Below are 144,179 nucleotides of genomic sequence, written 5' to 3' on the forward strand. Positions count from 1 at the left end.
AGCTACATTTGAAGTATCTACATACTTAATGCTATATATATTCAGTGCTTTGTTTATATATCATAAATATATTTATTTAATATATGCTGTATTTCATTTTTCTTCCCAACCTTCTCTTTACCATGGGAGCTTAGTCTTGCCAGCCTGGTCTTGTCAATCACACACTATTCAAGGTGTTTCTTATAGTTGCTGAGAGATTCGTGTAATAAATGATACAAATTAAAGGAAAATGGGGCTTCCAGCTCCTCCTCAAGTTGGCAGCTACACACGGACCCATGATCATAGGCAGTGCTGGCAAAGGCCGGCGGGACAGTGAATACAATCTTGCTAATGGTAATATGTACCAAAAGCCCTAAACATGCTCTGACCCAGCAGTTTAAGATTTTATTCTGAGGAAATAAATGTGGATGAACATTAAAAATGGTCACAAGCAGGCTCAGCATAGCATTGTTCATAGCAGGGAAAAGTTAGCAAGAGCTTTTGCAAAAAAAGAAAGTTGGAGAAATGTATTAATATTATAAAGTTAAAAGTGAAGCAAAACATGTATGTAGGAAAATTATAAAGAAAAATCTAGGTATTGGTAAGCGGTGCAATGGGGCAGATTCTCAGGGGACTCAGTCCTGTTTCCTAAGTGGGAATGTGTGTTCACGTCAGTATAGTTGGTATACATTATCCAGTTGTTCCAGCAAACCGAGCAGCACCACAACAGAGCCTGATTTTTCACGGCAGCCATCGTCCTGGGGGTTTGCTGGAAATCTCGGCCACACAGTCACACAGGACCAGGCTTCCCCAGTCAGGGGTACTTTCCTGAACTCTGGGCGGCAGAGCTGGCACTGGAGCGAGAGCATCGAGGCCGCGGGTGTTCAGGGCGCCCCGGCCCTGCCCAACCCGACCCTGTCCACTCCTGAGTATCTCTCCGGCATCCACCGCACGCCTTATGCAAAAGTCACACTCATGATTCTGAGTCTGCAGAATATTTTGTTGTTTAACAATGAAAAATAAAATGGAACAACCCCCCAAATTTGATCCGAGTGCGTGGGTTAAATCAACCGCTGAACAGTGGTGTGGCAGGAAGAAGCAGGCGGAGGTTTGAATGTCAGAAAAAGTGCTAGAGAAAAGCTGGTGACAAAAGATGGCTCGCTGTGTGTCGTCAGAGCCAGGGACCTGGAAAGCGACGGAAAGACGCACCTGCAGACCTAGGATGCTGCTGTCGCAGGATTTCTAGTTTCCCTTGGCCTTGTGCATATTCTGCAGTGAGCTTGGATTATTCTTGCAATTAGATTAAAAATAAAGTTTAGTTTTGAGTAAAAAAAATATCAGCAGGGACTTTGCCAAGAAGGGCTAAGCAGGGTCTCCTCCTGGAGCCTCCCCGAGGGCCGTTCCAGCCTTTTCACGCGGGGGCGGTGCTCCCTCGGGGCTCGGGGCTGGGTCCTGGGAAAAGTGGGGTCCAAGGGGGTGGAGCGGGGCCGGTGTCTCCAGTCCCCGCTCCGGCGGTCCATCTGGGCTCAGAAGGCGCGGCCCCGGATCCTGGGCTCAGCATGGGACTAGTGCGTGAGTCGCGGCTGTCCAATCCTCACCACAACGCTGGGCGCCTCCGAAACCCCACTTTCCAGGCAGAGAACCAGGGACACCGGGACGTCCCGTGCCCCCAGTGGTCTAGACGACTCCGGGATAGAGCCTTCGGGACGGCCATCGCTGTGTGTGTACAGTTCCCTCTGTGCCCGCCAGGTCCTGAGGAGACAGGAGCTCCCTGCCTTCCAGACTCTGACTCTGTCACCCTACCGCCCCCTCACCCCTCCCACGTCTGCGCCTGCATTCTAGGTCCGGGTGCTAGATTCAGCTGAGACAAGTGCTAGCCGTCTGTGCCTACATCCTGATCACATTTGAGAGAAGAAACTCATTCAAGGGCATGCTTAGCAGGTTTGAAGGTGTGAGCACTCTGACCAGAGAACAGGAGTTTTGTAGAGTTCCTCCTGATAACGACAGGCATGAAAAGATAATGCTGCCTGTTCTCTCTTCCCTGGCTTGAGAGCAACTCACTCCACCCAGGATTTCAGTTTCCTTGGAGAATTCGGTGAGAACAAAATAGTGACAGCTGGTAACCGGGGGACATTTGAGGAAGAAGACCCCAGGGCTAGTCCTAGCACCATCTACCAGAGCTGAACACCTGATCTTGGGCACAATTTCCAGGTCCCGCTAGACCGGCAGTCTCTCCCCATGGGTGTTTGTTAGCAGAGCCGCTGGGGCTGAGCTGCAATGGGGGCAGCACCCCTCATGCTAGGAGCTCAGGAAAAACTCTCCCCGGTGCTTCTCAAGACCCTTATAACCCTAACACTCTCGAGTTTTGTTACAGAATCCACAATATCAGATGTTTTAGAGAATAGGTTGGTTCCCTAGAAGCTGTAGACTGTCACCTGAGGTTGAACTTTATCTTTAACCTTTTCATAATTAATTCCCTTTTAACCTCACTGGATTTTGTTGCGAGGGACCAGCCAGAACACAGGAGGGGAGTATTTTCTTACTAACTCACCCCACATTGTCCCATAAAGCAGGCACTGGATGTGGAGCTACTGTGCACTTGGGAAGCAGCTGTTCACTGTGCTGGTGAATATAAAATCCAGATTGGATTTGGAAGACAGTATGGAAAATAATGTAACATTTCTTATTAATATATTCTATATTATGACATGTTGAAATAATATTTTGATACATTGGATGAGATTAAAATAAATTTCACCTTTTTAATGTAATTAATGAAAATTTAGTATACTTAGCTGATATGTTTTTAATGGACAGTCCTGGTCTAGAACATACATCTAAAAGCATTTCTCCTTGTAAACTTTAAAGCAAGATGAAAAATTTCTTTCTCCTTAAAAGCATGAGGGATCATTTATGCCCAAGCACTTTTCAAAGGTACATACTTGGTATCTGTTAGGGACCAAACGACGGTCTCTAGGACCTGAGTCATGTTTACCAGAAAGAGACAGGATATGCGCTCATCCTTCCTGGCCAATCATGTAACGCCAGCTATTCCTGTAACTGAGACAAAGAACTGCCTGTATATAAGCCGCCATACTCCTTTGTTCGGGGCTCTTGTCGGATTCCCTTGTGTGGGATGAGACTTGAGCCCTAGCGCGCTAGAGATAAACTCCCTTCTTGTTTTTGCATTACTGTGGTGGACTTGCTCTCTCGGTAGGTTCGGAGATACGGGCTCGGAGCATAACAGTATCCACCTCCAATTCCTGTACAAAGAGCAACAGGTCTGTGGCAAGTAAGACTTTGGGCTTCAGGACCTCAAGGCTGTTTGTGGTTTCAAGTCCAGAGAGGAAGAAAATGCAGCGCTCCCATGCACCCCTGTTCCAGCTGAAAGGGTGGCTCTCCTCTACCCTGACTATACTATTGCTGATCACAAGATCAGGAGCCTTTCCTCACAGAAGGAAAGCCAGTCCTTTGTGGCTGGAGTCAGAACTCTAATCTCGTAGTAGGGAGATCCAACAGGACCCAGCTTTAACGGAGGGGGGTTGTTTTGATAATCATACCCACTCCCATCATACCATTTTGAGAAAGGCTTTGAGCAGGATCCGCCCCAGACACTTTGGCACAACCAGTGAGGCAGGGGCATTATAATAAAGAACTGGGGCCGGGGTCAGGGAATGGCAAAAGATACACCCTAGTAATATGATAGACAAAATACTGCTTATCATTCATGGCTGGATCTGGGGCACTCACAGATCTCATTCGACATATAAATGGTAGGGAAAAATGTTGCCTGAGGTTTCTCCTTCCCAGCTCTGGTGGGCTCTACACCCATGACTGAGCAGCACACACCAACATTTCAGGATGGTAAGGTGACGTAGGGGCAGTGGCAGTGAATGGGGCCCTGTCAACTTCCACCTTCATATCTGGGATGTATTCAAAGCAAATTTGCTCCTGTTACACCATGGAGCTCATCTCCTGATGGGCAAAGGACTAGCTGGGAATGCATCCTCTCTCCACTTCAGTTTCTCTTGCTCAGGGAAATGTGGAGTGAAGGAGAACAGAGGATTTCTAACATTTGCTGAGTGACCATAAAGTGCCTGGTAAAAGCCTGGTGTAAGCAACAAGTAGTATGAACCTTGGACTGCGAGGAGATCCAACCAGTCCACCCTAAAGATCATTCCTGAATGTTCACTGGATGCACTGGATCCAGTGAACATTCCTGAACATTCCTGAATGTTCACTGGATGTTCCTGATGCAAAGAGCTGACTCATTTGAAAAGACCCTGAAGCTGGGAAAGATTGAAGGCAGGAGGAGAAGGGGACGACAGAGGATGAGATGGTTGGATGGCATCACCGACTCAATGGACATGGTTTGGGTGGACTCTGAGAGTTGGTGATGGACAGGGAGGCCTGGCGTGCTGCGGTTCATGGGGTCACAAAGAGTTGGACATGACTGAGCCACTGAACTGAACTGAGTATGACCCCATTTTGCAGTTGAAAAAACTGAGGTTTTGGATTCTTTGAGTCACTGAACTTCTCACATTTTCAGCTCCCACCTTCTCAGATGTGGTTTTCTTCATCAGTCCCATGCACCACCTTCTATTTCAGAAATTTCAGTTTCTGATCTTGTACTTTTTTTGCCTGGAGGACTATTAACATTATGGACTTTTGGAGTTCAGTGAAATCTGGGGGTGGGGACAGATGAGACTGAGTACTCTGTTGGTCACCTTTAGTCATTGACCTTTGATGTGTAAATGACCCTGCTCCCATTTCACTGGGGGGAAGTTGATGACCCGGGGCATGTCCAGTGAGATGTGTGAATTAGCTCTGAAAATCTTCTACCTGATTTCCTGTCCTGTGTTAAGGCAGCAAATTATGAAACACTTCTTGATAAATATTATCTCAGTTAGTAATTCATCTTAAATACAGCCTAACTGTAGCAGGTACAGATATGTGAGAGAAATACAGTTTCTGACCAAATAGAATTGGATTTAAAAATCAAGGCCCCCTACCTATACAGAGCACAGGCAGCCCCCCAGATAATAAATGCCAGTACTAGCTATGAGTTTATGTATCTAAGGCTTCTGTCGTCCTGCTTACTTCAGATATTTTTTCCTTAGCTAGGTTTTTTTAATGTGTTGGTGAAACAAAAGTTCCTTATATTCTCAGAAAGCATATTATTTCCAGTTCTCCTGAGACTGGGTGCATCTCCACCTATTCCACCCCACTCAGCTAACCTCAGAGCCTGCTGTCTGTCCTTCAGAAACTTCATTTTTACCCTCTTTGCTAGTCCCCAGCAAAACAGTCAAATCACACGCCCAAATTTATTTTTATTGTGCATACATAGGAAACATAACCCTATCAAAAGAACAAAAAAGACAAATGAGCCAAGTGTTACAAGAGGAAAAGCATGCACAGATCTATTCCCAGTTCACTCCTAGCCATGGACTCTATGGGGCTTCACACACCAGAAGTTGGCTCGGACTGGCTCCAAGCAGTGGGCACTGTCCACTGACAGCATAGGGAAACAGTGGGCAGGACATATCACTGTGAAAGGAATTTCCACACACACTAACCACTGAGTGGGTTCTCACCAAGGTTCAAGGGAAAACAAAGTTTATCTCATACAAGCATGACTATAAAATAGTTGAGTGCTACCTAAATCATCCAGTCTCTTAAGATCATTTGGTATAAAAAAAAAAACCCCAAAACAGAATTTCATCGTGGACATTTGGGTGCCTATGTAGCTGCACCAATTCCAACTTGGGGGGTGCTTCCTCATCAGAACTGTAAAGGAAGAAACTGGAGCTGAAAATGCCAAACGAGTGGCCTGGAGGAAGAGAAACTTCTGGACCCGTGTAGTTATCCTGGGTTGTAAACAGCAAATGTTGTGCTCTGTTGTCTCATTCAAATCAAGGACTTGAGTGTGGGGAGGGACTGAAGTTGGGGACAGGAGTTCAGAGGTCACGCTCAGTGGTCAAAAGCACCGGCAGCAGCATCTATGTTCAGACTATTTCCAGTGTTCATCTGGCTCCAAGAGTGTCCCATGGAGTCCCTGGGGAGGCTTCCAGGTTCTCCATCCTGACTCTCTCTCCTACTCCAGCAGAGCAGGGACATGGAGACAGGAGTGGGGAATGAAAACACTCAGCATCACCCTAGTGAGATGTCCTGATGCTCAGGTTCAATGACTGACAACCTCTCAAGAGGCTCTGATTACTTCATTTCAAAAATAAGCATACCATCCCCTCCCCCACCCCCGCCCCATTCCTATACATACGTGTCTCCGCTATGATCTATGCTTTGCCCTTGCTATACACCACCCATCAGGTCTCAGTCTGGGTTTAAGTACACGATGGTGGGCGTAGCCTACGCAGAGGAGAACTCCAGTCCCCTAACGATCCAGGACTACCTGTGATTCGAGGGCCAGAGAGGCTTCTGAGCCAGGTTTGCATTTCCAACCACATCTTTATTCTAATTTTGATTAACTCGTCAGTGAAATCTATTCAGTCCTTTCGGAAGAGGTCTATTTGCAGTCCCGGGGTTTTGGGTGTTCCTGTCTTTTTCTTAGCAAGCTTCTCCTCTGCAGAGACTGGCATACACCTGCTGAGACCAGTCAGCCGGGGCCCAGGCTTGCCCTCCCAGGCTCAAGCCGTTGGCTATGCTCCACTGGGACACTTCTCTCCAGGGGCCGGCGTGGCTTCCCAGCTGGACTTTGAAAGTGTCCATCACAACGCACTGTCAGGCCTGCCTCAGGGGAGGGTGCAGAGATGCCTGGCTGTGATCACAGGCCAGAGAACTATTGACACCCAGGAAAGACTCCGAGTCTGACCTCAGGGCACGACTCCACACCACCTTCCCCAGATGCACTGAAAACAGCTCCATTTCCCCCTAGGTCAGACCAAGAGCTCATGAAATGCAATGTCCAGTTTGAGGCAGGAGGCAATTTCCCATGAATTTAAATACCTTCCCTTAGTGATTTTTTGGGGAACTACAGACATCAAATTGGCCTGATTCTAGAGCCCCATCTCCCTGAGGTATAGCACACCAGTGCTCTCCCAGCCCTGGCGGTACCAAGGGCAGCACTCTGGTCTTCAGGAATGGAAGGGGAAGAGGGGGCTCAGAGGCTGCACCCCGTCATCATTTTTGGAAGAGGAGACTGCTGGCTCTGCGGGGCCTGGTTTTAGCCGGCAGCCTGCCGTGTGCAGGGTGCCTGGGCCATGGGCCCCCCTCACGTCCCCACGCACTCACCCGCACCGCCTGGCCTTCCGCCGGGGTCTGCCCCCTGTGGGCCTGGGCAGCCAGCTCAGGGGGGCAACCCTCAGGACTGTCCACTCAACCAGAGCACAGATTACGTTGGAAACAGAAGCAACAGAGGAGACACGGGGTGAATTGAAATATTGGTCCTCCAAGGAAAACTTGAGAGGAAGCTGTGCTTTGAAGATATCAAAAAGGAACTTGCCCTCAGTGGCTCATGAGACCTTTCCTGGAAGTGAGCAGTGATGGGGCAGGGAGAGCAAGCGACGGCCTCGCCCTGCCTCCCAGCCACGTCACACAGGCAGGTGCTGGCGGCTCCCGGCTACTTGGTCTTCACCACCTGCTCATATGGGGGTGGGGGCGTGTTGCAGTAGGAAGGGGGCGGGGGGTAGGCCGTGCTTCCCTGGGATGAGTTGGGCTGGACCTGGAAAGCCATTGCCACGGGGTTCCCAGCAGGATTCATCCCCGATCCTCCGGGGTCGGTGTAGTATGGCAGCCCCAGCGGCTGGGCTCCTGAAAGACAAACAAGCAGATGAGAGCACCGCCTGGCCGGGCGCCCGGGTGAAGACCGCTGCCCTGGTCATGCACTTAGTGGACACATATCGCGGGCCAGCAAGCCCAGACACAGGAGGGCTCCAGGGTGCAGGGAACAAGCAAAGGTGAGATGCTGGCCCAGCCTCCTGAAGCGGCTCCTTCACAGGGCAGATGGCCAGAAAGCACCTCAGTCCACAAGGGTGCCCGAGTGTTGGAGGGATGATAGCGGGGTCAGGCACGGTGGAGGCCAACCCACAACCGAGGGACAACCAGAGGAGCTCTGCCAACACTTGGGGACATGCACCAAAAAATTATCAACACCGACAGCCCAGCAGCCCTGAGAGCCTGGAAAGCCAGGATGGTGAAAGGTAAGCCAACTTAAGAGAGAACTGAGAAGAGGACCTGGGGTTCCCAGCTCTTGACTAGAAGCATCACAGGCACCTCCACAAAGTTTCTGAGAACAGTGTGCTGAAGTATGAGCTGCGCTCGCACCTGCTGGGTAACATTTACTCAGGGCAGAGCACCTGTCATCCAGGTGAACCAAATTCCCAGACAGGGAGACAACCTAGGGGCCTGAAGTCAGTGGGGTGTGTTGACAGGTCTGTGGGCTCTCCCCTGCCCTGGATGCTGCAGAAAGATGCCACTCCCTTGTCTCAGGGAGAGGCAGGCTGAGCCCTGCTGCAGGCCAGGGTGCAGGACACAGTGGGGCAAGAGTGCACAGATGGTGACAAGAGGGAATATCTAGCCCCAACTCTCGTTTAACAGTAGAAATACCCGAGCTGCTGTGTTGAGCCTATTTCTTGGATCTGCATTTTCTGTTCATGTTGATAATGTGATAGAATACTGACTAAATAAAGAATCAAGAAAGAAACCGTGGGCTCCGAGCTTTTCGTGGGCTTAGCTAAGTTCACGAGTGAATCAGATGCATCTGAATTAGGCCACATTCAACCCAGGGGATGCACAGGCACCAGAGAGGTAGTGTCTGCCTGTATATTATGTGGGATGTTTTTTTGTACAAATCTCACTCTGCTACAGTTTAACTGAATAAAGGTCAGATTCCTGGAAAGATGCCCACCAAAGTGAGCAGGATGTCTTGGAAATCTACAAATGAGCTGAAGGAGAGCATAGGACAGAAACATACAGGCAAAGAGGCATTCGGGGTGTCAGGAGGAGCGCATCAGCCACAGAGGGACCTCGATCTGCTCCTCCTCTCAAACAGGCTTCTAGTGGTGCGTCTTCCTGTTGCCAGGAGATGTGTTTGTTCACAAGCCCATGACTAGCCAGGACCGTCCACTTCTCAAGGGCAGAGATATTTGTCTTTGAATCTCTGTATATTTTATACAAATAAAAAGTTAAAGATAAAAAAGAGACGCTAATGTAATAGTCTAGGAAAGACACACAAAAAATCTTTGAATATGAGACAAGAAATGAGGAGAGAATGAGGGGTTCAGGAGGCATATCCAAGGACCGGGGACCAGCTGAGCATGAAGACCATGGGGAGGAGAGGCCTGCCTAGGAAAGACCCGGCTTCCAGTGTTGAGGAGGGGCCACCTGGCAAGAGAGGGGACAGAGGGCAGGGGTGTGCAGGAGTCCGAGCAGTTCTGGGAGCCTTTGGTATGGAAGTGGTAGCAGAGACATAGCCGTGGCCAAAACTACCCAAGGAGGAGTGTGTGGAGGGGGCCAGAGGGCGACAGAGGAGAGGACCGACACTCCTGACAGGAGAGACACAGGTGGTTCAGGCGGACGAGGAGAATGAGAGGAGGCTGGGGGGAAAGTGGAACGGCGAGGCAGGAGCTTTGTCACCAGGAGGGGGAGGAGAGGGCAGGACGAGCAGTACTACCTGCGCTCCCCGAAGAGGACCCTCATACTTCTTGCCAGTAGTCTCAGCACTGAGGCTGGCACAGAGGCCCCGCTGCTGGGGCAGAGAGCTGCTCCAGGGTAAGGGGCAAAGACCAGAGAGGGGATGGGTGTTGGCTAAAGGGGTGCAGGACAAGGGCAGGTGTATTTCTTTTATTCCTTAAACTGTTTTAAATTAAGGTATAGTTGGTTTGGTTCACTGAGTTGGACACGACTGAGCGACTTCACTTCCACTTTTCACTTTCATGCACTGGAGAAGGAAATGGCAACCCACTCCAGTGTTCTTGCCTGGAGAATCCCAGGGACGGGGGAGCTTGGTGGCTGCCGTCTATGGGGTCGCACAGAGTCGGACACGACTGAAGCAACTTAGCAGCAGCAGCAGTAGCAGCACATGGCGCTGGTGGTAAAGAATCTGCCTGCTAATGCTGTAGACTTAAGAGATGCAGGTTCGATCCCTGGGTTGGGGAGATTCCCTGGAGGAAGTCACGGCAACACACCCCAGTATTCTTGCCTGGAGAATCCCATGGACAGAAGAGTCTGCAGGGCTACGGTCTATAAGGTTGCAAAGAGTCAGACACAACTGAAGCAACTTAGCACGCATGCATGTGCTGTACTTAGTCGCTCAGTTGTGTCTGACTCTTTGCGACCCCATGGACTGTAGCCAGGCTCCTCTGTCCATGGGATTCTCCAAGCAAGAATACTGGAGTAGGTTGCCATGCCCTCCTCCAGGGGATCTTCCCAACCCGGGGATCAAACCATGGGCTCCTGCATTGCAGGTGGATTCTTTACGGTCTGAGCTATCAGGGAGGCATGCAAGCAAAGTTGATTTAAAGGTTATATTAGGTTTCAAGTGTACAACATAGTGATTCAAGATTTTTACAAATTATACCCCATTTAATGTTATTACAAAAGAATGGCTATATTTCACTGTGCTGTACAATATATCCTTATTGTTATTTTTTTTAGACAGTTTGTTCCTCTTAATCCCCTCCCCTACCTTGTCCCTCCCTCTGTCCCTCTCCCCACTGGTAAGCACTAGTTTGTTATCTATGTCTGTGAGTCTGCTTCTGTTTTGTTATATTCATTCATTTTATTTTTTGGATTCCACATACAAGTAATAACATACAGTATTTGTCTTTCTCTGACTTACTTCACTAAGCATAACATTCTCCAGGTCTATCCATGTTGTTACAAATGGCAAAATTTCATTCTTTTTTTTATGGCTGAGTAATAGCCCATATTGTGTGTGTACACACACACCAGGTCTTCTTAGCCATTCATTTGTTGATGGACACTTAGGTCAATTCCATATTTTGGCTACTGTACACAGAATATTGGGGTGCAGGTACTTTTCAAGTTAGTGATTTCATTTTCTTTGGATGTTTACCCAGGAGAAGAACTGCAAGGTCATGTGGAAGCTCTATTTTTAGTTTTTCGAGGAACCTCCATGTTGTTCTCCATAGTGGCTGCACCAATTTATAATCCCACCAATAGTGAACAAGGTTCCCTTTTCTCCACATCCTTGTCAACTTAGCCATTCTGACAGGTGTGAGGTGATATCTCAGGGTGGCTTTGATTTGCATTTCCCTGGTGACTGCGGATGTTGAGCATCTTTTCATGTGTCTCCTGGCCATCTGCGTATCTTCTTTGGAAAAATGTCTATCCAGATCCTCTGCCCATTTTAAAATTAGGTTGTTTGGTTACTTGTTTGAGTTGTATAAGCCCTTTATATATTTTGGATATTAACCCCTTATCAGATATATGATTTGCAACTATTCTCTCCCATTCAGAAGATTGCCTTTTTGTTTTGCTGATGGTTTCCTTCACTGTTAAAAGCATTTTACTTTGATGTCCCATTTGTTTATTTTTGCTTCTGTTTGCTTTGTCTTAGGAGACAGATTCAAAAAAATGTTCTGCTGTGATTTATGTCAAAGACTGTCCTGCTTCATGTTCTCCTCTAGGAGTTGTATGATTTGGGGGCTTACATTTAGGTCTTTAATCCATTTTGAGTTTATTTTTATATATGGTATGAGAACATATTCTAATTGCATTCTTTTAACATGTAGCTGTCTAGTTTTCCCAGCACCACTTATGGAAGAGACTGTCTTTTCCCCATTGCATATTCTCAAGACAGAAATATTTTTAAGGACAGGAAGTGCCTGAACATGTTTATATAGTTAGGGACAGAAATATAGTAAATACAGGATTTCTAGGGAGAATATAAGCTCAGTGCAGGTTAGGGATCTTATATGCCTGGTTCAACATTTGAACCCCACTGTCTAGCCAAGAGCCTGGCACGCAGGAAGGCACCTAGTATTTTTTGTCAGGTGGGCAGAGGAGCCACAGGCAGCAGCTCAGAGCAGCAGCACAGGGACCCAGAGCCCCCTGGGTGAAGGAGGCCCAGGTGCTGGCACTGCAGGCCACGGGGGTTGGTGATTTTAACAGACAGATTCCCAAGTCCTCAAAGAAGAGATGGTCACAGATGGTAGCAAAATGGTGTTGGAGAATGGAGGAACCAGATTGTTTGGGATTCAGTGTGTGGTTTGGGATTCTTGGGGCTGTAAGGACATAAAAGTGAAGGTCAGGAGCCAACAGGACACCAGGACCATCCGTCTATCTTACAGGGGGTGGAATGTGGGGGAAGAGAACTAGCCCTTACATTCTGAAGGTTTATGGCAGATGGTTTGTTTAGTTAGAGAAAGAAAATAGAGAATCTGTGAAGAAGCAGAGTCAGAGGAAGACTATTTCTCCAGGAGACAGAGAGGAAAGGATCAGGAGATGTGAGTAAAGCAACTGCAGCCACACAGTTGCCTGGCTGTCTTCTCAAGTGTTAATGCCAATCTGCATCAAACCTCTATCACATGGGAAGGGCATGGTGTGGGCACAGCAAGGGTATTGCTATTGCATCCATATTCTTGAAGACACTGAAGCTCAGCCAGACATAACCTGCCAAGGTCACACAGCTCCTGTGTGGAGGCACCAGAATTGAACCGAGTACTGTCCTGTGAAGCCCAAGCTCTTTCCATGGTGACACATTCTCACAACAGGGTGATGAAATGGGCCTCCCTCCAGCTGGAGAGGGACAGCAGACTACGGAAGGCTAGGGATACGCTAGGCCTGCATTCTGAGCAGCATCCGAGGACTGAGGGCTTAGCTCAGGGCTGTCACCAGCCAGGCTGCGCTGGGCTGCACTCTATCCCAACCACACTGTGCTCCTCAACAGAGCTGAAGTCGTTTCACTCCTTACTGCCATCCCCTCTTTCCTCCTTGACAGTCTGGGTGAGATTTGAGACGGAACCCTAGATTCAGCAAACATGAGTCAATTATAGCAGCTCCACCTGAGTGGAACTGTTCCACTGATGCTGCCAAGCTTTCCTCACAGTGACCCTGCTGCTAATCCCCCAAGCTCACTGGCCACTAACTGAGGAGATGAGCCAGGCCAACCTTTTCTTGGGATGCTGAAGAATCCAGCTCGCCATAAAGAATGGAGTGGGAGCGCAGGAGGGGTGACGACCACCTGAGAAGGACCAAGTGGCTCGCAAACCCAGGGCCACCAGGTCCCCGCAGCTCTCCTAAGTGACCCATCTGCTCCCTGTGTCTGTACAACCAGCTCAGCTCAGAGTGGGCTCTAGGGTTCTCCCCTCCATATACTACCTGCCTCACACAGTTTAATCAGAGCTCAGATCCCAAATTCCTACATCCACCTCCTCCAGCCAGGCTGCTTCTCAAGGTTTAGACAGGTTTCTCAAACACATTCCAGCAGACACACAGCTTGTCTTCCCACACATGACTTGAACGTCCTCTGTCACCACAGCTACCAATTCACTCACAGGGCTGTAAGCTGAGTTCCTGTACTAGGGGTAAAAGGCCCTCCATACTCAGGTCCTTACTTATTTCAGTCTCAATTCCCAAAGTCCTGCCAACAAAACCCAACTGCTAGTATCCTGCTCACCTCTCCCAGACCCTCATCAGAAAGCAGCCCCTAGTGTTAAAACATGGAGATCACTCCTCTTGCAAAGTCTTGGCCCATCTTCACACCACCATCCCCGGCCCCTCAGCCTCTCATCTGACTAATTCCCATTTATCTTTCAAGCCTCAGATCAGAATCACAGCTCATTGACTATCACCACAATCCTGACTGGACTAGGACCCCTGTCCTCTTGGCACTCAGAAAAGAATCCACATACTGGGCACCACAGTGTAGTAGAATACTTTGAACTTATGCACACAAGGAGAGGATTTAACTCACCTGGGAACTCTTAGAACCCAAGCCAGCATCTGGCATTGCGACAGTCATCCCATCCCGGAGACAGGTAAGCGATGGAAGGAGGGAGGGATGGTGCCTCTGCTCTGAACTTGGCCTCTGCTACACCACGCTGAATACTTGTGGCAGCTTTGTGAGACATGCCTGCTTCTGATGCCCAGCAAGCCTGCATCAAGCCTACCTGCTGCCCCTGAGGATAGACACGTTCTAAGGGATGACTCCACCTCCCCATCACAAGCGATGGGGGTTGGTGTGGGCTAGGGCTGTGGTCTTTGTACCAGAGATGTACTGAGGGCATGTCTGGAACATTCGTGCAGCACCGTCATTCACACTGGAGGGTAATGAGAAACGATGACAGGTGTGTCTGACTTAACTGGACAGTTATGTTAACAGTCTCATCACACGGGAACTGGAAGGGTGGGGTTAAACATCTGAGCATGGAGATGGAGAGGTACTTAGAATAATAAAGAAACAACAAATGGGAGGTGGATACATTCTGTACTTGTCAAGACCATAAACCCTCAGGTGAATAAACACAGGCATGAAACTGCTAGAAAGACTGGTTGAGGGCACAGACAGCAGGAGCGGAGGCTGCACTCTCTTGGGGTGACATGAGGCTCCTGGGCTAGAGGGGGCATCGGCTGGCATGGGGGATGTGTGTGTCCCAGACGTTCACTACGCTTGCCCATTTGGCTAAAGCAGAACCCCTGACAATATACTGATGTGGCAGAATACCCAGAATCTTGCAGAGAAGAGACACAGAGAGGAGATATACTCAGTTTTGACTCATTCAGGGAGGTGGAGTGATGAAGACATCATGGTATGTGTGAAAACCAGAGAAAGAAGGCCAGGCAATAACAGGTATGTGCCCCAGATGAGAGAGATCATTTCAAAAATGTCCCCCAAACATACACAATTCCATGGCACATGACTCTGGAGTTCAAAGCACTTTAAAATCATAACTCATCAATGGAGCAGGATAGGAAGCCCAGGGATAAACCCAGGCACCTATGGGCACCTGTGATCTGTGACAAAGAAGGCAAGAATATACAATGGAGAAAAGAGAGTCTCCTTGATAAGTGATACTGGAAAACTGGACAGTTACATGTACAAGAATGAAAAATGGAACACTACCAAGTGCCATACACAAAAACAAACTCAAAATGGTTTAAAGACCTAAACGTAAGGCCAGACACTGTAGAGCTCTTAATGGAAAACAGCAAGAACACTCTTCGACATACATCTCAGCAAGATCTTTTTTGACCCCCCTCCTACAGTAATGAAAATAAAAACAAAAATAAAGCAATGGGACCTAACAACTTAAAAGCTTTTGTACAGCAAAGGAAACCATATACAAAATGAAAAGACAATCCTCAGAACGTGAGAAAATACTTGAAAATGAAGCAATAGATGAGGGATTAATCTCTAAAATATACAATGCAGCTCAATATAAAAAGCCCAGTCAAAAAAGAGCAGAAGATCTAAATAGACATTTCTCCAAAGAAGACATACAGATGGCTAACATCTCTAATTATTAGAGAAATGCAAACCAAAACTATAATCAGGTATTACTTCACATCAGTCAGGATGGACATCATTAAAAAATCTAAAACAATAAATGCTGGAGACAGTATGGAACAAAGGGAGCCCTCCGACACTGTTGGCGGGAATGTAAATTGGTACATCGAGTATGGAGAGCAGAATGGAACTTCCTTAAAAAGCTAAAAATAGAACTACCATATCAATCAGCAACTCCACTCCTGGGGATATACCCAAAGAAAACCATTATTCAAAAAGATACATGCACCCCAGTGTTTATGGCAGCATTATTTTCAATAGCCAGGACATGGAAGTAACCTAAATGTCCATCAACAGAGGAAAGGACAAAGAAGATGCATTACATATATACAATGGAATATTCAGTTCAGTTCAGTTGCTCAGTCATATCTGACTCTTCAGCCATAAAAAAGAACAGAAAAATGCCATTTGCAACACAGATGGACCCAGAGATTGTCCTACTAAGTAAGTCAAAGACAAATACCATCTAGAAAACGAATACAAATAAAATTATTTACAAAACAGAGATAGAGTTACAGATGGAGAAAACAAACATGGTTACTAGGGGCTAAGGGAGGGGGAGGGATAAATTGGGAGATTGGTGTGCTATACATAAGATGATAACTCATAAGGACATCCTCTATAGCACAGGGAATTCTACTTAATCTGTAATGGCCTATATGGGGACAGAATCTTAAAAAGAGTGAATACACGTATAACGGATTCAATTTGTTGTACAGCCGAAACTAACACAACATTGTAAATCAACCATACTCCAAGAAAAAATTTTAAAAATATAAAATAATATTAAAATACCTCAAATCTTATTATCTATCAAAGAGAATAATTTGCAAACTGAAACAGAGATTTAAAAATGAGATAAAATGAAACTCCAAGATAACTAAAGGCTGGGCTTTGGGGAAAGCATTCACATGTCCTGGCTGACATAGTACCACAGTGTAGAAATGAAGAAAACCCATACTTAAGCTCTACAGTAACACTTGCTTCCCTGATGGCTCAGATGGTAAAGAATCTGCCTGCAGTGTATGAGACCCAGGGTTAGATCCCTGGGTAAGCAAGATCCCCTGGTGGAGGGCACGGCAACCCACTCCAGTATTCTTGCCTGGAGAATCCCATGGTTAGGGGAGCCTGGAGGACTACAGTCCACAAGGTCACAGAGTCGGACCTGACCGAAGCAACTGAGCATGCATGTATGCATGTCACAGTGATACTATACATGCATGCATGCTAAGAGTTGGACACAACTGAGTGACTAAGCATGCATGCACGTGCAATATCAGGGTGACAGGCATATGTGCATGCTCAGTCACTTCAGTCCTGTCTGACTCTTTGTGACCCTGTGGACTGTAGCCCTCCAGGCTCCTCTGTCCATGGGATTCTTTAGGCAAGAATACTGGAGTGGGTTGCATTGCTCTCCTCCAGGGGATCTTCCTGGCTCAGGGATCAAACCCATGTCTCTTACATCTCCTGCACTGACAGGAGAGTTCTTTACCATTAGTGCCACCTGGGATACTATGCGATATGCATTCAGTTCAGTTCAGCCGTTCAGTCGTGTCTGACTCTTTGTGACCCCATGAATCGCAGCACGCCAGGCCTCCCTGTCCATCACCATCTCCCGGAGTTCACTCAGATTCACGTCCATTGAGTCAGTGATGCCATCCAGCCATCTCATCCTCTGTCGTCCCCTTCTCCTCCTGCCCCCAATCCCTCTCAGCAACAGAGTCTTTTCCAATGACTCAACTCTTCTCATGAGGTGGCCAAAGTACTGGAGTTTCAGCTTCAGCATCATTCCCTCCAAAGAAATCCCAGGGCTGATCGCCTTCAGAATGGACTGGTTGGATCTCTTTGCAGTCCAAGGGACTCTCAAGAGTCTTCTCCAACACCACAGTTCAAAAGCATCAATTCTTCAGCACTCTGCCTTCACAGTCCAACTCTCACATCCATACATGACCACAGGAAAAACCATAGCCTTGACTAGACGGACCTTTGTTGGCAAAGTAATGTCTCTGCTTTTGAATATGCTGTCTAGGTTGGTCATAACTTTTCTTTCAAGGAGTAAGCCATCTTTTAATTTCATGGCTGCAGTCACCATCTGCAGTGATTATGGAGCCCCATAAAATAAAGTCTGACACTGTTTCCACTGTTTCCCCATCTATTTCCCATGACGTGATGGGACCAGATGCCATGATCTTCGTTTTCTAAATGTTGAACTTTAAGCCAACTTTTTCACTCTCCTCTTTCACTTTCATCAAGAGGCTTTTTAGTTCCTTTTCACTTTCTGCCATAAGGGTGGTGTCATCTGCATATCTGAGGTTATTGATATTTCTCCCGGAAATCTTGATTCCAGCTTGTGCTTCTTCTAGCCCAGCGTTTCTCATGATGTACTCTGCATAGAAGTTAAATAAGCAGAGTGACAATATACAGCCTTGACGTACTCCTTTTCCTATTTGGAACCAGTCTGTTGTTCCATGTCTAGTTCTAACTGTTGCTTCCTGACCTGCATATAGGTTTCTCAAGAGGCAGGTCCAATTTATAGATTTTTCGCTGATGGCCAAAAGTGTTATATATCAATAACTTGCCTGGGTATCTTCTTCCTCTGGACACTACTGGGTCTTAACCCTTGAGGGGTCCATCCTGCAGCCCAGGACACATGGATACAGCAATGCCAAAAGATGGCCAGTGGGCCTGGGGGACCTGAGCTTCTGCACGCTGCTAAGCATGGAGGTAAACCAGGAGCCCCTGTCTCTGTGATTTCTTTGTCACAAGAGGTAACTCTTATAAATGATTTTAACCTGGCAGCCAAAACACTTGAACTAATTCTTGCAGAGAACATTCTCATCATCAATAGACAAATCTCCCCACTTCATAACTTGCTCCCTTCCTTTTCTAAGGCTTCTGGGTTTTAATTTATTTTTATGTTGTATCCATTCATTTTCCAAAATTGTCTCAGCTACTAAAAATATTTTTCAGTTCATCCTTCAGGACTTTTTTAGGTATATATATGCTGATATATTGTTTGCAAAGAGAGACAGTCATGTTTCTCCTTCCTGATGAATAAAATGTTCGTGTTAATGCTTTGACCAAGAATTTCTAGAACAGTATTAAACTTTGTTAGTAAATATCCTAATTTTAATAGCAATACTTGTACTGTTAAACTAAGTATGTTGTTGGCAACAGGTCGATGGTACAAAGTGAGCTTATTAGACAACTACTAAACGTTTCCATTCAAAAGTCATAGCTGGTAACACTAGGCTTAGGTGTACCACTGAGAACTTGGTCCTCACCTCCAATGACCCCAAACACAAGGCTAAGGCTTCATAAAAAGCCTTATTTTCCTAGATATATTACACTTTACATCAGTACTTTGAGTTTTGATAAGAAATGTATATGAATTTTATCACCATTTTTCTAGCATCTACTGACTTACTCAGTGATCTTTTTAAAAATTAAGAAAAACCTAGAGAGAATGTTTATTGGTTATAAACTAATGACTTAAAACAGATTAGTTGATGGACATTTTAGGTTCATGCAAAACAGCACATTCACAGCTCCACGTTTTCCATACAGTAAGATCCCTAATACAAAGGAGTTCCATTCCAAGAGTAAATTAGTAGGTCTAATTTGTTTGTAAATCCAACAAGCTCAGGTACCCAACTAACACAATCAGATATATAGTACTGTACTGTAATAAGTTTAAAATATTAATACTTTTCACATAAAAATACATAAGAAACAAACACAAAAATAAAGAAAACATTTACATTGTACCACACCTTCAGAAATACAATAGTACAGTACGACATCAGGCATACAGGATCTGGCATCGAGTGAACAGGCAAGAAGAGCTGACTGGAGCAGGGAAAGGAGGTGGGAGGTGGCAGCGCTGAAGGGTCATCAGCAATAAGAGATGGAGGGTGAGCTGCACTCTCACTCATGCCTGACGCTGAGGGCATTGGCCTGGTTCTTTGCTGGATTCAATTCTACCTACACTTCCTACCCTTTTGGAAAAACGATCCAGTACCTCTTTTTTCTCATCATAGATGACATGGTAGCACTGGATTGAGTTCTGAATGGTTGCTGCAAGCTTCATGTTCCATATTACATCTGGGTCCCATGCCTCAAAAAATAACAGTGCCTCCTCAAATAAAGAAAACCCCTTCCCATTTCCCATGTCATGAATCCTTTTGGTTCTTCAGTTACTTCTGAAAAACTAAACCAGTTGCTTCCAGACAACCTGGGCTTGAAATAAACACACTGTACTATTGTACTATATGCAGTACCGTAAAGTACACAGAAGCACAACCACTTGTAGAGGATGCATGGACATGACAATGTTCACCAGACATGAAATAACTTACGTGACCGGACTTGAGAATGAACATTCTTATCTTTGAAAGTTCGCAACTTGAAGGTTTATGTGTAGCGGACTTACTGTCCTACAAAGCGCTGACCTCAAGTCTAGTTTCCATCTGTCACCATACAGTTGACCCCTTCCCCCAATTTGTCCACACTACTTCCCCTCTGGTAACCATTAATCTGCTCTCTGTATCTAAAATTTTGCTTTTGTTTTATTGTTTGCTCATTTGTTTCATTAGACTTTACAGGAGTGAAATCATATAGTATTTGTCTTTCTTCATCTGAGTTATTTCAAACACCATACTGTCTCCAAGGTCTTCCTATATTGTCACAAATGGCAGGATCTAATTCTTTTATATGGCTGCACTGTATTCTGTTGTGTGTGTGTGTGTGCGTGCACTCAGTTGTGTCCGACTCTTTGCAACCACATGGACTGTAGGCCGCCAGGCTCCTCTGTCCATGGGATTTTTCCAGAAAAGGATACTAGAGTGGGTTGCCATTTCCTCTAACAGGGGATCTACCTGACCCAGGGATCAAATCCCTGTCTCCTGCACTAGCAGGAATCTTTGTGACCCCATGGATGCCAGGCTTCCCTGTCCCTCACCATCTCCTGGAGCTTGCTCAAAATCATTGAGTCGGTGATGCCATCCAACCATCTCATCCTCTGTCATCCGTTTCTCCTCCTGCCTTCAGTATTTCCCAGCATTAGGATCTTCTCCATGGAGTCAGCTCTTTGCATCAGGTGGCTAAAGTTTTGGAGCTTCAGCTTCAGCATCAGTCCTTCCAATAAATATTAAGGATTGATTTCCTTTAGGATTGACTGGTTTGATCTCCTTGCAGCCCAAGGGACTCTCAAGATCTTCTCCAATGCCACAGTTCAAAAGCATCAATTCTTCGGCGCTCCACTTTCTTTATGGTTCAACTCTCACATCCATACATGACTGCTGGAAAAACCATAGCTCTGACTAGACGGACCTTTGTTGGCAAAGTGAAGCCTCTGCTTTTTAATATGCTGTCTAGGTTTTTCATAGCTTTTCTTCTAAGGAGCTAGCATCTTTTAATTTCATGGCTGCAGTCACCATCTGCAGTGATTTTGGAGCCTAAGAAAATAAAGTCTGTCACTATTTTCATTGTTTCCCCATCTATTTTCCATGAAGTAATGGAACTGGAAGTCATGATCTTTGTTTTTTGAATGTTGAGTTTTAAGCCAGCTTTTTCACTCTCCTCTTTCACGTTCACCAAAAGGCTCTTTAGTTCTTCTTCACTTTCTGCCATAAGGCTGGTGTCACCTGCATATATGAGCTTATTGATATTTCTCCTGGGAATCTTGATTCCAGCTTGTGCTTCAACCAGGCTGGCATTTTGCATAATGTATTCTGCATATACGTTAAATAAGCAGGGTGATAATATACAGCCTGGATATTCTCCTTTCCCAATTTGGAACCAGTCCATTGTTCCATGTCCAGTTCTAACTGTTGCTTCTTGACCTGCATACAGATTTCTCAGGAGGCAGGTAATGTGGTCTGGTATTCCCATCTCTTTAAGAATTTTCCACAGTTTGTTGTGATCCACACAAAAGCTTTAGTGTAGTCAATGAAATGGAAGTAAATGTTTATCTGGAATTCTCTTGCTTTTTCTATGATCCAGTGGATGTTGGCAATTTGATTTCTGGTTCCTCTGCCTTTTCTAAATCCAGCTTGAACATCTGGAAGTTGTCAATTCATGTACTGTTGAAGTCTGCCTTGGAGAATTTTGAGCATTACTTTGCTTGCATGTAGAATGAGTGTAATTGTGTGATACTTTGAACATTCTTTGGCATTGCTTTCTTTGGGATTGGAATGAAAACTGACCTTTTCCAGTGCTGTGGCCACTGCTGAATTTTCCAAATTTGCTGGCTTATTGAGTGCAGCACTTTCCCAGCATCATCTTTCAGGATTTGAAATAGCTCAGCTGGAATTCCATTACCTCCACTAGCTGTGTTCGTAGTAATGCTTCCTAAGGCCCACTTGACTTCACGTTCCAAGATGTCTGGCTCTAGATGAGTGATCACACCATTGTGATTATCTGGGTCATGAAGATCTCTTTTGTACAGTTCTTCTGTGTATTCTTGCCACCTCTTCTTAATCTCTCTGCTTCTCTTAAGTCCATATCATTTCTGTCCTTTATTGAGTCCATCTTTGCATGAAATATTCACTTGGTATCTCTAATTTTCTTGAAGAAACTTCTAGTCTTTCCCATTCTGTTGTTTTTCTCTATTTCTTTGCATTGTTCACTTAGGAAGATTATTTTAATCTCTCCTTGGTATTCTTTGGAACTTTGCATTCAGATGGGCATATCTTTCCATTTCTCCTTTGCCTTTTGCTTTTCTTCTTTTCTCAGCTATTTGTAAGGCCTCCTCAGGCAACCATTTTGCACTTTTTCTTGGGGATGGTTTCAATCACCGCCTCCTGTACAATGTCATGAACCTCTGTCTGGATTTCATGAGGTACTTTCTTTCTGTTTCTAGTTTGCTGAGTGTTTTGATCATGAAAGTATGTTGCATTTTGTCAACTGCTTTTTCTGCATCAATTGAATAATCATTATTTTCCCTCATTATGCTGACATGATGTATTACTTTAATTTTTATATGTTGAACCACCCTTAAATTCCAGGAAAAATCCAAACTGGTGCATAATCCTTTAAAATGCTGAACTCTGTTTGCTACTATTTTGTTTAGGATTTTTGCATCAGTGTTGATCAAGGACAAGGGCCTATAATTTCTTTTTTCTTGTAGTGTCTTTGTCTGGCTTTGGTATCTGAATAATGCTGGCCTCACAGAATGATTCAGGAAATGTTCCTACCTCTTTGATTTGGGGTGGGGGGTGGTGAGGAGAATTGATATTAGTTCTTCTTCAAATGTTTGGTAAAATTTACTATTGAAGCCATTAGGTCCAAGGCTTTACTTTGTTTGGGATTTTCTGATGACTGATTCAATCTCCTTACTAGTTACAGGACTACTCAAATTTTTTATTTCTTCATGATTTAGTCTTCGTAGATTTTGTTTCTAGAAAGCTGTCCTATCTAGTTTACCCATATTTTTTTGCTCTATAATTGTTCTCATATAATCCTTTTTATTTCTGTAGAATTGTTGGTAATGTTTCTACTTTCAGTTCTGATTTTAGTAGTTTATGCCTGATCTTTTTTTTCCCTTAAGGAAAAAAAAAATATATTTAGACACCCTGCTCTTTTGATTACCATTTAAAGATAAGGAATATTTTTTTCCTTCCTTTCATTTTCAACCTCTTTGTGCTTTGAGGTCTGAAATCTATGATGGAGTGAAATTGATACAAATTCAGCAGAAACCTTACTTTGAATTTCAGTCTTTTTCTGGGCTAGTGGTGTGGTAAGATCTATCATGATTCCGGGTAGTGGCAGCAAATCATAGCTCCCAGTTAGCACTGTGATCACACTGGTTCACTCACAACCATTCTGTATCCAGACAATCAATGTTTGTCAATATAGTAGTCAATAAAATACATGAGATACTCATACTTTATTATTAAGTAGGCTTTGTGCTAGATGATTTTGGCCAGCTTAGGCTAGTGTACCTGTTCTGAGCACATTTAAGGTAACTAGTGTATCAAATGCATTTCCAACGTACACTATTTTCAATTTAAGATGGGCTTATCAGGACCCCATCATAAGAAAGATATGTATTTGGATCTTGTTTATCCATTCTGTAATCTCAGTGTTTTGATGGAGAGTTTAATCCATTTACATTTGAAGTATATACTGATAAGGAAGGATTTACTTCTGTCATTGTGCTATTTGTTTTCTACATGCTTTATAAGTTTTTTGGCCCTCATTTTCTGCATTTTTACTTTTTTGTGTATAGTAGCTTTTTTGAAGTGCAATGTTTTATGCTTAGTGGGTCTTTTGAAAGCAAAGTTTAATTCCTTTCTCATTTCTTTTTGTGTATTCCATAGCTAATTATTTGTGGTTAACCAAGGAGATAATATTAAACATCCTACTGTTAGACATTGTTCAGTCATCCATCAGTTCCAGGAGCCCCTGAAGATATGAACGTCTGTGGATGCTGAAAGTCCTTTACAGAAAATGATGTAGTATTTGTATATAACTTATGCACATCCTCCCGTTTGCTTTCCTGATGGCTCAGAGGTTAAAGCATCTTCCTCCAATACGGGAGACCTGGGTTCAATCCCTGGGTTGGGAAGATCCCCTGGAGAAGGAAATGGCAACCCACTCCAGTATTCTTGCCTGGAGAATCCCATGGACAGAGGAGCCTGGTGGGTCACAGTCCACAGGGTCACAAAGAGTCGGACACAACTTCACTTTCACTTTCACTATGCACATCCTCCCATTTAAATGTTCTCTAGATTACTTACCATAACTAACACCATGTAAATACTATGTAAACAGTTGCCAACATGTGTCTAATCCAAGTTTTGCATTTTGGAATATGCTGGAAATATTTTTTATCTACAGTTGGTTGACTCCATTGACACAGAAACTGCGGATATAGACGGTTCACTGTACTTTGAATTTATACCAGCTCAGCATCAATAACTTACAAAAACTGCTCCTTTAAAGTTCTGTGCCCACCCCTTTCAGTGGCTGATGTCACAAAATAACATCTTCATATGTTGTCTGCTCTCCAAAACATAAACTAATAATTCTTTTAAATATATTAGTTTCTTAAATTATGTAGAAAAGAAGATTTGGGGTTAAAAAGGAATATTATAGTAATACTAGTTTTATACTAATAACTTTTCTTCTTTATATATAACAGTATCTTCAGTCAAGTAGAAAACAAAAAGTAAAGTACAAATCACTGGTACAATAATATTGGCTGTATAATTTCCCAAGTACTTACTTTTATTGAGATCTTCCTTTACCTATACAGCTTTGAATAACTATTTATTGTATTTCCATTTCACCTGCAGGTCTCCCTTGAGCATTTCTTGCAGGGCAGGTCTAGTGGTTATGAACTCCCTTACTTTATCTGGGCATGATTTAATTCCTCCCTCAAACTGAAGGACAATGTTGCCAGATATAAGATTCTTGATGGACAGTTTTTATTCTTTTATTTGAATACATTTTCCCACTGCCTTCTGGCCTCCATGATTTTTAATGAGAAATCTGCTTATAATTATACTGAAGATCCCTTATTTGTGATTTTCTTCTCCTTGCTACTTTTACGATTTCTCTTTGTGCCTGGCTTTTCAAAGTTTGATTATGTGTCTTGGTGTGGATCTCCGAGTTCCTCTTACTTGGAGTGGATGCTTATATGCATGCTTTCCATCAAAATTTTTGACATTTTCAGCCATTCCTTCTTTTTTTTTATGTGAGCAATTTTCGGATTTATAAAAAGATGCAGCAAATTTTAAAATGACACAAAATATAATTTTAAAAACAACACTGAGAAGTGAGTATAATTTAACTATGCTGCTAAGTCGCTTCAGTCATGCCCAACTCTGTGTGACCCCACAGATGGAAGGCCACAAGGCTCCCCTGTCCCTGGGATTCTCCAGGCACATTATTTCTTTAAATATTCTCTGTTCCTTTTTTTCTCTTTTCTCCTTCTGAGACTTCCATGATGCCTATGTTGATTTGCTTGATGAGGCCCCACAGGTCTGAGGCTCTCTTCAATTTTCTCAGTCTTTTTTCTTTCTGTTCCTCAGACAACATAATTTCCATTGTCTAATGTTCAAATTTCCTGATCCTTTCTTCTGTCTGCTCAAATCTGCCTTTGAATCATGTAGTGAATTTTTCATTTTGGTTATTGTACTCTTCAGCTCCAGAATTTTTTGTTCATATCTTCTTAGGATTTCCATCTCTTCTGATATTTCTATTTTGTTCACACGTTTTTTTTTTAATTCTCTCCCCATCTTACTTTAGTTCTTTGAGCATCTTTAAGAGAGTTGCTTTAAAAGATTTGTTTAGAAGATGTGCCGTAGGTCTTTTTCAGGGACAGTCTATTGACTTGATTGTTTACTTTGGATGAACCATATTTTCCTTTCTTACTATGCATTTTTTGATCACTGGACATTTGAATTGAACAGTGTGATAACTCGGGAAATCAGATTCTTCTGGAAATCACCTCCCCAGTGTTTTGCTGTTTTTCATTTCTGTTTTTGCTTACTCTTTGGGTTTTTGTTGCTGTTATTGTAGGCTGTCTCTGTGCAAAGGAAAAGCCTGAGATATACATTCAAGGTGTTCTTTGGTCTTTTCTGAGCCTTTCCCTGGGGATGTGTAGTCACTGAGTAATTTTTTTTCCATATGAAGTTGTTTTTGAATGTTTTAGTCTTTAATTTCTGGCTCCCAAGAGGGGGAAAGGTGAAAAACCAAGGGGCATGGGGAAGGGCGCCAGGCATTCACATCTCCTGGAGGTCACTTCAGCTGGAGGGAGAAGGGCTTGCAACAGTGTGGGGCGGTGCAACAGTGGCTGCCCTCTCTTTAATAAGGAGCAGCAAACAGCAACCAGAGCACAGATCCCTGATATTTGGAGGACAGGGTCCTTTTTGCTTCTGGCTCGTACAAGCTGCCCCAGGATCATGTGCACAGCTGCCTCCCATGTGGCCTAGGGTGAGGGGTTAGGTAGCTGCTACTGTGCCAAGAGTTGATAATGACCAAAATTAACTTCAGTTTACCCTCTAAGTCTTCCCCTGGAAGTTCTAAGCCTTCAACAGATTTCTGATTACCAAAATAGTTACATCAGAAAGATTCTGCCAGTACAATTTTTGTCTAGGTGAGGGAAAAGAATTCTGGTGCTTCTGATTCCACCTCCTCCCCAGAATTCCCTGCCAATCATTGCTTTTTGATATAACTTGCAGTGTTAACAGCTCGCTCTGTGGTAGACTGATGATTGGACATGGTAGTTTACTTCTTTGACACACTGTTTAATTCAGTCTCTCAAGATTTTTGTATTTATGCTCATTAAACATGATTCAAAATAATTTTATTTTGGTGTTCATTTCCAAGTTACAGTAGCTGTACAAAACAAATTGTTTTGTTTTTTATATAATTTATATAATTTTTCTACATTTCTATAATGCTCTATACTTGCAGTAATTCATAAGCACTCAAATGAGCTGTTTCTTAGAAAGTTTCAAAGATACCATATGAATTTGGAGCTGAAAGTTAACTCTGCAAACTTCCTCAAACTCTTGCTTGCTTTTTGGACCACTTAAATTTTCAATATTCTAATGCATCTTTGGTAATGTACATTTCTTATCTCACCAAAATTTTCCATTTCAGGTATACTTCTTCATCATTTTTAATCTCCTATGGATATGTAATGTTTTCAGTTATCATTTCATATTTTCTTTATCTAGTTTTACCAGTTAGATTTATTGGGGTGGGAATGGTATTGTCATTTACTTTTTAAAATTTATTTTATGGATATATAGTTGATTTACAATGTAGTGTTAATTTCTGCTCTACTGCCAAGGTTTTGCATTATTTTCATATCCTTTTCCATTATAGTATATTACAGAATATTGAATATAGTTTCCTGTGCTATACAGTAGCACCCGGTGGCTTATCCATTCTATTTATAATAGCTTGCATCTAGAAGTTCCAAAGCCGCACTCCATCCCTTCCCCATTCACTTCCCCCTTGGGAACCACAAGTCTGTTCTCTGTCTCTGAGCCGGTCTCTGTTTTGTAGATAACTTCGCTTGTATTATATTTTAGATTCTACATACAAGTGATATCATGTGATGTATGTCTTTCTCTTTCTGACTTACTTCACTTAGTATGAGAAGTCCATCAATGTGGTGCAAATGACATTATTTCATTCTTTTTATGGTAGAGTAGTAGTATATATATGTACAACATCTTTATCCATTCATCTGTCAGTGGACGTTTAGGTTGTTTCCATGTCTTAGCTATTGTAAATAGTGCTCCTGTGAACATAGGGTACATGTATATTTTACAATTATAGTTTTTTTCTGGATATATATTGGCAATACCATTTACTTTTATTGCATTTTACAAAGCACTAACTTTGAGATCTGTGAATCAATTTTTCTCTTTGCTCTGATTAACTTACAGTTTTTATTGTATGTCTTAGTGCTTTTTGTGACTTTATTAATTTCAGAACCTCTTTTAAGAAGGGGCTCAGCTAACTCACTTTCTTATTTTAAACTTTTAACAAAGAATAAGGCCATGACTTTAAGTTTGAATGCCAGCTTACTTACACTGCATATGTTTCTGTATTAATTTTTCATTGATACTTAACTCACTTGTTAATTACATTAATACTTAATTCACATGGATAATTCAACAAACGCTGAATTTTTACTATTTGCCAGCACTGTTATGAACACCTAGGACACAGCAATGATGAAAACAGAAATTCTCAAATCCTTATGGCACTTGCAGTTAAGAGAAATAAAAAAGATAAAAACAAAAGTATGTAGTGTGTTACCGATGACCGTGCTAAAGATAAAAATAAAGTGGGGATAAAAAGAGAAAACAGTACAGTTTTTCCCTGTTTGCAAAGGGAAGGTCTTTGGGAGGTGAAAGAGCTAGAAATAAATGAAGGAGCCAAACTTGAGCAGATGTGTGGGAAAGAAGGGGTTGGAGGAGCTGCTGCATGTACAGGGGAGCAGGTGGTGGAGAAGCGGCATGCGTACAGGGGGAGGAAGGTGCAAATGCAGAAGGAATCACAGTGTGAAGGCATCAGCATGGCAGTCTGGAAGTTCTGAGGAAAATCTCAAAGTCCACGAGCAGCGAGAGTGGAACGAGGGCCAGGAGGACGGACAGCAGGAGACGTGGGTGAGAACGGAGCAGGCGGAGGTGAAACGCTCAGTTAGAAATGGCCTGTGGCCACCGTGAGGACTTCTGGTTGTGAACTGTGCTCTGACTTCTGTTTTCACTCTGGTTGCTCTTCTGGAAATCCGCAGACTGAAGTAGAAGCTGGGGAAGCAGGATGACTAGTTAGGAGGTCTTCCAATCATCTTCATCAGAGGTGTAGCTTTGGAGGCAGAGCTGGCGGAAACCTGAGAAGGCCTTTGAGAAGCCGTGGAGCTGCGGTTCACCCTGATAGGAAGGTGGCGCGGGAGGTCTGGAGTGAGGGTGTGGGAGCAGGTCAGGACTTCAGGGTCTTCCCTCATCCTACACGTCATTTGCTCAAGGAGTAATTTAGCGGAGTATTCTTTTTATTTCCAAGTGGATTAGAAGATTATTAATTTGCTCATTTATGTTGAATAGATTTCTTAAAACTATAAGTTTTAGTAATATTAGTAGCAGCAACCACTGCCATTCACTCAGGTTTCAGGCCCTGTGCTAAGCATCATTTCACAGGCAATCACCCTAGACAGTCGTGTAAGAGCTCAGCCTCACGGTTCAGATGCTGCAGGTTTTGCAGAATGGAGTCACTTCCCAGATGTGCCACAGGCACAGGTTAGAAATGGCCCCCAGACTGTCCTAGTCCAGACGCCAAGGTCTGTTGCATCTGCTCTTGCAGACTTTTCAGATTTTCTTTGTTGTGGACAATTTGATAAATTCTTTTGAATACCCATTTATTTTTGTATTTTGAGCAGATTAATAATAATGCATTGACACTTGACAGTTTCCATCATAGTTCCCTATTTCTTGAGTTTTTGTTTTATATACTTTGACATTATTCAATACATGACTCAAGTTATAGCCTCATTATCCAAAGTTATTTTTATCAGTATTAAAAATATGTTCTTTTTCATATATATGTTAGGACAATGATGGATTATTTCTTGGAAGATACACAAAAGACTAGTCATACTGGTCAGTCCAAGGAAGGGAGCAGGAAGCCCTGACCCTTTGCATTTTCTCTTGCAAGGATCAGCGATCACAAAGATGCCCTTCTTTTACTGCTTCTTTGGGAGGAGGGGAAGAAAGGAGTTGAAAGCTATCTCTGTATTAGGTACCTGGTCCTTCAGGCTGACCTGTCAGGATTTGTAGAGATTATATAGCTGAAATTCTGCCAACACAAAGATGAACACTGGGGCCCTCACATCCCACAAAAAAAGGCACACACAGCTTGTCTTTACAACTGAAGCAGCCCTGTGTGTGTTTCAGCTTTGATTTGGAGGGTAAAAAACTGTCAAAACATACTTCCTACTATTTCCATTCTCCTTCATTTTGCATCATTTATTCAGGCCATTACCGTCACTTGCCTAGAGAATTCCAAGGACAGAGGAGCCTGGTGGGCTACAGTCCGTAGGGTTGCAAAGAGTCGTACACGACTGAAATGACTTAGCATGCACACACACACCATGACTGCAGGTTGACCGATTTAGTACAGGATTGGGGCACCAGAACAGTCGGAAAACCATCAACAAACTCACGAATGGAAAGGAAAGAAAGTATCTCCCAATGGGGATACTCCATCTACTTCTAAGTATTTTAAAAATCAGTACCAGTCATATGAAAGGAAACCACTGTTAAGGACAGTTAACACTGCTAAACCATGTTAACATCACAGATGTCACTGCCAACCATTCTCTCCAGTCTCTATGCACCTGTGTCATCACACAAGGGACCACTCTGTGACAGAGGGCCCACCCTCCTCCCTAAATACAGCTTCATGCTTGTCCTGCCGCAGTTCCACAGCCTTCATCTTGACTATCAATTTGAGTGCCACGTAATATGCCATAAAGAAGAGGGACCATAACATCATCATCTCTTTCTTTGTGGCCCCAAACCCTCTCCCCACATTTAGTCTCAAGTGCACAAGTTCAGCCCCTGCTCTGATCACCCTGAAATCCAGCCCTACTCTCCTCTGGGCCCACAGTTCGGCTTAAGGTTTTACATTCTTCCCACTGTTGTAAACGTTCTCCAGTTTTATTGAAGTATTACTGACATATAACATTGTATGGCATAATGATTTGGTAATCATGTACACTGTGATTACCACAAATGTGTTTTCACCCATCACCTCATAGTGAGACATTTTCTTCCCTTGTGATGAGAACTTTTAAGATCTACTCTCTTACCAGCTTTCAAATATAGTTACCCATGGCCACTAGGCTGTGTATGACACTGCCAGTCAGCCAGTGTTTTCTGAATGAACAAAGTCCACCTTTCCTCAGTACCCAGAAGGGCATATCCAGGACCCTGCCAGGGGCATGGGAGGTGGGAGGCTAAGCCTCTTACGGAGCTCTAACCATCTTCAGGCACACTCTGGCCACCTCTGGACATAAGACAATAACTGGGGCTGCTTTTCTTTATGCAATTTCCTTTTGCAGACAAGGCACAGAGGCTCAGAAGAGACAGTGCTCACCTTAGGCCCAACAGACCTCAGTCCTTCCGGCGCCCCATCCAGCTGCCTCTCCCTGGTCCCCAGACCAGCTTTACTGCACACCTCTGCTCTCTGTGCTGACAAAGGCCCTAGTGAGCTGGATGCAGGCCTCTGCCTTTGACCAACAGCTTCAACCTTTGTTTCTTTTGGTTTCTGGGTGGTCTTGAAGCCCCAACTCATCGCCTCAGCTTTCATACCTAGTTAGCCAGCTTCTTTCCCCCTAGTCCTGTTCCAGCACACAACAGTGCCATAGACCCACGAAGCTGCCATGCCCCATCCCAGTTTTGAGCATCTTGATCACGTCCAGGTCTCTGCTCTTCTGTACTCAGCCTTGTTGGGCTGGGGAGCTGGCCCTGCCAAAACACTACAGTCTGCCCCTCTGCACACAGGACATGAGTGCACCCTCCCGCAGCCCTCCAGGGCAAGAGTACTGGTTCTTTAAAACTTGCCTTTTGAATACAACCCTTAAGGCAGAGTTGTTGTGGTGTTGCTGTGGTATTGCTGTGCTGTTGGAGAAGACTCTTGAGAGTCCCTTGGACTGCCTGGAGATCCAACCAGTCCATCCTAAAAGAAATCAGTCCTGAATATTCATCGGAAGGACTGATGCTGAAGCTGAAACTCCAATACTTTGGCCACCTAATGCGAAGAACTGACTCACTGGAAAAGACCCTGACGCTGGGAAAGATTGAAGGCAGGAGGAGAAGGGGACGACAGAGGATGAGATGGTTGGATGGCATCACTAACTCGAAGGACATGAGTTTGAGTAAGCTCCAGGAGTTGATGACGGACAGGGAGGCCTGGCATGCTGCAATCCATGGGGTTGCAAACAGTTGGATACAACTGAGTGACTGAACTGACTTAAGGGAGAAATTCTCTGGGTGATAATCCCTGGGTATTCCCAAGCCTTTCTCAATAAGTGAGATGATTAGAGAAAAAAATTGAAAAATTCAAAGAGGTTCTCAAGACCCATGGATTCCTATGCTGAGCCCAGTAGAATTGACTGTTTATTCTTAAAAACAAAGAAGAAGAAGAAGAAAACTTGCCTTTTCTTCTTTATGAATAAGCACAACCCACCAGAATCCACTTCCCCTCCCCTAGATCAGCAGCGGAGGGAAAACAGAACAGCTGGCAGATGGGCAGGTGCGCCCCGTGCTCGCTTTGCTGATCCCATTTCCCTCCACACCCGCCAGGCTCCTCCAGGGCCTGAGCACCTACCTCATGCAGTCAGCGCACCCATCAGTGCAAGGCTGCCTTCCCAGTCTGTCCCCACGGCCTGCCCTTACCACCCCCTACCCCACCAAAGCACACAGCTGAACCCCACCCACGGGAAGAGGTGGGTCTTCAGGCCCCATGAGAAACTAACATATCCTATTTTTTCATCATTATCATTGACTGTAAAAAATCAAAGTAAATTCTTCCCAAACACCCCACTATTAACTAAGGACACAGCCCTGGATCTGGTGGTGAAGTATGGGAACTGTACACTTCCATGGAACAAAACGAGCCTTCCTATAATGTTCTGGTATATTTGGGACTAAATATTTCATGCTGTACACATGGAGAAGGATGGTAGATCCCTGGAGACTCCCACACCAGCACCTCCCACCAAAGGTGGGGATCCTTCCACAGCCCCCACAGGTGGCTGCATTATGAGATGGCAGTGGAGGAGAATTAACAGTCCCCATTTCTCTGAAGGCCCCAAACTGCAGGGTAGAATCGGGCCAAACTGAACTACCAGAGAAGTGGGAGACCCTCTGCTGGACCCCTGATCGTGACCCCCAGTCTCCCCAGGGAGAGTCAGGATTGTTGATGTGGCATCTCTGCTGCATTAGAGGCCTACATCCGCCTTGCCTAAAAAAGCACCAGCCCTTGATGCTGAAGTTATGGGACTGACTAGAGCCACCTGGACTCTGCAGCTCAGAGGTCTCACTGGGCAGACATGTGAATGCTGGCAGCAAAGGAAGGTATAGGACCCTTGCTGGCTGCTCATCAGTCTCCAGCCCCTCCTGCCTTACTTCCACTTAAATATACTTACAAACTCTTCAGTTCCTTCCACCATACAACAGATTGTGCTTCCCATTTACTCGGCTTGCCAGCATCCTGAACTTTCTCTACATACCTCTCATCAGTCAGTGACTGTACAGTTACTTGTGCAATGACCCAGTGTTCCACACATGGCTGTACAAAGCCTACAGAGTGCAGTGGGGTGAGTGGGGGCTGGAACCCAGGCTGCAGTCTGTGTCCTAGGCAGCTGCAGCACCTGAGCAAGTGGGAAGTAAGCATGGATTGACTGAGGCTCCAAATGTGGCTGTGGAAAATCCCTGCCCCAAGCTGACCGTTCACTCAGCTGGCAGATGTAAATCACCTTGGTGCCTGAGAAGTGAGTCCTGGCACTTGGGACTCAGCCCACTGGGGAGCCCAAAGTATACACAGAGGTTAAAACTCACCATGATACAGGAAACCCTAAGGACTCCAACAAAAAATATTAGAGATAACAAACACAGTAAAGTGGCAGGGTACAAAATCAATACACAAGCATCATTGTTGTTTCTATACACTAACAATGAGCTAGCAGAAAGAGAAACTAAGAAAACAATCCCGTTTATAACTACAACAGAGAGAATACCTCGGAATAAATTTAAACAAGGAAGTAAAAGGCCTATGTAAGACACTGATGAACGAAATTGAAGATAACACAAAGAAACTGAAAGATATTCCATACTCATAGATTAGAAGAATTAACACTGTTAAAATGTCCATATTACCTAAAGCAATCCACAGATTCAATGCAATCACACACCCCCTGATTTCAAATGATACTACAAAGCTATAAGAATTCAAAGAGCATGGTACTAGCAGAAACACACACACACAGATCAATGGAATGGAATTAAGAGCTCAGAGATAAACTCACACAGACATAAACAGTTAATTTACCAAAAAAAGATGAAAAACATGCAATGAAGAAAGGATAGTCTCTTCAACAAATGGAGTTGGGAAAACTGAACAGCCACATGCAAAAGAATCACACTAGACCACTATCATATACCACACACAAAATTTACTCAAATGGATTAAAGACTCGATTGTAAGACCTGAAAACATAAAATTTCTAGAAGAAAATATGGACAGTAAGCTCTTTGTCATCAGTCTTAGCACTATCTTTTTGGACATGTCTCCTCAGGCAAGGAAAACCAAAGAAAAGACACACAAATGCATGGTGAAGGAAACCATTGTCAAAACAAAAAGGCAACCTTATGAATGGGAGAAAATATTTGCAAATCATGCATCTGATAAGGGTTAATATTCAGGATATAAAGAATTCTTACAACTCAACAACAAAAACCCAAACAACCTGATTAAAAATAGGCAGAGGCTATGAATAGACATTTTCCCAAAGAGGATATCTAGATGGCCAATAGGTACATGAAAAGGAGCTCAACACCACTGACCACCAAGGAATGCAAATAAAACCATAATGAGCTATCACCTCACACTTGTCAGAGTGGCTATTACCAAAGATAAGAAATAACAAGTGTCAACACTTGTTGACAAGGATGTGGAGGAAAGAGAAGGCCATGCACTATCTTAAGCAGGAGAATAACACGACCTATGTGCTTCTTTTGTCCCCAAAGAACTTTCTAGTGGCAACGTGGAAGACAGAGAAGAGCTGGCAGAGACTAGTGACTGGAAAATTTTTAGTAGGCATTGCTCAGGGGTGAGGTAAGAGTCTGAATGAAGGAAGACTTGTAAGGTTGATGACATATTTATTATAGGGGGACCGAGGACTCCAGTCAGAAAGACGTGTGCACTGCAATGCAGAAAAGAGGTGGGGCTGAGGAGAGAGGGTGACAGAGGCTGCAGGGCCTCCATGTTTGGAAACACTGAAAGGCTGAGGACATTCAGCAGGAGCTGTGCGCCCTAGACCAGCCCAGGCCTGACACCATGGGCCAAGCACACAGAGCACCCTGCATCTCTGGCCACATGGGACACTAGAAATCCATGTTATGAAGGTAGAAGAAAGAGGAAATTCATTAGTCTTTTACCCACTTCTCTGGTCTATTGTCTGCTTCTTGAAAAAAAAAAAAAATCAAAGCACTCAAAAGTCAGACTAATCCTGATAAACTTTAGGTTTGGCCTCTCATTTTAAATGAAACTTTTCACTTTGCCATATGTTGGAGCAGATCTGAAGCTATACAAACATTTCCAAATAGGAAAGAATAAAAATCCACTTATGTATGAAAAGTGGTACTAACCTTGAGAGAAAGTTTAAGGTACAACAACCTCTGAACAGTTGTGAAAAATACATATTCAGATTTTTAGTAACGTTTTAAACAATCATAAAGATGATTTTTTCTAAATCCCAGAGAGTATCTGGTGGAATAAAACTATAAAAGAACAGATCAGCAAATGACCATCCCCATATCTCTGTCTAAAGCACAGAGAGAGAGAGAGAGAGAGAGCTCTTGTCACGCTCAGTCTCCAACTTCTTTTTCCTTTGAGGTTTGATCGACATACAAAAAGGTGAACATATTTAATGTCTACAACTTGATGACTTTAGAAATAATACACTGTGAAGCCATCACCCCAATATATGCCATAAACCTATGGATACCAAGAGGGGAGGTGGGATGTGGGCTGGACTGGGAGACCGGGACTGACACCGCTATGCATGGAACGGAGCTCTACAGGAGGCTCTGTGCTCACCTAGACGGAAAGGAAATCCAGAAGGGAGAGGATATGTGTATATATATGGCTGATTCACTTTGCTGTAAAACAGAAACTAGTACAAGGCTGTCAAGCGACCATCCTTCAATGAGGGAAAAAAGATCCCCACTTTTAGCAAATTTGTGAGTATATGATAGCATTATTAACTACAGGCCTCACTCTGTACAGCAGACATTATGACTTGTGTTACAGGACTGAAATTCTGTAAAAACCCAAGAAGAACTTGCTCCTAGAACTCTGACTCCGTCTACAGTGTGTGAGGAATAAAACCCTGCCCCCCACCCTCAAGGCACCAGGGAAGCCATGCAACCCCCAGCCCACCACAGGGCGCAAGACAGGAGCTCCAGGAGCATGGCCTCCCCGGCCTTGCAGAGCCCCTCACAAACCCCCTCCTCAAATGTCATGTCAAAACAAGGAACAGGCCTGTGTCCCCAGGGAAACTGGAATTCACCCACTACAGTATGTTTGAGTTTAGATAGTTAAAGCAGTGTTTTATAAGAATTAAGAAACCACAAATTCTTTTTGACGTTGGGGCACCACTCTGGGTAATGTTCCATAAGAAGGCCAAATGTAACTTGTGCAAAAATATCTTTAGCAGCACAATTAACAAGTACTCATGATACTACTAATAAATGCACAGTACGTGCTTACTGAGTGAAGAAATAAAAAGCAAAACAAAAGAAAACAAATGATCAGCAATGACAGACTAAGCTAATTATCATTTAGTAACATGATTAACGGGCTTCCCTGGTGATTCAGACAGTAAAGAATCTGCCTGCAATGCAGGAGACCCAGGTTCGATTCCTGGGTCAGGAAGATCCCATGGAGAAGGGCATAGAGATCGACTCCAATATTCTTGCCTGGAACACTCCACGGTCAGCAGAGTCTGGTGGGCTACAGTCCATGGGGTTTGCAGAGTCAGACATGACTGAGCAACTAACACACACACACACAACATGATTAATATTTAGTCCAGAAGGATTAAGAATGGTAAGAATATTACACTTTCTATATAAAAATTTATATGTGAAATAATTTTTGAGAAAAAAGAGAAAATAATGTGCATATATGAACCACATATGCATGTACGTGTGCATACTCAGTTGTGTCTGACTTTGTGACCCCAAGGACTGTAGCCCATGAGGCTCCTCCGTCCATGGGATTCTCCAGACATGAATACTGGAGTGGGCTGCTATTCCCTCCTGCAGGGGACCTTCCCAACCCAGGAATCTAGCTGGTATCAACTGTGTCTCTTGTATTGCAGGCAGATTCTTCACCACTGAAACCTGGGAAGCCCCCATGAACTGCATAAACGTGCATAAAAGATGCACCAATAATAAGGTAAGAATATGAGGCGATAGACATATAATACAACAGACAATGAATTTCTTATTAGCACAAATGTATCAGAACTTAAATGAATAAATGTGGCCTGAATTTTTTCTTCCAGTGTAATCCATGGCGGTGCCCTTATCAAATGCTTACAGAGGACATGTAAACTGAAAGGAGGACAGACAAGGGCAGAGGGCTTGGCTGACCTGGAGTGGGGTTTTGGGGCTGCCTGGTGTAGGACACGTTGAATGCCGGCTCCTCAATCAGCGGTGGTGGGTACATGCGCCTCCGGATGAAGAAGCCGGCTCCACAGCAGAAGAGTACACCCATCATCAGGAGGAACCTGGGCGAGAGCACAGGGTGAGGCCTGGGCAGAGGCCCAGGCAGATGGCAGGGCTCCCCTGGCTGGTCCTACCCAACCGCTCTCCCCAGCAATGGCCCCATTGGAGGAAGCAGGGAGACACCTGGCCATCACAGCTCTGGGGGCCCCTGGATGGAGGCCACTAGCATGGAGAAACTCTCAAAGTGAACATTTTGCCTCAAAAGCTCCAAATGGCTATTGACCTCAAAGGGTTGGTACAGTTCTTCCCTGTCCATGGCTCTGACTTCAACCCAACATTTAGTCAAAACAGAAGACGCCTTTTCAATCCTGCTTGAAGACTACTGCTGGTTCTCACTGTCCTCCTCCCTGCCCCCGCAGTTTTCTGTACTGTTAAAGCAAGAAGAGTAAGCATGGGATCCTTTCTAACAGTTTTCTCTCCATTATTATATGAACATCTATAAACATTTTTTAAAGTGCCCTTTCTAGAGCACATCTTAATTTTAGAGAAACTATAGGAATAGAGAAAATACTCACAATTCATTTTAAAAGCTGTTTTAAAATCTCTAGGTTCTAAGTATGGCTGGACCTTTTATTGTGACTCCACAGTCTAACGGACAAGAGCTGACTCCTTGAAGGATCGGATGTTTGTCGAAATCATCTGAGGATTCTCAGTGACTACTGGATCACTGGCATTCAATAAAAAATGGACGAATGGCACTTCCCATCTCACTTCAGCATTCACATAGTTTTTCTAGCAACAGGGGAAATCATTTGAAGCAGGGCCAAGTTGACTGTTCCACACAGACATAGCTGAGAAACTTGTCCATTTCTAAACTGATATGATGATGGGACACACAGAACCTGCCAGAACCTCAAACAACACACACATTCTTGTGAAGGATGCACACACAGCAGAGCTGGCCATGTCATGGTCAAAGGCACCTGGCCACATATGAATGTAATTTAAGGAAAGAGTAGACAATAAAGCCTTTGAGAATATAAATATGATATTAAGAGTTAAAGCTATTAATCAATAAGTATGTATCAGACACCTTGGAACCTTGAGAAGGAACAAAGATCGGGGCCAGACAGGAAATGATTCAGAAGAGGACTGAAATAGTGGTTTTCTAACCTTTTGTCTAATTCATTATTAATTCAACAAAACTTCTGAAGCATCTGTCAGGCTCCCAGGACCAATCTTTGCATTATAAGGAGTAAGACAGGTGGGGCCTCACCCTCACTGAACTTGAGTTGTCACAGGGGAGGAGGACAGTAAACAACAAAGTAACAAAGTTATTTATTTGCAACTCTGATAGTGCCAAGAAAGAAGAGGAAGGGTGGATCATAGGTTGGGGGGGAATGCATTTAACACACAGCCATGTTCATCATTTCAAGGGTACAGTTCAGTGCAACAAGAGGTTTAATGAGGGTATCTTCCAGACTAAGGGAGATCACAAAAGCTTCTTTTCCTTCAAAGCAACATCTGAGCTGAATTCTGAATGATGGAAGGAGACAAACTGAAGGGAAGTGAAGATGTTTCTGGGTAGAAAAGAACTGCATAGGTGCCCCAACAGGAAAAGTTGGGTGGGCGAGAGGCCTGAGGAGGATAGCTATGAGCTGCAGATGGGGAGGCGTTAGAGGGGTGCAGTCCTGAGGAGCAGGAAAAATCCAAATAGTGCAAAACAAAGTCCCCACTCCCACGTCAGAAGCTGGAATCAAAGATGGACAACTTTGTCTGGACTCCATGATAGTCTACCTTCAACCCTGGGTCCAACTGTAAATATCTGAGCAGAAATGCTAGGCACACGGAGGTGACTGTGCATGAGGTTTTACACCCCTGCTCACTCCCAAAGGTCCAGGCTCCCTGTGTTGGACATGCAGAAGCCATGGGAGATCTTGGTCTCTTCCATGAGATAACCCAAAATGATAGTTTTGGCTTATCTGTCAAATGGAATGGGCTTCCCTGATGCCTCAGTTTGTAAAGGATCTGCCTGCAATGCAGGAGACCCTAGTTCAATTCAAATGGAATACATGTTTTTCTAGACAAATATAAGTGATATGCACCTCACAGTGTGGACTGCTGGCCAGCAAGTAGGTGCAAGCAAGTAAGAACAGTCATGTGGCAGGAGACCCACTCCTGGCTCCTGGAGCAGTCATCATCACACTTGTTCCTTACTGAAACAGCAGTCTGAGAAGAGAGGGGTAGGGGAATGAGTTTCTGGTAACAAAGAGGAAAGGGGTGTCAAGGTAAGAAAAGAAATTCTCGAAGTTCTCTTTCATTACTGAGCAGGTATGGGGAGCATTCCTGGGATTAAGAGAGGAAGTTTGTGTCTTTTCTATCATTAAAAGTAATCTGGCTTCTTCAATTTGTTTTTTCAGTCTCTTCCTGCCCTCCTCCCCAGCGTTTTTCAGGTCTCAGGCAGCAGCAGAGCCTCCCTGGGCCCGCATGCCCCAACTCTGCAGGAGCCCCACAGCAGGCAGCACTTACCTGCCAGACTGCACTCTGTTGCAGCGTGCTTTCCAACTCTACCCCTTTCCTAATCCTGGGGCCTACATTAGACTACCATGGGTCGCAGAGAGTCGGACACGACTGAGCGACTTCGCTTTCACTTTTCACTTTCATGCACTGGAGAAGGAAATGGCAACCCACTCCAGTATTCTTGCCTGGAAAATCCCAGGGATGGGGGAGCCTGGTGGGCTGCCGTCTATGGGGTCGCACAGAGTCGGACACGACTGAAGCGATTTAGCAGCAGCAGCAGCAGCAGGTAAGGATTACTTAAGATTTTAGAGCTGCCTTCCAAAAGCATTCTCTGCCAAAACCTCTGTGCTATGCTAAGGAACCCCAAATCCTCCAAAGTCAAGTGGAGCCAGCTTGGAGAACAGCCCTCCATGCCCAGCTCCCTCCTCCCAACCTCCTACCTCTCCCCCCAGACTTCCCCCCAACACCAGCTCCCCATCATCCCTCTCTCACTGGGTCCATTCTTAGGGCCCTGCCCCTGAAACATAAGGAGGGCCCTCTTCTCTGAGACCCAGACAGAAGCCATGCAGCTTTCCCCAACTTTTCTGCCATCAGAAGTTGCATGCTTTGTTTCCAGAACATTGGCTTACAATTCTCCATGTATTTAGACATCTGTTTTAGGAGCCCAGCTGCCATAGGGCCTCTCACACAGGACCCTGGTACATAACAGACACATTACTGAGAGAAGGAACGCATGGAGTGAAAACCAAGTGTCCTCAAACTTCAGCTGGGGCTTGCATCTCAAGGCGTTCTCTGGCTGTATCCCAGGTTCTGTTGTTGTTCATTGGCTCAATCATGTCCCTATAGACTGCAGCACGACAGGCCTCCCTGTCCTGAAGGAAATAGTGAACTACCTTCCAGACTTTGCTCAAACTAATGTCCATTGAATCGGTGATGCCATCCAGCCATCTCATTCCTTGTCACCCCCTTCTCCTCCTGCCCTCAATCCTTCCCAGCATTAGGGTCTTTTCCAGCAAGTTGGCTCTTTGCATGAGGTGGCAAAAGTACTGGTGCTTTGGCCTCAGCATCAGTCCTTCCAATGAATATTCAGGGTTGATTTCCTTTATGATTGACTGTTTTGATCTCCTTGCAGTCCAAGGGACTCTCGAGTCTTCTCCAGCACCACTGTTTGAAAGCATCAGTTCTTCAGCACCCAGCCTTCTTTATGGTTCAACTCTCACATTTGTACATGACTACTGGAAAAATCATAGCTGTGATTATACGGACCTTTGTTGGCAAAGTAATGTCTCTGCTGTTTAATACACTGTCCAGGTTTGTCATAACTTTTCTTCCAAGGAGCAAGCATCTTTTAATTTGATAGCTGCAGTCACCGTCTGCAGTGATTTTGGAGCCCAAGAAAATAAAGTCTGTCACTGTTTCCATTGTTTCCCTATCTATTTGCCATGAAGTGATAGGACCAGATGCCAGATGCCTTTGTTTTTTGAATGCTGAGTTTCAAACCAGCATTCCCCCTGGTTTAGAAGCTGGTATCAGTATCTCAACCCAAAGAACTAGACCAAGCCTTCTGGCACCTGGCATCCTGAGCGTGGAGACCTGCTCTCCTTCCATGGCGCTCATGAGATGCCTCTGTATAGGGGTGCATTGGCTTGCTGAGGTGCTGGGACCCTGACAAGGGACACCAGCAAATAGCTTGGAAGCACCAGCTGCCAGTTCAGAGGACGCTTCCAGGAAAGGTCGACAGAAGCTGCTCTGGCAGCCAGGCCTGCAGAGTTCTCCTGGACTCTCAACTTTTCCTTCTTTTTAATCACATAAGACATAAACTTTGACAAGCTTTCCCTTCTTGGGAGCATTTCCACAACTTCATCATCATTCTCTGGTGCTTCAGGCCAATGTGAAGCACTGCTGATCCCTTACGGGACCCTTAGCCACAAGTTCTGAGGGAACACGTGGGTGATGCCCGGCAAAGCTCTGAAATGCCAGAGCTGTTTGCATTCCAAAAGTCTCAGGCTAAAAGATTTCTCCTTCTCCTATAGTTTGAGGTGCTAGCAGCTAGGAGGTGGGGAGAGGCCAGTGACAGCCTGGCACCATTCAGGGCCCCCCATGATAGGCGAGTCCAGCCCCCAAATGGCCAAGGCCCGGCAAGGAGCTGGTGATAGTGAAATGAAGAGGCTCTCCCGTTACAGAAAGCGGCACGTGGAGTCCCTGATGGTGCTGGTTTCCCTAATCAAATATTAGGAACAGTTGTCAGGAGGCCAATAGCAAAATCTCACAAAAAAGCCAAGTGGCTCCTGCCACGGGGTCAGGAAAGGCCTGTCTTCAGACATTCCTATGTCTAAAGGCATTCCTTACAGGCATCCTCTGAGGACAGCACCTCACAGGAGGTTCCTCTCCTTACTGGAAACTCTGCACCCATCCTTCCAGGCCTCTGCCAGCTTTACTCCCGCATTCTCTCCCGAGCTACAATCTTACAGATGCTGGATGGCTCTTTCAAGTTCCTCCAGTAGAGCTGGAAGGTGGGGAAGGACATAAGCTGTCTTGAAAGTTAGGATTCAGCTGACACAATGTGAATATGGAAGATTTCCAGGCAGCAAAAACCTTATAGCAAGATCTGCTGATTCTCCGATTAAGACAGGCAGCCTCAATCCATTTCAGACATTGGTGGAGGAGCTGCTGAAGATTGAAGCTGCTGTACAGTCCAGCTTCCCAAAGAATAACTCTTCTTTCCCAGCCACAAGCCTGAGGAAACGGGGATGAGCTTTCTGCAAACTCTGGGAGCAGAAGCACTTGACACAAAGCCAGCCCAAACATATCTGCTTTCTTGATAGGCCACCCGGAGACCACGACCTCAGGTGGAGGTGAAGGTGACTTGGCTGTGACAGACTGACTGGGCAGAGCCCTGGGGAAGGGGGAGCGTCTGAGACCTGGAAGAGTCATGACCTACCAAAAGTACCACAGCCTCTGTATGGAGAGGGCCCGCACACAGCACCTGGAGCCACAGCAGTCCTCGTAAGGGCGGCATCTGTGGGAGAGAGGGCACAGGCTGTCAGCTTCCTGCAGAAGAAGGGCTGGACCAACTGGGAGGCCCAGGCAGATTTCAGTGTGAAGGACAGAACTGCCACCACTGCATTTTATGGAACTAGCAGAGCTGTGGTGGCCCAAAGAGAAGGCACTGAGAGGGACAGTGTCATTCAAAGCATCTGTTTGCTACACATCCCCGTGGGCAGCATCACAGTGGTTTCCTTCTGGAGAGGCCCTATAACTGGATGAGCAAAGACCTGCATGAAACCAGAGGGGAGCATCAGCACGCTGCAGATGCTGGGCAGTGCTGACCGCGTCAGAAGATGGGCACCTGAATCAACAAGGCCAGTGAGCTGAAGCGCAGAGGTTATGAAGCTGGACAAGTTCTGTGCTTTAGTCCTGGTCTTACAACTTACCGGCTACAAGACTGCTAGCAAGTTACTCAACATCTATGAGCCTGTTTCCCCATAAGCAAAAGGCATGGGAGGGCAGGGCCTCCTTATAGCACTGCTTTAAGTCTGAAGGCCTCACCCTCACCTAAAGTGCTGACAAGGGCCATGGCTGCTCACACCTGTCCTGCCGCCTTGATGCTGCACTCATGGTGCTCAGCACCCTTCATCCCTGAGCAGAGCCCTGAGAAAGGCCCTAACTCTCCAAGGACAGGCCCAGCACAGGGCCAAGGTTCCCAGGGGTAAGCTCGGACTCCTCCAATACTCCCACTCTTCCCCAGCCCCGCTTTCTTTAAGAAAAGAGAGAAGCTATGAAAGCTTCTGCACTTTAGCTTTTATAGACACACTTTCACTACAGCAGTTTCAGTCCAAGTGGCAGTGGGTTGAGTGTGTGTTGAGGGGTAAGGCTGTTTCTCAATAATATTAAATGATCACAGAATTATGATCTATCAAGTTCCTGCCAATTTTCGTCTTAAAAAAAAGTAGCTGGGAAAAATACACAATTTGATCCAAGACTTTGAACACTGAATTTTTAGGTAATTCCAGTACAAATTGACTTGTTTCATGTAGGAAAATATGTAGAAAATAGCTCCCTATAAACTATTAGCTAAGATGGAGTATTATGAGTTATAATGGAACTCCACACATCTGAGCTGTAGTGCTGTTTCTCCCTGGTTGGCTCCTGGGGCTTCGAGCTCTTTAAACACTCAGCACCCAATCACTGCTATATCCTCTATCATTTCAAGGATAAACTGAGCAGACAGACCCCCACCAAACCACTGCCATCACACACACACACGCCCATTCCTCCTGTAGTCCACAAACATGAACTTCTGTCTACTAGGTAGAAATTCTTGATTTTGATGGAAGGCTCCTACATGCTGGAGCATAAGCTAAAATCTGTTTAGCTTCGTTTATCCAACCAACAGCTAGCAGAGCACCAAAATGTGCGCTTAGAAACACTACTGGTTCTCACAACCCAGGCATCCAACACAGAGTCACCGAGCTGCCAGTCTGAACTCAGCCTGTGCTGGGTCTGGAGTGGGCGGGGGGGGGGGGGGGGGGGGCGCATAAAAACCCTAACAGAAGGACATGCAGGAGCTTTCTTTCTAGAAGAAGGGGACAAACAAGCAAGAAAATCATGAATGGGGTGAGATGGCAGTAAGTTCCACACAGTGGAAACTAAAGTAGAAGCTGGCAAGTTGAAAGCAGTGCGGAAGGAGTGGTGGATGAAACAGTGTAAAACCAGGTGCTCAAGGGCGACTCACCGACAGAGCGACATGTGAACACAGACCACGCAGACACCCAGCCTGGCTGTGACGTGAACGGCACCAGGGCCTCAGTGCTAGCAGAGGCTTGCTGGCCCCAGAGCTGCCAGCCCTCCAGCTGCAGTGTGGAGAGGAAGCTAAGCACAGCGTGGAAGACAAAAGGAAACGCTGGGGGCTGGGTAGCCAGGGACTAGGCCAGGGTTGGATCGGCATTGCACGAACAGCATCATCTGCTGACACCACACAGAGCACCATCCACAGTGACTCCTTGGGGTGTGTGTGTGTGTGTGTGTGTGTGTGTGTGTGTGTGTGTGTGTAGGGAGGGGGGGCACTCAAGGGAGATAAAGGGCTTCTGCCTTCCAGAGTATGTGGAGTTCAGACAATTAATTGTAAACACAAAGAGATAGGACCGTTTCTGACCACAAATTTGCAAAGAGAAGAGTCCTTAGCAACTAAGTTAGATCCGAAGATAAATGTGATGATGTGCTAGAGAGAATTCAAAAACAGCCCCAAGATGCCCGCCCCTCTAGAATGCACGGACTGCATGACTTCCTCCCCTTGAGTGTGGCAGGTCCTATGACTGATGGGATGGTCACTCCCATGATTATGAAACATTACATAAGGTAGTATGTTATATAAGACAGCTGTAGCAGACCAGGGAGCCCTCCGTGGCTTTGAAGAACAGAGCTAGGACTAAGGGTGGTCTCAAAGAGCTGACTGTGACCCCCAGCCGACCAACAAGGACACTGGGACTTCGTTCCTACAACATGAATGCTGTCAACAACTGAATGAATTTACAAGAGGACCTAAGCTCCAAAAGAGAGCACAACCCAGCCATCCCTTGGTTTCAGCTTTGTGATACCCGGGAGCAAAGGACCCCCCAGTGCTGTGTCCAGACTTGTGATCTATAGGAACTGTAAGATCATAAACACAAATGGTTTCAATCTGCTCACTCAGCAGTGACTTATGACTAAGCAATAGAGAACTTACACAAACGAGAACAAAGGTTATATGCTTTGGTCACATCTTACATTCAAGATGCCAGGTCAGTGCTTCACAACTGTCTTATTTAACATGCAAGTAAAATATTATCAACTCCATGTTTGAAATAAGCTCAAGTAACAAGGTGCTTGTCAACACCAAAATCAGATTGATTATATTCTTTGCAGCCAAAGATGGAGAAGCTCTATACAGTCAACAAAAACAAGACCAGGAGCTGACTGTGGCTCAGATCATGAACTCCTGATTACCAAATTCAGACTCAAACTGAAGAAAGTAAGGAAAACGGCTAGACCATTCAGATATGACCTATATCAAATCCCTTATGATTATACAGTGGAAGTGAGAAATAGATTTAAGGGCCTAGATCTGATAGACAGAGTGCCTGATGAACCATGGAATGAGGTTTGTGACGTTGTATAGGAGACAGGGATCAAGACCATCCCCATGGAAAAGAAACGCAAAAAAGCAAAATGGCTATCTGAGGAGGCCTTACAAATAGCTGTGAAAAGAAGAGAGGTGAAAAGCAAAGGAGAAAAGGAAAGATATAAGTATCTGAATGCAGAGTTCCAGAGAATAGCAAGAAGAGATAAGAAAGCCTTCTTCAGCAATCAATGCAAAGAAATAGAGGAAAAGAACAGAATGGGAAAGACTAGAGATCTCTTCAAGAAAATTAGAGATACCAAGGGAAGATTTCATGCAAAGATGGGCTCGATAAAGGACAGAAATGGTATGGACCTAACAGAAGCAGAAGATATTAAGAAGAGGTGGCAAGAATACACAGGAGAACTGTACAAAAAAGATCTTCACGACCCAGATAATCATGATGGTGTGATCACTAATTTAGAGCCAGACATCCTGGAATGTGAAGTCAAGTGGCCTTGGAAAGCATTGCTACGAACAAGGCTAGTGGAGGTGATGGAATTCCAGTTGAGCTGTTTCAAATCCTGAAAGATGATGCTGTGAAAGTGCTGCACTCAACATGCCAGCAAATGTGGAAAACTCAGCAGTGGCTACAGGACTGGAAAAGGTCAGTTTTCATTCCAATTCCAAAGAAAGGCAATGCCAAAGATTTACTAGTAATGCTCAAAATTCTCCAAGCCAGGCTTCAGCAATACATGAACCATGAACTTCCTGATGTTCAAGTTGGTTTTAGAAAAGGCAGAGGAACCAGAGATCAAAATGCCAACATCTGCTGGATCATGGAAAAAGCAAGAGAGTTCCAGAAAAACATCTATTTCTGCTTTATTGACTATGCCAAAGCCTTTGACTGTGTGGATCACAATAAACTGTGGAAAATTTTGAGAGAGATGGGAACACCAGACCACCTGACCTGCCTCTTGAGAAATCTGTATGCAGGTCAGGAAGCAACAGTTAGAACTGGACATGGAACAACAGACTGGTTCCAAATAGGAAAAGGAGTACATCAAGGCTGTATATAGTCACCCTGCTTATTTAATTTATCTGCAGAGTACATCATGAGAAATGCTGGACTGGAAGAAACACAAGCTGGAATCAAGATTGCCGGGAGAAATATCAATAACCTCAGATATGCAGATGACACCACCCTTACGGCACAAAGTGAAGAGGAGCTAAAAAGGCTCTTGATGAAAGTGAAGGTGGAGAGTGAAAAAGTTGGCTTAAAGCTCAACATTCAGAAAACGAAGATCATGGCATCTAGTCCCTTCACTCCAAGGGAAATAGATCGGGAAAAAAAGTGCCAGACTTTATTTTGGGGGGCTCCAAAATCACTGCAGATGGTGATTGCAGCCATGAAATTAAAAGATGCTTACTCCTTGGAAGAAAAGTTATGACCAACCTAGATAGCATATTCAAAAGCAGAGACATTTCTTTGCCGACTAAGGTCCGTCTAGTCAAGGCTATGGTTTTACCAGTGGTCAGGTATGGATGTGAGAGTTGGACTGTGAAGAAGGCTGAGCACTGAAGAATGGATGCTTTTGAACTGTGGTGTTGGAGAAGACTCTTGAGAGTCCCTTTGACTGCCAGGAGATCCAACCAGTCCATTCTGAAGGAGATCAGCCCTGGGATTTCTTTGGAAGTAACGATGCTAAAGCTGAAACTCCAGTACTTTGGCCACCTCATGGGAAGAGTTGACTCATTGGAAAAGACTCTGATGCTGGGAGGGATTGGGGGCAGGAGGAGAAGGGGACGACCGAGGATGAGATGGCTGGATGGCATCACTGACTCAATGGACGTGAGTCTGAGTGAACTCTGGGAGTTCGTGATAGACAGGGAGGCCTGGCGTGCTGCAATTCATGGGGTCACAAAGAGTCGGACACGACTGAGTGACTGAACTGAACTGAACAAGCCGCTTGGCATGTCACACCTCCTTTTTGCCCAGGCCACTGTCTCTGAAGCCAAGAAAGGATTTGGCAAGTATTTCAGGAAGGTGTTTTGCACAGATGCTGCTTCTGCAGTGACACTGAGTCTTTTGTCACCAAAGGGCTACCTTCTTGGATCCCACATGATTTTTCTATTCTTCTGCTTGGACCAAGTCATCACCACAATGGTGTGTTGTGATCATGCTCATGAACAGTGACTGTATAAGACTCCACAACCATTTACTCATGCAAATACCAACTGGAAAGGGCTGAGAAGCAGGGCAGTGGCAGGATGCCTAAGAAAGTAAAAGGGTTGAGAAGGTATCGAGGGGAAGGCGAAGTTTAATGTGGCACAGTTTAAAGCTTAAAATTTCCTAAAGAGCAAACCAAGCCCAGAAGAAACAGGAGGTGAAGGTGAAAATTCAGCAGATAGTAACAGACAAGGTGAAGGAGGCATAGACTTCTTGGGCAAATGGTGGGAGATCCCTGTGATGGAGTTACAAACAAATTCAGCAACCACTCTTTAATTATACCTGACAGGGTTTTTGCTTTAACATGGAACTGCATAGTGACCAGACTGCCTGTACCATTCCATGCCAAAAAACTCTCTACAATTAGCAGATAATGTAATCATAAAGACAGAACTAACATAGGAAGATGAGACACTGGGTAAAATAAGGTGATGATTTGGAAAGAACTCCCAAAGTTCCCACAATATTATACAACAGAACAGTGTTTTCAGATATTGTAACCCACTAGTGGATTATGAAATCAAGTTATTGGGTTGTAACATCATGTATTTAGGTAAAGGTAAAGATCAATTTTTTAAAAATCAGAGTGTATCCCACAAAAGGAATGTTTTGTGAAACTTAGGTTTTGGTCACATACAGCCACACTGATATACACATTGCTTCAAACCTACTGTTGTGGAAGCCCCAGGTCAAAAGTGAACTGGCTCAAGTTTCTGTTGTGTCTAGAAGGGATTCTTTCATCCTCCTGGTAGGTGATGGGCAGCTGCAAACACCTGACTAGCAGATCACTTCCTGCTGTTAATGATACTGGGCTAAGTCTGGTCCCCTATGACTTCTGTCTGGGTAACACTGATGCTGCTCCTAATTCTACTTGATGTCCTGCAATGATCACATCCTAGAACTCTCATGGAGAGTTCTGTCAGTTAGAGATATCCCCGCTCATCTGCTTCTTATGGACAACCTCTGAATGAGGGTGGGAGGTGGCTGCCCAGGATGGAGAACACAGACGGCAGACACGTGCAGCTTAGGAGCAGTGAGACTGCGATCTTCCAAGCTCAGAACAGTTTCTTTCTCACTGTTCTACCACCTTCACCATCAAGATGTTTCCTGTGGAATTAGCTTGACTCCTGACTACAACTAGAGCTGCCCAGCTCTGCACACAGTGAGGGCTGACCATGAACTTGGTACAAAGGAGGAAAGCAGATATAAGAATAAAAATTTAGGAGGGAAAAAGATGGCGGAGGAGTAGGTGGACATGGAATACATCTCTCTCCACAGATACATCAGGAATACACCTTCAGACACAGAGGTGCACGCAGAACACCAGCTGAGAGTGGACAGGAGTACTTGACCAGTGGAAAAGAATATATAGAACCATGCAAAACTCGGTAGGATGAGGAACTAGGGGGAAAAACAGGAGTGTTAGTAGGACTGGACCTGCCCTCAGCGGGTGGGGGAACTGAAGCAGGAGTCCAGTCCCCACAGTGGGGCAATTGTCTGAATCAGAGGAGAAACATTGAAGGTTGAGGGTGAAATAGCTGATGTGCGTCAACCTAAATGGAATGAGAATCAGACAGTCCTTGCTGCAGCCATAATACCCCAGACAGGAACGCTGGTCTTCTGGAAGGCACAGAGGCTGGGAGCTGGAATTTAGGGAATGTGGAGCAATCCCAGGGCGAGGGCTGCTGTTGACTGAGACAGATGGATTGAGGGGATGTTGGGGAGGAGACTGTGGCAGGAAATGATGGTGGAGGAAAGGCAGGCAGCCGTGGAAGCAAGGCGATACTGCTGAGTCACACCATAGCCTCTCTCTCCCCACACGGCAGCATCAGCAGCTGAACAATAGCGAGGCTGGCCCATCAAACGCCTGATGCACAGAACCACAGAGTAGGATGCCAGCCAGGGTGCTTCTTTCAGTGACTGATGCCCTGAACTCCAGAGTAGGACCCCACTCAGGGTGCCCCTTTAAGTGCCTGACACACCCAAACAACAGACAAGGACTCCAGGCAAGGGAGCCTTCTAAGTGCCTGAATGAGCATAGCTATGGAGAAAGACTGGCCAAAGAGGCCTTCTGATCGCCAGCTACAAGAAGCTCAAAAAGACTCTGATAGGGCCATAACTCCTGTGGTAGAGGCAGTCTGTGTCCCTGCACACTTGGTGCTGTCAGGGTCCCCGCAAGCCAAGCAGCTGCTCCACCTTCAGGCTCAACTCACTGGGGCAGAGCTGCCACAGGCAAAAAAAAGTCATGTCCGTGCGCACAGGGCTCCTTCGGTCGTGTCCGACTCTTTGTGACCCTGTAGACTGTGGCCTGCCAGGTTTCTCTGTCAGAGAGGGAGTTCTCCAGGCAAGAATACTGGAGCGTATTGGCCAATACTGGTTGCCATACCCTTCTAGGGCACTGTATTTCCTGCTGCCCTAGCTGCCAACCCCGCTGAGTACCTGGTGCTGCCCCAGTGCTGTACCACCTCCACACCTGGCCCTCACAGGGGCAGACCCAAATCCTCCAGGGCAGCCTTAGGAGCTAAACCCCAGTGGACGACACACAGGTAGAGGTGGAAATAAAACCACAATTGAAACCCAGGGGTACTGTGGCTAAGGAAGAAGACCCAAAACCTTCCCACCAGCTGTACAAGCTGCAGATTAAATCCACACAATCAACTAAGCAGACTCTGTGTCTACGGAATATATAAAAGGCCACTGAGAGCTCCCACAAAAGAAAATGCTCTAGCTCTCATAACTGTGGACACTGAAGGCAAGAACACCCAGGAATAGGACCAGATTAGAATCTGAGCTGCCCCCACAGCAGGTCCAGAGATCAGCATGGTGTTGGAGGGCATCCTAGGGAGGTGAAGTGGACTGTGACTCCCAGCGAGGGAAAGGACTCTGACAGTGGTAACTCAAGAAAAACATTATTATTATTACTTTTTTTTTTGACTTGTTCTGTAGATTCTGTTGGATTTTTCCCCCTTTTCCTCCTCTGTTGTAATGTCGATTTTATTGGCACTAAGAAATCCAACTAAGCTTTTGAGCTTTTTTTTCCCCTCAGTTACATTTTTTACTGTTGTCATAAACCTCTGCCTCCTAGTTGGGCTTTTGCAGTTCTGTGGAGTTTTCCTCTTTTTTTTTCTTTTCTCTTTTTTTAATTTTAATTTTTTAAACCTATTAATATTTTTCTACATTTATTCCTTTGTTTGCTTTTCCTACTGTTTTTTTCTCATTGCAGTTAACCTTTAACATACATAAATCTTCTTTATCTACCTGTATTTAACTCTGTATATCTATTCTTTCTTTCTTTACCTTCTCTGCTTTCCTGTCAATATATTTGCTAATTTAATTAGTTTTGTTCTGGTAGACATAATTTTTGGTTTCCTTTGTTCACCAGGTCAATCTATTGTACTTTGTTTTTGTTGGACTGTTTTGATTTTGCTTATGGGTGTTAATGCATATGTGTATATTCAGTCACATTTTCTAATGTTGTTATAAACTTTTGCCTCTACATTGGACTTTTGCAGTTCTGTGGAGTTTTCCTTTTTTATTCTTCTGTTTTTTTTTTTTTTCTTTCTCTCTCTTAGAATTTTAATTTTTTTAAACCTATTATATTTTTCTACATTTATTCTTTTGTTTGCCTTTCCTACTGTTCTTTTCCCATTTCAGTTAATCTTTAATGTATATAAATCTTCTTCATCTAGCTCTATTTAACTTTGCATATCTGTTCTTTCTTTCCTTTTTTCCTTTTCTTTCCTGTCAACATATTTCTTAGTTTTGTTTTCATTGCTTTATTCCCCACTTGGCACCTTGCTTTAGTTTTGTTTTCCAGTTTGTGCTTACGTTAGTTTTGTTCTTAACTGGTCAATATAATTTTTCATTTCCTTTGTTTGCCAGGTCAATCTACTGTACTTTATTTTTGATGGACTGCTTTCACTTTGCTCATGGGTGTATATGTATATATGTATATTCCATTATTCTAATTATTATTTGCCTGATTTTGTAACTGCTGTTTGTCTGGGGTTCATCTTTGGTTTCTTATTTTTGGATATTTGTTTTAATCTCACTTAATGCCATAACAAACCACTTGTGGAATCTTCGTTCCTGACCAGAGATCAAGCCCTGAGCCTTGATCTGACTCCAAGACCTTAGACTACCAGAGAACTAACCCTAGGGAGGATCAAATAGTGAGAACTCACACAAAGGAAACCATTTCAATACAAGACTTGGCATCACCCAACCACCAGTAGCATCCTATGCAGGATGCCTCACCTAAATAAGAAACAAAACAAAAATACAAACCCAATCATCAGCAGACATGATTACCACCTCACTCAGCCTTGCTCATCAGAGGAAAAACAAACAAAAACTCAGCACAAATTTCAGCCTACACAAAGCTCACACAAACCACTGGACCAACCTTAGGAGAAGAATGAAGAATGAATGAATTGATATCTAGTCACATAGCATTGTGGTCAGAGAAGATGCTTGATTGTGATTTTAATTTTCTTAAATTTACTGAGATTTGACTTGTGACTCAAGATGTGGTCTATCCTGGAGAATGTTCCATGTGTGCTTGAGAAGAAGGTGTCTTCTTCTCAAAAAAAGAAGAATGAATTCAACCTTCCTCAAGGAAAGAATTCAACTTTCTTTGAAGCCTGGGAAAAGGAGACCTCAAACACAATAGCTTAAAAAAACAATGATGAAAAACCAGAGAAATACTGAACAAATGAAGGAACAAACTAGAAAAACAGAAGTCCAAATAAATGAAGGGGACATAGGCAAACTACCTGAAAAAGAATTCAGAATAATGACAGTAAAGATGATCAAAAACCTTGAAAACAAAATGAAGAAAATGCAACAATCAATTAACAAAGAGCTAGAAGAATTAAAGAATAAACACACAGAGACAAACAACACAATTACTTAAACTAAAAATACTCTAGAAGGAGTCAACAGCAGAATATCTGAAGCAGAGGAACGAATCAGTGAGCTGGAAGATAAAATGGTAGAAATAACTTCTGAAGAGCAGAATAAAGTAAAAAGAAGGAAAGGAGCTGAGGACAGTCTCAGAGACCTCTGGGACCATATCAAACACACCAGCATTCGAATTATAGGGGTCCCAGATGAAGAAGAGAAAAAGAAAGGGTATGAGAAAATTTTTGAAGAGATTATAGTTGAAAATTTCCCCAAATGGAAATGGAAATAGTTAATCAAGTCCAGGAGGCACAAACAGTCCCATACAGGATAAACCCAAGGAGAAACATGCCAAGACACATACTAATCAAACTAACAAAGATTAAACACAAAGAAAGAATATTAAAAGCAACAAGGGAGAAGTAACAAGTAACATACAAGGGAAACCCCATATGCTTAATAGCTGATCTTTCAGCAGAAGCTCTGCAGGCCAGAAGGGAATGGCAGGATATCTTTAAAGTACTGAAAGGGAAAAATCTAGAACCAAGATTACTGTACCCGGCAAGGATCTCATTCAGAACTGATGGAGAAATTAAAAAAGCTTTTCAGACAAGCAAAAGTTAAGAGAATTCAGTACCACCAAATCAGCTTTACAACAAATGTTAATGGGACCTATATAGTCATGAAATAAAAGAGAAGAAAAAAGATCTGCAAAATCAACCCCAAACAATTAAGAAAATGGCAATAGGAACATATATATCAATAATTACTTTAAATGTAAATGGATTAAATGCTCCAACCAAAAGACACAAACTGGCTGAATGGATACAAAAACAAGGCCCATATATATATGGTCTACAAGAAACCCACTTCAGACCTCAAGACACATATAGACTGAAAGTGAGAGGATGGAAAAATTCCATGCAAATGGGAAGCAAAAGAAAGCTGGAGTAGTACTCCTCATATTAGCCAAAATAGGCCTTAATAAAAAGAAGATTACAAGAGATAAGGAAGGACTCTACATAATGATCAAGGGATCAATTCATTAGGAAGACATAACAATTGTAAATATCTATGCATCCAACATAGGAGCACCTAAATACCGAAGACAAACACTAACAAGCATAAAAGGAGAAATTGACAGTAACACAATAATAGCAGGAGACTTTAACACCCCACTCACACCAATGGACAGGTCATCAAAATAGAAAATTAATAAGGAAACACAAGTCTTAAATGGTGAGTTGGATCTCCTTGATATCTTCAGGAGATTCCAAATGAGGAAGAAGACACCTTCTTCTCAAGCACACATGGAACATTCTCCAGGACAGACCACATCTTGAGTCACAAGTCAAATCTCAATAAACTTAAGAAAATTAAAATCACAATCAAGCATCTTCTCTGACCACAATGCTATGTGACTGGATATCAATTACAAGAAAAAAAATGTAAGAAACACAAACACATGGAGACTAAACAACACGTTTCTAAATAACCAAAGGTGACTGAAGAAATCAAGAGGGAAATCAAAAAATTTCTAGAAACAAATGACAATGAAAACACGACAACTCAACACCTATGGGATGCAGCAAAAGCAGTTCTAAGAGGGAAGTTTATAGCAGTACAATCCTACTTCAAGAAATAAGAAAAACATCAAATAAACTTAACTTTACACCTAAAACAACTGGAAAAAGAAGAAGAACAACAACAAAATTAGTAGAAGGAAAGAAATCATGAGGATCTGAGCAGAAATAAATGAAAAAGAAATGAAAGAAACAATAGTAAAGATTAATAAAACTAAAAGCTGGTTCTTTAAGAAGAGAAACAAAATTGACAAAACTTTAGTGAGACTCATCAAAAGAAGAGAAAGAATCAAATCAACAAAATTAGAAATGAAAAAGGAGAGGTTACAACAGACAGTGCAGAAATACAAAGGATTATTACAGACTATTATGAACAACTATATGGAAATAAAATAGATAACCTAGAAGAAACGGATAGATTCTTAGAAAAGTTCAATCTTCCAAGACTGAACCAGGAAGAAATAGAAATTATGAACAAACCAGTTACAAGCATTGAAATTGAAACTGTGGTAAAAAATCTCCCAAGAAACAAAAGCTTAGGACCAGATGGCTTCACAGGAGAATTCTATTAAACATTTAGAGGAGAGCTAATGCCTATTTTTCTAAAACTCTTTCAAAAATTGCAGAGGAAGGAGCACTTCCAAATTCTTTCTATGCAACCACATGGCATCACCCTGATACCAAAACCAGACAAAGACAACACAGAAAAAGAAAACTACAGGCCAATATCACTGATGAATATAGATGCAAAAATCCTCAACAAAATTTTAGCAAATAGAATTCAGCAACACATCAAAAAGCTTGTACACCATGATCAAGTTGTGTTTATTCCAGGAATGCAGGGATTCTTCAATATATACAAATCAATCAATGTGATATAGCATATTAACAAACCTAAAGATAAAAAAATTATATGATAATCTCAATAGATGCAGAAAAAGCATCTATTTTGACAAAATTTTGACAAAATTCAGCACCTGTTTATGATTAAAACTCTTCAGAAAATGGGCATAGAAGGAAACTACCTGAACATAGCAAATGCCATATATGATAAGCCTACAGCAAACATTACTCTCAATGGTGAGTAACTGAAAGCATTCCCCTCTAAGATCAGAAACAAGACAAGGGTGTCCATTTTCACCACTATTATTCAATATAGCTTGGGAAGTCCTAGCTAAAGCTATCAGAGAAGAAAAAGAAATAAAAGGAATCCAGATAGGAAAAGAAGTAAAGCTCTCACTGTTTGCAGATGACATGATACTGTACATAGAAAACCCTAAAGATAGTATCAGAAAATTACGAGCTAATCAGTGAATTTAGCAAAGTTGCAGGATACAAAATCAATACACAGAAATCATTTGCATTTCTATATACTAACAATGAAAAATCAGAAAGAGAAATTAAGGAATCAATCCCATTCACCACTGCAACAAAAAGAATGAAATATCTAGGAATAAACTTACCTAAGGAGAAAAAAGAATTGTACACAGAAAATTATAAGATAATAATATGAAAGAAATCAAAGACAATATAAATAGATGGAGAGATATTCCAAGTTTCCGGGTAGGAAGAATCAATATTGTGAAAATGAGTATACTACCAAACACAATCTACAGATTTAATCCAGTCATGCGAACAGTTGACTCATTGGAAAAGACTCTGATGCTGGGAGGGTTTGGGAGCAGGAGGAAAAGAGGATGACAGAAGTTGAGATGGCTGGATGGCATCACTGACTCGACGGACATGAGTTTGAGTGAACTTCGGGAGTTGGTGATAGACAGGGAGACCTGGCGCGCTGCAATTCATGGGGTCGCAAAGAGTCAGACACGACTGAGCGACTGAACTGAACTGCAGTGATAAAATTACCAATGGCATTTTTCACAGAACTAGAACAAAAAATTTCACAATTCATATGGAAACAAAAACCCCAAATAGCCAAAGCAGACTTGCGAAAGAAGAATGGAGCTGGAGGAATCAATCTCCCTGACTTGAGATTATACTACAAAGCTACAGTCATCAAGAAAGTATGGCACTGGCACAAAAACAGAAATATAGACCAATGGAACAAGATAGAAAACCCATAGATAAACCCATGCACCTATGGGTACCTTATTTTTGACAAAGCAGGCAAGAATATACAATGGGGCAAAGAAAGCCTCTTCAATAAATAGTGCTCGGACAACTGGAAAACTACATGTAAAAGAATGAAATTAGAACACTTCCTATACACAAAGATAAACTCAAAATGGAGTAAAGAGCTAAATGTAAGACCAGAAACTATAAAATGCTTCAGGAAAATATAGGCAGAACACACTCAAAGACAGAAATCAAAGCAAGATCCTCTTTGACCTACCTCCTAGAGTAATTGAAGTAAGAACAAAAGTAAACAAGTGGGACCAAATTAAAGTTAAAAGCTTTTGCAAAGCAAACTATAAACAAGGTTAAAAGATAACCCTCAGAATTGGAGAAAATATTAGCAAATGAAACAACTGACAAAGGATAATTTCCAAAATATTCAAGCAGCCCATACAACTTAATACCAGAAAAAAAAAAAAAAACAACCCAATCAAAAAGTGGGAAAAAGACCTAAACAGACATTTCTCCAGTTCAGTTCAGTCGCTCAGTCATGTCTGACTCTTTGCAATCCCATGAATCACAGCATGCCAGGCCTCCCTGTTCACCACCATCTCCTGGAGTTCACTCACACTCACGTCCATTGAGTCCATGATGCCATCCAGCCATCTCAACCTCGGTCGTCCCCTTATCCTCCTGCCCCCAATCCCTCCCAGCATCAGAGTCTTTTCCAATGAGTCAACTCTTCACATGAGGTAGCCAAAGTACTGGAGTTTCAGCTTCAGCATCATTCCTTCCAAAAAATCCCAGGGTTGATCTCCTTTAGAATGGACTGGCTGGATCTCCTTGCAGTCCAAGGGACTCTCAAGAGTCTTCTCCAATACCACAGTTCAAAAGCATTAATTCTTCGGCACTCAACCTTCTTCACATTCCAACTCTCACATCCATACATGACCACAGGGAAAACCATAGCCTTGACTAGATGGACCTTAGTCAGCAAAGTAATGTCTCTGCTTTTGAATATACTATCTAGGTTGGTCATAACTTTTCTACCAAGGAGTAAGGGTCTTTTAATTTCATGGCTGCAGTCACCATCTGCAGTGATTTTGGAGCCCCCCAAAATAAAGTCTGACACTGTTGCCACTGTTTCCCCATCTATTTCCCATGAAGTGATAGGACCAGATGCCATGATCTTCCTTTTCTGAATGTTGAGTTTTAAGCCGACTTTTTCACTCTCCACTTTCACTTTCATCAAGCAGGTCCTTAGCTCTTCATCACTTTCTGCCATAAGGGTGGTGTCATCTGCATATCTGAGGTTATTGATATTTCTCCCAGCAATTTTGATTCCAGCTTGTGTTTCTTCCAGTCCAGCGTTTCTCATGATGTACTCTGCATAGAAGTTAAATAAGCAGGGTGACAATATACAACCTTGACGTACTCCTTTTCCTATTTGGAACCAGTCTGTTGTTCCATGTCCACTTCTAACTGTTGCTTCCTGACCTGCATACAGATTTCTCAAGAGGCAGGTCAGGTGGTCTGGTATTCCCATCTCTTTCAGAATTTTCCACACTTTATTGTGATCCACACAGTCAAAGGCTTTGGCATAGTCAATAAAGCAGAAATAGATGTTTTTCTGGAACTTTCTTGCTTTTTCCATGATCCAGCGGATGTTGGCAATTTGATCTCTGGTTCCTCTGCCTTTTCTAAAACCAGCTTGAACATCAGGGAGTTCACGGTTCACGTATTGCTGAAGCCTGGCTTCGAGAATTTTGAGCATTACTTTACTAGCATGTGAGATGAGTGCAATTGTGCGGTAGTTCGAGCATTCTTTGGCATTGCCTTTCTTTGGGACTGGAATGAAAATTGAGCTTTTCCAGTCCTGTGGCCACTGCTGAGTTTTCCAAATTTGCTGGCATACTGAGTGCAGCACTTTCACAGCACCATCTTTCAGGATTTGAAACAGCTCAACTGGAATTCCATCACCTCCACTAGCTTTGTTCGTAGTGATGCTTTCTAAGGCCCACTTGACTTCACATTCCAAGATGTCTGGCTCTATATTAGTGATCACATCATCATGATTATCTGGGTCATGAAGATCTTTTTTGTACAGTTCTTCCATGTATTCTTGCCACCTGTTCTTAATATCTTCTGCTTCTGTTAGGTCCATACCATTTCTGTCCTTTTTTCAGCCCATCTTTGCATGAAATGTTCCCTTGGTATCTCTAAATTTCTTGAAGAGATCTCTAGTCTTTCCTATTCTGTTGTTTTCCTCTATTTCTTTGCACTGATCGCTGAAGAAGGCTTTCTTATCTCTTCTTGCTATTCTTTGGAACTCTGCATTCAGATGCTTATATCTTTCCTTTTCTCCTTTGTCCACTGGAGAAGGGAATGGCAAGCCACTTCAGTATTCTTGCCTTGAGAACCCCATGAACAGTATGAAAAGGCGAAATGATAGGATACCAAAAGAGGAACTCCCCAGGTCATTAGGTGCCCAATATGCTACTGGAGATCAGTAGAGAAATAACTCCAGAAAGAATGAAGGGATGGAGCCAAAGCAAAAACAATACCCAGCTGTGGATCTGACTGGTGATAGAAGCAAGGTCCTGTGCTGTAAAGAGCAATATTGCATAGGAACCTGGAATGTCAGGTCCATGAATCAAGGCAAATTGGAAGTGGTCAAACAAGAGATGGCAAGGGTGAATGTCGACATTCTAGGAATCAGCGAACTAAAATGGACTGGAATGGGTGAATTTAACTCAGATGACCATTATATCTACTACTGCGGGCAATAATTCCTCTGAAGAAATGGAGTAGCCATCATGGTCAACAAGAGTCCGAAATGCAGTACTTGGATGCAATCTCAAAAATGACAGAATGATCTCTGTTCGTCTCCAAGGCAAACCATTCAATACCACAGTTATCCAAGTGTATGCCCCAACCAGTAATGCTGAAGAAGCTGAAGTTAACGGTTTTGGAAGACCTACTAGACCTTTTAGAACTAACACCCCAAAAAGATGTCCTTTTCATTCTAGGGGACTGGAATGCAAAAGTAGGAAGTCAAGAAACACCTGGAATAACAGGCAAATTTGGCCTTGGAAGGCAGAATGAAGCAGGGCAAAGACTAATAGAGTTTTGCCAAGCAAATGCACTGGTCATAGCAAACACCCTTTTCAACAACACAAGAGGAGACTCTACACATGGACATCACCAGATGGTCAACACCAAAATTAGATTGATTATATTCTATGCATCAAAGATGGAGAAGCTCTATACAGTCAACAAAAACAAGACCAGGAGCTGACTATGGCTCAGATCATGAACTCCTTATTACCAAATTCAGACTTAAATTGAAGAGAGTAGGGAAAACCGCTAGACCATTCAGGTATGACCTAAATCAAATCCCTTATGATTATAGAGTGTAAGTGAGAAATAGATTTAAGGGCCTAGATCTGATAGAGTGCCTGATGAACTATGGAATGAGGTTTGTGATATCGTACAGGAGACAGGGATCAAGACCATCCCCATGGAAAAGAAATGCAAAAAGCAAAATGGCTGTCTGGGGAGGCCTTACAAATAGCTGTAAAAAGAAGAGAGGTGAAAAGCAAAGGTGAAAAAGGAAAGACATTTCTCCAAAGAAGACATAACGATGGCTAACAAACACTTGAAAAGATGCTCAACATCACTCATATTCAGTTCAGTTCAGTTCAGTCTCTCAGTCATGTCTGACTCTTTGCAACCCCATGAATCGCAGCACGCCAGGCCTCCCTGTCCATCACCATCTTCTGGAGTTCACTCAGACTCACGTCCATCGAGTCCATGATGCCATCCAGCCATCTCATCCTCGGTCGTCCCCTTCTCCTCCTGCCCCCAATCCCTCCCAGCATCAGAGTCCTTTCCAATGAGTCAACTCTTTGCATGAGGTGGCCACAGTACTGGAGTTTCAGCTTCAGCATCATTCCTTCCAAAGAAATCCCAGGGTTGATACCCTTCAGAATGGACTGGTTGGATCTCCTTGCAGTCCAAGGGACTCTCAAGAGTCTTCTCCAACACCACAGTTTAAAAGCATCAATTCTTCAGCGCTCAGCCTTCTTCACAGTCCAAGTCTCATATCCATACATGACCACAGGAAAAACCATAGCCTTGACTAGACGGACCTTAGTCGGCAAAGTAATGTCTCTGCTTTTGAATATACTATCTAGGTTGCTCATAACTTTTCTTCCAAGGAGTAAGGGTCTTTTAATTTCATGGCTGCAGTCACCATCTGCAGTGATTTTGGAGCCCAAAAAAATAAAGTCTGACACTGTTTCATTAGAGAAATGCAAATCAAAACTACAATGAGATATCACTTCACACTGTCAGAATGGTCCTCATCAAAAAGTCAACAAACTATAAATGCTGGAGAGAGTGTGGAGAAAAGGGAACGCTCTTGCACTGTTGGTGGAAATGTAAATTGATCCAGCCACTATGGAAGATGATATGGAGATTCCTTTAAAAACTAGGAATAAACCACATATCACCCAGCAATCCCACTCCTAGGCATATACCCGGAAGAAAACAAAATCGAAAGAGACTATGTATCGCATTCTTCATTGCAGCACTATTTACAACAGCCAGAACATGGAAGCAACCTAGATGTCCATCTACAGATGAATGGAAAGTTGTTGTAGGACTTCCCTGGTGTCCAGTGGTTAAGAATACGCCTGCCAGTGCAAGGGATGTGGGTTTGATTCCTGGCCTGGGAAGATTCCACATGCTATGGGGGCAACTAAGCCTGTGTGCCAGCACTACTTAAACTTGCACTCCAGAGCTGGTGCTCTCCAGCAAGAGTGGCCACTGCAGTGCCCAAGCACCACAGTGAAGAGTAGTAGCCCCCACTCGCCACAACCCAGAAAGTCCATGTGCAGCAAAAAGGACCCAGCATGGCCAAAAACAAACCTAAAAAATAATAATAATAATAAAAAGAAGTTGTATGTAAACACAATGGGATATTACTCAGCCACAAAAAGGAACACATTTGAGTCAGTTCTAATGAGGTGGATTGACTTAGAACCTATTAATGAAGTGAGTCAGAAACAGAAAGATAAATACTGTATTCTAATGCATATATACAGAATCTAAAAAAATGGAACTGAAGAATTTATTTACAGGGCAACAGTGTAGAAATAGACATAGAGACTAGACCTATGGACATGTGGAGAGGGGAGGAGAGGGTGAGATGTATGGAAAGAGTAACATGGAAGTTTACATTACCATATGTAAAACAGATAGCCAACAGGAATTTGCTGTTGGCTCTGTGTCAACCTAGAGGGGTGGGATGGGGCGGGAGATGGGAGGGAGGTTCAAAAGAGAGGGGACATATGTATACCTATGGCTGATTCATGTTGAGGTTTGATAGTAAACAACGAAGTTCTGTAAAGCAATTATCATTCAATAAAAATTAACTAAAGAACAACAACATCTTTCATAAACAATCAAAACTCACCTCAATCAACTAACATTTTATTTGTTCTATTTTTAACCCCAGAACTTTTTTTTTTGAATTTTTTTTTCAAGCTGATTTTATTTTATTTATTTATTTATTTTTAATTTTATTTTTACTTTATTTTACTTTACAATACTGTATTGGTTTTGCCATACATTCCTTTATACAAAAATAAAGCATTATTAATTTAAAAAAAAAGAATTAAAATTTAGTGAGGCTCTTTCCCTCCTTTTTTTGGTGTGTAGAATTCTGTGAGCCACACTCAGAAGCTGTGGAATGCAGAGGAATGTTGAACGACTGAACTGTGCCTCTCCAAAGTTCCTGTGTTTAAGTCCTTACCCTCAGTGTGACTGAATTTAAAGATGGACCCTTTAAAAAGGTAATTACGGTTAAATGAGGCCATAAGGGTGGGGTCCTGATTTGATAAAAACACTTCCCTTCAGAGTTGTATTCATCAGGAAACATTTACTGCTTTGAAACCTGAACTCCTGCAGCAAACTAGCTCCCATTTTAGAAGAAGCACACTAGATTAGAATCTCCACAAGTTTTTAAACATATTCAGAGCCTCCTGTCTCAATTACACACACACATACCTCAGCCTGGGAACAAAGATTACAAGTATACCAATTTTTATACAGTGGAATACTACTCAGCCTTAAAAAGAATAAAATAATGCCATCTGCAGCAACATAGTAGGACCTAGGGACTGTTATACTAAGTAAAGTCAGCGAAAGACAAACACCACATGATATCATTTATATGTGGAATCTAAACTATGACACAGAAGAACTTACTTATGAAACAGAAACAGACACACAGACATTGAAACAAACATACAATTACCAAAAGGGAATGGTGGGGACTGAGGGAGGGATAAATTAGGAGTCTTGGGATAGCAGATACAGAAAACCAAATAAAAAATAGATAAACAACAAAGTCCTACTATAAATCAATATTCAATATCAATAGAAACATTTTAAAAAGTAATTGATTCTGATACACTAATTCAAATTAGTCTCTGTTGGCAAGATTCAAGATCTAAGTGCTCTACCTCTCACTTTTCAGGATCCAAATTTGGAACACCAGCAGAAATATGCAGTCAACTGATAATCTGCTTCCATTTCACAAGACAGTGTCCTTTATGCTCAATTTGTTTAGCTAAAGATCCATTCATTCCAAGCACACCTGTGCTATCTGTGGTACTGGCCTGTCTCCCTGTGTGGATGCTGGGATGTGCCAACTACTTGAAGGAGCATGAAGGGTGACACTGGCACCCCCTTTTCTTTGCTGCTTTCATCCAGTGAAGTGATGTGAAGTGAAAGTCACTCAGTCATGTTCAACTTTTTGTGACTCCATGGACTGTATAGTCCAATGGAATTCTCCAGGCCAGAATACTGTAGTGGATAACATTTTCCTTCTCCAGGGGATCTTCCTAATCCAGGGATCAAACCCAGGTCTTGCGCATTGCAGGCAGATTCTTTACCAACTGAGCCACAAGGGAAGCCCCTTCTTCCAATGAACCTGCTGGTAAATTGGGGCCCTAAGCACACCCCTGCTGACATTCCAAATAATTTCAATTATAAAATAATGTTATCCATTCATCTGCTGATGGACATCTAGGTGAAAGCTGTGGTACATATACACAATGGAGTATTACTCAGCCGTTAAAAAGAATTCATTTGATTCAGTTCTGATGAGATGGATGAAACTGGAGCCGATTATACAGAGTGAAGTAAGCCAGAAAGAAAAACACCAATACAGTATACTAACACATATATATGGAATTTAGAAAGATGGCAATGACGACCCTGTATGCAAGACAGCAAAAAAGACACAGCTGTGTATAACGGACTTTTGGACTCAGAGGGAGAGGGAGAGGGTGGGATGATTTGGGAGAATGGCATTCTATCATGCATACTATCATGTAAGAATTGAATCGCCAGTCTATGTCTGATGCAGGATACAGCATGCTTGGGGCTGGTGCATGGGGATGACCTACAGAGATGTTATGGGGAGGGAGGTGGGAGGGGGGTTCATGTTTGGGAACACATGTAAGAATTAAAGACTTTAAAATTAAAAAAATAATAATAATAAAAAATAAAAATAATGTTAAATGTAATACGGAGCTTAATTAAAAGTAGCCAGCATTAGTAGGCAGTCTAGCTGCTAAATAAGTCATTATCCAACACACCCGATCTCGTCCTTCCAGTGCACAAGCCTTGAGATGGCATTGGTATTCCAAAGCACAGCTGAAGACTGACTTAAGCCCATGACCTTTTCTCTGCTGTGTGCAGAGCTGCTTAGGAGGGAGACAACAGAACTGGGTTTTCCTTCTTGTCCTACTCTGTGTGCCAGATCTTCAAACTTGCGGTAGAAAGGAAGACATTGCTTTGCAGTACCATTAATAAATCCACTCCCAGACATTTTGAATTATAGGTCTAAGGCTCTGAAACACATGATTGCTTTAGAAGAGTGAAAAGAGCATGTAAACTAGCTGAAATGGGCCCCTGGGTCTGCTTCTTGTTAACCAAGTATTCTCCACTGTATCCCAGGATCCAGCACAAGTTGCTACAAGGACAGAAAAAGAATGGTCCATTCTAAGAAGGTGTGAACACATAGGTAAAATCAGGGTGTTTCCCTCCAAGAAAATGAAAGGTGATGTAGTTTTGAGGATGCTTCTGCCTGCAAGACTGTCTGCCCCAAGTTAGAGATTTGTCACAGCAGCGATTAAATGCAAATATAACAGGATGGCCCCTTTGGGAGTTCAAGGAGCTTAAGAGGTAAGCATGCACCATCTCAGCACTGCCCAGGAAGGGAAGGGTCTACACACCAGACACATCCATTCTCGGCTTTTGAGTCACATAAGTCTCAAGAGTAGAGAGACAGAGAGCAACATCAAGTCAGAGAAGTGTCCAGTATTAATAAAGTTACAAACTCTATTAAAAAAAATAGCCAACTGTTGGTGAAGAGATTTTTTTACTGTAAAATGGTAATTTATGTTTAAATTGATTCATGGAAAATCATCCCAGCATTTAGTGCAGCCACTGAAATATGAGTCGAGTCTTCAAGGTGGAGGACTAGACATGGAGTTCGTTGGGGATGGTTTTTGTTTGTTTGTTTGTTTTGGTGTTAAAGAGAGGAGCATGGCTGAAATAAGGACATTTTAGGGTTTTAAGTAAATTTCCATCAATCCCATCTCAAGCACAAGGCCAACTCTTCCAAAACATGCTGAGATAAATCTCAGTGGGCTATTTTCTCCCTTCTATGTATCAGCCAGAACATTTTTTTTCCTCTCCAGTTTCTTAGTTTGACGGTTGGTGTGTTCTCCTCAGTTATATTCCGTATGGATATTGACACCTGGACCTGCTTCTTACAGGACCATTATTATCTGCATTTTCCCACAGAGCAGAACACAAGGCAGATGCTTAAGGACTTCCTGAGCTAGAATCAGGAAGCACATTCAAGGTTATCAGAGGTTTTCAACTCAACTGTGACAAACTGGGCTCCTGGAAAACACTCAACACAGCCCCACAGTATGAGAGAAAACTCCACACGGGAAATGAAACTAGGGGCAGAGGCAAGGTCGTCGGTCCCTCAGCATACAACGCCCTTGGCAGGTCCCCACTAAGAACCTGAAGAGCTCTGCCCCTACTCCCGTGTTTCGAGGAACCCACCCCCCTTCTCCCCACTGCATCGCTGATTCACCTTCCCTCTCAACTTCCCCACTAGAGGCTGGCTGCCCAAACCTTCCACAGCCATTCCAGTGAGAGTACACCCTCCAGCATCAGAAGGGGTCCTCATGTTTCTGGAGTCTTCTTACCTCCAGGAAAGCATGCCCAGTTTGGGTACAATTGGCTCCCCATCATCAGGAAAAAATGCCCATTCACTCTCACCACTGCAGCTTCAGACAGTATTAACATTTTTAGCAACCATAACACAGCTGAATCATAAAGAACTTTCTGTCAACTAAGCTTCCAAGCTTTTCTCAGTCAGTAAGTTCTGTCTTCCCACCCTGTACTGGCACAGGGCTCAGGGACCTAAATATAGGATCTTACAGTTATTCATAATAAAATTTAAACATATGAATCTGGTTCATTATTCTAGCCAGTCAGGAGCTTTGGGAGCCTCACTGTGTCACTCAAGGTATTCACTATTCCTCCCAGATTCCTGTCACTTAAATTAAGAACCAAGTTTTGTTGGCCCCAGGAGTGCAGAATATATCCTGTTCCTCTTCTCTGCAATGACCATAGCATAGCCCCCACAGGAAGGTCAGGCGTACCATGAGGCTGAGGCCTGAACAGACCGGGGGATCTTTCACATCCTAAACCACAGTCCTGACATCTTCCACAGTCAGACAGGCTACCTGGAGTAAGACACTCAACGGAAGAGAAAGAGAGATGGCCACTCCACATAAGGAGTCTTGGCCTAGCTCATGGAAAGTCAGAGAGGAGATGGCCAGGAGTGTAGGCAGAAAGGAAGGACCCTGCTGGAAGGGAGGGGGCATGTGCACCCACGCACGTTACCCAAACACTATCTGGTGTTCTCTGATGAGCTGTCTTGGACAGATCAGTTCCATTAAAGACCTTCCTTCCATGTTGGTATTTTATTAATCATACTTTTATAGGTACAGCTATTACACCAGCCACAAATCTACCTAACTGGCCTGTTTATTTAGACCGGAACTCCCTATCTTATCAGCTGGGATAAGAGACCTGCTATTACATGTCTCCATGCATCTCAGGACTGTCAAATCAGTCTCGTGATTCCATTGAAACAGTGAGTCCAACCTCACAGGATGTTAGCAGGCAAACCCAAATTAGTTCCAAATGATCACAAAAGGCCCCATTAGTCATCTTTTTTAGATTCTCCTGAAGCCTTCACATGGGTTCCCTACTATTTTGCACTTAAAATCTCAGTAGTCTGCTTGCTTCAGTAGGCTGTTTGCTTTCTTGACATCCTGGGAATTCCTGCCTCTTCTCTCCTTAAACAAAGTCTTCTGTGATTTTCACATTTCAGGTTTCCCACTAATTCCCCAAAGCACTCTTCCTGTTCAGATGGATATCCATGTGTCACAGCCATCTCTTTCCCAATATTGAGTCTATCATCCAAAATATATTACTTACCACCAATTCTACCTTCTTATAACAAGGTTTTAAAGTATTATTTAATGCATTAATTTATTTTTAGCCTTATTATGGCATAACATGGCAGATCATATTTCCAGCCTTTCCTCTAGGGCCCAGACCTTCCTTGGGAAAGTTCTTCATTTCAACAAGGCAGCAGTAAGGCTTCCTGTGCAGAACCCTTTACCTGTGGGCATATAAAGAGGAAAGGAGGCAGCCCAGGAGGAGCCCCTGGAGCTTCAGGTGGACACCCTGTGATGAACGGTCTGGAAAACAGTGGTTTTCAACTCTGGTTCACTCCCAATTACTGGGCAACTTTCAGATACACCTCTGAGACCTGTGGATTTGGAATCGCTGCTCAGGTGAGTCCAGAGCACAGCCAAGATGGAGAACCAGGGCCCTGCAGTGGCAACATGTGCATCGGTCTTTGCTCTCAGGGCACCCGGGACATCGCAGGAGAGGAGACACTATCTTGGGTTTCTTGATCTGTTTTCTTTTTAAAATAGTTTTACTTAAGTATAATTAATATACAAAGAACTGTGTATATTTAAATGCAGAGTTTGTTGATTTTGTACACATAAAAACCCACATACAATACCACCATCACAAATAACGTAACAGACATATTCTGGTAAGTTTCAGTATTGAATATCTGTGAGAAAAAGCCTTTTCAGAAGAACTTTCATCTCTCCAGTCACAGGCTTTCGACCTTATATGTCTAATATGCTGGCTTATATGTCTTATATGCTGGCTGTCATGTCAAAAATGTCACAGACCTGAGGATGAATTGATGGTTCTTTCTGTCAACCTCAGCTGAGGAGTCATATGCCAGAATCTTTTCCTTCCTAGTCTGACTTGGTTTCCCTGACAGGCAGAGGTTTGCCTGTCTGTGGAGATAGATGGTTACAGTCTGATGACCTTTCAACACCTCATGGTGAAGTCACACATATCTGGGCTGTAAAGAGGGGATGCAGTGGCTGCTACAAGACCAACCATGAGCCTTTAGGTTGGGAGGAGGTACCCTGAGTCATTCCTCCAATGACACATCTTTTACCAGAAAACATTTCAAACCTGAATAAACCAAAATCTGTTGTACTTAGGGTAGCATATGTGGTTTACGTAGGGAAATTCCATGCTACTTCCTCCATGGAGAAAGCATTATAAGTGCTTATTACAAGACCTAAAATATAACAGACTAAACAGGCTAGAAAGTGCTCATTTGCTTGCCACCTCCAAGCCCAGCTGCACCCAGAGCTGAGTGAGCAGAGGATGAAAGATAGCCTGAGTGGCTTCCCCACAGGCACTGGGCTCTGCCGGCTCCAGATTTTGGAACTCTGCCCTTGTGTTTCTGTAGTAGAGGTTTCTCCTCTTCCCTCCTTTCAGTAAATTGCTGATCATTTAATATCAATTCTATCCAACTTTATCCTGGAAAACAGAAAACTTATCGTTCTATAGCTTGAGTTAATTAACTCGCAGATTATAAAGTAAATTCTGACCAGTCAGGTATTATTGAAAATGAAAATCAGAAGGCCTATTTTAGAATTAAAGAAATCTGATACTATATTTCATTTCATTGAAATAACACAAGCAAGGCATAAACAGAATGATGAGTGTGGCCAAGAGCTCTGGAAAGCAGACAGATTCTAGGACCCATCAGCTCAAAAATCTAGAAACTTGGATTCAGATTGCCACCTGACTTACTTTCTCAGCTTGACTTTTACTTGAGTTGATTTAACTCTTCCTCACATGTTCAGAGCTCCTAAATTTATATTGTCTCTGCAGCCTCCTGAGCTGCAGAATCAATGCCTCCATTGCCAGGACATTGTGCAAAAACTTCAAACTCGATATCCCCCACACCCTCCTGCAAAAACCCTTACTGAGCCTGTTTTCTTCACACTTGCTCTCACTGTCTGCCAAGCAGAGACCTCTAAGTTCCTGACTCCCTTCGTCCCGACGATGATTCTTCTGAGGTACATTTGAGCCCACTGACCTGTTTCTCAGTCCAGGTTCAGTGAAGGTGTCAGACCCACCACCCTGTCCCCTCAGTGCAGGGCAATCTCCTTAGCTCTGGGCTGCACTGGCAGCCTTCTCAGAGGCCAAGCTGGTGCTGTAGACTCGCTTTATTCAGAAGGAGGTCTCAGCTCATCAGAAGGCCACTAACACCCTCTCAGTGTGCCACATCCTCCTTCTTCACCTCAGCCCCTGCCGTCAGCAAGGTGTCCTAAACTCCAGCCTTGTGGTTCCCCAAATACACTCTTACCAGAGCCTCTGAAACTGCTCCTTGGCTGTCAAAGGTCAGCTTTGTGAGGACTTTCTCAGCACCACCCCTCATTCTCCCCCTAGGACAGAATCCTCCCACTGCTGTCTTTCCACCTCTGACCAGGTACAGTATCTGCTCATTGCTAAAGGAATCTATCCCCCTCAGACCATGAGCTTAAGAGCAATCCTAGCACATTCTTCTATGTATACATAGTCTTCTATGTATAGCCCAGGTGCCTACCACAGTTCCTGGCACATCACAAGTGTTTGCCTTTAGCAGAGGTGATGCTGCAGCATAGAGCTCCCCATGATGCGGCAACACATAACTAACAAGAACCCAAAGTACAAAGTGTCCTCTGATCACTGATCACAGCGTTCCACCCAGTGGTGCTAAGGAAAGTCAGCTGCTCCCACACTCTGATGGCCAATTATATCACGACATTTGGGAGACTAACAGTATTTTTTAAAAATATAAAGCAAGCATAACTTTTGCCTTAGCAATCCAGAGATGGATATTTTTGTAAATCCATCTCACAACGAAGTAAGTTCCAGTACTTGTAGGAAAATGTTTATTGAGCATGGGGGCATACCAGATTCCTTTCTCCAAACTCCTGGGATGGGATATGTGGAGACTAAAAACTGTCTGGGATTATGAATGATAATATATGTAACACAATGTGCTACATAACACTGCCAGCAAAATCTGCATTGAAATACACAAAACACCAGTTCAAGTGTTCACCTTTGCAAACCAGAAGGTCATTAGCCTGAGAGGGGCTCTGATGCTGGCTGCCAAGCCTAGTAAGCAAGCTGAAACCTGAGCCAGATTCCTGGGAATGCCTCAAGGTTGGGAAGGAAACCAATGACCAATAGCCAACAGTACTTTCCCAGACTAGGCAACCTCTTAAACTGTAGCCAATCAAATCACTTCTTTGTTTACTTCTCTATAATAAACACCTGGCCCCTGGCTCCCGGAGCTGAAATGTTCCTCACCACTGCCAGGATGGTGCTACCCAATTTGAATCGATATTTCCTCCAATAAACTCTTGAAAATTTTAATACATTTCAGTTTATATTTTAGCACATCACACTAAATAGAATTCTAAAAAGAATTTTAAAAGCCTCATGTTGTTCAAATCCATTCTTGCTACCAAGTGAATTATTAAAAAATTTGTTTATGAGTACTGTTCCAAATTTTAAAATAATAGATAAGGAAATGCAGACCTTCAAGACAAAAGTGGCACTACCTGAATATACAATGATTATAATGGAATGTATAAATGAATTATGGTACCTCCTCAAGGAACACTGTCACTGTGAAAACCAGTGAGGTTGCTTTGTATATTGATTTAGAAGAAGATTTACAATAGATAGACAGATAACCTCCAAGGCCTCATACTACTTAATTCTATGACACCCTCTGGCTGACTACACAGAATCATTTAGAAAATAGAGAGCAAACGATGAACCAAGCAGGCTAATGTGTTGTAACAGAGACAAGGGTACACATAATGAAACGGATTTCAGTGCATTAAAGTTGCAACCTGCTTGACAAGTAGAAAGCAACCACCTAACATTTCCTTTCTAAGAATGAGTCATCTTTCTTCTGAAGTTCTTAGTATCAACACGACAGTGGGGAAGAGATGTTAGCCACACAGTCGTATGGTAGAATCCAACCAGTCCATCCTAAAGGAGATCAGTCTTGGGTGTTCATTGGAAGGACTGATATTGAGGCTGAAACTCCAAAACTTTGGCCACCTGATACGAAGAGCTGATTCATTGGAAAAGACTCTGACTCTGGGAAAGATTGAAGGTGGGAGGAGAAGGGAACGACAGAGGATGAGATGGCTGGATGGCACCACTGACTCAATGGACATGAGTTTGAGTAGACTCCGGGAGTTGGTGATGGACAGGGAGGCCTGGCGTGCTGTGGTACATGGGGTTGCAAAAAGTCAGACACGACTGAGTGACTGAACTGAACTGATTCTTCTTAATCTTTATGTTATAATTAATTCCCTCACAATTTCCATGACATAATGGAGAGGGTCATGCCTCAGCCACTGTCTGGGAAATCTCAGAGGCATGCTCCATTGTGCCTTGGTATGAGGGAGACACGGGTTGGTCTTGGTGATTGTCAGAGGAAGCAGGAGGGCAGTGAGGCCCTTCCAGCACTGTCAACTTTAGAGAAGGCCCAGAGGTTTCTGGTCCCCATACTTGAAAACTCCCACAAGTCCAAGTGCTCAACATAGACATGGCACCACCACCTTCCACCTGGTTCTGCCTCAGAAGCTGCTCCTACCTCTGCCCTTGGCACTCATGTCCTTCCACAGATGGAGGATATGGGTGAGTGAGCCTCTGGGACACGCTGAGCAGGGCCGAGCTATAAATCTCAGCAGAAAGGTTGACATTTCTCATAGACAGAGAAACACTGCAAATCAGAGAGGCTGCCCCTCTGCCCACAAGAGAGTCGATTACAGCTGTGGTGGAACCCAGAAAGGCACCACTGGATCTGGAGACAAGCAGAAGGGCCCTCCCCATTACCAAGAGGCAGCCCAGACAGGCTCATCCAGCCTTCCTGCCCTTCTCTGAGGCAGCAGTTCCTACATTAAAGTCAGGGAACCCATCTGGTCACCTCTGGACACAGATCCACTGACTAAGCCCCCACAAAACTGCAAATACTGGTGATGATATAGACACTAGGGACATGTAGGGTGGTATCCACCCTCCAAGAAACTGAGTGTGGTAGTAACCATTCCCACAGCTACAGGACACTGAAACGAAGACCTAGAGGCCAAGTGATCTGCTGGTGCCTGGGTAGCTCAGTTGGTAGAGAATCAGACTTTTTTTTTAACTTCTTTTTTTAAAAAAAAATTAATTTATTTTAATTGGAGGCTAATTACTCTACAATATTGTGGTGGTCTTTGCCATACATTGACATGAATCAGCCACTGGTGTACATGTGTTTCCCATCCTGAATCCCCCTCTTACTTCCCTCCCCATCCCATCCCTCAGGGTTGTTCCACTGCACTGGTTCTGAGTGCCCTGTTTCATGCATTGAACTTGGCCTGGTGATCTATTTCACATATGGTAATATACACGTTTCAATGCTATTCTCTCAAATCATCCCACCCTCGCCTTCTCTCACAGAGTCTAACAGTCTGTTCTTTATATCTTTGTCTCTTTTGCTGTCTCGCATATAGGGTCATAGTTATCATCTTTTTAAATTCCATATATATGTGTTAGTATACTGTATTGGTTCTTTTCTTTCTGACTTACCTCACTTTGCATAATAGGCTCCAGCTTCATCCACCACATTAGAACTGATTCAAATAAGTTATTTTTAATAGCTGAGTAATACTGCATTGTCTATATTTACCATAGCTTTCTTATCCATTTGTCTGCTGATGGACATCTAGGTTGCTTCCATGTCCTAGCTATTGTGAACACAGCTGCGATGAACATTGGGGTACATGTGTCTCTTTCAATTCTGGTTTCCTCAGTGTGTATGCTCAGCAGTGGGATTGCTGGGTCATATGGCAGTTCTATTTCCAGTTTTTTAAGGAATCTTCACACTGTTCTGCATAGTGGCTGTACTAGTTTGCATTACCACCAACAGTGTAAGAGGATTCCCTTTTCTCTGCACCCCCTCTAGCATTTATTGCTTGTAGACTTTTTCATAGCAGCCATTCTGACCAGCATGAGATGGCACCTCATTGTGGTTTTGATTTGCATTTCTCTGATACTAAGTGATCTTGAGCATCTTTTCATGTGTTTGTTAGCCATCTGTATGTCTTCTTTGGAGAAATGTCTGTTTAGTTCTTTGGCCCATTTACTGATTGGGTCGTTTATTTTTCTGGTATTGAAGTGCAGGAGCTGCTTGTATATTTTTGAGATAAATTCTTAGTCAGTTGCTTCATTTGCTATTATTTTTTCCCATTCCGAAGGCTGTCTTTTCATCTTGCTTATAGTTTTCTTCATTGTGCAAATGAAGTTTAAGTTTAATTAGGCCCCATCTGTTTATTTTTGCTTTTATTCTCATTACTCTGGGAGGTGGGTCATAGAGGATCCTGCTGTGATTTATATCAGAGAGTGTTTTGCCTATGTTTTCCTCTAGGAGTTTTACAGTTTCTGGTCTTACACTTAGACCTTTAATCCATTTTGAGTTTATTTTTGTGTATGGTGTTAGAAAGTGTTCTAGTTTCATTCTTTTACAAGTGGTTGACCAGTTTTCCCAGCACCACTTGCTAAAGAGATTGTCTTTTCTCCATTCTATATTCTTGCCTCCTTTGTCAAAGATAAGGTGTCCATAGGTGTGTGGATTTATCTCTGAGCTTTCTATTTTGTTCCTTTGATCTATATTTCTGTCTTTGCACCAGTACCACACTGTCTTGATGACTGTAGCTTTGTAGCAGAGCCTAAAGTCAGGCAGGTTGATTCCTCCAGCTCCATTCTTCTTTCTCAATATGGCTTTGGCTATTCGAGGTTTTTTGTATTTCCATACAAATTGTGAAATTATTTGTTCTAGTTCTCTGAAAAATACCGTTGGTAGCTTGATAGGGATTTCACTGAATCTATAGATTGCTTTGGGTAATATACTCATTTTCACTATATCGCTTCTTCCAATCCATGAATATGGTATATTTCTCCATCTATTTGTGTTATCTTTGATTTCTTTCACCAGTGTTTTATAGTTTTCCAAATATAGGTCTTTAGTTTCTTTAGGTAGATATATTCCTGAGTATTTTATTTTTTTGTTGTTGCAGTGGTGAATGGAATTGTTTCCTTAATTTATCTTCCTGTTTTTTTCAGTGTTAGTGTATGAGAATGCAAGGGATTTCTGTGTATTAATTTTATATCCTGCAACTTTACTATATTCATTGATTAGCTCTAGTAATTTTCTAGCGGCGTCTTTAGGGTTTTCTGTGTAGAGGATCATGTCAACTGCAAACAGTGAGAGTTTTACTTCTTCTTTTCCAATTTGGATTCCTTTTATTTCTTTTTCTTCTCTGATTGCTGTGGCTAAAACTTCCAAAACTATGTTGAATAGTAGTGCTGAGAGTGGGCATCCTTGTCTTGTTCCTGACTTTAGGGGAAATGCTTTCAGTTTTTCCACTGAGGAAAATTTTCCCATTATCCACTGAGGATAAAGTTTGCCGTGGGTTTATCATATATGGCTCTTATTATGTTGAGATATGTTCCTTCTATGCTTGCTTTCTGGAGGTTTTTTTTATCATAAATGGGTGTTGAATTTTGTCAAAGGCTTTCTCTGCATCTATTGAGATAATCATATGGTTTTTATTGGACTTCCCTGGTGGCTCAGATGGTAAATCGTCTGTCTGGAATGTGGGAGACCCAGGCTTGAGTCCTTGGTTGGGAAGATACCCTGGAGAAGGAAATGGCAATCCACTCCAGTACTACTGCCTGGAAAATCCCATGGACAGAGGAGCCTGGTAGGTTTTCATCTTTCAATTTGTTAATCTGGTGTATCACACTGATAGATTTGCAAATATTGAAGAATCCTTGCATCCCTGGGATAAAACCCACTTGGTCATGGTGTATAATCTTTTTAATATGTTGTTGGATTCTGTTTGCTAGAATTTTGTTAAGGACTTTTGCATCTATGTTCATCTGTGATATTGGCCTGTAGTTTTCTTTTTTGTGGCATTTTTGTCTGATTTTGGTATTAGGGTGATGGCAGCCTCATAGAATGAGTTTGGGAATTTACCTTCTGCATTTTTTTGGAAGATTTTGAGTTGGATAGGTGTTAGTTCTTCTCTAAATTTTTGGTAGAATTCATCTGTGAAGCCATCTGGTCCTGGGCTTTTCTTTGTTGGAAGATTTTTGACTACAGTTTTGTTTTCCGTGCTTGTGATGGGTCTTTTAAGACTTTCTGTTTCTTCCTGGTTCAGTTTTGGAAAGTTGTACTTTTCTAAGAATTCATCCATTTCTTCCAAGTTGTCCATTTTATTGGTATATAGTTGTTGATAGTCTCTTATGATCCTTTGTATTTCTGTGTTGTCTTTTGTGATTTCTCCATTTTCATTTGTAATTTTGTTGATTTGATTCTTCTCCCTTTTATCTTGATGAGTCTAATGATTTCTCTATATTATTTGTCTTCTCAAAGAACCAGCTTTTAGTTTTGGTGATTTTTTCTACAGTCTCCTTTGTTTCCTTTTCATTTATTTCTGCCATGATTTTTTTATTTCTTTCCTTCTACTAACTTTGGGGTTCTTAATTTCTTCTTTTTCTAGTTGCTTTTGGTATAAAGTTAGGTTATTTATTTGATTTTTCTCTTGTTTCTTGAGATAAGTTTGTCTTGCTATGAACCTTCCCCTTATCACTGCTTTTACTGAATCCCATAGGTTTTGGCTGTCATGTTTTTATTTTCATTCGTTTCTATGCATATTTTGATTTCCTTTTTGATTTCTCCTGTGATTTTTGGTTATTCAGAAGCATGTAGGTTAGCCTCCATATGTTTGTATTTTTAATCAGTTTTCTTTTTTCCTGTAGTTGACATCTAATCTTACCACACTGTGATCAGAAAAGATGCTTAAGTGATTTCAATTTTTAAAAATTTACCAAGGCTAGATTTATGTCCCAGGATGTGATATATCCTGAAGAATGTTCCGTGTGCATTTGAGAAGAAGGTGAAATTCGTTGTTTTGGAGTGAAATGTACTATAGGTATCAATTAGGTCTAACTGGTCCATTGTATCATTTAAAGTTTGTGTTTCCTTGCTAACTTTCCGTTTGGTGGATCTATGCATAGTTGTGAGTGGGGTATTAAAGTCTCTCACTATTATTGCATTACTGTTAATTTCCCCTCTCATACTTGTTAGCATTTGCCTTATGTATTGCAGGGCTCTTATGCTGGGTGCATATATATTTATAATTGTTATATCTTCTTCTTGGATTGATCCTTTGATCATTCTGTAGTGTCCTTCTTTCTCTCTTTTCACAGCCTTTATTTCAAAGTCTATTTTATCTGATATGAGTATTGCTACTCCTGCTTTATTTTGGTCTCAATTTGCATGAAATATCTTTTTCCAGCCCTTCACTTTCCATCTGTATGTGTCCCTTGATTTGAGGTGAGTCTCTTGTAGACTGTATGTATAGGGGTCTTATTTTTGTATTCATTCAGCCAGTCTTTGTCTTTTGGTTGGGGCATTCAACCCATTTACATTAAGGTAATTATTGATAAGCATGATCCCACTGCCACTTACTTTGCTGTTTTGGGTTTGAGTTTATATACCTTTTCTGTGTTTCCTCTCTAGAGAAGATCCTTTAGCATTTGTTGAAGAGCTGGTTTGGTGGTGCTGAATTCTCTTAGCTTTTCCTTGTCTCTAAAGCTTTTGATTTCTCCTTCATATCTGAATGAGATCCTTGCTGGGTACAGTAATCTGGGTTGTAGGTGTTTCTCTTTCATCATTTTAAGTATGTCCTGCCATTCTCTTTTGGCCTGAAGTGTATCTATTGAAAGATCAGCTGTTATCCTTAGGGGGGTCCCCTTGGGTGTTTTCTGTTGCTTTTCCTTTGCTGCTTTTAATATTTGTTCTTTGTGTTTGATCTTTGTTAATGTGAGTAATATGTGTCTTTGGGTGATTCGCCTTGGGTTTATCCCGTTTGGGACTTTCTGGGTTTCTTGAACTTGGGTGGCTATTTCCTTCCCCATTTTAGGGACGTTTTCAACTATTATCTCCTGAAGTATTTTCTCATGCCCTTTCTTTTTATCTTCTTCTGGGACTCCTATGATTTGAAGAGCATCAGACTTTTAATCTGAGGGCCCAAGGTTCAAGTTCCTGTCCAGGAGCCAAAAACAAATAAATGAACAAATATATTCTACAAGTATCAGCTGGTGAGAACAGCTGACCCAGAACTAGCCCCAGCAGTGCAGCTGCCCTCCTGCACATGCAGGAGCAGAGCACAGGCGCACTTTGGAGCAGGACAGCTACCAGGGTGCCCGGCCACTTCAGGATGGGAGATGCATCAGGATTCTTCTCTGACAAGTGCCACCTTGGTCTGTGGTGCTGTTTGGATTCTGAACAAACAGGTAGGAATTCAGGCTCTGAGGACTCAGCAGCAAGTGCTGTTTGGCAGGTAGTTCCCCATCTGCTCACCTCGCCAGCTCACCTTGCCACCTGCTGCAGACAAAGGCAGCTGAATGACCGAGTCCTTTGCAGAACAACTCAGGGCCAGAATGAAAGCAAAGGAATGAGATTGGTGAGAACATGGTGACCTCCCTGGTATTTTTAAATCACACTGTTGCTAAGAGGCAGTATCGCCAGTAAGCCAAAAAAAGATACCAAAGCACAAAAAAAAGATACATTGTAATTAAAAGCTTTTGAAAGGGCCCCCTGTGGAGAGGAAAGAAAAGTGGTGAAGCATAGGTGAGAAGAAAACATCATAGGAAAGAGGTTTAAAGTAAGTGTTGCTTCTCTGTTCTGATTCCAAAGGGATTTTTTTCTTCCAAAATGGGAACATATTTTGTTTGTACATACATCTGCTGTAAATTAATAAATAAAAGAAATCAAAAATCCTGATGAAGGGAAATGGCAGAGGTAGATATAATATGGATAAATAAACAAATCAAGGGAAAGTCATTTGGCATGTCCAGGTAGCTACAATGGAAACCTAACTATCATTTTAAAAAATTAGCCTCTAATAGCTTGATGGCTGTAACATTAGAATGAAATTCAGGAACATGCAGAGAGACAAGGGAGTGTCATATGGGACTTCTGGTGAGACAAACCAAATTAGATTTCAAAAGTAAGAGTAAAATCTCTAAAACAAGTGTGTGACCCGGATGTTCTCGCCCCAGTGTGCTCTACGGTAAGCTATAAGCACAAAGTAGAGGTGTCCTTTTAACATATTTTCCACAGGGCAGGGAAAACCCTGAAACACAATAAAAACATCCCATCTTGAGTCAATATATCTCTAAGGAATTATCTACTTAGGAGAATCTTACACAAAGCACTTCACCCAGTAGAAATGAAAGGCAGAGTACTGGAATATATTTGTTAAATGTTAATAACTCACGATTTTTAAATTTAATGTTAAAGATGCTTCAAAAAATTAACTGGTCAGTCATACACAATTTTCACAGCCCTCTGGGGCACAAGAACCACCTCTGACCTGTACAACCAACCCCCAACAACCAGCATGTGGCAAGACACTCAACAGGCATTGGTGGATTGAACAAAGGAGGTGTAGCATCCCAGCTCCTTGAGTAGCAAGCACATGGTACCTGACTTGTGTCCTAAGGGAGGTCTGGCATCCTGTGCAGACTACAGAGCCAAACCTTGCCACTCAGAACCCCAGCAAGGGCAAGCTTACACTGGACGCAAGTCTCCTTTACTGTCTGTGCCATGTCCAAAGAAACCAGGATGGGGCTGGCTTCCAGGAACAACACACAAGGGCAAGTGCTTGTAGCCAAGCCAAGGTTGTGATCTTTCTGCAGCTGGTGCCTACCTGCAGCAAATCAACCCTTGAACAATATAAGCTGGGCCAGATTAGAATATATCCAAATCACTGCTCCTCACTCCCCTGGGATAAAAGTGTTCCTTTGCCCCAGTTGGATGGAAAGCAGGGAGAAGAGCTTTTACATGTTAACTGACCCAGATGGGAAAAAAACAAGATCTTCTCCTGGTGCCACAATGAGCCTGTGGTATGTCTGGACACTGATATGCCTCAGGGGTGCAAACAAGCGGTAAGCCCTGAGCCACAATCCAGGAGGTCAATACTCGTGTTTACAGCTCACAAAGAAGCTAACTGAGAAGGTCAAGGGGCTAGCAAATAATGTGGCCCTGATGGAAACGTCTGGAACTGGACAAACACAATGACTTCTCAGCACCGTGACTACACTGGATGCCACTGTGCTGTCCATTTTACAATGGTTATTTTTGTTATGTAAATTTCATCTCCATTTTTTCTTAATTGAAGCATAATTGATTTACAATGTTGTGTTAGTTTCAAGTGTACAGCAAAATTATTAGATTATACATATATATTCTTTTTCAGATTCTTTTTCCTCAGAGATTATTATAAAATATTGAACAGAGCTCCCTGTACTATAAAGTAGATCCTTGCTGAATATCTATTTTATATACAGTAGTTTGTATCTGTTAATCCCAAACTTCTAATTTATCCCTCCCCCACTTCTCCCTGTGGTAACCATAAATTTGTTTTCTAAGTCTGTTTGTCTTATTTCTGTTTTGTATATAAGTTCATTTGTATCATTTTTTTTAACTATTCCACAGATAAGTGATATTATATGATATTTGTCTTTCTCTGTCTGGCTTACTTCACTTAGTATGATAACCTCTAGGACCATCCATGTGGCTGCAAATTGCATTATTTCATTCATTTATATGGCTGAGTGATATTCCATTGTTTGTTTATGTATGTACATGTATACATATGTCTTCTTTATCCATTCTTCTGCTGATGGACATTTAGGTTGCTTCCAGGTCCTGGCTATTGTAAACAGTGCTACAATGAATAGTATATGTTTCTTTTCAAATTAGAGTTTTCACCTTTTCCAGGTACATGCCCAGGAGTGGGATTGTTGGATCACACCGTAGCTCTATTTTTAGTTTTCAAAGAACCCCATATGTTCTCCATAATGGCCATACCAATTTACATTCCCTCCACACCCTCTCCAGAATTTACTGTTTGTAGAATTTTTGATGATGGCCCTTCTGACCTGTGTGAGGTAGTTTTGATTTGCATTTCTCTAATAATTAGCAATGATGCCTCAATGGCAAAGAATCCACCTGCAATGTAGGAGACACAGGAGGTGCAGATTCAATACCTGGGTCAGGAAGATCCCCTGGAGGAGGAAATGGCAACCCACTCCAGTATTCTTGCCTGAAAAATCCTATTGACAAAGGAGATAGATGGGCTATGGTCCAAAGGGTCACAGAGTCAGACACAATTGAGCAACTGAGCATGCATGTCTTCTTTGGAGAAAAGTCTATTTAACTCCTCTGCCCATTTTTTGATTGGATGCCTTTATATTGATTTCTATGAGCTGTTTGTATATTTTGGAGATTACTCGTTGTCAGCTGCATGATTTGCAAATATTTTCTCCCATTCCATAGGTTGTCTTTTCATTTTGTTGATGGTTTCCTTTGTTGTGCAAAGCTTTTAAACTTAACTAGATCCCAGTTGTTTATTTTTGTTTTATTTTCACAACTCTAGGAGATGGATCCAAAAAGATACTGCTTCAATTTATGTTAAAGATTGTTCTGCCTATATTTTCCTCTATAAGTTTTATAGTGTCCAGTCTTACATTAAAGTCTATAATCCATTTTTAATTTGTGTGTCTGTGTGTGGTGTTAGAGAATGTTCTAATTCATTCTTTTACATGAAGCTGTCCAGTTTTCCCAGCACCACTTATTGAAGAAGCTGTCTTTTCTCCATTGTATATACTTGCCTCTTTTGTCGTAGATTAATTGACCATAAGCGCATGGGTTTATTTCAGGGCTTTCTCTCCTGTTCCAATGATCTATTTTTCTGTCTTTGTGCGAGTGCCATACTGTTTTGATGACTGTAGCTTTGTAGTATAGTCTGAAGACAGGAAGCCTGTTCCTCCAGTTCCAGTCTTCTTTCTCAAGATTGTTTTGGCTATTTAGGGTCTTTTGTGTTTCCATACAAATTTGAAATTTTTTTGTTTTAGTTCTGTGGAAAATTCCACTGGTAATTTGATAAAGATTGCACTGAATCTGTAAATTGCCTTGGGTAGTATAACCATTTTGACAATAATGATTCATATAAATTCAAGAACATGGTATATCTTTCCACCTGCTTGTGTAGTCTTCAGTTTCTTTCACTATACTCTTTTAGTTTTCAGAGAATCTTTTGCCTCCTTAGGTAGGTTCATTCCTAGATATTTTATTCTCTTTGATGTGATGATAAAAGGAATTGTTTCCTTCATTTCTCTTCCTTATAGTTTGCTGTTAGTGTATAGAAATGCAGCCAATTTATGTATATTAATTTTGTATCCTGTAACTTTACCAAATTCATTGATAAGCTCTAGTAGTTTTCTGCTAGCATCTTTAGGATTTTCTATGCAAAAAGTGACAGTTTTACTTCTCCCTTTCCAATTTGGATTCCCTTTATTTCTTTTCCTTCTCTGATTGCTCTGGTTAGGACTTTCAAAACTATGCTGAATAAATGTGGCAGTAATGGATGTCCTTGGCTTGTTCCTAATCTTAGAGGAAATGCTTTCATTTTTTCACCATTGAGTATGATGTTAACTGTAAATTTGTGATATATGTCCTTTATTATGTTGAGGTAGCTTCCCTCTATGCTCACTCTCTGAAAATATTTTTTTAAATCATAAATGGATGTTGAATTTTATAAAAGCTTTTCCTGTATCTATTGAGATGATCATATGGTTTTTATTTTTCAATTTGTTACTGTGACATATCATACTGATTGACTTGTATATACTGAAAAATCTCTTTACCTCCGTGGTATAAATCCTACTTGATCCTGGTATATGATCCTTTTAATGTGTTGTTGGATAAAGTTTGCTAGTATTTTGTGAGGATTCTTGCAAATATATTCATCAGTGATATTGGCCTGTAATTTTATTTTGTGGTAAATTCATCTCAGTTAAAAAAAAAAAAGTAATAGAGCAAATATTTGAACCCTGATTTCTGGACCCCAAAACATTTCAAAATCTATGGTTAATGACAAGGTGCCAGAATATGTTAAATGAAATCAAGAGTGAAACAAGCTGGTAGTAAACAAACTGCAAAGGTGAAGATAAGTATGAGTGCCACTCACATGCCATGTACTCCGCTGCAAGCTGAGTCAAACAGATGCACATGTCACGGCTCCATCCCACAGACACTCAAGGGATTTACAGCACTGTGTGAGGACTCTCCAAGCGGCTGTATCAGAGGCAACAGGAAGGAGGAACAGGTTCTGCAGGCAAGAGGAACTGAGAAGCCTGCCAGGCAGAGAACACGGAAATGCCTGAGAGGAACCAGAAGAGCCAACACTGACAAGCAGTGGGCACTGGGTGGAAAGCATCCACTCAAACCCACTCAACATTCAGGGACGCCCCTGTGTGCCAGGCACTGCCCTAGGCGCTGAGAACTCATTAAAAGTTGCGGGCAAAAAACAAGGTCCTACTGTATAGCACAGGGAACTCTATTCACTATCTCGTGATAAACCATAATGGAAAAGAATGTGAAAAAATATATATACATATATATATATGTATGTATAACAGAATCATGTTGCTCTACAGCAGAGATTCAGACAACACTGTAAACCAGCTACATTTTGATAATTTTTTTAAGTGAATGAATTTATGCCATTTGCAGCAACATGAACCTAGAGATATCATACTAAGTAAGCCAGGCAAAGATAAATATCATGATATCACTTATATGTATAATCTAAAAAATGATACAGATGAACTTATTAACTTCATGAATATAAAACCAAATATACCCACAGTCATAGAGAATAAATTTATGGTTACCAAAGTGGGAAGTGGGGAGAGATAAATTAGGAATTCCAGATTAACAGGGACACTCTAGTATATAAAATAAACAAGGACCTACTATATAGCACAGGGAACTATATTCAATATCTTGTAGTAACCCACAATGCAAAAGAATCTGAAAAAGAATATATATATAAACTGGATCACTTTGCTGTACACTTGAAACTAACACAACATTGTAAGTAAACTATACTTCAACTTTAAAAAAGGACAAAAATACTTAAAAAATAAAAATACAGTTGTGCAGCTTGCCTTCATGAGACTCAAAATAAAGAAGACAAAACCAGACAAGTATCATGGAAACTTACTGTTTACAGCTGGCCAAGGGTTTGCACTTTTTCCTAATGCCTTTAAGTAGGAAAATGACACAAAATTTTCAGTAATTTAGAAAGAAGTGAGAACTTGATGGGAAAAGAGAATGAAAGGAGACCTATCACAAAGTCATCTAGAGCTGTGATGAAATTTCCATCAAAATTTCAATGGTATTTTCACAGCAACAGGTAAACCAATCCTAAAATTTTTATGGAATCACAAAAGACCCTGAGTAGCTAAAGCAATCATGGGAAAGAATTAAGCTGGAGGTATTACATTCTCTAACTTTACACTACATGACAAGCTACCATAATAAAACCATTTGCTACTGGCATGAATACAGACACACTGACCCATGGAACAGAAGAAGAAGCCCAGAAATGAAACCTTGCATAAATGGTCAACTAATATTTAACACAAGAGCCAACAGCATCCAATGGGGAATAGGCGGTCTCTTTAACAAATAGAGCTGGAATAATTGAAGAAACACATGTAAAAAAAATGAAACTGAACCCCTATCTTACATCACTTAAAAAAACTGACTTGAAATGGATCTAAAACTCCTAGAAAAAAATGTTGGGAAAAAAGTCAACATTGGTCTAGGCAATGACTTTGGACATGACAGGAGAAGCACAAATGACAAAACCACAAAAAACAAAAGGGACTACATCAAACTAAAAAGCTTCTTTTCCGCAAAAGAAACACTCAACAAAAGGAAAAGGCAGTCTATTGAATGGAAGAAAATGTTTGCAAACTATATGTCAGATATGGGGTTGATATCTAAAATATACAAGGACCTCATATAACTTAACAAGAAAAAAAACGAATAATCCAATTTAAAAATGGGCAGGGGAAATGAATAGATTATTTTCCGAAAAAGACAGAAAGATGGCCAACAGGTACATGAAAACATGCTCAATATCATATATCATCACTAAACGCAAATCAAAACCACACAGAGGTATCTATCACCTTACACTTGTTAGAATGGCTATCATCAAAAAGACAAGAAGAGTATTGGGTTGGAAAATGTGAACCCTGTATGGTATGGAAAATATAAATCCTGTACACTACCGGTAGGAATTTAAATTGATGCAGCCACTATGGAAATTAAAAATAGAACTGCCAATTATTCTTCCAGTATATATGCGAAGAAAATGGAAATAAGATTTTGAAGAGACATCTGAAATCCTATGGTTCAGCCTTATTCACAACAGCCAAGAAATGGAAACAATCTGAGTGTCTGTCAATACATGAATGAATAAAGGAAATGTACGTATACACACAATGGAATTTTACTCAGTCCTGAGAAAGAGGGAAATCCTTGCATTTGCAACAACATAGACAGACTTTGAAGGTATTATGCTAAATGAAATTAGACAGATAGATGTATGATCTCACTTAGGCTTCACAGGTGATTCAGTTGCAAAGAATCCTCCCTGCCAAGCAGGTGATATGGATTCAATACCTGGGTCAGGAAGATCCCCCGGAGAAGGAAATGGCAACCCACTTCAGTATTCTTGCCTGGAGAATCCCATGGACAGAGGAGTTGGGCAGGCTACAGTCCATGGGGTCTCAAAGAGCCAGACATGATTTGGTGACTAAACAACAACAACAATCATTTCATTTATATGTGGAATCTAAAAAGCAGAAGTTATGGAAAAAGAGGGTAAAATAGTGGTTATTACCAGGCAATGGGGACAGACAGGGCTTTGCAATGAGGATATATGTGTCAAAGAGTACAAACTTCCAGTTATAAGATGAATGTTTTAGGGACCTAAGGCCTGTGCCTTAGGTGATTCCAGTTAATATATTTTATTATATACTTTAAAATTACTAAAAGAGTAGATCTTAAATGTTCTCATCACCAAAAAAAAAAAAAAAAAAGGTAATTCTGTGATGTGATGTAGGTGTTAGCTAATGCAATGGTGGTAATCATTTTGTAATGTATAAGTGTATCAAATTACCATATTATATACATTAAATCTATACAGTGTTATATGCCAATTATATCTTAATAAATCTGGGGGGTAGTTTGTAACAATGGTTTATATGAGCATTAACAGAGGTATGGATTCAGGTGAGGTGTGGGAACAGAGAAAAAAGGAAGAGAAAAATCAGAGATTGATTCAAGAACCAGGTGTGTGTAGTTAAGAGTTTTCAAGTGGCTGTGGGGTTGAATGACATAAACTCATGTGAGGTGCATAAACAATGCCTAGCCTATATTAAGTGTTCAATGAATGTTACCTTTGTTATTTTTATACAGAGCATTAGTATTATAAAAATAGAATGATGTTACTTTTCTATTTTTAGGACCCCTCCCCTCACTATCAGCAGAGATGAGAGGTGAAAGGAATCCAAACTAGACCATCTGAGTGACAAAACAGGGCTTGTCTTTCTTTGTGTGTTTCTATCAATGCAAAACACTCACAAAATATGTAGTGAACAAATAAATGTATAAAGGAACAAAGGAGCAAGGACCTCTGACTACTAAAAATCAGGAAATGGTTCATCAGCTGACCTACAAATTAATTTGAGAAAGATCCATTTTCAAGAAAGAACATACAAACAAAATCAAGAACCCAAAAGAAGATGAGGTTGATCCACATCTGCATAAGAAGCTGAATCAAGAACTAAAGCAAGATGGTTACTTTGAGACATCAGTCTGCCATCTTCTTGGTCAGCCAACTTTCTGAATAAAATCAGATTCCTTGCTTCACACCTTATCTCTCAGATTCATTGGCCTATCATGCAGCGAGCAGAGCAAGCCTGGACTCAGTAAGAAACATAATCTGAAGGCCTTAATAGATGTCTAAGAAAATAAAGAGAAAACAAAGCAAACCAAATCATTGACATGCAGAGAGATTGTGGAGTCTTGGTTCCCTAGTAAGAGCTTGGGTCTCAGCCTTTTGAGTGGGAGTGCTGAGTCCAGGACCCAAGATTTCCAGAGAACTTCTAACCCCAGGGAATATTAATTAATGAAAACTCCCACAAAGGCCTCCACCTGTATCCAACACTCAGCATTACCCAACACCCAGCACCCAGTGCAGAACACCTCACAAAACAGGCAAGACAACAACACAAACCCAATCATCAGCAGATAGATACCCCAAAACATACCACCCACACAGCCCTGCCCATCCAGAAGGAAAAAAAAAACCTCACCTTCTACCACCAAAATGCAGGCACAAGTCCCTCCCAACACAAAGCATACACAAACCACTGGACCAATCTTTCTCATTGATGGCAGAAACTAAAAGGAAGAAGGAATATGACCATAAAGCCTAGGGAAAAAAGACCTCAAACACATTAAGTTAGAAAAAAAGAGAAATGTTGTAAAATGAAAGAACAAGATAAAAACTCACAAGATCAAATAAATGAAGAGGAACTAGGCAAACTATCTGAAAAAGAATTGAAATTAATGATAACAAAGATGATCCAAAACCTCCAAAACTGAATGGAAAAAATGCAAGAATCAATTAACTTGAGTTCCCAATCCTGAACCCCTCTCCCATATGGCAAAACCAATACAGTATTGTAAAGTAAAATAAAGTAAAAAAAAAAAAAAAAAAAAAAGAATCAATTAACACATTTAACTAGGACCTAGAAGAAATAAAGAACAAACAGAGACAAATAACACAATTACTGAAATTAACAATATTCTAGAAGGAATCAACAGAAGAATAAATAAAGCAGGAGTATGGATAAGTGAGTTGGAAGAAAGAACGGTGGAAAAAACTGCTGAAAAGTAGAAAAAAGGAAAAAGAATGAAAAGAATTGAAGATAGCATCAGAGACCTCTGGGACAATACTAAACACACCAACTTTGTATTATAGGGTTCCCAGAAGAAGAAGGGGCTTCTCAGGCCCTAAAAAGGTGGCTCAGTGGGTAAAAAAGTGCTTGCAATGCAGTAGAGGAGACATGCATTCAATTCCTGGGTCAGGAAGATCCCCTGGAGGAGGGCATAGAAACCCATTCCAGTATTCTCGTCTGGAGAATCTCATGAACAGAGGAGCTTGGTGGGTAAGTATGACCTTGGTCCATAAGGTCAGAGTCGGACATGACAGAAAAGACTGAGTATGTGTGCATGCACAGAAGAGAAAAGGGGTCTAGAAAATCTTTGAAGAGCCTATAGTCAAAAACTTCCCTAACGTGGAAAAAGAAATAGTCAAGTCCATGAAGCACAGAAATACCTGTATAGGATAAACCCAAGGAGAAACACACTGAGACACATACTAATCAAACTAACAAAGATAAAACAAAGCATATTAAAAGCAGCAAGTAGCATACAAGGGAACCCCCACATGATTAACACCTGATCTTTCAGCAGAAACTCTACAGGCCAGAAGGGAATGGCTGGATATATTCAAAGCACTGAAAGGGAAAAAAATCTACAACCAAGATAACTTTACCTGGCAAGGATCTCATTCAAAATTGAGGGAGAAAACAAACGCTTCACAAACAAGCAAAAGATAAGAGAATTCAAAACCAACAAACCAGCTTTTTAATAAATATTAAAGGGACTTCTATAGGAAGGAAATACAAGAGAAAGAAAAGACCTACAAAACCAACTCAAAACAATTACAAAAATGCCAATAGGAACAAATATATCAATAATTACCTTCAATGCAAATGGTTTCAACATTTCAACCAAAAGACACAGAATGGCTGAATGGATAAAAAAATAAGACCCACATATAGTCTCTGTCTACAAGAGACCCACTTCAGACCTAGAGACACATACAGACTGAAAGTGAGAGCATGGAAAAAGATATTCCATGCAAAAGTAAGTCAAAAGAAAGCCAGAGTAACAATTCTCATATAAGACAAAACAGAAATTAACATATAGACTATTACAAGAGATAAGGAGGGACACTCAGTCCAGTTCAGTTCAGTCGTTCAGTTATGTCCGACTCTTTGTGACCCCATGGACTGCAGCACGCCAGGCCTCCCTGTCCATCACCAAATCCCGGAGTTCACTCAAACTCATGTCCATTGAGATGGTGATGCCATCCAACCATCTCATCTGTCATCTCCTTCTCCTTCTGCCTTCAATCTTTCCCAACATCAGGGTCTTTTCTAATGAGTCAGTTCTTCACATCAGGTGGCCACAGTATTGGCGTTTCAGCTTCAACATCAGTCCTTCCAGTGAATATTCAGGACTGATCTCCTTTGGGATGGACTGGTTGGATCTCCTTGCAGTCCAAGGGACTCTCAAGAGTCTTCTCCAACACCACAGTTCAAAAACATCAAGTCTTTGGCACTCAGCTTTCTTTATAGCCCAACTCTCACATCCATATAAGAAAAACAGAAATAAAAAGACTACTGGAAAAACCACAGCCTTGACTAGATGGACCTTTGTTGGCAAAGTAAAATCTCTGCTTTTTAATATGCTGTCTAGGTTGGTCATAACTTTTCTCCCAAGGAGTAAGCGTCTTTTAATTTCATGCCTGCAGTCACCATTTGCAGTGATTTTGGAGCCCAAAAAAATAAAGTCTGACACTGTTTCCACTGTTTCCCCATCTATTTGCCATGAAGTGCTGGAATCAGATGCCATGATCTTAGTTTTCTGAATGTTGAGCTTTAAGCCAACTTTTTCACTCTCCTCTTTCACTTTCATCAAGAGGCTCCATAGTTCTTCTTCACTTTCTGCCATAGGGGTGGTGTCATCTGCACATCTGAGGTTATTGATATTTCTCCCGGCAATCTTGATTCTAGCTTGTGTTTCCTCCAGCCCAGCGTTTCTCATGATGTACTCTGCATACAAGTTAAATAAGCAGGGTCACAATATACAGCCTTGACGTACTCCTTTTCCTATTTGGAACCAGTCTGTTGTTCCATGTCCAGTTCGAACTGTTGCTTCCTGACCTGCATACAGATTTCTCAAGAGGCAGGTCAGATGGTCTGGTATTCTCATCTCTTTCAGAATTTTCCACAGTTTGTTGTCATCCACACAGTCAAAGGCTTTGGCATAGTCAATAAAATAGAAATAGATTCTTTTCTGGAATTCTCTTGCTTTTTGGATGATCCAGTGGATGTTGGCAATTTGATCTCTGGTTCCTCCACCTTTTCTAAAACCAGCTGGAATATCTGGAAGTTCATGGTTCACGTATTGCTGAAGCCTGGCTTAGAGAATTTTGAGCATTACTTTACTAGCATGTGAGATGAATGCAATTGTGCAGTAGTTTGAACATTCTTTGGCATTGCCTTCCTTTAGGATTGGAATGAAAACTGAGCTTTTCCAGTCCTGTGGCCACTGCTGAGTTTTCCATATTTGCTGGCATATTGAATGCAGCACTTTCACAGCATCATCTTTTAGGATTTGAAATAGCTCAACTGGAATTCCATCACCTTCACTAGCTTTGCTCATAGTGATGCTTCCTAAGTGATGTTTCCCACTTGACTTCACATTCCGGGATATCTGGCTCTAGGTGAGTGATCACACCATTGTGATTATCTGGGTCTGAAGATGTTTTTTTGTACAGTTCTGTGCATTCTTGTCACCTCTTCTTAATATCCTCTGCTTCTGTTACATTCATACCCTTTCTGTCCTTTATTGAGCCCATCTTTGCATGAAATGTTCCCTTGGTGTCTTTAATTTTCTTGAAGAGATCTCTAGTCTTTCCTATTCTATTGTTTTCCTCTATTTCTGTGGAGGAGCTGGAAGGCTTTAAGCAAATACTGAAAATGTATTTGCTCCACTCATGACGAAGGTTGGAAGCTGGGATGAGCATAACAAAGGGTTATGAGCGTTCACTGAGTGCCCAAGCCTGGGAACGGATGACGAAGGGTCAATATGCCCGGCCTTGAGGCGTTCAAAGGCTTCCTTCTGACCACCTGTTTCTGAGAGCAAGGACTGCTGTTTCATGATAAGACTCCCTTTAGAGTTTCGCCAAAGCTATGTTATGGCTTGGGTGGTGGGAACTGTGTTTTATGCTTAAATGCTTTGATGTTTATCTGAAATGGCTACGTGCAAGTCTGTCTTATGCTCTATTCCCTGAAAATTATAAAACTACACGATTGGATAATAAACTTTGTCAGTCCACTAGAGGCTGTCCCTGAGTGTCCTTTTCAGAGTGCAGTTCTCCAAGCCTTACAATTTCCTTGCACTGATCACAGATGAAGGCTTTTTTATCTCTCCTTGTTATTCTTTGGAACTCTGCATTCAAATGGGTATATCTTTTCTATTCTGCTTTGCTTTTTGCTTCTTCTCTTTTCACAGCTATTTGTAAGGTTTCCTCAGACAGCCATTTTTCTTTTTTTGTATTTTTTTTTTCTTGCAAACACCCTCTTCCAACAACACAAGAGAAAACTCTACACGTGGACATCACCAGATGGTCAACACTGAAATCAGATTGATTATGTTCCTTGCAACCAAAGATGGAGAAGCTCTACACAGTCAGCAAATCAAGACCAGGAGCTGACTGTGGCTCAGATTATGAACTCCTTATTGCCAAATTCAGACTAAAATTGAAGAAAGGACGGAAAACCCGTGGACCATTCAGGTATGACCTAAATCAAATCCCTTATGATTATGTAGTGGAAGTGAGAAATAGATTTAAGGGACTAGATCTGATATAGTTCCTGATGAACTATGGATGGAGGTTGGTGACATTGTACAGGAGACAGGGATCAATACTATCCCTGAGGAAGGACCCTACATAATGACAAGGCATCAATCCAAGAAGAAAACATAACATTTGCAAATATTTATGCATCAAATAAAGGAGTACCTCAGTACCTAAAGTAAACACTAACAGACATAAAATGGGAAATTGACAATAACACAATAGTAACATGGCAATTTAACACTGAACTTACACCATTGGACAGATAATCAAAACAGGAAGGCATTAAGGAAACACAAGCCTTAAATGACACATTAGATGAGATGAGAATAATCGATATCTTCAGGAAATTTCATGCAAATGCAGAAGAATATACTTTCTTCTCAAGGGCACATGATCATTCTCCAGGACAGACCACATCTTAGATCACAAATCAAACCTCAGTAAATTTCAGAAAATTTAAATTGCATCAAGCATCTTTTCTGACTACAATGATATGAAACTAGATATCAATTAAAGAAAAAAAACTAAAAAGCACAAACACATGGATATTAAATAATACATTTCTAAATAACAACATGTTGCTGAATAAACATAAAGGGAAATGAAAAAATTCCTAGAAACAAATGACAATGAAAACATGACAACTCAAACCTATGAGATCCAGCAAAAGCAGTTCTGAAAAGGAAGTTTATAGAAATATAATATTGCCTCAAGAAATAACAAGGACATCAAATAGACAATTTACCTTTATACCTAAAACAACTAGAAAAAGATAGACAAATAAACCTCATAATTAATAGAAGGAAAGAAATCATAAAAATCATAGCAGAAATAACTGAAAAAGAAATGAAGGAAACAATAGTAAAGATTAATAAAACTAAAAGCTGGTTTTGGAGAAAAGAAACACAATTGACAAACCATTAGCCAGACTCATCAAGAAAAAAAGGGAGAAGACTCAAATCAATGAAATTAGAAATGAAAAAGGAGAGGTTACAACAGACAATGAGAAATGAAAAGGATCATAAGAGACTATTATGAGCAATTATATGGCAATAAAATGGACAACCTGGAAGAAATGAACAGATTCTTAGGAAAGTCCAACCTCCCGAGACTGAACCAAGAAGAAACTGAAATGATAAACAAGCCAATCATAAGCACTGAAATAGAAAAACTGTGATAAAAAATCTCCCCCAAAACCAAAGTCCAGGGCCAGATGGCCTCACAGGTGAATTTTACAAAATCTTAGAAAAGAGTTATTGTCTATCATTCTGAAACTCTTTTTAAAAATTGCAGAGAAAGACAGACAAATGGATAAGAAAGCTGTGGTACATATACACAGTGGAATGTTAGTCAGCTATTAAAAAGAATGTATTTGAATCAGTTCTAATGAGGTGGATGAAACTGGAGCCTATTATACAGAGTGAAGTAAGTCAGAAAGAAAAACACCAATCCAGTATATTAACACATATATATTGAATTTAGAAAGATGGTATCAATGATCCTATATGCGAAACAGCAAGAGACACAGATGTAAAGAACAGAATTTTGGACTCTGTGGGAGAAGTGAGGGTGGGATGATTTGAGAAAATAGCATTGAAACATGTATATTATCATAAGCGAAATAGATCGTGAGTCAAGGTTTGATGCATGAGAAAGGGTGCTCAGGGCTGGTGCACTGGGATGACCCTGAGGGATAGGATGGGAAGGGAGGTCAGAAGGGGGTTCAGGATGGGGAACACATGTATACCCATGGCTCATTCATGTCAATGTATAGCAAAACCCACTACAATACTGTAAAGTAATTAGCCTCCAATCAAAATAAATAAATTTTTTAAAATAAAATAAAGTAAAATAAAGTTTTTTAAAAATAAAATAAAAAATAAAAAATTGCAGAGGAAGGAACATTTCCAAACTCATTCTATGAGACCACCATCACCATGATACCAAAACCAGATAAAGAGAACACAAAAATATTACAGGCAAACATTACTGATGAACATAGATTCAAAAATCCTCAACAAAATTCCAGGAAACAGAATTCAACAACACATTAAAAAGATTGTATAACCATGATCAAGTTGGGTTTATCCAAGGGATGCAAGGATTCTTCAATATACATAAATCAATCAATGGGATACACCATATTAAAAATTACCATATTAAGAAATTAAAAGATAGAAATCATAGGACAATCTCAATAGATGCAGAAAAAGCTTTTGACAAAATTCAGTACCCATGTATGACAAAAACTCCTCAGAAAATGGGCATAGAAGGAAACTACCTCAATGTAATAAAAGCCATATACAATAAACCTACAGCAAATATTTTCAAAGGTGAAAAACTGAAAGCATTTCCACTAAGATCAGGACTAAGACAACAGTGCTCACTCTCACCACTATTGTTCAACATAGTTTTGGAAGTCCTAGCCATGGCGATCATAGAAGAAAAAGAAATAAAAGGAATCCAGTCTGGAAAAGAAGTAAACTCTCACAGTTTGCAGACAACATGATACTATACATTAAAAACCCTAAACATGCCACCAAAAAATTACTAGAGCTAATCAGTGAATTTGGTAAAGCAGTAGGATACAAAGTCAATACACAGAAATCACTTGCATTCCTATACACTAACAATGAAAAATCAGAAAGAGAAATTAAGGAAACAATTCCATTCACCATTGCAACAATAAGAATAAAATACCTACAAATAAACCTACTTAAGGAGACAAAAGAGCTATATGCAGAAAACTCTAAGACACTAATGAAAGAAATCAGAGATGACATAGACAGATGAAAGGATATTCCATGTTCCTGTTTTGGAAGAATCAATATTGTAAAAATAACTCTACTACCAAATGCAATCTACAGGTTCAATACAATCCCTAATTTACCCTATTTAAATCCCTAAATTACCAATGGCATTTTTCATAGAACTAGATCAAAAAATCTCACAATTTGTATGGAAGCACAAAACACAAAGTAATCCTGAGAAAAAAGAATGGAGCTGGAGTAATCAACCTTCCTGATTTCAGGCTATACTATAAAGCTAAAATCATCAAGACAGTATGGTATTGGTATAAAAAAAGAAATATAGATCAATGGAACAACATACAAAGCCTAGAGATAACCCACACACCTATGGGCATCTTATCTTTGACAAAGGAAGCAAAATATACAATAGAGAAAAGACAGTCTCTTCAATAAGTGCTGCCGGGAAAACTGGACAGCAACAGGTAAAAGAATAAAATTAGAACACTTCCTAACACCATACACAAAGATAACTCATAATGCATTACCTAAATAAAGACCAGAAACTATAAAACTCTTATAAGAAATCATAGGCAGAACACCCTATGACATAAATCACAGCAAGATCCTCTGTAACCCATCTCCTAGAGTGATGGAAATAAAAATAAACAAATGGGAACTAATTAAACTTAAAAGATTTTGCACAGCAAAGGAAACTATAAACAAAGTGAAAACACAAACCTCAGAACAGGAGAAAACAGTAGCAAATGAACAACTGACAAAGGATTAATTTCAAAATATACAAGTAGCTCGTGCAACTCAATATCAGAAAAACAGCCAAAGAGTGGGTGGAAGTCCCAAACAGACATTTCTCCAAAGAAGACATACAGATGGCTAATAAATACATGAAAAAATGCTCAACATTACTCATTATTAGAGAAATGAAAATCAAAACTATAATAAGATATCACCTCACACTGGTCAGAATGGCCATCACCAAAAAGTCTAAAAACAAAAAATGTTCTCCAGGGAACCTCTTGCACTGTTTTGGTGGGAATGTAAATTGATCCAGCCACTATGGAAGATGGTGTGGAGATTCCTTAAAAAGACAGGAATATAACCACCATATGACCTAGCACTCCCACTACCAGGCATATGCCCTGAGGAAACCAAAGTTGAAGAAGACACATGTACCCCAATGTTCACTGCCGCACTATTTACAATAGCTAGAACACACAGGCAAGCAACCTTAATGTCCATCAACAGATGAACAGATAAAGTAGTTGTGGTACATATACACAATGGAGTATTACTTAGCCATAAAAAGGAATGCATCTGAGTCAGTTCTAATGAGGTGGATGAACCTAGAGTATATCATACAGAATGAAGTAAGTCACAAAGAGAAAAATATTGTGTACTAATGCATATATATGGAATCTATAAAGATGGTACTGATGAACCTATTTGCAGGGCAGCATTGGAGACACAGACATAGAGAACAGACTTACGGACACAGGGAGAGGGGAGGAGAGAGTGAGAAGTATGGAGGAAATAACATGGAAACCTATATTATCATATGTAAAATAGATAGCCAATGGGAATTTTCTATATGGCCCAGAGAACTCAAACAAGAGCTCTGTATCAATGTTTCACAGAAAACAACAAAATTCTATAAAGCAATTATCCTCTAACTAAAAAAAAAAAAAAAAACAAATAAATGTTAAAAAATCTACAAAAAAAAATGCTGGAGAGGGTGTGGAGAAAAGGAAACTCTTACACTGCCGGTGGGAATATATATTGATACAGCCAGTATGGAAGACAGTATGGAGATCCTTTAAAAATCAGGAATAAAACTACTATATGACCCAACAATCCTATACCATGAGGAAACCATAACTGAAAAAGTCATAAATACACTAATATTCATTGCAACTCTATTTACAATAGCTAGGACATGGAAGCTACCTAGATGTTCGCTGACAGATGAATGGATAAAGAAGCCGTGATACATGTATACAATGGAATATTACTCAGTCATAAAAAAGACCACATTTGACTCAGCTCTAATGAAGTGGATGAACTTAGAGCCTATTACATAGAGTGAAGTAACTCCGAAAGAGAAAAACAAGTATCGAAAATTAATGCATATATATGGAATCTAGAAAGATGCTACTGATGAACCTATTTGCAGGGCAGCAATGGAGACACGGACATAGAGAACAGACTTGTAGATACGGGAGAGGGTGGAGCAGAAGGTGGGACGAATGGAGACAGTAGTATAGAAACATATACACTACCATATGTAAAATAAATAGCCAGTGGCAATTTGCTATATGATTCAGGGAACTTGAACCAGGGCTCCGTGACAGCTTAGAGGGGTGGGATGTGATGGGAAGTTGGAAGGAGGTTCAAGTGGGAGGGGACACATGTACCCCTATGGCTGATTTATGTTGATGTATGGCAGAAACCAACACAATATTGTAAAGCAATTTTTTAAAAAAGCACTAAAGCTTTGCAAGGAAAATTCACTGTACTAAGAACCAAATCTTTCATCTCCCTGTTATCCCACAACCACTTTTCCTCAAGATGACAACTCTGTAACTAGAACCCAAGCCCTTTTCTGCTGCTTTATCTTTCAAGCACATTTTGTCTTTCTGCAGCTGCAGAGTATTTCTGCCAGGACTACACCCTGTGGGGCACTAATGACTCCTGCTTTTCGATATGAAATCAAGGCAGAAAAACTGGCCCTTTACCTGTATTCCATTCCCATTCACAGCCCAGCAACTTCCTCCACCTACACTAATCTCTTCAAGATTAAAACCTGAAGAATGACAGGTAAGAAAAACACACATCTTGGCCAGTTAAGAAATTACCCTCTTTGCTATTATGTATAGTATTTCCTGCCCAATCTCCCCATATACTAGAAAATAATGCTTCTGCTATAACAATTATATACATTACTAACATTTTTCATGTTTAACAAAATTCAATACAAGGGTTTTTGGGGAAAAATTGCTTTGGTGCATTCCACTCGAAACTTATGGAACTTCAAAACATAATCAAAAATAGTAATTGATTATCTAGACAATTAATCTAGGTGTGTCAGTGGAGCTAGTGGCTGCCATAGTAGATATTTAAAATACAGAAAAACAAATACAGCAATGCTTTAATAAAAGCAATACTGGCAGGTGCTGAGGGCACAGGAAGAGACGTAACCTGCAGACATGCAAGGCTGACTGCACCTGCCTAGAGAGGTGCCAGGGCCAGGTGACCCTTGTGATCACTATCATCTCTCCCTCTCTTTCTCTCACACTCACAGCAGAACTAAGTACGTTTTCCTGCCCTATTCAAGTTCAAAATTCTTTCCTGCCACCTCTGCTCCCTTTGCCTAGGAAGATTTGTATAAATAAATATAATGTTGGCCTTGTTTAGACATTCTGCCCTCACCAATCACATACAAGCTCACACGCCTCACAGAACGGAGCACTCAGAATTCTACACTGTCCTCAGAGCACCTGGTCTGAATCCTTAGGGAGGTTGCCTGCTCATTCAGGGGCACAGGCAAGTGAAACCAGGGCTAGAGGCCTCCCAAGGCTGGGTTTGCCCCATCCCATAACCACTCCTGTGATCTATGAAAGAAATAATTCTCAGAGAAAGATGTGATCACAGATAAGTGCAAATACTTACATATAATAAGTGGGATAGAGTCCTTCAAAATACCAGCAATGTTTTTTGGCCTCTGTGCACTGGAAATATAAGGAAGAAAAGATTTGTCAGTGAAAACTCATTTGCATACTGTTGAGAAGATCTCACGCAAAAAAACAAGGAAGGATGAGTGAAAGCAGCTTAAAGTGTGAGAAGCAGGCGTTGGCGGGATAATGAACCAGAGGGAGATTCACCCACTACATGACTTTTTATTTCTTCAAAATTTTTGAAAGAGAAGAAAACATTTATTTCTCTATCATTTTTCTAGCTTTTCTAAGTACAAGGGGATGAATAATTCATTAAAATGCAAATTTAAAACAATCATTTTTAAAAATTCACATGGTATGATACTTCAAATATCTAAAGATGCTAGAAATAATTACACAGATTTCCCCCTAATTTTTGTTTTTGAAAAACATCTCCCAGAGTTTTAACATTTCTAGATCTTTATATTTCAGGATATAGTGACCCTCGAACAATGTGGTGGTTCGGAGCATCCACCCTCCACACAGTTGAAAATTCATGTAGAACTTATGGGTCAGCCATCCATCACCACAGCTCCACACATCATGTAGTGTTGTTGTATTTACTATTGAAAAAAAAAATCACGTATAAGTGGAGCCATGCAGCTCAAACCCATATTGTTCTAGGGTCTCAGTTCAGTTCAGTTGCTCAGTCATGTCCGACTTTTTGCGACCCCAAGAATCACAGCACGCCAGGCCTCCCTGTCCATCACCAACTCCCGGAGTTCACTCAAAAACTCACGTCCATTGGATCAGTGATGCCATCCAACCATCTCATCCTCTGTCGTCTCCTTCTCCTCCTGCCCCCAATCCCTCCCAGTGCCAGGGTCTTTTCCAATGAGTCAACTCTTCGCATGAGGTGGCCAAAGTATTGGAGTTTCAGCTTCAGCATCAGTCCTTCCAATGAACACCCAAGACTGGTCTCCTTTACGATGGAATGGTTGGATCTCCTTGCAGTCCAAGGGACTCTCCAGAGTCTTCTCCAGCACTACAGTTCAAAAGCATCAATTCTTCAGTGCTCAGCCTTCTTCACAGTCCAACTCTCACATCCATATATGACCACTGGAAAAACCATAGCCTTGACTAGACGGACCCTTGTTGGCAAAGTCATATCTCTGCTTTTTATATGCCATCTAGGTTGGTCATAATTTTCCTTCCAAGGGTCTACAGTATTCCAAAAGGCATATTCCCCAGTGGGCACCTATGCCTGCCAGACTCTGTGAGAGAGAACTGACCTGATACAATCAATGGGGGCCCTGCCCTCGTTCATTCACAGGGATGAGAAAGATGGAAGAAAGGGACAAGGAGGGACTTCTCTGTGCTTTCCAAGGAAGTTAAGGCTGAATTTTCCAGATGGCAGGGCTGAGAAGATGTGATACCACCCTAGGGGGTTCAGTATCTCAGACACCTGACAAGTGACAGGAAGCCAGTGGCACTAACTGCAAGTAAGAGCTCCAAGCAGAAATGCTCTGACCGAGTTGAGCAAGGCTTTTCTAAAATTACTCCATTCATGCCATTATTTTAAAAGAATACACAACTTCCTACCTTCATGACCCAGTTCATTGGCTCCCATATGTAAATAACACCTTCAAAATATTACAATGCAAAAGTACCAGCAGGAAAAGGCACAGTGAAAACAAAGTTTTCTTTGGGCAAGGCAGGGACCAACTGAGTTGTTCACCCCTCTTCTCTGGGGTATATGCTGATGCCTTTCTACCTCAGTCTGCCTGATAGCTGTAGAAGGTCAGAAACATACCCCAAATCTACAGTAGAATGCCAAGGGAGAGGTGAGTATGAATGTTATGTGTTAGGCTGGCTAAATTCAATGAGTTATGAAAAGAGCATGAAACACTAGATTTTAAAATATATATATGCTTTAAGACACTCAGAAGCACATTCAGGCAGCCTGAAATGACCCAGCTTTATTAAGGGAAAATGAGTTTAATTTACACTAGGTTAGCTCTTGTCCAATTCAAGAAACAAAGTTCCAACAGCTAAAGAAATCAATTTATTTTGTCAAGGAAGAGCAATTCCAGGTGTGTACCCTAAGTTACAATTCATTTCACTAGAGACTTCTATGATAAACTGAGAAACCAGGTCTCATTTCCAGGTGGCATTTCCGATGTCTCTTCATTCTCCATCACCACTAGAGACAGACACACTTTCTTGGAATTCGACACTCAGGTTCCACACACAGTCAAGAAATGGTGTCCCTAATGCCAGTCCTAAAACTCGGGACACCAGAGCCAAGTTCAAGCCCCTGCTTATTGCTGCTCTGGTCACCCACATGGGCATCTGACTGGAGACTCAGACCCACGGGCCCAGGAGCAAGGGCCAGCAGTGCCTCAGCAGTCAGGGCATGAGATGCTGCCCTCAGTGTCTGCTGTGGGACAGTCCTTTACCTGAAGACCTCCTATTGAAAGCAGCCACATTTTTGGACCCAAACACCACATCTCCTAACTCTTAAGGTAACAACAAAAATAGTGTCATTGTTGCCTTTTAGGATTTTTTCCTTGGTGTGTCAATATGAGGAATGCCATTTTACAGATCAAACACTGGGACCCCTCATGGGTGTCTTGCTCAAAACCACATTTCTTTACAGTGTGGTTTCTCCTAGATTAATCAACATTACCCTGAAGAACTTCCTTTGCCCACCTTCCATGTCCCCATGTTGTTGTATGACTGGAGGTCAGAATGACATTAGATCTGCTCCCAGTTCCACCATCAGCAGGTGAGGCGCTTGGGAAGGCAGATTCCCAGTTTGGGCCTCCTCTGAACTTATCAGCAGTGTGGGTGATAGGAAGACGCACACGCATGTCGAGCAGAACCCATGGGAGCATGAGCTTCAGAGCTACAGCAGGTTAAACAACAACTTGAATTGTGAGACAGCACAACTCTCAGACACTCCCACACATGGCTGTCGGGAAGCAAGAGCAATCTCTGCAAAACTATGGCTGCATTTCTCTTTCACAGATTCCCTCTCCACAAAGATGGAACACCACATGCACAAGGTTACGTACTGTGGCATTATTTCTAATAACGAAATTCTGGAAACAATGTAAATACATACTCACAGCAGGCTGATCAGAGAGAGAACAGTATGTCCATACAATGGAGGACTAAGCAGCCAACAAGAATAAGTTTCTCAGAACCTGAATGAAATGATTTCCACAATGCAGTGCTATGAAAAAGCAATATTAAGAAGGGCATATGTAGCACACTGATTTTTACAGAAAAGGAAACTTGTACATTTGGTTAATTTTTTTTACAAAGAGAACCACAGGAAAGGTATAGTGGAAAGTAATGAGAATACTTGTCCTGTAGGGGAGGTGGCAGAGGCTGAGGCGGGGATGGGGATTCTGTGAGTATACATTTTTTGGCCATACTGCGTGGCATGCAGGATCTTAGTTCCCTGACCAGGGATCAAACTTGTGCCCCCTGTAGTAGAAGTACGAAGTCTTAACCATTGGACCATCAGGAAAGTCCCCGAGTATACTGTTTTATATAGGTTGATTTTAGAATCATGTAAACGTTTTTCATATTCAAAAAACAAAGTCTGGAGAAGGAAACAGCAACCCACTCCAGTATTCTTGCCTGGAGAATCTCATGGACAGAGGAGGCTAGCAAGCTACAGTCAGTGGGGTCGCAAAAGTGGCAGGCACAACTTAGTGATTGAACACAACACTTAAATTGTACAATATGATGCATTTTAATATATGTGTGCACCTATAATATCACAAAATTAAGGTAATGAACATATCATTACCCACAAAAATTTTCTTATGCCCCTTAATGATCTCTTCTTGTCCTCCCTATCCAGATTCAACTATTGATTTATTTCATTTCATAATGCATTAGTTTGAATTTTCTAGAACTTTATATAAATGTAATACAGTATGAGGTTTTTTTTTTACCTTCTATCAGTAAGCATAATTGTTTTGAGATTATTTACTGTTGTTGGGAATATCAATATATTATTCCTTTTTGCACTGAGTATGTTTCCGTGTGTATGGATGTTATACAGTCGCTTATCCATCAATTATTAATGAACATTTAGGTTGTTTCCATGGGTTCCCTGGTGGCTCAGATGGTAAAGAATCTGCCTGGAATGTGGAAGACCCAGGTTCGATCCCTGGGTTGGGAAGATCCCTGGAGAAGGAAATGGCAACTCACTCCAGTATTCTTGCCTGGAGAATTCCATGGACAGAGGAGCCTGGTAGGTGACAGTCCTTGGGGTCGCAAAGAGTTGGACACAGCTCAGTGAGTAACACACTAAGTTGTTTCCAGGTTCTATCTTTTAAAAATAAAGCATATCTGAAACAAAAAGAAAAGAAAAAAGTAAAATCAAAAAGGATTTTTAAAAAATCCACTTTCCCAAGCTTGAAGAAATTCCATGAGTTCCATCATGGGGCTCCTCTTATACAGGCTCCCACTTTGTTGGGAGCAACCACACAGAGGGAGCTGGGATTAACACAAGAGACTTACAAAAACGCCCTCCCATCCTGCTGCCCAAAGATGCCAAGGTCACCCTTTTCTGCCCACTCTTGCTCGGACCATCCCTAGTCTCTTCCCAGCATTTGCTGGGGTGTCTCGTAAATCCACTGGTGCTTGTTGACTATTTTAGCGATGACCTTTCATCACTTATCACCAAATCCACTCAAATAAGATCTATTTTTTAAATAGTAACCCACTTTGTTCCTTTATAAAATATTCTCTAAGAAAATGTTGCAGTTATATTTCCTGAGACAGAAGAAAAAAAATCTCTGTTAAATTGAGCTGGCTACCTACCATTTAAATTCTTGAAATTTGCTAATATCCAGGCAACTTCTCTACTTTTGGATGCTGGACTTTCACCACAGCTTTTATCAGCAGAGCAACAACACATATTTATGGTACCTCACAAAAGTTAACACATCATTATATCATTTTACAGCTGAATAATATGAAGAATACAAGTCATGTTTCATTAATTGTAAGACAGTTTCATTCACTGTAAAACTCAGTGAGGACTGGGGAGTCCTGATCCTTTCCACTGTTGAGTCTCTCCTCCAGTAAAAGCTGGTTAACTGAACACCAGTGTTGAAGTCACCTTGCACAAGCACCTGAGAGACCTAGCGGTAAAAATGGAGATTAGACTCTCCAGGTAGGAAGGGCAGAGGGAGATTTCTGCTGGAATCCACCCAGGATGGAAAGCCAGGTTCTACCAAGTGAAAGTCTACCAGCAAAGCCACAGTTAGCCTACTGATTCCAGTTTCCAAGTCAGCATAAACACCAGAATTCAGGGTGTTGCCAGATAGCTCAAGTGTTGCAGATGTGGTCAAAATGGGCATTTGTAAAGTGAGGGTGCTTTCCAGAATGCTCCCCAACAGTGCTGGGCTGTCAGAGGCAACCCCATAGACAGGCAGATACCAGCATGGTGAAACGCGGGAAGAAGGCACTGTGCCAGGCTGCACTGCAACAGGGCCAGGATGAATCCACCCATAGAGGAAGGATGGATTAAAACCTAAAGAACTGTATTTCAATTCTGACAGCCACTCACCAACCACGTTGTCAGTTGGCCTGGCTCTTAGCATCCTTTCTTCTAAAGTAGGATGGATTCTCATCCCTGCTGGATGCATGAGAGAGCTTGATGAACTAATTGAGATTTAATACCTCAAAATGCCTGGCCAGACCTGGGACTGGCTCCAGGAATCCCACAGCCAGTTAGCACTCTGTTTGGAAATATGCATCCTGAAGCCAGCTTTCTTAATTCTCTGGAACAAATGACTTCTAAGGCTTATTTTTACTGTGATCATTTACCATTTAAGAAAAAGAAAATGCCCTGAAAACAAAGATTCTAAATACATAAATACATTTTGGAAAACTGTGGTATGCAGTTTTCTAAAATCTCCTTAAAAGAATAAGCCCGTTTCCAAAAAGAGTTTGAAAAGTAAACAAGGGGGAAAAAAAAAAAAACTTTTCATGGTTTTATGTCTACCTCCAAAAGTAGCTCAACCCATTCTATAAAGATATTACCATGACTTCTTAAAAACTGACCATCTACTGAAACAGAAAATACATTTGTTAGGAGAGATCAGTCAGCTACTTGCTGTCCCTGATGGTGTCCTCGACAGCCAGGATGCTCCACCATGTTGTGGGTAAACAGTGGGCCTTCACTGAGCTCATGGGAGCACTAGCAGTAGAGCAATCTATTTCCTGAAGAGAGAGTGGAGAGTAGCAACATTCAATTTATAAACTATTGACAAAGTAGAACCTGCAGGAATGCAAGAAAACAGTTACTGTCAGGCACAATCCAAGTGAGAGAATCTTAAGATTTAAACTGGAAAGGCTTGTAAGTTGTCTGTACTCAGGAAAGAATCCTAGCGGTCTGTCATTCAAGGACTATGATATTATAAATGTAGTTAAGCCCTCCTCAATATTGTTATCCATAATGAGCCAAGAACAGGTCCCAAAGAACAAATCCTTGCTAATCTCAAATGATAATCCTCACATTGACATAAATTATTCTACATCTATCTCCACTGTATAGGAAGAATCATGATGCCACTGTTTGATAAAATTGAACATCTTTTCTCTGTTCCAAATTCAAAGAATCAGTACCACAATACTGATCAAGTTCAAAGATCAGTAGAACAATACTGATCAACTTTGAGAGAACTGAAGCTACCTGTGACTTTGGACACATGGTGCTCAAGAGCAAGCTCTAAGGGATTCAAAGCACTGAGGAGTTTATCTAAATTCTACCCTCCTCCTTCTGTTCAGTGGAGGCTGCACTGGGATCTCTGAATAGCAAACTGGCAGATAAGGGCTTCATTAACAGAGCTAATTCCACCTGGAAAGTAAGTACCCTTGTTTTACTTACTGTGGTAATAACTTTAGGTGGTCTTTTATGAACCAATAAGTACACAATCTGCTGTGAGACAGTGGCGGGGTGTCCCCAAGAAAATCAGCCTGATGACTCTCTCCAATCTGTGCTGGAACCTGGTGCTTCTTTTACTTTCATCAATGTGCCTTGAGGCTGCATTCAGTTTAACCCAGTTAGCTTCAGCCCAGATAGCTAGGGCATCCACAGTCTCATGGAGGGAGCCTTCGAGACACTGGCTGGTCTTGTGCTTAGCACCACAGACAAAGGCACAGGGTACGGAGAGGCCCTGTTGAAGTCTGATAAAAAATTTACAAAGGGAATGCTTGATCTCACTGGGGAAGAGCTGCCAGAGCCAAAAAATCCTAATAGTGCTATCTCCTGCTCCTGTGGCCACTGGCACCCCTGTGTACCTGGTGCTGCCAGGGTCCCCACAATCCAAGCAGCTGTGCCACTTCTCCACATGGTCTTCCAACTCCTGTAGATGACCGACACACAGGAGTTGAGATAAAACCACAGTTAAACTCCAGGGGCAGTGTGGCTAAGGAAGAGGATTGAAAACCTCCCCACCAGCTGTACAAGCTATAGATCAAATCCATACAATCTACGTGGACTCTGTATCTATGGAATATATAAAAAGGACAATGAGTGTTCTCACAAAAGAAAACGCCCTAGCTCTAGCAGGGGTAGGCAGTGGAGGCAAAAACGCATAAGAGCAGGGCAAGATTAGAGTATGAGCTGTCCCCACGGAAGGTCTAGAGACCAGCCCAGTATTGGAGGGCCTCCTATGGATGCAGAGGTGGGCTGTGACTCACAGTGGTGAAAAGGACACTGACAGCTAAAATCCAACAAAAATTATTATTATGCTTATATTTGGATTTGTTCTGGATGTTTTCTCTTCTATTTTTTGTGTTCTTATAGTTGCTGTTTCTTTTCTGTATTATTAACTCTGTTTAATCTTCTGAGGACTTTTTTCTAAATCACACTTATTATTTCCATTACATAATTTTACCTCTATGTTGGGTTTTTGGGTTTCTGTGGGGTATTTTCTTTCTCCTTTTAAAATTTTGTTTGCTTCTCATATTGTTCTTTTCCTGCTGTAGTTATTCTTTTATATATGTTTATATATATGCCATATATATGTTATATTTTTATATGTTTGTTTCTATATATGTTATCTATATGTTTATATATTTATTAATTTACATGCAAAGTACATCATGCAAAATGCCAGGCTGGATGAAGTGCAAGCTGGAATCAAGATTGCCAGGAGAAATATCAATAACCTCAAATATGCAGATGACACCATGTGGCAGAAAGCAAAGAGAAACTAAACAGCCTCTTGATGAAGATGAAAGAGGAGAGTGAAAAAGCTGGCTTAAAACTCTACAGTCAAAAAAACTAAGATCATGTCATCTGGTCCCATTACGTCATGGCAAATAGATGGCAAAATGATGGAAACAGTGAAAAACTATTTTCCTGGGCTCCAAAATCACTGCAGATGGGGATTGCAGCCATGAAATTAAAAGACACTTGCTCCTTGGAGAAAAGCTATGACCAACCTAGCAGCATAGTAAAAAGCAGAGACAGTACTTTGCTGACAAAGATTCGTCTAGTCAAAGCTATGGTTTTTCCAGTAGTCATGTATGGATTTGAGAGTTGGACCATAAAGAAAGCTGAGCGGCGAAGAATTGGTGCTCTTGAACTGTAGTGTTGGAGAAGACTCTTTAGAGTCCCTTGGACTGCAAGGAGATCCAACCAGTCCATCCTAAAGGAAATCAGTCCTGAATATTCATTGGGAGGACTGATGCTGAAGCTGAAACTTCACTACTTTGGCCACCTGATGCGAAGAACTGACTCACTGGAAAAGACCCTGATGCTGGGAAAGATTGAAGGCAGGAGGAGAAGGGGACAACAGAGGACGAGATGGTTGGATGGCATCACCAACTCGATGGACATGAGTGTGAGTAAGCTCTGGGAGTCGGTGGTGGCAGGGAAGCCTGGCATGCTGCAGTCCGTGGCATTGCAAACACAACTGAGCAACTGAACTGATATATATTTATACATGCTATATACTTGTATATATGTAAAAGAATACAGCAGGAAAAGAATAACATGTGTATATATATTTTTTTCTATATAGTCCTATTTCTCTTTTGTTTTCCTCCTTTTCTCTATTTCACCATGTTAGCTAGTTTGTTTGGTTTTCTTTGCTCTATTCCCTAGTTGGTAATCTTTGGTCTTGTTTTCTGGTTTGTGTTTTAGTTAGTTTTGTTTTTAATTGGTTGATATAATTCTTAGCTTTCTTTGCCTGCCAGGTCACTGTCTTGTGCTTTGTTTTCTTTGGACTATTTTGGCATTTTGTGAGTGTATGTGTGTTCCTTTGGTTTTGTTATTATTGGCTGATTGTCCATTTATCTTTTGTTTAGGGTTTTTTTGTTTGTTTGTTTGTTTTTGTTTTTGTGTGTTTGTTTTAATCTTCTTTAATGCCATAACAAATGGCTTGTAGGATCTTGGTCCCCTGGCCAGAGGTCGGGTTTGAGCCTTTGGGCTGGGGAAACTGAGTCCAGGATACTAGACTGCAGAGAACTCCTGACACCAGGGAGTGTTAACTACTGAGAACTCCCATGAAGGCCTCCACCTGTGTCCAAGACCTGACATCATCTAACTGCTAGCAGCACCCAGTACAGGATGCCTCACCCAAACAACAAGACAAAAACAGCTGACAGGCTTCCCACAGATACCCCAAAACATGCTACCTCACACAGCCCTACCCACCAGAGGGAAAAAAACACAACTCTTCCCACCTCTTTGGAGGCACAAGTCCCTCCAAACATGAAGCCTACACAAAGCACTGAACCAAATCCAGCCACTAAGGGTAGAGACCAAAAGGAGGAACTGCGATCCTATAGCCTGGGGAAAGCAGACCCCAGATACAGTAAGTTAGAAAAAATGAAGTAAGACAGAGAAATACTCTGCAAATGAAGGAAAAAGGTAGAAACTCAGAAGGCCAAATAAACAAAGAGGAAATAGGCAAACTATCTGAAAAAGAATTCAGAGTGACAATAGTAAAGATGACACAAAACCTCAAAAATAGAATGGGGAAAATACAAATCAATTAACACACTTAACAAGGACATAGAAGAAATAAAGAACAAACACACATAAACGAACAACGTAATTACTGAAATTAAACGTACTCTAGAAGGAATCAATAGCAGAGTAACTAACTGAAGCGGAACAGGTAAGTGAGCTGGAAGACAGAATGGTGGAAATAACTGCTAAAGAGCAGACCAAAGAAAAAAGAATGCAAAGGACTAAAGACAGTCTCAGAGACCTTTGGGATAATATTAAAAGCACCAACATTCAAATTATAGGGGTCCCAGAAAAATAAGAGAAAATGAAAGAGTCTAAGAAAATTTTTGAATAGACTATAGTCAAAAACTTTCCTAACATGGGAAAAGAAATAGCCAATCAAGTGCACAAGCACAGAGATACCAATCCAGGATAAACCCAAAGAGAAACATGCTGAGAAACGTAAATCAAACTAACAGATTAAAAAGAAAGAAAAAATATTAAAAGCAGTAACAAAAAAGCAACAAGTAACACACAAGGGAAACCCCACACAATTAACCACTGATTTTTCAGCAGAAACTCTGCAGGCTAGAAGGGAATGGCAGGACACAGTTTAAGTACTGCAAGGGAAAAATCTACATCTAAGAATACTCTATCCAGCAAGGATCTCATTCAAAATTGAGGGAGAAAACAAAAGCTTTACAGACAAGCACAAGTTAAAGAGCACTACCGAACCAGCTTTATAGCAAATGTTAAAGGGACTTCTATGTGGAGGAAATACAAGAGAAGGAAGAGACCTACAAAAACAAATCCAAAACAGTTAAGAAAATGCCAATAGGAACATTTATATCAATAATTACTTTAAATGTAAATGACTTAAATGCTCCAACCAAAAGACACAGACTGGTTGAATGGATACAAAAAGAAGACCCATATACATGCTGTCTACAAGAGACCAGGTTCAGACCTAGAGACACATACAGACTGAAAGTAAGAGTATGGAAAAAGATATTCCATGAAAATGGAAATCAAAAGAAAGCTGGAGTAGCAATTCTCATATAAGACAAAATAGACCTTAAAATAAAGACTATTACAAGAGATAAAGAAGGACACTATATAACGATCAATGGATTAATCCAAGAAGACATACCAATTATAAGTATTTATGCACCCAACATAGGAGCACCTCAATACATAAAACAAATGCTAACAGTCAAAAAACTCAACAGATGCAGAAAAAGCTTTTGAAAAATTCAGCACCCATGTATGATCAACTCTTCACAAAATGGACATAGATGGAAATTACCTCAACATAATAAAGGCCATATATCATACACCAGAACTGACTCATTTGAAAAGACCCTGATGCTGGGAAAGATTGAAGGTGGGAGGAGAAGGGACAACAGAGGATGAGATGGTTGGAAGGCATCATCAACTCGATGGACATGAGTGTGAGTAAGGTCTGGGAGTTGGTGATGGCAGGGAAGCCTGGCATGCTGCAGTGAATGGGGTGACAAAGTGTCAGATATGACTGAGCGACTGAACTGGGGAACTGAACAATAAACCCAAAGCAAACACTATTCTCAATGTTGAAAAACTTAAAAACATTTCTTCTAAGATCAGGACTAAGACAAGGGTGCAAACTCACCACTACTATTCAACATAGTTTTGGAAGTTCTAGCCATGGCAATCAGAGAAGAAAGAAATAAAAGGAATCCACTCTGGAAAAGAAGTAAAACTCTCATGATTTGCAGACAACATGATACTATACATTGAAAACCCTAAACATGTCACACAAAAAAATTACTAGAGCTAATCAGTGAATTTAGTAAAGTTGCAGGATATAAAATAAATATACAAAAATCACTTGCATTCCTATATGCTAACAATGAAAAATCAAAAAGAGAAATTAAAGAAACAACCCCATTTACCACTGCAACAATAAAAAATAAACCCACCTAAGGAGACAAAAGAGCTGTATATAGAAAACTGCAAGATACTAATGAAATAAATTAAAGAAAACATAAACAGATGGAGGGAGATACTATGTTCCTGGACTGGAAGACTCAGTATTGCAAAAACAGACTGTATTACCCAAAGCAATCTACCAATTAAATGCAATTCCTATCAAATGACCTATGGCATTTTTCACAGAACAAGAATAAAATATTTCACAATTCATATGGAAACACAAAGACCCCAAATATCCAATGCAATCTTTAGAAAGAAATGAGCTGGAATGTGCCAAGAGGAACAAAGAGTCCCATACAGGATAAACCTAAGGAGAAACACACCAAGACACATATAATCAAACTAACAAAGAAAGTTTAAACTAAACATAAAGAAAGACTATTAAAAGCAACAAGGGAGAAGCAACAAGTAACAAACAAGGGAAACCCCATATGCTTAACAGCTGATCTTTCAGCAGAAGCTCTGCATGCCAAAAGGGAATAGCAGGATATTTTTAAAGTACTGAAAGGGAAAAGTCTATAACCAAGATTACTGTACCAGGCAAGGACCTCATTCAAAATTGTTGAAGAAATAAAAAGCAAAAGTGAAGAGAATTAGTACTACCAAATCAGCTTTACAAAAGATGTTAAACGGACTTATACAGTGAAGAAATACAAGAGAAGAAAAAGATTTACAAAATCAACCCCATACAATTAAGAAAATGGCCATAGGAACATATCTATCAATAATTACTTTAAATGTAAATGGATTAAATTCTCCAACCAAAAGACATAGACTGGCTGAACGGATACAAATACAAGACCCATATATATGTTGTCTACAAGAAACGCACTTCAGACCTCAAGACACATATAGACTGACAGTGAGAGGATGGAAAAATATATTCCATGCAAATGGGAAGCAAAAGAAAGCTGGAGTAGCAATCTTCATATTAGACCCTGAGGGACGGGATGGGGAGGGAGGTGCGAGGGGGGGTTCAGTATGGGGAACACATGCACATCCATTTTTTAATAAATAAAAAAAGAAAAAATAAACCTTAAAATAAAGAAGATTACAAGAGATGAGGAAGGACACTACATAATGATCAAGGGATCAATCCAAGAGGAAGACATAACAACTGTATCTATGCACCCAACATAGGAGCACCTCAATACCTAAGGCAAACACTAACACACATAAAAGGAGAAATTGACAGTAACACAATAATAGTTGGAGACTTTAACACCCCAACCACACATGGACAGATCATCAAAACAGAAAATTAATAAGGAAACACAAGTCTTAAATGATACATTAGATGAGTTGGATCTCACTGATATCTTTAGGACCATCATTCCAATCAAATGCTGAAGAATACATCTTCTTCTCAAGTGTACATGGAAGATTCTCCATGAGAGACCACATCTTGGGTCACAAATCAAACCTCAGTAAATTTAAGAAAATTTAAATCATAGCAAGCATCTTCTTCAACCACAATGCTATGACTAGATATCAATTTAAAACAAAATGTAAGAAACACAAACACGTGGAGATTAAAAAACATTTTTCTAAATAACAAGGTTACTGAAGAAATCAAAACGGAAATCAAAAAATTTCTAGAAACAAATGACAACGAAATCACAACTCAATACCCATGGGATGCAGCAAAAGCAGTTCTAAGAGGGAAGTTTACAGCAGTACAATCCTACCTCAAGAAACAAGAAAAACATCGAATAGACAGCATAACTGTACAGCTATACAACTGGAAAAAGAACAACAGCAACAACAACAACAACAAAATTAGTAGAAGGAAAGAAATTATGAGGATCTGAGCAGAAATAAATGAAAAAGAAATGAAAGAAACAATAGTAAAAATTAATTAAACTAAAATCTGTTTCTTTATGAAGATAAACAAAAGTGACAAACCTTTAGCCAGATTCAACAAGAAAAATAGAAGAATCAAATCAACAAAATTAGAAATGAAAAAGCAGAGATTACAATAGACAGAGCAGAAATACAAGGGAGCATGAGAGACAATTATGAATAACTATATGGCAATAAAATGGATAAACTGGAAGAAATGGATTCTTAGAAAAGTTCAATCTTCCAAGACTGAATCAGAAAGAAATAGAAATTATGAACAAACCAATTACAAGCATTGAAATTGAAGCTGTGATAAAAAATCTCCCAAAAAACAAAAGACTAGTACCAGATGGCTTCACAGAATTCTGTCAAACATTTAGAGAAGAGCTAACGCCTATCCTTCTAAAACTCTCAAAAAATTACAGAGGAAGGTACACTTCCAAACTCATCCTATGAGACCACCATCATCCTGATTCCAAAACCAGACAAAGACAACACAAAAAAAGAAAACTACAGGCCAATATCACTGATGAATATAGATGCAAAAATCCTCAACAAAATTTTAGCAGACAGAATTGAGCAACACATCAAAAAGCTCATATACCATGATCAAGTTGGGTTTATTCTTGGAATATAAGGATTCAATATATGCAAATCAATCAATGTGATATACCACATTAACAAATTTCAATATAAAAACCATATAATCATCTCAATAGATGCAGAAAAAGCCTTTGACAAAATTCAGCACCCATTTAGGATTAAAACTCTTCCAAAAATGGGCATAGAAGGAACCTACCTCAACATAGTAAAGGCCATATATGATAAACCTACAGCAAACATTATTCCCAATGGTGAGAAACTGAAAGCATTCCCCCTACCATCAGGAACAAGACAAGGGTGTTCACTTTCACCACTATTATTCAACATAGTTCTGGAAGTACTAGCTACAGCAATCAGAGAAGAAAAAGAGATAAAAGGAATCCTGATAGGAAAAGAAAAAGTAAAGCTCTTACTGTTTGCAGATGACATGATACTGTACATAGAAAACCCTAAAGATAGTATCAGAAAATTACTAGAGCTAATCAGTGAATTTAACAAAGTTGCAGGATACAAAATCAATACACAGAAATCATTTGCATTTCTATATACTAACAATGAAAAATCAGAAAGAGAAATTAAGGAATCAATCCCATTCACCACTGCAACAAAAAGAATTAAATATCTAGGAATAAGCTTACCTAAGGAGACAAAGAACTGTACACAGAAAATTATAAGACACTGATGAAAGAAATCAAAGACAACATAAACAGATGGAGAGATAGTCCACGTTCCTGGGTAGGAAGAATCAATATAGTTAAATGAGTATAGTATACTACCAAATGCAATCTACAAATTCAATGTGATCCCTATAAAATCACCAATGACATTTTTCATAGAACTAGAATAATATTTCACAATCCATATGGAAACACAAAAGACCCCAAATAGCCAAAGCAGTCTTGAGAAAGAAGAATGGAGCTGGAGGAATCAACCTTCCTGACTTCAGATTATACTACAAAGCTATGGTCATCAAGACAGTGTGGTACTGGCACAAAAACTGAATTATAGACCAATGGAACAAGATAGAAAGCCCAGAAATAAACCCATGCACCTTTGGGTACCTTATTTTTTACAAAGGAGACAAGAATATACAATGGGGCAAAGAAAGCCTCTTCAATAAATGGTGCTGGGAAAAGTGGACCACTACATCTGGTCCCATCACTTCATGGGAAATAGATGGGGAAACAGTGGAAACAGTGTCAGACTTTATATTTGGGGGCTCCAAAATCACTGCAGATGGTGACTGCAGCCATGAAATTAAAAGACCCTTACTCCTTGGAAGGAAAGTTATGACCAACCTAGTTAGCATATTCAAAAGCAGAGACATTATTTTGCCAACAAAGGTCTGTCTAGTCAAGGCTACGGTTTTTCCAGTAGTCATGTATGGATGTGAGAATTGGACTGTGAAGAAAGCTGAGTGCCAAAGAATTGATGCTTTTGAACTGTGGTGTTGGAGAAGACTCTTAAGAGTCCCTCGGATTGCAAGGAGATCCAATCAGTCCATTCTAAAGGAGATCAGTCCTGGGTATTCTTTGGAAAGAAAGTACTTTGGCCACCTCATAAGAGGAGTTGACTCATTGGAAAAGACTCTGATGCTGGGAGGGATTGGGGGAAGGAGGAGAAGGGGACGACAGAGGATGAGATGGCTGGATGGCATCACCGACTCAATGGACGTGAGTTTGAATGAACTCCGGGAGTTGGTGATGGACAGGGAGGCCTGGCGTGCTGCAATTCATGGGGTCACAAAGAGTTGGACATGACTGAGCGACTGAACTGAACTGAACTAAACTGAACCTGTAAAAGAATGAAATTAGAACACTTTCTAACACCATACACAAAGATAAACTCAAATAGATTAAGGACATAACTGTGAGACCAGAAACTATAAAAATCTTAGAGGAAAACATAGGCAGAACACTTGATGACATAAATCAAAGCAAGATCCTTCTATGACCCACCTCCTAGAGTAACATAAATAAAAACAAAAGTAAAGTGGGGCCTGGCCAAACTTAAAAGCTTTTGCACAGCAAAGGAAACTATAAGCAATGTGAAAAGACAACCCTTGGAATGGGAGAAAATAATGGTAAAGGAAACAACTGGCAAAGGATTCATTTCCAAAATATACAAGCAGCTCATACAACTCAATAGCAGAAAAACAAACAACTGAATCAAAAAGTGGGAAAATGACTTAAACAGACATTTCTCCAAAGAAGACATACAGATGGCTAACAAACACAGGAAAAGATGCTCAGCATCACTCATTATTAGAGATATGCAAATCAAAACCACAATGAGATCACTTTATACCAGTTAGAGTGGCCATCATCAAAAAGTCAACAAACAATAAATGCTGGAGAGGGTGTGGAGAAAAGGGAACGCTCTTGTGCTTTTGGTGGGAATGTAACTTGATACAGCCAATATGGAAGATGGTATGGAGATTCCTTAGAAAACTAGGCATAAACCCACCATATGACCCAGCAATCCCACTCCTAGGCATATACCCTGAGGAAATCAGGGTTGAAAAAGACACATGTATCCCACTGTACATTGCAGTACTATTTACAATACCCAGAACATGGAAGCAACCCAGATGCCCATCAACAGATGAATAGATAAAGAAGTTGCGGTACATACACACAAAGGGATATTACTCAGCCATAAAAACAAATGCATTTGAGTCAATTCTGATGAGGTGGATGAACCTAGAACATATTATACAGAGTGAAGTGAGTCAGAAAGAAAAAGATAAATATCATATTCTTATGCACATATACAGAATCTAGAAAAAAATGGTTGTGAAGAATTTATTTTCAGGGCAGCAGTGGTGCAAGGACTGATGCTGAGGCTGAAACTCCAATACTTTGGCCACCTCATGCGAAGAGTTGACTCATTGGAAAAGACCCTGATGTTGGGAGGGATTGGAGGCAGGAGGAGAAGGGGACAACAGAGGATGAGATGGCTGGATGGCATCACTGACTCAATGCACATGAGTTTGGGTGAACTCCAGGAGTTTGTGATGGACAGGGAGGCCTGACGTGCTGCGATTCATGGGGTCACAAAGAATTGGACATGACTGAGCGACCGAACTGAACTGATCAACTCATGCTGGTCAGAACTGTCATCATCAATCTATAAAAAGTAAATGCTGGAAACGGTGTGTCTAAAAAGGAACCCTCTTGCTCTGTTGGTAGGTATCTAAATTGACACAACCACTATGGAAGACAGCACGAAGATTCCTTAAAAAACTAGGAATAAAAGTACCATATGCCAGTAATCCCACTACTGGGCATATACTCTGAGAAAAGCATAATTGAAAAGGACATACATACTCTTAATGTTCATTACACCACTACTTACAATAGCTAGGACATGGAAACAACCTAGATGTCCATTAACAGATGAATGGATACAGAATCCATTGAACACATATACAATGTTACTCAGCCATAAAAAAAAAACTCATTTGAGTCAATTCTAATAAGGTGGATGAATATAATGCCTATTATACGGAGTGAAGTAAGTAAAAAAAAATATATCATATATATTAATGCATATGTAAGGAATCTAGATTGGAGACAGAAATGGCAACCCACTCCAGTATTCTTACCTAGAGAATCCTGTGGACAGAGGAGTCTGGTGGGCTGCTGTCCATAGGGTCGCATAGAGTCGGACACAACTGAAGCGACTTAGCAAACATTGCATGCATTGGAGAAGGGAATGGCAACCCACTCCAGTGTTCTTGCCTGAAGAATCCCAGAGACGGAGGAGCCTAGTGGGCTGCCATCTATGGCACTGCACAGAGTCGGACATGACTGAAGCAACTTAGCAGCAGCAGCAGCATGGAATCTAGAAAGATGGTACTGATGAATCTATTTGCAAGGCAGAAATGGAGATGCAAACATAGAGAACAGACTTGTGGACATACAGGGCAAAAGAGAGGGTAGCATGTAATCACACATTACCATATGAAAAATAGATAGCCAGTGGGAATTTGCTTATGACACAGAGAGCTCAACCCGGTCCTCTGTGACAACCTATATGGGTGGGATGTGGTGGGATGTGGGAAGGAGTTTCAGGATATAGGTATACCTGAGGCTGTTTCATTTTGATGTATAGCAGAAACTAACTCAACATTGTAAAGCATTTATTCTCTATTGTGTGTTGTGTGTTAGTCGCTCAGTCATTTTCAACTCTTGGTAACCCCATGGACTATGGTCCATCAGGCTCTTCTGTCCCTGGAATTCTCCAGGCAAGAATACTGGAGTGGGCTGCCATTTCCTTCTCCAGGTATCTTGCTGACCCAGGGAATAAACACAGGACTCCTGCATTGCAGGCAGATTCTTTACCATCTGAGCCACCAGGGAGGTCAATTAAAAATAGACAAATTTAAAAAAGAATTTACAGAGTGAGTGACAGTTAATTATCTCAAGGTCCCAAATAATATATTGAAATGATAGTTCCTTAAACTCCTGTATCAAAATTTTAATAAGTTCCTTAACTGCTAAATACTTAATCCCTGGGCTTATGTACATTCATTATTTTCAGGAAGAAATCTCCACGGACCTTGTTCTTTTTTCTTTATTTTCTTTTTCTTTCTTTCTTTCTTTTTATTTTTTTCTAGCAATAAGAGTATGAGACTTCTCAGAGGGAATGGAAAAAACTTTCTAAAGGTGGGGGGCGGGGGGGGGGGGGGGCTGGGGAGAGAAACTAAGAAACAGAAACAAAAAATACTCCAGTGTCTAATACAAGGAAACTACACCACACCAGGAATTCATAAACGGCCAGCAAATAACCAACAAAGATATAGCACTGTCTACTAATATCCTGAAGATTCCAGGATCATAGATGTTATAAGACATAATTAGCCCCAGTTAATATCCCTGGGAAAATTCTGGGAACTCTCATCAGTTCAGTTGCTCAGTAGTGTCCGACTCTTTGTGACCCCATGGACTGCAGCACACCAGGCTTTCCTGTCCATCACCAACTCCCAGAGCTTGCTCAAACTTATGTCCATCGAGTTGGTGACACCATTCAACCATCTCATCCTCTGTCATCCCCTTCTCCTCCCACCGTTGATCTTTCCCAGTATCAGGGTCTTTTCCAGTGAGTCAGTTGTTCACATCAGGTGGCCAAAGTATTAGAGTTTCAGCTTTAGCATCAGTCCTTCCAATGAATATTCAGGACTGATTTCTTTTAGGATGGACTGGTTGGCTCTCCTTGCAGTCCAAGGAACTCTCAAGAGTCTTCTCCAACACCACAGTTCAAGAGCATCAATTCTTTGGCGCTCAGCTTTCTTTATGGTCCAACTCTCACATCCATACATGACTACTGGAAAAAACCGTAGCTTTGACTAGATGGACCTTTGGCTGTCTAAGTTTGTCATAGCTTTTCTTCCAAGGAACAGACACCTTGCAATTTCATGACTGTAGTCACCATCTGCAGTGATTTTGGAGCCCACGAAAATAAAGTCTCTTTGTTTCCACTGTTTCCCCATCTATTTGCTATGAAGTGATGGGACCAGAAGCTATGATCTTTGTTTTTTGAATGCTGAGTTTTAAACCAGTTTTTTCATTCTCTTCTTTCATCTTCATCAAGAGGCTCTTTAGTTCTTCTTCATTTTCTGCCATAAAGGTGGTGTCATCTGTGTATCTGAGGTTATTGATGTTTCTCCCAGCAATCTTGATTTCAGCTTGTGCTTCTTCTAGCCTGGCATTTTGCATGATGTACTCCACGCATAAGTTAAGGGTGACAATATACAGCCTTGATGTACTCCTTTCCCAAATTTAAACCAGTCTGTTGTTTTGTGTCATGACCTGCATACCGGTTTCTCCAGAGGCAGATAAGGTGGTCTGGTATTACCATCTCTTTAAGAATTTTTCAGTTTGTTGTGATTCACACAGTCGAAGGCTTTAGCGTAGTCAATGAAGCAGAAGTAGATGTTTTTCTGGAATTCCCTTGCTTTTTCTATGATCCAACAGATGTCCGGAATTTGATTTCTGGTTCTTCTGCCCTTTCTAAATCCACTGTGTACATGGAATTTCTTGGTTCACATACTGTTGAAGCCTAGCTTGAAGGATTTTAAACATTACCTTGATAGCATGTGAAATGAGTGCAATTGTGCAGGAGTTTGAACATTTCTTGGCATTGTCCTTCTTTGTGACTGGAATGAAAATTGACCTTTTCCAGTCTTGTGGCTACTGCTGAGTTTTCCAAATTTCCTGATATATTGAGTGTAGCATTTTAATAGCATCATATTTTAGCATCTGAAATAGTTCAGCTGGAATTCCATCACCTCCACTAGCTTTTTTTGTAGTAATGCTTCCTAAAACCCACCTGACTTCACACTCCAGGATGTCTGGCTCTAGGTGAGTGATCACACAATCTTGGTTATCTGGGTCATTAAGAACTTTTTTGTACAGTTCTTTGTATTCTTGCCACCTCTTCTTAATATCTTCTGCTTCTGTTAGGTCGTTACTGTTTCTGTCCTTTATTGTGCCCATCTTTGTATGAAATGTTCCCTTGGTATCTCTAATTTTCTTGAAGAGATTTCTAGTCTTTCCTATTCTATTTCTTCCTTTATTTCTTTGCATTGATCACTTAAGAAGGCTTTCGTCTCTCTCCTTGCTATTCTTTGGAACTCTGTATTCAAATGGATTCATCTTTCCTTTTCCCATTTGCTTTACACATCTCTTCTTTTCTCAGCTATTTGTAAGGCCTCCTCAGACAGCCATTTTGTTTTGCTTCATTTCTTTTTCTTGGAGATGGTTTTGATCACCACCAAGTACAATGTTACGAACTTCTGTCCATAGTGCTTCAGGAGTTGTGTCTATCAGATCTAATCACTTGAATTTATTTGTCACTGTATAATCATAAATGATTTGATTTTGGTCATACCAGAATGGCCTAGTGATTTTCCCTAATTCTTCAATTTAAGTCTGAATTTGGCAATAAGGAGTTCATGATCTGAGCCACAGGCAGCTCCCAGTCTTGCCTGCTGACTGTATAGAGCTTCTCCATCTTTTGCTGCAAAGAATATAACCAACCTGATTTTGATACTGACCATCTGGTGATGTCCAAGTGAAGAGTCCTCTTTTGTGTTGTTGGAAGAGGGTATTTGCCATGACTGTTGACTCCCTTAGCAAAACTCTGTTAGCCTTTGCCCTGCTTCATTTTGTACTCCAAGGCCAAATTTGCCTGTTATTCCATTACCTCTTGACTTCTTACTTTTGCATTCCAGTCCCCTATAATGAAAAGGATATATATATATATATATATATATATATATGTGTGTATATATATATATATTTTTTTTTTTGGTGTTAGTTATAAAAGTTCTTGTGGGTCTTCATAGAACCATTCTACTTCAGCTTCTTCAGCATTAGTGGTTGGGGCATAGACTTGCATTACTGTGATATTGAATGGTTTGCCCTGGAAACAAAGTGAGATCATTCTGTCATTTTTGAGATTATACCCAAGTACTGCATTTCGGACTGTTGTGTGAGTGTGAGGGCTACTCCATTTATACTAAGGGATTCTTGCCCACAGTAGTAGATATAATGGTCATCTGAGTTAAATTCGCCCATCCCCCCCATTTTCATTCAGTGATTCCTAAAATGTCAATGTTCTCTCTTGCCATCTCCTGTTTGACGACTTCTAATTTACTTTGATTCATGGACCTAACATTCCAGGCGCCTAGGCAAAACTCTTCTTTACAGCATCAGACTTTACTTTCACCAACAGACACAGCCATCACTGGGCATCGTTTCTGCTTTGGCTCAGCCTCTTCACTGCTTCCGTAGCTGATTTCTCTGCTCTTCTCCAGTAGCACACGGGACATCTACCATCCTGGGAGGTTCATGTTTCAGTGTCATATCTTTATGCCTTTTCATACTGTTCATGGGGTATTCAAGGCAAGAATGCTGAAGTGGTTTGGATTTCCTTCTCCAGTGGACATTTTTGTCAGAACTTTCCACCATGACCTATCCATCTTGGGAGGCCCTACACAGCATGGCTCATAGTTTCACTGAATTACACAAAGCTGTGATCCATGTGATAATTTTGGTTAGTTTTCTGCGATTGTGGTTTTCTTTCTGTCTGCCCTCTGATGGATGAAGATAAGAGGCTTGTGCAACTTCTTGATGGGAGGGACTGGCTATGGGGAAAATTCGGTCTTGCTTTGATAGGCAGGGCCATGCTCAGTAAATGTTCAATCCAATTTTCTGCTGATGGGTGGGGCCATGCTCCTTCTCTGTAGTTTGGGCTGAGCCCAAACTATGGTAGGGGTAATGGCAACCTCCTCCAAAAAAATTTATGCCAGCACACTGTGTCTCCCAGCACTGCTGCTGTCAGTGCCCCTGGTCACACAGCAAGCCACTGTCAATCCATGACTTCACCAGAGATTTCAAAACACTCACAGGCAAGTATGGCTCAGTCCCTTGTGGGCTTACTGCTCTTGTCTCCTGGGTCCTAGAGCACACAAGGTTTTGTTTGTGCCCTCCAAGCATCTCTGGCGGGTATGAGGTTTGATTTTATTTTTATTTTTTTATTTTTTAAAATTTGTATTTTTACTTTATTTTACTTTACAATACTGTATTGGTTTTGCCATACACAATTGGGCCCCTCCTACCATCGTGGTGAGGCTGCTCCTTTGTTCTTGGATGTGGGGTATGTTTTTTGGTGGGTTCCAACATTTTGCTATCGATTGTTGTTCAGCACCTAGTTGCAAGTTTAGTGTTTTCACAGGAAAAGATAAGCGCATGCCCTTTTACTCTGCCATCTTGGAGTCGATTAAATCACTGGCTGTTGGTAAATGGACTCAATTTCCCACTCTTGTCCCTTCCCCTGGAAATCTGGGGGTGGGGTGAAAGTTCCAGTCTTCTGATCACCTGGCTGGTTTCCCTGGAAGCAGCCCCTATCCTTAGGTTGCCTAGGGGCTTTCCAAAAGTCACTCCATTAACCTAACAACAGACATCATTACTGAATATATATTTCTCATTACAAATCACAAAATTATAACTGTAGATATCACCCATTTTCTTCCTTTTTTTCTTTTGTTTTTCTTTTTGTAGCTGTGCTGTACTTCTTGTGCAATAGTTTCCCAACCAGGGATTGAACCCGGGTGCTCAGCAGTGAAAGCACAGAGTCCCACTGCAGCCCAGGCAACAATGACCAATTCTATATCATTATAGCTTTGCCTTCTCTACAAGGTTAAATTAAATAAAAATCATATGACTTTCAGTCCTTTATATCTGGATATATCAATGTTGCATTTATCAGTAGTTCACTCCTTTTTAGTGTTAAATAGTATTCTACTGAATGGACAGATCCTATTTTGTTTATCCATTCATTTGGGTTGTTTTTCTAATTTGGGCTACTAGAATAAGGCTGCTACAAACACTTACATGGAGGTCTTTGTGTGAACATGTGTCTTCATTTCTTGGGAAGGTACCTAGGAGTGAAATTGCTGGGTCATATGGTAACTCTACTTCTAACTTTCTGAGGAACCTGTTTTCCAAACTACTGTACTACATTACATTCCAACCAGCAGTATATGAGGCTCCAATTTCTCCACACTAATCGTCTGATGTTCTGGTACCCCACTGTGGTTTTAGTTGGCATTTCCCTAACAATGAGCACCTTTTCACTCCAGTTCAATTGTAAGGTAAACATAGCAGCTGCCATTGGTGGAGAATCTATCATCCTCCAGGGGCTCTTCATATGAAATCTCAGTCAACAGCCTAACAACCCTGGGAATCAGGAGCTCATATACGTACAAATGAGTAAACTAAGTCTCATAGAGGTAGACTAACTTGGCCAAGGTAACACAAAAAGTAAGCAGAAAGCTGGCTTTGCAGGAGGTAAGTTGGTTTCTATGTCTGTTCCTTCCCTGGCAGTGAACAGAAGATGCAGTTTCCTGTGCCACAATAATCCATAATCTTATTCTTTGGAACATCTGACACAGCTCTCACAGGGAGTCATATGAGATTTATTTTAGGCATGATTTCACTGTCTAGAAGAAAGTGAAAATGACAACTGAAACCACATGGAAGAGTCTACCTCCATCTCCTTTTATAGGCTATTAGGAATTATTCTTCAGATATCTTAGCTGTCACTTACCACATCTCTGAGAGCAAAATGAAAACAAAGGTGCTCAAATTGGCTGACCTGCCAAGAACAACTGCAGCATAAAGGGACCTAAAACCCATCTTGGAGGCAAGCCACAAAACCATCCCCCCTTGCCCTTAGAAGTATCTACTACAGATCGGCATGTGGTGGCTCAGTGGTAATGCAGCCAACACAGGAGATGTGGGTTTGATCCCTGGGTTGAGATTTCCTGAAGGAGGAAATGGCAACCCACTCCAGTATTCTTGCCTGAAAAATTCCATGGGCAGAGGGGCCTGGAAGGCTATAGTCCATGGGGTGATAAAGAGTCAGACATGACTGAGTAACTGAGCAACACACACACACACACACACACACACACACACACATACACACACATCTACCTCTAGAAGGATTAAATCATGTGCTACTGCAGCTGGTGACCTTCAACACTCCTTGAACGGAGTTCAGGGTGGAGAGCAGAAGTGAAGCACTCTGTGCTCAAGGGGCAAAAACTGGCAGGATAGTTGGATATTTTCAGGAGTGGAATTTATAAGCCCAATTCTTGTATCTCCCCATATCTAGAAAACCAGTAACATCCTTCAAGTTGATGACTGTTCCTTGCGACTGGCAAAGCTTCAGGAGGCTAGTAAAAAACTTCTGGGAAAATAAGTGGTGGATTGCATGTATTCCCCCTTCAAAATCACATATATCCTAACCTTTTTCCCCTGCCTCTTTGGAACAGTTTCTCAGAGCTGTCTGAAGTACTATCTTCCAGGCTTCAGCCCTCATTTTGCCCCAAATAAAACTTAACTATCAATTCTCACTTTGTACAAATTTTTAAGGCAATAGAAGAGAGTTCTTAGCTACTAAAAACACTCAGAGGTGCAACTTCATGGCACAAAACAACAGGAAATGAGTGCATGGACTGCAGCCAAAAGGGTTTATGTGACAAATTTTCCAAATGTCACAAAACATAATTCATTCAGAAACTGATGACTAGGAGAGTTAATTAGAATGATGTGAAAGCAGTGGTAACAGATGGAAAATCAGTGCTATTTGGTGGCAATAAACTAATATTATCAACCTTGGTTATGGGCCCAATTTCAACAAAAGCTCTAAAGAAAGTCCAGGCTTTTGATGATTTTCCCAAAGGCCTAGTCCAGGAAAGGCATCCCTTTGAGCAGCACTGCTTGGAGCACACGAGCTGCAATGTGAAAAGCCCAGCAGAGTAGTTCTGCAATCAGAGTGGGGGCACGGGATGGGCAAGGGTCTGGAATGTAACTTTAAGGACCACAATGGAAGTGAGTGAGAATGGGAGAAAGAACTGTTGTTTCCAACCACATCACACAGGCCCCTCAAATTAAAAAACAGATACTGGTTCTAAGTCTTTACCAGCAGACCCAAAACTTAGCCACCAGACAAAGGAGAAAATATCTACTTATTAACTTTTGTTAAGATAAATGCCTTAGATTAGTAAGACTGGCAGCTTTAAGAGCAAAAAATGCCGAAATGAGTAGATAAGGATTTCCTAACTTAACCTGTGTACTATCCCTTCCTGTTTAACTTTTATTTTGCAAGAAGAGTGTATTGGACAGTATGATGACATATACATCTCTAAGTCTGGATTCTAACTTGTAAGGAGGAGAGGAGATGAAAAGAAGCTGAGATTTGACTAAAATATGTCTAAAGGCTGAACATATGGTGGCTCCTCATGTTCAGAGGCACTGTGACCTACCCCTCACCCTGGGTTAATAGCTTAAGTCCTGTCTTGTTCTTTCCTGCAGCTTCGACTTACCAGTGTGTCTCCATATCAGCCCCACAGTGCCTGGCACTTCTCCTTCAGGTCTCAACTTAAACATGAAGTTTCTCCTAGATCTGAGTCTATCAGGGGGGACTCTGCTGAACTGACTACTCTGTGCCGTCTCAGCCCTGTGCCTGCATGCCCTAGACTCTACTCTGTGGCTACAATGAGCAGAGTACTTGATGTTAACTGTTGCTCCTATCCTTGCTCCCCTAGACAGGATGGCAGGGATACATGGGTGTGACTCACACTTGGCCCTTGCATGCATAGGCTGCATAATAAATGAGCTTAAAGAATGAAAAGAAATATGTCCTGAAACAGTCCAGAGCATGTAGTCTGAATGACCTGCTTGCCCACATCTGATGGTGGCTGCAATTAATGACCTCATGGGGATATCACCCTCTCAATATTCTGTTCTGGGTGAATCCTTGCCTTTTCTCCGACTGAGGATGTGGGCTGGGGTTGCCTGGGGTGCAGCAAAACACCCATTGGGAGGAGGATAGCAGAATTCAGTTAAAAAGGAAAACAGTTCTTTAAGTATTATAAACAGCCATGGCTCTCCATCCAATGCAACACATTTCTGGAAGACTATCAGCAAACTTTATAGATCTATCTTCTAGCTCTCAGTTCAGTTCAGTTGCCAGTAGTGTCTGACTCTTTGAGACCCCGTGGACTGCAGCACACCAGGCTTCCCTGTCCATCACCAACTCCCAGAGCTTACTCAAATTCATGTCCATTGAATCAGTGATGCCATCCAACCATCTCATCCTCTGTCATCCCCTTCTCTTCCTGCCTTTAATCTTTCCCAGCATCAGGGTCTTTTCCAATAAGTCAGTTCTTCGCATCAGGTGGCCAAAGTATTGGAGTTTCAGCTTCAGCATCAGTCCTCCCAATGACTATTCAGGGCTGATTTCCTTTAGGATGGACTCGTTGGATCTCCTTGCAGTCCAAGGGACTCTCAAGAGTCTTCTCCAACACCACAGTTCAAAAGCATCAATTCTTCAGCACTCAGCTTTCTTTATAGTCCAACTCTCACAACCATACATGACTACTGGAAAAACCATAACCTTGACTAGATGGACCTTTGTCAGCAAAGTAATGTAATGTCTCTGCTTTTTAACATGCTGTCTAGGTTTGTCATAGCTTTTCTTCTAAGGAGCAAGCGTCTTTTAATTCATGGCTGCATCAGCTATCATTTCTAATAGTTTTCACTGTGTCTTGCTTTTTAAAATCTGTGATGGAAATTGCTTTGTGTGTGTGTGTGTGTGTGTGTGTGTGTGTGTGTGTTTGTGTTTCCTTAAGGGAATGGAGAATGAAGGGAGAAAAGGAAGACCATATGGTGGTAAAAAAAGCAAATACAAGCAGATGACAAATTCCACTGGTGGACTCAGCTTCATTTCTCATACAATCTTCTGCTCTGCAGTTTTGACAAAGGGCCTGGTCCTGGGACAGTTGCCTGCAGAATGCACCAATTCTTACTCCCCTGGGGGTAGCTGTTTGGGAAGCTGTTATGGGCAGCAGCCCATAGCCTCATTCTGCATCTCTGCCTTTCTCTGTCACTCAGAACCCAATTTCAGGATTTCCTAAAACCGAGTTTCTGCTTTTGCGATTTCTCTGCAGCTTCCCCAGTTTTGACCTAAGGTCTCCCTCATTTCTCCAGTGCAGCCCTCTTACAGGCATCCTGAACATGACAAATGCCAGGATACAATACTGTGGAGGGTTCTCTACTAACCTGGGGACCTTCTTCCACCTATACCTGGCATCTAGACACCGTATCAGATACAACCTCACGGTAGCATACCAGCAGAGAGCCTCCACTGCCTTCAGCTCCAGGGGCTCCTATTTGGGAACAACAGCACCCCCACGAGAGCATGCTAGCCACACAGGCCAGCTCTTCCTCTTATTACCACACCAGCTACCTGGTCAGCAAGCCATGTCAGGTGTCAGGAGTTGAATAGAGAGCGTGTAGGAGCTTGCCAGCAGTAAAGAGGATAAGGAAGACAAGGGAGGCAAGTGGGGACAGAAGAGCAGGGCCCCAGGCTGGGCAGGACCAAGGCCACTACTGTATTCCCCACAGCCTTCATGAGCTCCTCCACCCAAGGAGGCCAGGCTGGGGGCACAGCTGGTGCTGTGCCTGCCTCCCTCCTTTCTCACAAGACCAAACAAGACTCAGGGGGCTACACCAGGCTCTGTAGAGGACAACTCAGAAGGATGGAGAGCAGCACACCAACTCCTTGCTTGCAAATCTCCAGTGACTTCCCACTCACTGCATGTTTCTTTTCTTTTTTTTTTTCCCCTGGAGGTCACAAAACCCTTTCTTTGGAATATAATTTTTTTCTACACAGGACTGCATTATATGAATAAGAGAAAGCAGTGGGGCTTAAAGAGCCTGACCTGTGCAGATTTCCTCTAAATCACTGAAAATTCCTCATGACAGATTAAACTCCAGACAACCAGGGAGGGTCTCACCTTGGCCTGGCCACATGTCCCAACCTGCCAGACCTCCAGGCTCAGCTACTCCAGGGCCACTTTCTATTCCATGCCTTCTACCTGCCTCTGGACAACAAGCTCCTGAAGGCAAGTCTAGATCTTTATCTCCACCTGGAATGTTCTTCCCCACAGTGCCCACAGTCTGGGGTCAGGCTAGACTAGAGACCTCTTCAAGAAAATTAGAGATACCAAGGGAACATTTCATGCAAAGATGGGCTCGATAAAGGACAGAAATGGTGTGGACCTAACAGAAGCAGAAGATATTAAGAAGAGGTGGCAAGAATACACAGAAGAACTGTACAAAAAATCTTCATGACCCGGATAATCACAATGGTGTGATCACTCACCTAGAGCCAGACATCCTGGAACGTGAAGTCAAGTGAGCCTTAGAAAGCATCACTACGAACAAAGCTAGTGGAGGTGATGGAATTCCAGTTGAGCTGTTTCAAATCCTGAAAGATGATGCTGTGAAAGTGCTGCACTCAATATGCCAGCAAATTTGGAAAACTCAGCAGTGGCCACAGGACTGGAAAAGGTCACTTTTCATTCCAATCCCAAAGAAAGGCAATGCCAAAGAATGCTCAAACTACTGCACAATTGCACTCATCTCACATGCTAGTAAAGTAATGCTCAAAATTCTCCAAGCTAGGCTTCAGCAATACGTGAACCGAGAACTTCCAGATGTTCAAGCGGGTTTTAGAAAAGGCAGAGGAACCAGAAATAAAATTGCCAACATCTGCTGGATCATGAAAAAAGCACGAGAGTTCCAGAAAAACATCTATTTCTGTTTTATTGACTATGCCAAAGCCTTTGACTGTGTGGATCACAATAAACTGTGGAAAATTCTGAGAGAGATGGGAATGCCAGACCACCTGACCTGCCTCTTGAGAAACCTATATGCAGGTCAGGAAGCAACAGTTAGAACTGGACATGGAACAACAGATTGGTTCCAAATAGGAAAAGGAGTACATCAAGGCTGTATATTGTCACCCTGCTTATTTAACTTATATGCAGAGTACATCATGAGAAACACTGGGCTAGAAGAAGCACAAGCTGGAATCAAGATTGCCGGGAGAAATATCAATAACCTCAGATATGCAGATGACACCACCCTTATGGCAGAAAGTGAAGAGGAACTAAAAAGCCTCTTGATGAAAGTGAAAGAGGAGAGTGAAAACGTTGGCTTAAAGCTCAACATTCAGAAAATGAAGATCATGGCATCTGAGTCCAGCACTTCATGGCAAATAGATGGGGAAACAGTGGAAACAGTGGAAACAGTGTCAGACTTTATTTTTTGGGGCTCCAAAATCACTGCAGATGGTGACTGCAGCCATGAAATTAAAAGATGCTTACTCCTTGGAAGGAAAGTTATGACCAACCTAGATAGCATATTCAAAAGCAGAGACTACTTTCCAGACCAAGATCTGTCTAGTCAAGGTTTTTCCAGTAGTTATGTATGGATGTGAGACTTGGATTGTGAAGAAGGCTGAGCGCCGAAGAATTGATGCTTTTGAACTGTGGTGTTGGAGAAGACTCTTGAGAGTCCCTTGGACTGCAAGGAGATCCAACCAGTCCATTCTGAAGGAGATCAGCCCTGGGTGTTCTTTGGAGGGAATGATGCTAAAGCTGAAACTCCAGTACTTTGGCCACCTCATGCGAAGAGTTGACTCATTGGAAAAGACTCTGATGCTGGGAGGGATTGGGGGCAGGAGGAGAAGGGGACGACAGAGGATGAGATGGCTGGATGGCATCACTGACTCGATGGACGTGAGTCTGAGTGAACTCCGGGAGATGGTGATGGACAGGGAGGCCTGGCGTGCTGCAATTCATGGGGTCGCAAAGAGTCGGACACGACTGAGAGACTGAACTGAACTTTGTTGCTTAAATGAAAATTTCCTGAATTTTCAGAAAATGAGATGCTAGATCTTTGGGGCTCTAAATTTTTCTAAAATCATTAGTACAAGAAATTTCATTTACATTATCTAATTCCTAAAATTTTCTTATCTTACATTATCTTATTCTTACATTACACTATCTTATTCCTATGGAAAAGGAAATGGCAACCCACTCCAGTATTCTTGCCTGGAGAATCCCATGGATGGAGGAATCTTGTAGGCTACAGTCCATGGGGTAACAAAGAGTTGGACACAACTGAGTGACTTTGCTTTATTCCTTAAAATGTGTGGTGCAGACATCTGTATGTACTACCACACAATTGTACTCATCTCACATGCTAGCAAAGTAATGCTCAAAATTCTCCAAGCCAGCTTCAACAGTAGATGAACCATGAACTTCCACATGTTCAAGCTGGTTTTATAAAAGGCAGAGGAACCAGAGATCAAATTGCCAACATCCACTGGGTCATCGAGAAAGCAAGGGAGTTCCAGAAAAATGTCTACTTCTGCTTTACTGACTATGCCAAAGCCTTTGATTGTGTGGAACACAACAAATTGTGGAAAATTCTGAAAGAGATGGGAATACCGGACCACCTGACTTGCCTCCTGAAAAATCTTTATGCATGTCAAGAAGCAACAGTTACAACTGTACATGGAACATAGAAGGGTTCCAAACCAGGAAACGAGTACGTCAAGACTGTATATTGTCACCCTGCTTATTAACTTATATGAAGAGTATATCATGCAAAATGCCAAGCTGAATGAAGCTCAAGCTGGAATCAAGATTGCTGGGAGAAATATCAATAACCCCAGCTATGCAGATGATACCACCCTTTTGGCAGAAAGTGAAGAAGAACTAAAGAGCCTCTTGATGAAGGTGAAAGAGGAGAGTGAAAAAGTTGGCTTAAAACTCAACATTCAAAAAACTAAGATCATGGCATCCGGTCCCATCACTTCATGGGAAATAGATGGGGAAACAGTGACAGATTTTATTTTCTTGGGCTCCAAAATCACTGCAGATAGTGACTGCAGCCAAGAAATTAACAGACATTTGCCCCTTGGAAGAAAAGCTATGAGAATCCTATACAGCATATTAAAAAGCAGAGACAGTACTTTGTCAACCAAGTTCCATCTAGTCAAACCTATGGTTTTCCCAGTAGTCATGTATGGATGTGAGAGTTGGACTATAAAGAAAGCTGAGAGGACTCTTGGAGAAGACTCTTGAGAGACTCTCGGACTGCAAGGAGATCCAAGCAGTCAATCCTAAAGGAAATCAGTCCTGAATATTCATTGGAAAGACTGATGCTGAAGCTGAAACTCCCAATACTTTGGCTACCTGATGTGAAGAACTGACTTATTAGAAAAGACCCTGATGCTGGGAAAGATTAAAGGGAGGAGGAGAAGGGGATGACAGAGGATGAGATGGTTGGATGGCATCACTGACTCGATGGTCAAGAGTTTGAGCAAGCTCCGGGTGTTGGTGATGGACAGGGAAGCCTGGTGTGCTGCAGTCCATGGGGTCTCAAAGAGTCAGACACGACTAAGTGAGTGAACTGAACTGAACTGATTCCTTAAAATTTATCAATGGGTAGATTGCTGAGCCTGGAGGGATACTTAGTGTGGTGGGGGCTGTCTCATGATGTGATCAGGACGGGACCATCCTCAGTATGTCAGGGAGCATGTGGTGCCCACCTGGCAGCTGGTATGATGCTGTCTCCAAGGGCCCATGTTCTTTACCTGGGGGTTCCACTCTTCCACACTCCTGTGAACCCACTGCTGGGGTTTCTCCTCCCACAGACCAGGAGCCTCTAAAGTTTACGGGCCCTGCCATATCTGCCCTGTTATGTCCAGTGTCTGGCCCAGTGCAGGGGTTCAGGAAATGCTTTTGTGGAAATGTATACATATCCTCCTCTGCCTGCTCTAAAGTTTCAATTTGATTTGACTAAACACACCATAGTTTAGTCCCCAGCCCTGCTCCCTTTCCAATTAAGATTCATCACAGTGAGGATAGGAACCTGAACGCACAACACGCTGTGGGGGCTGCTGAGGGAAAAAGGTGGGACGAGATCCCAGGCCACCTTTGAGTGATGGGAAGCAGACGATGTGTGCAGGACTAAAGAGCAAGACTGATGTGAGAGCAGAACACTGTTAGCGGAGGACACTGGCTGGGGCACTGGGGGGAGCAATGACAGGGCAGCAGTTCTGATGACTGGACATCAGCAGTAGGAAAGGCACGCTTTCCCTGGATCAATAAAGGCACGTCACGCCGCTCCCTGTCAGATGGGAAATGCACTCTAACTAGGCAGAACCGTCACAAAAAGTGAACAGACCAGAATTTGTAATCTGTGAAACATAGCTCCTGCAGCAGAACTAGGGAAGGAGGCAAGAGAACTGGTGGAAGAATTGGATTTTAAAGTTGTGCCTGAGAAGTTTGGAGGGTTTAATAGAAACTTCAAGTCAACAGAAGCATGTGGAGGGACGAGTCTGGCCATTTTCTGACAGGAGGCTGAATGTCAATGGTGAGTCAAAGACCTTTCAACCTAACCCTGTCTAATTCCCTAACTGGAAAGGACTGTCTGTCAGGACCTCTTCTGGAGCCAGCTGGACTTACAGGGAAAAAGGTTGCTTTCCCATGCTCAGTCTGTGCGCCCTAAGCACCTGAAGTGCTCAGCAAAGCCATGAAAGACAGCCACGAAACTCACTCAAGTATCTCTCAGGTGAGGCAGCTCACACAACATTTCTGAGCATGCTTTCACTCTGAGAAAATAGACATGAACCAAACCCAGCAGGAAGAATTGATCACACCATCATTCTTCGAGCAAGCAGAAGCATATAAGTCAGACAAGTAGCTTCACATTCAAGTTTTTGGGAGGATAATGTACAACACCCCAACAATACTCTTCTGAGAACAGAAAGCCAAACTTTGGGCAAGGCTTCAGCAAACTCAACCATCAGCCCCATGACCACTCTAGTGAGTGTTCAGTTCAACCTCACATTGGATGGCAGGAAAGACACAGCAAAAAAGTGCAGTCAGTGGAAGGCCTACAGTTGCCTTCCATCTATGGCTCACAGAAATGAAACCAATTACAGATCAACCATCAGTAAAACTCTGCCTCCACTCATACCCTCATCTGTTAAAGGTAGATAATGGCAAACACCTCACTGAGGATATTATAAAAACTCTATGAGATAACGTGTGTAAAAGCATGAATTTGGGTCTGCTGTCCTTTCACTGGCCATCAAGAAACAATCACCTTCCTGTATCTCCCCGGTCTTCCCACTCCAACTACTCCAAAGCATTTAATGGAAATTCAACTCCCAAACTACCCACAAAAGTTAATTCTCCCAAAACCCACTTAGTAAGTACTAGTAAGTCCTGACTGTCATGCCAGGTGGGGATGGCAGTGGCCAGATGGATCGAAGTCATTACCTGCCCACATCTTTTGTTTGTCCTGCTAGCTCTTCTCCACAAGCCAACAAGGAGGTCAACAGCTCTGCCTGGGAAACTGTAGGTATGAGCAGAGAGGTTTGCACAGTCAGAACCAAATGCCCAACCCCTGTCCAGCTCAGTCATGCCAAGCTGCCCTCTGCCACACTCCCATACATCCAGACTTTGCGCTTTAAGACATCTGTCTTCACCATCTGACATCGTGAGAACTTTTACTGTTGATCCACTCCACAGACCATATCTCCCACTAAAAAAGTACTTCTAGAACAGGAAACACTGAGTGGTCTTTTTCTATAGACCAGAATGAGTGGGTGCAGTTCACCAGTTCTGCCCCTATTCCCCTGCTTGGGACTGTGTTCTCTAACTAAACTATTCCCTCCAGTCCATCTCAAAATTCAGGCAAAGTTAATCAAGGTCCTTCAGCCTCCAAAGCATTACAAAGATGCAAAATGTAAGCATAAATGTTTGAGCACTCCAAAACAGACAATAATGCTTGGGTCCTTTTTTAACTTAATGCTCAAGTATCTTCTCAAAAATAAAATCTGAATTCTAGTCTCTCCTATCAGACTGCACCCAAACCATATACAACAAATCAGTCTACAACCCAAAGCCTCATGATTCCATGGCCCAGTTAAGAATCACTGGAAACCAGGACCTTTTATAGTTTAAGGGAAAATATAATAATCCATTAATGCAAACTTGCAAAAGAGACACTTGCCCAAGAGTTTCATGGGGCACTGTATTAGCAAAAAGCGAGAAACTACCTAAATGTGTATCAAGAGAGCAGATTAAGAGTCACAACCATTCATATAAAGGAATATTCTGCAGTTCCAAGGGGGGTGCAGGTCAGTGCATGCCAACATGGAAAGAGTTTCAACAAATACCTCTTATGAAAAAAGAAGAAATAAGATGCACAAAACTGTGTATAATATGATACCATCTGTGCACTTTTAACAAAGTATCTAATATATAAATACTTAAAAATTCAGAGGGAAGCAAAATAAATTTAACAGTAGCTACCTCTGCAGAGAGTCTAGAGTTGGGAAGGTAATAGGGAGAGGCCATCATGTTCAGTTTCACACTCCTTTTTAACCATATGTATGCATTCATTTTGTTTTAAAAAACCATCATATCAATTCTCTATGAAAACATGGAACAAGATCAACACAGATAAAATCCCTAGATAAATTAACAATGCCATTTCAGTTGATATCCACCACTTTTTAAAAAGCTCCAGTTTCTCCCTATTCATGTTTCCCTGCCCATCCTTAAAACAAAACTAATGAGCCATGAAACAACCAAATGTGAGTTTGGAAGGAAGAGAAAAAAAGGGCTCTAATTCACATTTGGATAATCAGCTCTTCATGAGAAAGGGTTACAGTTACTAGCCTCTGGCCTAGCTCACATTCTCTCTTGACAGGCTGTGGGGTCTGAAGGGGGATGGCCACCCCGGGCATGCTGCCTTACAGCCAGGATCTTAGGATAGTAATGCTCATAGGCAGACAAAAAAATGGACATAAAACTGCACACACACAGCCCCCATGGGTGGAACGGCTACGGAAAAGAACACCGATGAACGAGCACAGGTGGAACCAACTTAGAGCACTTTTCAAAAGTCTATTTCTGAACCAATGATTTAGAATCTAGGGCCTGTTTTCTCAAAGAAATAATGGTGCACATATGGCTAAATACCTGGCAGCCAACCCATTTCTTCTGAGCTCATAAAATAAATGAACTTTCCTTCCATCCTTGTAAGTGGTTCAGAGCTGTCTGCAGGAGGATCCCAGGCTGTGCTCTGCAGACCGCCTCCCCCCCCACCCCAGCAGGAGTGAAGGGGACAGTCCCGGATACTGTGTCAGAGGTTCATCAAGTTTCCTCCAGTTTCTACCTGCTACCCAGACCCACACCAACCTGAGAGAGAGGTTGAAAGAAAGATTTAGGGAAGCCTAGCTGAAGGCAACTGATCCCTCCAGACACTGGAAAGATCCCTGACTCTACTGAGGCTTCAACATTAAAAACTCATTACTGATTTCCCCGCCGACATGCATGTGGACAAAGTTCATGCCATTGCCACACAACTTTCTTATTTATTTTTATGAATGACTTTGATCTCAAAAAAATCTGAAACTACAGAAGTAAACACCAGTTAAAAACACAAGGCAAAGACACCAAAAATAAATGTATCAAAAGATAAAAGTAAAATAAACTGGACCACATCAAAATTGTAAACTGTTTTGCTGAAAACAACACCATCAAGAAAATAAAAACACAACTCACAGAATGGGAGAAAATATTTGCCAGTCCGACAGTTGATAAGCAACTTGTATAAAGAAGTCTTAGGCCCCGGGCGCGCGGCCGGCGGCGGTTGGCGGCGTGTGGGGCCGGCTGGCGGTTGCCGGGAGCGGGAGCAGAGCTCAGGCAACTAGAGCCGGCGCCATGGTGGAGAAGGAGGAGGCGGGCGGCGGTATCAGCGAGGAGGAGGTGGCGCAGTATGACCGGCAGATCCGTCTTTGGGGATTGGAGGCCCAGAAACGAATCAAATCGATCACTGAGCCCTTTTGTAATTAAGGCAGTGAAGATTGAAGAGATGTTCAGGCTGCGGGCCTCCCAGGTGCTTCTTGTCGGCATGAAGGGACTCGGGGCTGAAATCGCCAAGAATCTCATCCTGGCTGGAGTGAAAGGACTGACCATGCTGGATCATGAGCAGGTATCTCCAGAAGACCCCGGAGCCCAGTTCCTGATCCGTACTGGGTCTGTTGGCCGAAACAGGGCTGAAGCCTCTTTGGAGCGAGCACAGAATCTCAACCCCATGGTGGATGTGAAGGTGGACACTGAGAATATAGAAAAGAAACCCGAGTCATTTTTCACCCAATTTGATGCTGTATGTCTGACTTGCTGCTCCAGGGACGTCATAGTGAAAGTTGACCAGATCTGTCACAAAAATAGCATCAAGTTCTTTACAGGAGATGTTTTTGGCTACCATGGATACACGTTTGCCAATCTTGGAGAGCATGAATTTGTAGAGGAGAAAACCAAAGTTGCCAAAGTTAGTCAAGGAGTAGAAGATGGACCTGATACCAAGAGAGCCAAACTTGATTCATCTGAGACGACCATGGTCAAGAAGAAGGTGGTCTTCTGCTCCGTCAAAGAGGCGCTGGAAGTGGACTGGAGCAGCGATAAAGCAAAGGCAGCTCTGAAGCGCACGACTCCGGATTACTTCCTCCTTCAAGTGCTCCTGAAGTTTCGCACAGATAAAGGAAGAGATCCTAGTTCTGATACCTTTGGAGAAGATTCTGAGTTGTTGCTCCAGATACGAAACGATGTGCTTGATGCCCTGGGTGTCAATCCTGATCTGCTTCCTGAAGACTTTGTCAGGTACTGCTTCTCTGAGATGGCCCCCGTGTGTGCAGTGGTTGGAGGGATCCTGGCCCAGGAAATCGTGAAGGCCCTGTCTCAGAGGGACCCCCCTCACAACAACTTCTTCTTCTTCGATGGCATGAAGGGGAACGGGATTGTGGATTGCCTGGGCCCCAACTGAACGCGAGACTCCGCGGCCCCGGAGATGCTGACTGCACAGCGCCCTTGTGCGATCGATCCCCTCCCCTCCCCTATGAAGGCTTCTCCAGGCGAGGGAAAAACCAAGCCACTGAACCAGTACCAACCATTTCCTGCAAGCCGCGAGGCTGTGCAGCACTGCTGCGCAAGGGCCTGGGTCCTGACAGTCTCCTCCCTGCCCCAGGCCTCCCAGCTAGCCTGCGCGGCCAGTTCCTGGAAGTCTCCAGCCAGGAACCAGCACACTTGGTCGCCTAGGAGCCTCTTGCCACCTTCTTGTCCTCGGTCCCCACCTGATGTCACACAGCGAGGAGCTCCTCGCTGTGTGACATCAGGTGGGGAATAACGCCCGGGGCCGTGAAACCACACAGCAGAACCACTGTTCCAAGTGTAGACAGGTGCCCTTAAGAGAGCCAAAAACATGGCGGGTGGAGTGTATCTCCACCAATGGTTGAAGCTCTGAGAAACAACAGGTGCCATCTGGTGTGCTGTTCTTGAGTTTTAGTTTAGGATTAGTTGAGTTCCAGCCGGGATTTTGAAAGAGAGGAAGTATTACCAAATTCTCTTAGGAATTAGCGTGAGGCCTTGCCAGTGGAATATTAATGGGAAAGCTTGTTTGAAAAGGCAGATTCCTGGGCCCCACCCCTGGGAAGCCTGACTCTTTGGCTTTGAGGTGGGACGGGGAGCCGGCCTGTCTTCCTGCAGAGCCCCTCACGGGTGCAGGCTGCCGCGCTGCAGGGCTGTGTGTTGGTCCTTCTTGTTACCCCCCTGAATCGCAGCTGTTGGTGTGTTTTTTATATTTTCTATATTTCTTTGGTTCTTCAAAAAGGAATGATAGAAATAAAGTTATTTGCTTAAAAAAAAAAAGTCTTAGAACTCAACAACAAAAAGACAACTCATTAAAAATGGACAAAGGAATAACTGTTAATGGCTACAGGGTTTCTTTTTGGGGTGATGAGAACTAGTCTAAGTTCTCAGACTTACTGTGGCAATACTTGCACAACTCTGAATGTTTAAAACCACTGACTTGTCTACTTTAAATGGGTGAACTGCATGTATGTCGATCATAACTCAATAAAACTATTCTTTAAATGGGCAACTATTTGAACAGATATTTTTCCAAAGAAGATATACAGATGGCCAATAAGCACATAAAAAGATGCTCAACATCATTAGTCATTAAGGAAATGCAAGTGAAAATCACAATGAGACACCACTTCACACTCACTAAGATAACTACTATTAAAAAAAAAAACAACACAATTACAAGGATTTGCTTCTGAGAATATAAAATGGTGCTGCCATTCTCAGACTTTAAAAAAGACTGGCTGATTTACTCAGCAGTTTCATTCCCAGGTATATACCTAGCAAAGATTAAAACATACATCCACATAAAAAAATACTTGTATACAAATATTCACAACAGCATTATTTATAATAGGAAAAAAGTAGAAGCAGATCAGAAACACATCAACTGTTGAATAAATACTCTGATCTATTCCTGGGCACCAGGGAAGCCTGATAAAAAAGGAAAGAAGTACTAATACATGCTATAACAGGGAAAAAGCCAGTCACAGTAGACCACATACTGTATGACTCCATTTATATAACATGTCCATAATGAGCAAATTTAGAGAGACAGAAAGTAGATTAGCAGTTGCTCAGGGCAGAATGGGGAGTGACTGACTGTTAATTGAGTTATGGGGGTTTTTTCAGGAGGCAAAAAATAAATGGGGAGTGACTGTTAATGAGTTATGGGGTTTTTTTCAGGAGGCAAAAAATATTCTAAAATTAGATCACAATGATGGTTGCACAACCCTGTGAATATACTAGACTATATTAAATTATATATTTAAGCAGGCAAAGTGTATGATACGTGAAGTATATCTCAATAAAAGTTCTTTTAAAATATAAGAAAAACAAGCATGTATTCATTTATGTTCATTTCTAAGATACATATTTTATTTTATTTTATTTTATTTTTTTTAATTTTAAAATCTTTAATTCTTACATGTGTTCCCAAATTTTAAAAATGACAGCTGAGTAAAAGGGGAAGAGGAAAATATGATGAAACTGGAGTGAAATACATACACAAAATAACAGTGTTGGTCGTTTGCGGCAGTGCAGCAGGTGGGGAAGGAGATAGGCCCCCCAGCTTCCAGAAGCTGAGAGGGTAACAGGCAGGAAGGCCAGGGGTCTCCAAACAGAGGAAATAGCCTTCAAGTGTCAGACATTATTATCTCTCTTAAGCGGCAGGAAGAAACAAACTAGTGATATTTTTTGTTCTTGTCTGTACAAACTTAAAAGGAGGTTTCTCTTAAAATACTGTGTTGCCATAATGACACCTGGTTTTACCTGAAGTTAACTATTCTCAAACCTTGAGTTAACTAATGCATTTTTCTTATGGAAATATTTTTCTTAAGCTATGTTAATGTACTATGCATTTACCCCAGACTCTGTCTTCAAGTCGGTGACGCCTAATGGCTCAGAACCTACTTGACAAACCAGTATGTTATACTCATTGTTCCCCTAATCTATGTAAATGAACTATTTGTATGGTAATCTGCCCTTATATAAGATTCAAGTTAATCATTTTACGGCCTGAGATGAATCATCCGGTGCCAAGATTATCCCAAAATGCATCTTATGAGTGAGGGGCCTGGTGCCATTCTGAGTTTTAAGACATTCCTTTCTTTCATTCACAAACTGCTGCTGCTGCTGCTGCTGCTGCTGCTGCTGCTGCTGTGCCGCTTCAGTCGTGTCTGACTCTGTGCAACCCCATAGATGGCAGCCCACCAGGCTCCACCATCCCTGGGATTCTGCAGGCAAGAACACTGGAGTGGGTTGCCATTTCCTCCTCCAATGCATGAAAGTGAAAAGTGAAAGTGAAGACGCTCAGTTGTGTCAGACTCTTCGCGACCCCATGGACTGCAGCCTACTAGGCTCCTCTGTCCATGAGATTTTCCAGGCAAGAGTACTGGAGTGGGGTGCCATAGCCTTCTCCGAACAAACTGCTAGTGATTATATAACATCCAGCTGAAGACTAGCAGGGGGGGTACTCTTTCTGCCCTCTTCTGATGCCTATGTCAGAAGCTTTCTCTAACTCCTTTATACTTTAATAAAACTTTATTACACAAAACCTCTGAGCGATCAAGCCTCGTCTCTGGCCCTGGATTGAATTCTTCTCCTCCAGAGGCCAAGTATCCCGGCGTCTTTTCGTTCAGAAACAACCTTTCAAAGCCAAGGGAGAGAGAAACAATATTATCCATAACACCCCAGGATCCATCCACTGGAAAACAATTTAGAAAACAATTATTTTTCTCATACTGGCATGTTCTTCCCAAGGAGGACACAGTGTGGTTGGCATGAAAGAGAATTCAGAGTTCCAGGGAGGATCTCCCCAGAGGGAAACTGGGACCGACAAAAGTCATTTGATGCTAACCTCTGAAAGACACTGTTGAGGATTTCTACAGAGCTGGTGGAGACCTCGGGAGCACAACCATACATTCTAGATAAACTAAGTTAATGAAAACATGAGGCTGTTTTGAACTCAAGGAAAAACAAAAAAGCTGTACAGTAAGAGATGCAAAATATTAGTACACCATATGTCTACTGCTATAACCAAATATACTGAGATGCCAAGGGGGAAAGAGCCTGAAAACTAATGTCCAACACTGCTAGGAGTCTAGAGTCTAGAGCTAGAAGTATATGCACATTATTTTTAACTTTGGAAGCAAATATTAAAAGAACCAGCTTAAAAAGTTGAAGCTCATTGCCCTTCAGACAGCAATGGCAGAAGCATGAGGGGGCTGTAATTAGTTTTAAACTCTGGTACTACTGAACTTTTCCATTGATATGCATGTTAGTTTCTTAAAAACAAAAAATAATAAAAATGAACCCGCAACATACAGCAAAGGACATTTACAGTCAGCTGTGAACATGGCTTCTTCCAAAGAAGGTACTAGCCGAGACCGGGTGAGGAACCTGGTGCTCTGGTGGTGAAGCCTGCCCATCTGTGCCTGGCCACGGCCTCTCCCGTGTCCCCCAGCCTCAACACAGTGCTCCTTAGCTCGGGCCACAGGGTGTCTTTTCCCGCTCCCACTTTTTGGCTGGATGGGCACAGCTGACTTCACCTAGAGATAAACACAGGTATGATGACACCTTGGTGTGACTGGGAAAACAAAGCAGACGTGACTGCAGCTGGATTCCCAGCTCATGGGCCACGCTGGTTATGCACCGACAGAGTGCGGGGTCGCAGAGCTGTGCCCGAGCAGCACCTGCTCCTGCTCTGCTTCAAAGGTGCTGAGAAGCCCCCACCCACATCTGTGTTAGCTGTACACCTTCCAAGCTGACAGCTCTATCATGGGGTAGGGATTAAAGCTCTTGTATTTCAAAATTAGCCTGCAAATGAGCACATAATCTCTCCTGGGGAATTCACCAGGTTGAGAATGGTTATACAAACAGAACGTGTAAAGAAAAGGGAAAGGTAGGCAGGAAACCGGGGCAACACCGAACACTGAAGCCTAAATTCAACATGGAGTCCTGGAACAGGAGAAGACCCAGCAGGAAAACTAGTGAAATTCACATAAAGCCATAAGTTTAATTAATACCAACATTATCGATGTAGGTTTGCTCTCCTTTAGCAAATATAGTGAGGTAATATCAGATGTTAATTAATTAATAGTAACATTATCAATGTAGGCTTGTTTTTCTTCAGCAAATATAGTGAGGCAATATCAGATGTTAAATCAGTGGAAAATGAGTAAGCAGTATACAGGAATGTTATATCAGCTTCACAACTTTTCTGTAAATCTAAAATTTTTCTAAAGACTGACTAAAAACATAGAAATATACTGTGCCAAAACAAATAAACAACCTCAATGACAACAAAACCTGAATTAAGGCTCCTGGCTTTCAAACACAAGGAGCAGAGGCAGCAGGGGTGGGGATGCGTTGCAGTGGGGTGACCAGCCCTCAGCCTGGCCCTGAGGATTCTGGCCTCTGTTAAGAGGTGGAGAGGAAGCTTCTGGGACATGGCTGATGGGCAGGTCTTGGGGTGCAGATGAGTGAATCCACACATGTGCACAGAAGGAAGTGGAGAGCCAGCTCTGACCCACATTGTGCCAAGTGCCCAGTGTGGCAGAAGGCTGGACAATTCTTAATTCCTCTGACCCAGATTCAGCAGCCCCAGGTCACAGCTCTAGGAAGCAGAGCTGGATATTGGTGCATTGGTATCATTTCAATCCTCTTAGTTAATGCCTATTAACATCCAGGTCAACCCCTGCCCCAGCTCTGATGCTAGGGAGGAAGACAAAGAGACTCCAGGGATTTCACAAATAGATCCCAATGGACCATGGTCATCCCCTTCCCCTCAAGGCAAGAAGAGGAGAGGGGTGCCCAGGTGCCTCTGAGGTTCTGTCTAACTGTGATGCTACATGGAGAACTGAGGCAGGACATTTTCGCTAATTTTAAAGTGAAGTCCTTATCTTCTGCGACATTTAAATGCAGGGATCAATAATTTAAACTTAAGTCTCTGCATCCTGATATATCCTGCCAGCTTCTTGGGAGTTACAAAACCATGTAAACTTGAGAAACAGCAGGAAAATTCCCTTAGTGACTTCTAAACACCTGGAACTAAGTAAACCGATCATTCAAGCCCTTACTGGAAGCTGAGTTGAGAACAGTTATCTTCAACTAGCACCCATGTATGTGTTTTGTTTGGCCCACAGTAGTTTTATGACAAGGAAACTTTACAGAAAAAGCAAGATTTTTCAGCCTTTTGTGAAAAAACCCAAAGGCCTATCAACAATTAACTAGGCCTTGAGTGGTACCTACCCTCTCCCTCCTCCTGCCGCCACTGACTTGTCTGTCCTGTGATGAGACTGTTCTGGATCACCACCTTCCTTCCCATTACTTAGGATGAGGTGAAGCTGGAAGTAAAACAACATATGAGGGAAAAGCTGGAAAATATTATGGGTTCTGAAATAGGTACTACAGTATAATGAAAAACCAGCATCTCACAATAATCAACAAAGTCTACAATCTTAGCAGGGAGATGGGGGCATCTTGTTTCATCACCATTTATGTCTTGGATGAGCCTGGAGTGGCAAGAATGGGACTGGCCACCTGGAGACACGGGGCATTGTAGGAACTGGAAGTGGGTTCCGTGGGTTCTGACAAAAAGAAAGCACATCTAAGAGGTTTGCCAGCACACAAAGGATAGGTCAGGCAGTCGGAGACCAGGTGCTCCAAATGGACCTTAAATTACCTAAAGGTTCAGTTCCTCAGTCGTGTCCAACTCTTTGAGACTCATGGACTGCAGCACACCAGGCCTCCCTGTCCATCACCAGCTCCTGGAGCTTGCTCAAACTCATGTCCATCGAGTCGGTGATGCCATCCAACCATCTCATCATCTGTTGTCCCCTTCTCCTCCTACCTTTAATCTTTCCCAGCATCAGGGTCTTTTCCAATAAGTCAGTTCTTCACATCAGGTGGCCCAAGTATTGGAGCTTCAGCTTCAGCATCAGTCCTTCCAATGAATATTCAGGACTGATTTCCTTTAGGATGGACTGGTTGGCTCTCCTTGCAGTCTAAGGGACTCTCAAGAGTCTTCTCCAGCACCACAGTTCAAAAGCATCAATTCTTCAGTGCTCAGCTTTCTTTATACCCAACTCTCACATCCATACATGACCACTGGAAAAACCATAGCTTTGACTAGATGGACCTTTGTCAGCAAAGTAATGTCTCTCCTTTTTAATACGCTGTCTAGGTTTGTCATAGCTTTTTTTTTCCCAAGGAGCAAGTGCCTTTTAATTTCATGGCTGCAGTCACCATCTGCAGTGATTTTGGAGCCCAAGAAAATAAAGTCTCTCTCTGTTTCCACTGTTTCCCCATCTATTTGCCACGAAGTGATGGGACCAGATGCCATGATCTTTGTTTTTTGAATGTTGGGCTTTAGCCAGCTTTGTCACTCTCCTCTTTCACTTTCACCAAGAGGCTCTTTAGCTCCTCTTCATCTTTACCATAAAGGTGGTGTCATCTGCATATCTGAGGTTATTGATATTTCTCCTGGCAATCTTGATTCCAGCTTGTGTTTCTTCCAGTCCAGCGTTTCTCATGATGTACTCTGCATAGAAGTTAAATAAGCAGGGTGACAATATACAGCCTTGACATACTGCTTTCCCACTTTGAAACCAGTCCATTGTTCCATGTCCAGTTCTAACTGTTGCTTCTTGACCTGCATACAGACTTCTCAGGAGGCAGGTCAGGTGGTCTAGTATTCCCATCTCTTCAAGTATTTTCCACAGTTTGTTGTGATCCACACAGTCAAAGGCTTTACTGTAGTCAATGAAGCAGAAGTAGATGTTTTTCTGGAACTCTCGTGCTTTTTCTATTGAGAGGATAACAGGTAGAAAGGGCAAAGGTCCCCATGGTGCAGGAGGAAATAGACTGCAAGTGGCAGACTTTTCCTTCTCTACACAAAATTAGAAGAGTCTTCTTTTAATTCTGTGTTGAGGACACCTGGTTCTGACTGGAACTAACCAATGTGTTTTCCTTAAGGAAATATTTTTCTTAAGCTATGTTAATGAAACAATGTATTTGCTTTGGAATCTGCCTTTCTTCAAAATGGTTCCCCCTAAGATTATTTTCTTTTCTCAAACCTTGGGTTGATAATGGCTCAACAAACCAGTATTCATTACAGTTGCTTTATGGCCGGGGGATGACACACTTCATGCCATCCTATCTCAAAAATGCACATTGTGGGAGAGGGGCCTGGTGAAACTCCCTCAGCCTTGAGGTCTCTCTTATCTGATTAATAAGCTTGCTAACAGACATAAAACACTCTGCTAAAAACTATCAAGGGGGCATTCTTTCTGCTTTCTTCTGATGTCTATGTCAGAAGTTTTCTCTATCTCTCTCATACTTTAATAAAGTTCTGTTACATAAAAAGCTCCATTAGTCAAGCCTGGTCTCTGGCCCTGGATCAAAATCCTCTCCTCTGGAGGTCACAAATCCTGGTGCAGCACATGGCTCACAGCAGCAACCTTTCACTATGATCCAACAGATGTTGGCAATTTGATCTCTGGTTCCTCTGCCTTTTCTAAAGCCGGTTTGAACATCTGGAAGTTCTTGGTTCACGTACTGTTGAAGCCTAGCTTGGAGAATTTTGAGTATTACTTTGCTAGCGTGTGAGATGAATGCAATTGTGTGGTAGTCTGAGCATTCCTTGGCATTGCCTTTGTTTGCGATTGCAATGAAAACTGACCTTTTCCAGTCCTGTGGCCACTGCTGAGTTTTCCAAATTTGCTGGCATATTGATTTCAGCACTTTCACAGGGTCATCTTTTATGATTTGAAATAGCTCAGCTGGAGATAGGCGAGGAGATAAGACTAGTTCACTGTAAGCCATTCCCAAGCATTAAAAATATCCAGGTTCCTTTTCACAAAGATGGTGCCAAAGGTGACAACAGAAACCCATGCCCCTCCTAAAGCCAAAGCCGAAGCAAAGGCTTTGACGGCCAAGAAAGCAGTGTTGAAAGGCATCCACAGCCACACACACAAAAACAGATCCAGATGTTACCTACCTTCCGGCAGCCTGAAACACTGTGGCTCAGGAGGCAGCCCAAACATCCTCAGAGGAGCGCCCCTAGGAGAATTAAGGTTGACCACTATGCCATCATCAAATTCCTGCTCAGCACTGAGTCAGCCATGAAGAAAACAGAAGACAACAACACTGGTATCCATTGTGGATGTCTAGGCACCAAATTAATCAGGCTGTGAAGAAGCTCCGTGACACTGACATGGCCAAAGTGAAAACGGTGATCAGGCCTGGTGGAGAGGAGAAGGCATATGTTCGAGTGGCTCTTGACTATGATGCTTTGGATGTTGCCAACAAAATTAGGATTATCTAAACTGAGAAGGCAATGGCATCCCACTCCAGTC

At 42.0% G+C, this 144,179-nt stretch overlaps 2 protein-coding genes and 1 pseudogene across 2 annotated transcripts; 2 read left to right on the forward strand and 1 right to left on the reverse strand.

The window, feature by feature from the left end:
• Positions 1–7,555: 7,555 nt before the first annotated feature.
• Positions 7,556–98,304, reverse strand: VOPP1 (VOPP1 WW domain binding protein). The gene is made up of 6 exons (XM_052646104.1): positions 98,266–98,304; positions 97,923–97,931; positions 97,554–97,612; positions 42,908–42,985; positions 37,372–37,508; positions 7,556–7,746 (listed from the first exon to the last, which is right to left on the reverse strand). Exons 1-6 carry the CDS (start codon positions 98,302–98,304, stop codon positions 7,556–7,558), a joined length of 513 nt encoding a protein of 170 aa, XP_052502064.1.
• A 35,817-nt stretch (positions 98,305–134,121) lies between these two features.
• LOC128049292 (SUMO-activating enzyme subunit 1) lies at positions 134,122–135,355 on the forward strand. The gene is made up of 2 exons (XM_052641576.1): positions 134,122–134,217; positions 134,279–135,355. The coding sequence occupies exons 1-2, from the start codon at positions 134,122–134,124 to the stop codon at positions 135,221–135,223; spliced, it is 1,041 nt and encodes a 346-aa protein (XP_052497536.1). The 3' UTR covers positions 135,224–135,355.
• An 8,330-nt stretch (positions 135,356–143,685) lies between these two features.
• On the forward strand, positions 143,686–144,148 carry LOC128052025 (60S ribosomal protein L23a-like; annotated as a pseudogene).
• Positions 144,149–144,179: the final 31 nt, after the last annotated feature.

The sequence above is a fragment of the Budorcas taxicolor genome, chromosome 1 (assembly GCF_023091745.1).
Source record: "Budorcas taxicolor isolate Tak-1 chromosome 1, Takin1.1, whole genome shotgun sequence".
Classification (NCBI taxonomy): Eukaryota; Metazoa; Chordata; class Mammalia; order Artiodactyla; family Bovidae; genus Budorcas; species Budorcas taxicolor.

Bases quoted from the DNA above. Each gene is read 5' to 3' on its own strand.
- LOC128049292 (XM_052641576.1), top strand. From the start codon at position 134,122: ATGGTGGAGAAGGAGGAGGCGGGCGGCGGTATCAGCGAGGAGGAGGTG. The intron at 134,218-134,278 runs CGAATCAAATCG...GAAGAGATGTTC, and splicing joins GGGGATTGGAGGCCCAGAAA to AGGCTGCGGGCCTCCCAGGT.
- VOPP1 (XM_052646104.1), bottom strand. From the start codon at position 98,304: ATGGACAGGGAGGCCTGGCGTGCTGTGATTCTTGGGGTC. The intron at 42,986-97,553 runs GTAAGTATTTGC...TCTCTCCCACAG, and splicing joins CTCTATCCCACTTATTATAT to ATGCCGCCCTTACGAGGACT. The intron at 37,509-42,907 runs GTAGGTCATGAC...GCTCTCGCCCAG, and splicing joins CAGAGGCTGTGGTACTTTTG to GTTCCTCCTGATGATGGGTG.